Consider the following 112,919-nt stretch of genomic DNA (forward strand, 5'->3'; position numbering starts at 1 on the left):
AAGTCTCGAGAACGGAACGCTCAATGGAAATGGGCCAATAGCGAAATGAGTGCAGGCCGCCCTCGTCCCGATTCTCCTTCACGACCCATGATGCTCTCCCAACTAACCATAGTCGATGAGCCTCATCTAAGTAGCCGCAGTCACCAGTTCGAAGCCAAATCATATCCTTGCCTCCATTGGCTTCTGAAGGGAGCTCATGAATGATGCGATTGTTGTCCGAAGTGGTAGTGATATGGACATGAGGGCCAGAGACAACTATTTCTCCGATATGACCGAGCTCCAGAAACTGTCGTCCATCAACCTCCTCACCATCGAGGCAAGCAATGGCGGTATGAGAGAACCCACCATCAAGGTCAACATGGCCCACACAGATGGCATTAGCATTCCCCCCTTCGAAGCCTGAGTCTGAACCAGAGATAGAAGACGTTTCAAAACTTGATATGTTGTAGGAATCCTTGATTTTTTGTGAGAAGGATAAGGCCTTAGTATTAGTGGGGCTAGATTCTAAAAGGATTCGTTCTTCAACGCGGATCTTGGAAATTGGCTCAGCTTCGCTAGAGCCATAAAAGATGAAGGCAGACCCTTTGATACCTCTGCGCATGATATCCAACTCCGAGGAGAAGACAGGTGCGCCTCCAAGACAGAGGACCCGAACAGGTAGTGGAGTTAAGAACTTGCCATGCTGGTCTACGCCACCAGTCTGCTCCAAATGCTCTAGTATGCGGATGAAGAAAGCTGGCGAGCCAAAAGCAACTTGAATATTGTGACGGATCATAGCTTGGAGCAAAGGGCCAGGATTGATCCCCGCAGGATTGAAGTTGTCAGGAATTAATGTTGTATAACCAAGCATGATCTGACCGAAAATAAATACAGGTAGGTTTGTCACTGCCTTGACAGGTTTGTGTGCAGACGCAAGCGCAGTCTGCGTCGATATTGAGCTTGTTGCTACAGAGCCACTCGATTGCTTGGCTGGGATAGCAGTGAGGGACCCTGCTGCTGTGGCCTTGATTTCCTTTTGACAGAAGACTGCAATGGTCTGAGCGCGGAGATAGTCATGAGACCGTCGGATGGGTTTAGGGTTGCCTGTCGACCCTGTAGTGAAAGAGAGCAACGCGGTAGTCTCTCCAGGGACAGATATGATAGGAATAGACTTTGGTGCAGCGGCTAAATCTCTCTTGCTAATTTTGTTTTAAACAAAAAATAATTGTTGCATGTCAATATCATTTATCCCTCATTTAATATATTATTTAAAAATAAAAAAGTAAAAAAATAAAAAAATAAAATAATAATAATAATAATAATAATAATAATAATAATAATAATAATAATAATAATAATAATAATAATAATAATGATATACGTACTCAACGTTGGTAGGAATTTCTACAATATTTTGTATTTTTTTGAGCGAGGGCACGGCTCTTGAAAGTACCCACTTCTTGAACGCTGTTAGCTTCATATTGGTGACGATGTGTGTAATAGGTAGGACGGATTCGATACAGATATTCATCTTTGCTCTTTCCATGAATGGATCTAACAAGACCAGAGTTGCCCCAAGAGACAAGCAGGCGATTGAACCCACAAAGAAATCGACTCCAAGAGAAGAGAGGATTAAGACTTTGTCGCCTTTACTCAATGGCCTCGACGCACTGTTACTGCCACTGTTTTTGCCCTTGAATGGTCCTCCCTGGGCCAAAATTTGAGTAAAATGACTAATTCGACTGCAGAGGTCGTCAAATGTCACACTGGGCTTCCCAGGCTCCGTGAAAATGAAACAGTCGGGCGAAGGCTCACTTTCTGGCAAAGTCTTTCGGAAATGAACAAACATGGCATTGAAGAGACTGCATAAATTACCGTTAAGCTCCTCTGTAGTCGGTGGGCGGCTTAGGCTCCACCGAAAGATATCTGGAAGTCCTCCTGAAAGGAAGTCGTGGAGCTGTGAGATGGCAATATTCTTAGCGCTGGCTTTATCGGCTTCTGAGCTGGAAAAAGGGGGAGCCTGAACACGGAGATTATTTTTCTGTTTGTTGGTTATCAAATGGAAGAAGGGCCATTAGTAAGGATTAGCAATCTTCTGCTATCAGACTAGTGCTTTAAAGGGGCCTCACAGGGCCCAATATCCTTACTTCGATAATTGCGGGACTCATGGTGGGATGGTATGGAGGCAGACAGACAGGAGTAATTATTAGAGATATAGAAATATAGATAATAAACAGAGAAAGTAAATAAGGGGGAACACAGGGAAGTAAGAAGTAGAACAATAGAAAAGAAAAAAGTACAAAATCAAGAAGAAAGGGAAGAGAAGAGAAAGAAACATGTCCAAGAAAGAGTATTAAAAAAAATCATTTAATGTCATGTTGTTTTCTTCGTGCAGACATAGTTTCATTAAATTAAGTTTAACAGTATACCTTAAATAGGTATACCACATTGTTACTTAAGTTCATCCACTTAACAATATTTATCAACAATAACACAACTGTCAAATTTTAACTTTATTTGTTTGTTTGTTGCGGAATAAATTGCGCCGTGTACAAAGAAAATAAATTAAGCATTTGAATGTGAGCATTTTGGTCCCTGTATAGTTTAACAAGGGTCCGGGCTGAATTTTTATGCGTCAAATTATACGCTAAGTCGTTTTTGGCAATAGAAATGCACACACAGACGTCGGAAAGAGCACAGAGCTCACAACATGGAATCAACAGAGGACTTTGAAAATGTTCTAATGATAAACACGAGGACCATGCATTTGTCACCTTCACACTAGACATAAATGAGCGGACAGTCAGGTCATTGCTTTTACAAGTATTCTCATCTCAAATTGAAGTAGAAATATCAGATAAGGCTTTTACAGTTTCAATTTAAAAGTTTTTTCATTGGCTACTACGCTCCGTGTTTTGAAGACCAATAATAGAAAAGATCCTAAGCTTGTCATTTATGCAGCTGAGAGCGTTTATAGTTGAGTGACATTACAGTGAGAGTAGAAGAGCGCGGAAAAACATTTCGTTATACGTCGTTCAAGTCTTACTCGGAAGTAAACAATAGCAGTGGTGGAGCGGGAGTCTCACTTTTTTCTGCCTCTCTTCACAAAAAGCCAGCACGCTTATCTACCAACGAAGCCTAATGGCTGTTGTAGACTCTACTTCGCAAAAGAACAGTATGACTGGATTCTCTTGAGCGAAGGCTCTCAATTTTTTTTTTGTTTGTGTTTGTTCTGTCGGCGCTGTGCAGGATAAATGATTCGCATCTTGTCACAGGAAGGAAACATGGCCTGTCTAGCCCCGGGCTTCATGGATGATATACCAAAAAACCTTAGTTTTTAAACAAACCACGGCAAAACTACAAGAAATATGTATATGTGTATGGGCAGTAGGAGCTGGTTTACAATGTTACGTATCTTTCCTCCGATAATGGCTGATATATTTTTCTTTATAATTATCCTTACTATTCCAGCCTGCCCTTGGCGGTAAACTGTAACGCTATTACTTAGTGTTACTTAAATCAAGTAAATAATATCATAATTATTATAAATAAAAAGAAAAGACCGATATTGCGTAACAACATGTCAGAAAACATAAGCTCAACCACGGTGCTCTATTTTATTTTTTTGGAGCCGTATTCTTCGCTATTATATATTTAATGAATAATGATAGACGTATTATGTTCTTTATTTTCTGTTACTGATGTGACAAAAGGACTACGTAGAGACAACAATCAAAGTAAATGATAACCTTATGGTGAGGTAGAGGCTTCATACTATAATCATACTTATTCTAGTTGCCTTTCTCTCTTTTTTTAGCGACAAACATATTGATTTATTTCAAAGGATTATGGCATCATTTATTTATAATGGAAGGCATCATTTGATTCAAGGTAAATAATAAACGGAAACATAATTCGTCCTTTTTAAACGAACAAGTCATCCCAATGCCATTGTTGCCATTTTTTGACGGCTGCGCAGAGTCGAGGAAGAGGTAGAAACAAAATGACATGAGCGTAAGAAACTATACTGCATGTTCCTCTCTCGACACCTTTAGTTGAATGACTCTCTACAGGTCAATCTGATTTCGCATGACCCTACAAAGATGTACATAAGCTCACTTCGCTTTTTTGCAGAGTTTATGGTCAACCTTCCGAAATGAAATCCACATGGAGGCAAGAGACTGAGGCATCTTTCAAGGTCCATTGTGATGAACGAGGAGGAATGTTTTCCGTTCCTCCGATATCCATGAATAGGGACGAACAGATTCATTTCTCGCCATTGTGTCCTTGCATAGCATGCATGTGAGTGTTCATTCAAATGCGCGTGTTCATTTATTTTTACGGAATGTCCATACGACTGGAAGCACCAAAATAATTCTTTACCGAAACACCTACAAACCTTGACGCCACTCTACTACATATATACATTGGTGATGTATACCCCAAAAGTTAAGGTAACGTAAAAGTACATATTTGGAAAAACCAAACAGCATCTCATGATGCATATTTCCTTTTTCTAACCTACCGACGCTTTGCATATTGGACGAGGCTGAGAAAGCATTAGAAAAAAAATATAATCACCGGGAAAACGCACGCGTCATTAGTCTTTTTTTTTTTTTTTTTAATAAAGTGAGTTGGGTTAGCTAGGGCTCCGCTTTGGTGGCGCTAGAAGGGCTTCCTGTCAAGCTTTTTTTTTTTTTCTTTTTTTTGTTTTCTTTTTGACAGTACTAATACATGGTCAGGCAGCATATTCACAGCTTAGGTTTGGCCAGTATGGTAGCTTGCTAGTTTCTACAACCTATTCATTATTCAGCCAAGACGCACGCCAATAGGGAGGCAGTTTCACGAGCAAATATTTGAGTGTATATCTAAATCCATCTTTTTTTTTTTTTTTTTTTTTTTTGAGTTCTGATGCGCCTAGGCTGCTAGGATAATATAAAGATGGGCTGACTACTATTATATACTTATCTGGCTTTTAGGTGAAATAAAGGTGCCTGGGCGATGAAGCGCTGCGTGCGCACTACTGTAGCGCTTCCTGCACTCATGAGTGTCTTCAGTCTGATAACTAGCATTCGCTTTCCTCGCAATGTCCCAAATATTCTTTGCATAGCGTAATCGCGAGCTAGGGGTATGGCCTTCTCTGTTTAAAGATGATTGCTACCCTCGTAAAACAGCCTCTCTATATCATCGGCTCGTATATTCTTCATATAAAACAGGCTATTTGTTAATGCTGGTTAGCTAAAGCATGCAGCTCTTGAGGGTTTTCGTCCTTTTTTCTTAATTCCTTCTAGATATGGAAGACTAATGGAACATGTATGGAACATAGTATTATAAATGCTTCTAGATAACCTGGTACGATCACTATTAGGTGGAAGGAAAGAATGAACTTCCTTGATAGAGGAATAGTATCCTATATGCTCTGTTATCTAATACACGCAGATGTTTCATTAATAAAAAAACTAAACAATAGTATCTATAAAAAACATAAGGATGCGAGAAAGGATGAAGGACAAGGTGATGCCACGTCAGTTGTGTAATGAATATTTATCTGTGTTATCTGTCACATCGAAGGATACCTTTGCTCATTAAAAAGCTCAAGATGGTTGCGCTTTTAACTATTTTTCTAGAATCTAGTGCATCCATGATTTCTTTCTGAGGCGTGGGTACGAGCACGTCTAATCCTCATTAGGTACATGCCAGGGCATACTCAAAATGCTTTTTTTCCTTTTCATTAGTGCATATACTGGGTATTTGTTGCGTGTAATAACACGAACAATAGATTTCTTTCTGACTTACAGCCCCAGGCTGAAGCAAATAAAAAAAGTGATAAAAAAGTCAATGTGGGCAAGCTGTGAAGGAGGGCAAATTGCTCGCCTTGCAAACAAAGATGCATGGAAACACTTCACCTGCGCAAGTCCCTTTTTATGCAATAAACATTTACACAAAAAAATGGAATGGTTTTGTTCGATTGATATTGCTCCTCAGCTCCATTTTTATATTGTGTCGTTTGCAAATCAAAGTTTGAACGTCGAAGCTAATAAGGTACAAGATTTATTCTTAATGGTTAAATGACATAGTAGATTTCATTATTATGTGCGTTATTAAGGGCTGAATGTCGTAAAAATGAGCGGTCGAATGAGGATACAGAGTTCCACAAACCGTAAATAAAAGTTGCTGTGTTGTTGTATCGTAGGTCTTTAACTTGCTGAATATGGTGGCATAATGGTTTTGTTATCGTTCTTTTTTTCCCTCTTTTCATATCTACTATAGTCGGGCTTTGGGTCCCTGTTCAGAGTTTCTGTTGTAGAGTAAGGGCTGGTGCTGCCTACTTAACGCTGGTTCTATAGCCTGTCCTTCTTGTCGCCCTTGTTTTACTGGATTAGCCAGTACAGCCGCTACTGGCGTTGACTGGTGCATATAGAGTCGATAGATATGGCGTATGCCTCTCCCGCCTGCAGCTTTCTCAGAAATACAAGCCGTGTTCTCGTTCACGAGAGCGCAGACAACCTTGGTACAGCCCCAATAGTCCTTGGCTCGCCGTGCAACCTCTCGGATCATGACCGCAAAGGCCTTTGTCTTTCTATACTTCTGTAAGACTCCTAGGGTTTTAATCACTAGTGTATCATGATTTTCAACCCAACAGGCCACATAGCCAGTATCTTCGCCCGTCCTCTTATCAACCACAAACGCAGACAGATCTATCAGCGAAGCATTATCAACTTCTTGCCTTGAAACCATATCGTTGAGAACGACCTGACGGTGGTTACTACGTGTAAAGCCCTCATCAAAGAACTCTTTGCCTCGGAACATTCCGATCGAGAGATCATAAAGACGCTTGGCTACATCATCTTGAGGCGTTGAGCTTAGTTCAGGATGCTTTTCTGGATTGAGTGAGGCTTGGAAGTCGAGGGTATTCCAGGGCTGCAGAATAAGGCCTACACTCTCGAGAGAAACCCCGTGTGTGTAAGCTTGATAGCCCTCCAGAAGATCATCAATATGAAAGAATGTTGAATAGTAGTCCATCGCTTTGACAAATCCGGCCTAATAAAAAAAAGAAACCAAATCAATCATTCATGTTTATTAACAAGGAAGAGAACATCCTTTCCTTCGAAATATTTTTTTGCTACCAATACAAAAATAAGCACCTTGGAAAAGCAAGTATCGTAGAAATGAGGGTGCCTAGGCTCGAAAGACATGGATGGTTGAGGCTCTGTATCAATTCGAAGACGGTACTGTAACCAGGTGGTCATGTTGACTGGTCCAAGGATCTGTCGAACGGGCTTGAATTGTTGAAGGCCTCCATGCCTCAGCCACTCTATCGCAGCGTTCAGGACGGCGACCCCAGCTTCCTCTGTTTTAGCCTCAAAGAGCCCCACATACCCCATAGATGGGTCCGACATCACGGTGTTGGCACCAACGCATGCGATAGGTTGATGAGTATCATCATCGTAAAGGATCCAGAACTCTGAATGAGTATTCTGGAGCCCTGATGCCAAGAGTTGGTGTATCAGGGCTGGTTGTGTACTGTCATGGTGAAGCGATGTGAACTGGGAGATGAAATACTGTTTGTTATAGAACGCTGTCATGGGCAATGGAGTGATGATACGCCCTTGTTTCTTTTTGTGGGTGGTGGAGGTCCCAAGGTTCGACAGCATAGTGGATAATGCGTTGTTAAATGCTGTATGGATAAAAAGAGCAGAGAAGCGTTTCAAGAAAAGGAAAACTGGTTGAAAATTTAAAATGAATGATGCTAAAGGCCGTTAACTTGTAATATGACGAGTGTCAAAATTATGCTCTGCCGTTTTGAGCTTTTTTTTTTTTGCGTGAGATTCTTCAAAATATAATATTGGCAACAGTAATTCGTTGATAAAGTACAAATGTGCGTATGGCCATAAGCTCATAAATAAAGTAGAAACCATAATATAACGAGATTGAATTATTTTGTTGGACAGGCAAATTTAGAAAGAAAAAGGGAAATAGAGAAAAAGCGGGAAAAAAAAATACATAACGGATATGCAAGAGATGGCGATATATCTGCGCTGCCTAAAAGTTTTTTCATACTCACGCCATCTTAATTGAGTCAGCTTGGTGTATGATTCGGTAATTGCCCTATCTCTTACTTTACCTCACTTTTGTTCATACAAACCTGAACAAATACCCCAGCTGTTTACGAATGTAACCCTTTTTTAATTTCAATTCAATTATTTGCTTTTTGAGCATTATAACTAATAGTAACTGCTTAGAATTTTCTTAATAAGATTTGTATTCATTCACACTTTATTTCAACACAATAAAATTAAAGATCGTGCACCAACAGTTTCTTAAAATACAAAAACAAAAACAAACAAATAGTCTCTTCATTTAACTTAAATGAGCACTTTGCTCGTGAAAGTTTCTGAACTGAATTGTCGGCCATCTAATGACCAACGACAAGTAAAAAGAGAGGCCTATGGCATAATACGTCATGACCTTAATTCACTCGCGGGTTAACGTCCCGACATTCCTTTTTTTTATTCATGGCTTCACGATCTTTCCCAGCGGCGATAAGAGCTTTATTGATAACTGATACGAAAATGCATGTGATGGACGGAAAACAGAGCAGATAGAAATATAACGACAACAAAGGGGATGCATAGGACGAAAATTGTTTTATTCTACTGTATTTGGGGGACTCCTTTTTTTGAATAAAGATCTTCTGTTAAAAAGGGCAGAATTTCCCTCTTTTTTTGCAATCAGTATCTTTTTTATTTCATTCTCTCTGACCTTAGTCGTCAAGTCAAATAACCAAGACATATCCTGAGGCAAGGGAAATACATCAAACACGCAAACTATAAAAATGGCACCAAAAACCACGGAAACAGCAAATGATGCTGTCACCATTGCATCAGCCACTTCCATGTCATCTCCAGCAACAGGACTTCCTCCCCATATCCGCCTCCTCTCTTCCCTTATTCAACTTTATCACCATTTTCTGGGGCGTAAGCCTGCCCAGTCCAGTAAGGACGCTACAGTCGAAGCTACAGTTGATTTTTCCAAGATCCGATATTCTCAAGTTTGGGAAGATACCCGCCTTCTACGCCAAGGGCTCCGTCTTAAGCCTCAGAGCCGTGTGCTGAGCATCGCTTCCGCTGGCGATAATGCCTTTGCGCTTCTCCTAGACGACCCTCGTGAGGTCGTCGCTATTGGTGGGCCAAAGAAAAAATGCGGCCCGTATTTGTATTGGTTACGGTATACTAAGTTATTGACCATCGCTTCTTGTCATTATTGTTCATGTCCCAAAATGGCACTAAATAGATTTTAGTCCTGCTCAGCTTGCATTATGTGCGCTAAAGGTCGCAGCCTATAAGACGCTCGAGTATGAAGAATTCACACAGCTCCTCGGGTTTGAGTTTTCGGACGCCGATGGGCATATTCTGCACCCTGATATTGGCCCCGATAGCCGTGTGGCTCTTTATCAAAACAAAGTTCGAGCGGCATTGACAAATGAAGAATACAGAGTCTATTGGGACGAGAACTTGGATCTTATCCGTCAAAAGATTATTCATGTGGGTCGACTTGAGAAGTTCTTCAACATGTACCGCCATTATATTTTGCCGTTGGCACATTATCAATCTGCCACTCAGAAGCTACTTTCTAGTAAAGACCAAACGAAGCAAATCAAGTTCTATGATTCGGTCTGGGACACTTGGATCTGGAGAGCAGGAGTCCGATTGTTCTTTGGTCAGATGTCGTTGGGTCATCTCGGTCGCGATCCCAAATTTTTTGAACATGTCCAGCTGGATGTCGGAGCATTTTTATTGAGCAAGATCAGTAACGGAGTACGCAATATTCCAATCTGGGACAACTTTTACGCGGAATATGTGTTTACAGGTCAGCAGAGCGGCCGGAATAGCCTGCCGGATTATTTGGTCAAAGAGAACTATAAAATCATTCGATCCAGGATTGACCGGGTGGCGCTGGTCCGTGCAGACGTACTCAAGTATTTAGGGTCTGAGGAGAGTGGGTTCTTCGACGGATACAATCTCTCGGATATCTTTGAATGGATGGATGAAGATTTATTCAAGTCATTCTTAAAAGCAATACACAGGAAGGGTAATAAAGATGCCAGGATCTGTTACTGGAACTTGTTCGTACCCCGTGAGAGGCCAGAGGAGTTAAAGGATCTGATTCGTTCTGAGGTCGAGCTATCAGAAGCAGCGACTGGAAAAGACCGTACCTACTTTTACCGCCGTTTCGTCATTGAGACCATCCTCAAGGATTAAGGAATGCAACAAAAAGATGAATATCTTTATTAAAAAATAAAATAAATATATACAAAAAAATAGACATGAAATCAAATATGTAAAAGTGATCATTAAATAATCTTCTAATATGAATGCGGTTTTCACTTGCGTTTCCATGTCATGTTTGTACAAGTTCTTATTTTATTTTATTTTTCATTTTTTTTTATACTTTTTGTTATAATGCAAAGAAGGTGTTAAAGTCCTCATGAGCCGCTTGTTTATTCTCCCTTGGACATGGTTAAATATTCTATTTCTTATTTTTTTTTTTTTTTTTGTAGATTTATTTTATATAATTATGGTACTATGATATTTGTTAAACCTATTTGACTATTGATTTGCTATTGATCCTGTTTATCCTTCAAAGCTTAGATTCACGAAGGATTCGACTCTGGTGTCGACGAGGAGGCCCAAAACGCTTGATCTGCTCTTCCAGTGATTGGACAATCCGCGGAAGCCAATTCACCTGCTTGAAAGAATTAGAGATACCATACATAGATATTCTGAGCGATGCAAAATCCAAAAGAGCAATCTTGGCAACTTCAAGGTATTCTTTCGATGAGGGAATACGGATTGGTGATGAAACTATTGGAGCTGAAGGTGCATTCACGTCCCTTTCCCGTTGACACAAGCGTTGCTGAATCTCATATGAGGCCTCAAGGGCTAGTCGATGATACTCAATGTAATGCGACCAATCGTTCGAGCCTGGCGGGAGCACAAAGGAGAGGAATTCGACCACGTCTCGTTGTGGGACATGACAGCAGGCTAACTCCCAATCGTAGGCACATAGGGCTTGTGCACCGGTGCTTGGCTCGCGACGAAGGCAGATGTTGCGAGTATTGAAGTCGCCATGCACCTAAAAAAAAAAATAATGCGTTAGTGAATAGGAAGGAAAAAAAAAAAAAAAAAAAAAAAAGCTCATCTAAGGTCCATTAGAGCAAATACAAAATACCATAATACCTACCAAAGTCCTCGGACTTTTCTCAAGGATTCCCCAGTATTCATTCGAACGCCCAAGATAATCGAGCATATTTTGGGACAAGAATTCACTAAAAAGATCAGGGGCATTCCTATGGTTAGCCTTGACCATGGCCTCATAAGCGGGCCTCAACACCTTCATCATTGCACGCGATGGGTTCTCCAAGAAGCTCATATTCATAAGGCGGTTCTCCTGACCCAAAAACTGAGCGTGAAATGAGGCGAGATCGCGAAGAACTAGATGAATATGTTCAGGCGACCAGACCGCCAATGCTTGTTCGGTGCTGTTCATATGCGTGATGTTTCCATGAGAGGGATCCAGGTACTCTAAGCAAAGCGCATATAACTGCTGAGAATCGTTCCGAAGGACATTATAGACTTTAGTCGATATCCTGGCCATAGGACCACCAACTTTCCATGTCAGTTCTGCAAGCTCGATTTCTCGGATGTGGCTGTTCCTGAACCCGGTCAGATCCTTTACCAGGTCATATTCCTCCGCAACCTCACCTCCCTGTAATTGAGCCATGATATTGGTTAATTCAATTAGGGCCGTGTCGATGGGCTTAGACTTGATAACAGTCCAGAGTTCGCCAGCAGCCCGAGCTTCCCTCGCTGCAGGGGAAAATAGCGGCTTCAATCCCGGCTGTAGTCCTGACCCCAGGCGACTGCCAGTGGAGGTGGGAAGGGGGCTCTGTGGTGATGGTAAATGGTTGATGGAAGGGTAAAAGTTACTATGGCAATCTGGCAAAAGTGTATTGGATGAATGTGTGCTACTATCGCTTGTAATACTGCTGTATTCAATCTTGTAGAGGAAATGTCCCGTCATATCACCCCTTGGACATGAATGTTTTGCTTCTGCTGCTGTTGACTGTGCTGAGAAAGAAGAGGGAGCGTCACTACTCCTGTCCACATCAAAATCATCAATCTCGTCGTCTTGATCTTGATCTCCAGAACTAATGTTGCTCAGAATACTAGCGGATGAATCTAGCTCTTGCTCAGACCAAGCTTTAGGTCGAGCTTTATTGGGGCCATAAGCGCGATCAAGGATCACTTGGAAAAAGTCTCTATTGAGTAGAGACCTATTCATCCCAGTTTTGAACATTGCAGTTGTCATTGTGAATAAAAAAAGGCAATGAAGTTGAAAATAAAAACTAGTAAAATAGTATAAAGGGAGGGAGCTGCTTCTGGTATAAGCGCAATGGAAGGATGAATGAATGAAGAGCGACAATTTGATGGAATAAAAAACAACAAGATGAGGAAAGAAGTCAAGCATCTAATTCATATTTTTATATTAAACAAGGCTTTGATTACTCCATGTGCTTCTATGATCTGTAGTGATACAAACGTAGCAATGAAGAAACAATCATCAAAATTTCTGCTACCAGGCGGTACTTCTGCCGTTTGTTTAAGGTAATGCTTTCAAAGAGTTCAGGAGGGTAACTGAACCAAATAAAGAGAGAACTCGATTTTGCCAATGTGAAACAACTATTGATAGAGAATAAGTAAAATAGGAAAATGATGTTTAACTAAACTTATTTTAACCTTAGATATGTGGAACGAGTTTAGCCAAATCGATTAAAAAGTTTGAGATTAGGTTTGATTGGATCGCCTTATTCTAAAACAAGTCAACAGCCTGTGATTGCATTTGTAGAACGGTAGTGCTGACAGTCCACCTGATTGACACGTTGAGCATTGCATTTTCGGAACATCCTTTCGGTCTTACCTGATAAGCGGACCCAATCAAACGCATTCTGACCAGCAGGCGAAATGAGACATTGGCCACAGATTTGTTCTCATCAATGGATATACTCCATACACGTTAAGGCGTACGAGAAAGTCCAGAATGGTCGTGCCGAGCCTCGGATAGAACTAAGATCAAGAATAAGGCAAGGACATGTCCGCGTGGGGTTGTTTTTATCATTCTCTTTCTACTGCGCTGCGTCCATCCATGGTATAATGCCGAGTTCCTTCTGTATCGACTCAAAGATGTATTAATCGCGAGATTTTAAACAGAAAGGAGATGAGGACGACAGTAATTAACACTTGTACTAATCATTGGTTAATATGTGGATCCCAGTAAAATCCCCGCGTCAACATTACGCCCAGATCAAACAGCTAAAACTTCAACACAAAATATATACTGATTGCAAGACCAGTCTAATCGATTGCGATGCAAAGATCCTGTTTATCATGCTTAGTTTGTTTAGACTGGACTGGATTGTCTCTACATCCCCAAAGCTTGAGACAGTGGAAAGAGGCCAATACAGCTGACTCTTTTCTTTTTTTCGTTTGATCTGAGTTAAAATAAGCATCAGGCGGGAAAAGCCTCCATAGACATAATGAAACCTTCTTTGTATTTGATAGGGTTTCATCTCTAACCGACCAAGAGAAAATAGTTTCTACTTTGTTGGGTAAATATGAGAGGGGAGAATTAGAGTATAAACATAAAGAAAGTAGGAAAGCATACAAACTGTTTCGAATACTTGCTCTTATGACCAGGCGTAACCAATTGAGGGAGGGGATCTCTTCAACTTTCGCTGACATGAAGGATCGTTAGCCAAATCATGCGCCAGTTCTACATAGACTTCGGTCTCGACCGGTCGCTCCATTTAATGTGCAGGTATGCTCGTGGACTATGTACTTTTGAGTATATTAGGACTGTGCAGGAAACAGTAAAACGCCAGGCATAAAAATAAATAAAATTCAGTCCTACTTTAAGTTGATGCAGACAGTTAAGAATCTTTACTTATAAAGTTGAAGTTAAGTTCATGTGTATACCTATCTCCGATAATAAGTAAAGACAACTTTAATCTAGAGCACTGACCTGAATGACCCCATGAAACCTTTTTTCTTATTTTTAATGACAGCATGTGAAACTTTGCTGGACTCTTAAGGAACGAGAGCATGGTCTTTGCTCTCCGTTAATGTTCTAGCTCATATTTTTGTGATTTAAATCCCGTTGTCCGTTGAGTGAATTTTCCATGAGGGTTTTTACAATTTTTTTTTTTTTTTTTTTGGATTTGGCTTTGATCTGCATATTTGTATGCAGTACTGAAATGAAGTAATTAACAGTAATTGTAATACTAGTAGCACTATTAAGATATTATGACAGAAACCTTTTCGCGGTATAGAAGGCATTCATTGTCTAATATTAAACTTTTTATGTCATTTTACATAAATGACATTTGAAAATTAAATCAATTGTAGCTTCAATACATGGCTAGGATGACATGGGATGACATGACATCAATGATAGGCATTGTCAATTCATCTCCAGTTGGTTTTTCATGCTAAAACATATACCCATATCCGCGTGCGCGTGGTATGTGACTTGTAACGTAACATCGGCGATCATTTACTTTTTCATGAGCATCAAGATAAGCCTGTTCAGCATGAAATTAATCATATTTAACTTTTCATCTCACCCAAAGAAATGAACAATGAAACATTTATTTTTTATTTGTAATATTGTCTAAAGATTAGAGACTAGAGCACTTGCGGAATTCATGGACTTTGTCGATGTGAATACCATCCACATTATAGTCATGTGCAGGGAAGACCGTGTCGATTTTGTCCTTAAGCGTCAAGATTTTATCAATAGACCTCAATGCATCGCTCCAACAAGTTGTCGACACGGCCAAGGGCCCTGATACACAAGGGATTTTAGACAACATAGGGTAGGCGGCAATGTTCATGACGGCATCACCAACCATGATGGAACGACTGGGGATATGAATATACGAAGCTGAGCCTGGTTTATTATTATGATCCCCGTTTCCCATCGTATAAAAGAAGAGAGACAGAAAAGGAAGAAAATAAGATGATTTTTTGCATAGGTTATTATAAAGCTTTCGTAATGGAGTCTGCGATTCTTTCTGTATTTTCTTTTTTTTTATTTACCTGGAGTATGCCCACGGGTCTCAACAAGCTTGAGGACATGATCAAACTCAAACTGATCTCCATCGCCAAGAGCGATGGTTCTGTCTTCGGAAACCTTGACGAGCGATTCATGTGAAAAATGTTTAAACAATGTGAATGACCAAGTATCACCTGCACAGGTGCGTAGACTAACCCCATCACAAATGTACGGTTTTTCATCTTTGTGGATGACGACTTTGGCCTCTGGATACTTTTCCAGCAAAGCCGGTATAGCCCCTGTATGGTCGATATGAGCATGTGTAATACAAATATAACGGAGTTTGTCCTTTTCGTGTGTGAGGACACGCTCAATCGCTGTAAGAAGTGTTTGAGCTTGCATGGGTGCGCCTGAGTCGATTAAAAGCCAGTCATGGGATGAGTCGGTAGAACCTGGTTCAACAGGGTCACCTCGGATCAAAAAAGTGGCGACAGGAACTTGAACACCTATCGCAATTGGCCAGACAATGGTGCAACGAAAGAGTCCAGGACGGACTTCGACAAAGCGTTCAAAGTCAGGAAGGTTGTACATGTGTAATGTTAATGAGCGAATGTAAGAAAATGAATTAAGACGTGAAGAATGAAATGAAATGAGGGAAGAAGAGAAAAAAAAAAAAAAAAAAAAAAAAAAAGCAACAGATGAATTTACTGTGAGCAAGGCGTCAACACGTCTGTGGCCACTGTGTCATTGCGTCTATTCTACCCACAACTAACCAAACCTCTAATGTGCTGCGGTAATGTGCATGCTCTTTTATCTCGTATCTCGTTAGGATTTCTTGAAGTACAGTACGTACACAGCGAAACCTTTGATTTTCAAATTTGTACCTCTAAACCTCTTTGAACCGAATTTCCAGAAATTGACCGCGCCATTCAACTTGTGCTGCAAAAGAATGAAGCGGACAATTTATAGTTCAAAACTACTATTGCCTCTCCTTTGATTTACGATTCGTTCCAGACTATAACCAATATGCCATGCATCAAGATGACTTTTCTTGCGACAACGATCATCAAAATGTTTTTACAAGCTTCATCTCGATAATTGCAAATGAAAGTCTTTTCAAGAAGGGCATGATGCTTTAGTAACTGATAGGTGCGACAAATATTCAATAAACACATTAGAAAAATATTGTGCTTCTTCCTATCCATCCTTTAGTCAAAAATTCGGGCGGAGTGTTTGTCCCTGTATGGATTAGTCAAATGAACAACCATTTTCAAATGGCTTTGTTCATTGAGTGGTGCAGATCTTATTCTGAAACGACTTAGTTCACGTGAAGTGCCATCGATTGGCCAATTGCGTACCACACCGTATATGTCAATGATGCACGATGTAAGTCTCAAAATGTGCAAAAAAGTGGATTTTATATACGTTCTGCGATACTCATTGGCTAGATTCACATTTAATTCAAAATATTTATTCTAAAACCACAATTCAATTGGCTGATTTTTTTGCTTGTCTTTTTCCTCTCATCCTTTGCCAGCCAATTTAAAATAAAAATTTTTGAATTAAATGTGAATCTAGCCAATGAGCATCACAGAACGTACATAAAATCCACTTTTTTGCACATTTTGCAAAACAGTGAGACTGGAGTGTAGTTCACATTACACAGAAATCTCAATTCATTAAATTCATTAAATTCATTAAATTATTCTTTTTCCTTCCTCAGCCTTTTTCATCCTTTTTTATAAAAAAAAAAAACGCTTCTAGAAATTACTACAAACATAGACATATACGTTTACACTTTACATTCCATACATTTGCACACAAAAATCACAATGATTCGCATCAGTCCCTCATCCTTTTCTATTCCTCGCACTGTCCCTGTCCTGCCCCTCCAGGACAAGGTGTTCCTGCCAGGTGTTGTGTCTCGAATGCAAATCTCGCAAAGAGACTCCATCTCACTTTTTGAGAAGATCCTCCGTACATTCGACAGTAGAGAATTAAGCAAATGCATAATCGGTACATTCCCTGTCCGGGCCGTCTCCGCATCCGCTGTCCCGTCAGACAAGGGTGACACAAAGAGTGACAGACATAGAAGGTCAAAGTCATCCTCACAGGGAATTAGCTCGACGCAGCCTTCTTCTGCAGCAGTCAAAGGAGCTAGTGGGCAGCTAGTACGATCTGGTGGCATCGTAAATCCCATAGACATCCACCCGATGGGGTGTGCGGCTCGGCTTGTCAGACTGGAAAGATCAAGCGGGGGATTCGTTGTTGTTCTTGAAGGTAAACACACAATTTCTCTAATATTCTTAAACGTGGTCGCCGATTTTACTTGGCCCTTAATGAAAAGAAGAAAGATGACTGACCTTTTTTTTCCGTTAATATGTTGTGCAACCGTCTACCTACCATATTCTATAATACTTCACTACAGGCTTGGTTCGACTCCGACTGAATAAGCTTACATCGTATACTCCATTCTATGAAGCAGATGTGACACCTCTCCCAGATCAGGCTGTTGATAAGACAGATCAAGAGATGCAGGACTTGATCGTAACCCTAAGATCGATCTCACGCGAATTTGTGGCGTTACTACAATCGCTCAAATTACCAACACCTATTTTGACACAGTTACAAAAGTTCTTGGATAACGTTAATATCGTTCCTGGTCAGGTTGTCGATCTATTGATGAGTACTATCGAGAGCACCATGGAAGAAAAGATAGCCATTTTGAATGCTGTTGATTTGAAAGAACGTATCACCAAGGCTGTGGAGTTGATGACTAGGCAAATCCATGTATGTACTAGCGTAAAACCTTAATTTTATGCCTCCATTTCATTATTAATCCTTTATCCATCTCCTAACTAAAAGATTGATTGTTGGTGAAAATGGCATTTTAGGTCTTGAAAATCTCACAAAAAGTCCATGACAATGTGGAAGGTAAACTTAACAAAAAACAGCGTGAATTCTACCTCCGCGAGCAGCTGGCTGCGATTAAGGAGGAACTGGGCGAAAAAGATTCAGGTGATGATGACGAATTGGCTATCATCGAGAACAGGCTGGCTGAAGCAAACCTGCCGCCGGAGGTACAAAAGGCAGCAGATCGAGAGTTGAAAAAACTGAAGAAGATGCAGCCAGCGTCATCCGAGTATTCGGTCATCAGGAATTATTTGGACTGGTTGGGGGACTTGCCATGGTCCAAGTCAACTGAGGATATATTAGACGTGGAACGAGCGAGAAAGCAGTTGAACGATGACCATTATGGCCTAGAAAAGGTCAAGCGTAGGATCCTGGAGTACTTAGCTGTGTCCAAATTGCAGCAGATGAAGGGCGATGTTAGAGGTCCTATTCTTTGTCTTGTTGGTCCACCTGGAGTATGTATTATAATGCGTATCTGGCCTATCTTTTTTTTTTTTTTTTTTTTTTTTTTTTTTTTCCTTCCTAAAAGGCACCATGAAGTCTACATGAATGCTCTCCTGATATTGCCACATTTTGATTTCTCCTTGGGATTCGATAGGTTGGAAAGACCTCACTTGGTCGGTCAATCGCTGCTGCCTTGGATAGGAAATTCCACAGAATTTCGCTTGGCGGAGTCTGGGATGAATCTGAGATCCGTGGCCACCGCCGTACATACGTTGGAGCACTTCCCGGACGCATTATTCAGGGATTAAAGAAGTGCGAGGTCAACAACCCTGTTTTCCTTCTTGGTAAAAAAAAAAAAAAAAAAAAAAAAAGTCTACGGACTCGTATGGATTATGGCTTCTATTTTGCATTAAACTGTGAGTGCGCTTTCTCAAAAGACTAACCATCGCTATCTTTACTTATAGATGAGATTGATAAGATCGGATCAAGAGGTCATCATGGCGACCCTTCTGCTGCTTTTCTGGAGGTCCTTGATCCAGAACAAAATAGTACCTTTGTAAGTAATCGACGATTCAACCCTGATCTTTACGACATTTTAATAGGTAAAATTAATAGTGCTAACTTTTTTTTTTTTTTTTTTTTTTTGGGTTGATTATAAGACCGATCACTACCTGAATGTTCCATTCGATCTCTCCAAAGTCCTCTTTATTGCTACAGCCAATTCTTTGGACACGATCCCTGCTCCCCTCTTGGATCGAATGGAATTGATTACAATCCCCGGCTACACCTATGCAGAAAAATTAGCCATCGCTACCAACCACCTGCTGCCTAAGCAAGTCCGCCTGCACGGTCTTACTGAAGCGAATATTCAAATTACTCCAGAAGCTCTTCTCAAGGTTGCTACTGGTTATACACGTGAAAGTGGTGTCCGTCAATTAGAGCGTGAGATTGGTTCACTCGTTCGGGCCAAGGCTGTCGAGTATGCAGAAGTATATGAAAAATCGTCAGCCTCCGCTACCTCTTCCGATATTCCCGAGAACCCAAGTGGGTACCAACCACTGATTGGTATTCAGGATGTAGAAGTGATTTTAGGGCAAGAAAAGTATATTAACGAGGTAACAGCGAGAGCAGCAGTGCCTGGAGTTGTTACAGGTATGGCCTATAATGGTGTAGGCGGCGGGATCTTATTTATTGAGGTCACACAGATGCCAGGCAAGGGCAATCTGCAGCTTACAGGCAGCCTGGGCGATGTGATCAAGGAAAGCGCTCAAATTGCGTTGAGTTGGGTTAAGAGTCAAGGATATAAAATTGGACTTACAACTAGTCCAGGCCAAAATGTGATGGAAAAGACTGATGTGCATCTTCATATGCCAAGTGGTGCCACACCAAAGGTAAAAAAAAAAAAAAAAGACGTACAGATGTTTATAAACTGTTTGCGCACAATTGCTTGACAAACATTCTCTAATGATCAAAAATGATTGATTTATAGGATGGTCCTTCCGCGGGTATCGCCATGGTCTGTGCGTTGGTTTCAATGTTCTCGAATCAGACTGTACCAAGTACAACAGCCATGACTGGCGAGTTTACACTTCGGGGACTCGTCATGCCAGTGGGCGGTATCAAGGAGAAGGTCATCGCTGCTCATCGTGCTGGCGTCCGTAAGATAATCATGCCTCTTCGCAATCAGAAAGACGTGGTTTCAGATGTTCCAGCCAATGTCCGCGAAGATATTGAATTTTGTTATGCCTCAACCATCTGGGATGTTCTACGTGAGGCATTTGAGGGAAGGGCGACTGTCCATACTCCAACTGTTGCAAGCGCTGGCATCGATAGTCGATTGTAGACCTGCACACTTGTGCGTGTTGTAATTAGTCTGAAGATAATATATAATTAAAAAAGACGAAGAAAAGCACGTGATGTGACGGCTACCTTGGTATAATTGCTCGCTTCTGTCTGTTTCTTCTCACTCCACCCTCCTTCTTTTTTCTCCCTCTCCGTCGCTACATCCGCTTCTTTGTAACACTTACATCGGTACATTGTCAAGATTCAACATGATTCGTGATGACACTGCGATGCAGAATCAAAGCCTGATTGCTGCTACTGCAGCAGTAGCAGCGGCGGCGGGCGCAATGACCGGCAGTGCCGATCCCACTCCACAACCTCAGCGCAAGTCTGCAGAGACGCTCAAGCGAGAGCTAAACAGTGAGAAGGTCCGTACAGAGAACCGCGAGCGCAAGAAGAGATGGAGAGAGCAGAATGAAGAGAGGAGTAAGTTACCATTTTTTTCCCTAGAAGTCAAGATTCGGCAACCCTCTTTTTTCTTTTTTATTCTGCAAGTGACTTGTAATCACTTCTCAATCAAGCATTGATGTACACATTCGTTTTGATGCAGTATCATTTATTCTCTTTTTGAGGCGACCGTTTTCCTTTTTCACTCCTCTACCCCTGGAGCCCGGTCCCAGTCTATACGGCTGTCTTCAACAAAGACAGTTCTTCCGGCACCTTTTTATCAATCCCTCCCTACTTTTTTTTCTTTATTTCTCTGAGTCTAATTGTTTTTTTTGATATTTTTTTTCTGTTGGTTTCATTGTCCGACGCTTGTGACGTTCAATTTTAAAAATTAATAGTCACAATATCAGGGCAAAGCCCAGTTTTGATTGTATGGAGTGATCTTTAACACACAGCCTGTCAATTATCACCTTTATACATTAACATTAGACAAAGATAATGATTTGCGATGCAGAGTCAACAAGCGAGCGAACAGCAAGTTTGGTAAACATGAGAGTGAAGCCAAGACTCGGTGGATCGAGGAGGAATTTAGCAAGCGTCAAATGAAGCGTAAGGAGAAGGAAAGACGGAGGAACCCTGATGCTGTATCTCCTCAAGAATCGTTGAGCGCTTCTCCTAAATCAACCATCTTGACTGAACTGGCAATGCATCAACATCATCAGCCTCAACTCACAGCTGTTCAACAGCAGCTTCAACAACATGTGGATCAACATTTCCATGCTGCACAGCTAGCACATCCTCACTTTGACCCGACGACTGTGAAGACAGCGCTGGCGCTGAGCGATCTAGTCAAGAAGAACGGCAGTCATATTGATTTAGCACAACTGACGGGTGTGTTGACAGATCCTAATCTGCAGCAGCAGTTAAACGAGATTGAGAAACAGAATCCATCCTCACGAATGCCTCCTGCATCAACAGCAATGATGGTAATGAACGCCCCCGTCAAGCCAGAGCATGAAATCAAGTCCGGAGGCCACATACTTGAAGCTGACTATCCTATGGATGCCGTCCTCACTCTAATGCAGTTGAATGGAAGCTGGAAGGCATGAGACCGGAGCTTGAACAACAAATAACGGATATGACATACGGGATACCTAAACACCATCTTCACCAATAGGCAAATCAATACATCTTTTTTATTCATTCTTGTCTTTTTATTCTCAACACTATTCGTTTTTTATTCTTCTTTTCACTCGGTCGTCTCAGATACATGTCTATAGCATTTTTTTTACGACGTATTATAATTGATTCGGAAAAAAAGAAAAAAAGTGTCCTCTACTTTTTCATACATCAGGATCATGATTTGCATTTCAATCTCTTTTTCTTCGCCTCTTCTCTTTTAACAGTCTCTCTTACTCTTCTCCCTCGCAGACCTAATTGCCCTCTCCTCTCTCTTTCTCCCCCAGCTCGCCGCCCGTATGTTTTAGTATTATAGCATAGTCTTTATTATTATTATTTTCGAATAGAACGCATCTTCCTTGATAAGAATATAAAAGAATAAAATATTATATTTGATAATTGTATGTTTACATCTGCTGGTTTTTTTTTTTTTTTTTTTTTTTTTTTTTTTTTTTTTTTTCCTCATTGGTATTGAATAGTATCCATAATTCGGTTGCGAGAATCTTTGACGACGGAATGAAGAATTCGTTTAAAATAGTGATTTTGATCTTGATTAGTATTCAAGATTTGTTCTTGTAACATGATCTTTAGAGGATCATAAATGGGTAAATTGGGTAAAGTCCTGAGGAAGGCCATGGCGCCTAACCAACGAACATGTCGTTCTCCAATCTTGAAGACTGCACCAGCGGCGACTCCGACAGTTGAGCGACGGCTGTTGTGCAAAAGACCGAAACAGACACGAAAGATGTCTAGGACGATGGAATAGAGAGCAGCAGGCTGAATAAATTGAATTCGTCTCTGTCGCTGTTGCTGCTGTTGTAAAAATTGTATAGATCCAGAAGAGATAACCGGGTCAAGACAGAGCTCGAGTAAATACGCATGGAACTTCATGCAACAAAAATTGAAATTTTGATAAATGTTGAGCATGACTTGAGATATCGAGTTGAAAGAGGTGTCAGAGAACGCCATTTGACACGTATACTGCATTGCCCTAATTTGTTAGAAAATAATAAGCGATGGTCAATACGAAGTGTAGAACTGTGCTGTAAAGGTTAAATTAAAATAAAAGAGATAGAATAGAATAAAAATGAAGCATCTTAAAACCAAAGCCATGTCAAATGTTACTTTTTCATCTTGAGAACGATAGATCGTCCAGGGTGCAAGTCTCGTACAACTGTTAACAAGTTGCGCACATCTAAAATAAAATAAAGCATGTTCGTAAACATTTGTTCTGGCCTGGCTTTAAAAAAAATAAATAAATAAATAAATAATAAAAAAAAAAAAAAAAAAAAAAAAGAAAAGAAAAAACTCATACTTTCTCCATGGTATCGACTGTAATCGACTCTGATTTCAAGCGTCTTGGAGTTGATTAATAGCCCACAGTAAGGGAAATCTACAAGTAATTTCACAAAGAGGAAAAAAAAAAAAAAGTCATTGAAACTTGGAGTTTTTCCTGTCTTATTGCATATTTTCGGTTTATCGTCCAATAAAATATTACCATTCCCTTGGCATCTTTGTATAGATGCTCCATTAACAGTAATGTCGAAATTTGTCAAAGTCTTTTTCTCATTGATAAAACAGCCATAGTCGGGATGCCCTTGCCACATCTTCTTCAAAAATGCGGCTGCTTTGCTTTGGCTCTGACTAATGAACAAGAAATCATCCACAAGTCTTAATAATGCCTAGTATTATATTTATTTATTTATTTATTTGAGAAATAAGACATATTAAGTGAGGTTATAACATTCTGAAGGGTATAAAAAAGCCGAGGTAGGATAGAGAGAAGATTGAATGACTTACACTATCTTCCGTCTGTGAAAAGTCCGAGAGAACGTCTTTTTCCATCTCATCATAGAAAAATCTAATAAGATATGAATATCAGCAAATGTAAAAAAAAAAAAAAAGTATAAGTATGGCTTAATAGCTACCAGCCAAAGGCCACACGTGGCAGTGGTTGGGTGCACGGACCTGCACAGTGCTGGCGAAAGGATTGAGCCTTGCGGTACTCCTGTGGTCTGTCTATAATAATCACTACCAAATTTGACAATGTTCTCGCTGATATGCTCTTGGACCAAGTCTAATATTGCAGCCTTACTCTCAAAGGAATGAACCACCTTATTCATAGATGTCAATGCTAATTTATCAAAGGAAAAATCGCACTCCAACAAACAGAATATAAATAGGAGATACCTTGTCAATAAGAACAGCATGTTTAGATATCTCAGCTTGACTACGCGCAAATCCCAAAAATGAAGGCATTTCATTTGGAGCAATTGCCTTCGGTAAAAATCTTTTCGTGATCATTCCATTGGAAGGCATCACCTTAGAATGGCGATGAATCATGTAGATATCCTATTCCAGCAAATGATAATGAGAGAAATTAGGCTGAAATGAGCATATTTCATCTATCGAATACTCCATGCGCAAACATGACCTAGGAATAAAAAAAGATAACTGATTTAATACCTCTTTCAGTATTCCGTCAATGATTTTGAGTAAATTGTCCTGATTAATCGAATCAAATGCTTTCTTTATATCGACTTTAACCATGTAAAGCTTAGGTCTATCGTAAATAAAATGCCATTAGTATGAAAGATGTACAGTGCATGCCGAACGTTTTCCTCTTTCATCTGGAAAATATAAGCTAAATATAACACCAAGCACATTTCGATTTACAAGTTACGTCGTGATGGGCCAACAAGCTTGTTCTTGACCTGCTTAAGTCTTTGATACAGATCACTCATACCAATGGCTGAATTTATCTGCTGGGGCGCTTGGCGGCCTCTCTCATATGCCAAAACTAGGAACGCGTTCATGAGCCGTTGGTTCGTAGACTTTGTTCCAAATGCGGAACTTCCATTAACCTTGTAAAAAAAAAAAAAAAAAAAAAAAAAAATGCGTTTAATTTATATATATATGATGCAAAGTCGGCAAATAGCTTTCTTTTCATATGGATATAATAATGGAGCATACCAGTTTTGGCGACTTCCGTCGAAGGTTGATGATTGGCCTTAAATCATGCTCTTTTGGGAGCAATCTAACGTTTGCATACACGCGATTGCAAGTCGAAGCTTCCTCCTAGAAGAAAGTGGAGAAAAAATATTAACCTCATAACTGACAAGCTTGTAAATTCATTGGCCTTTGAACTTACATCTGTCAACTTGGCAAACATTGCATCCTTCATAGAGTTCAGGGATGGTTTTGTGATCATGTGCCATAATTTATGACGATAGTAAAAGACCTTGTTCCGCTGGAAGGAGCTGTCCGTAACATAAAAGCTCGCCTGATAGATTCAGAAGTGGCAGGGAAAAGAAAGTAGGAAGCTAGAGTCATTATTTGTTTTAACGATCTATAACACTAAATATGACATGCTCATTATAAGTGCCATCGCCTAACGTTGAGGAACTTTTGTTTATTTACCTGCAGGAGTGGGATCAAAAAGCCATTAAATAACCAGTACATGAACTCCTGTAATATCTCATGTTGCTTGTCAGAAGCTGAAGGCGGAATATGCTTAACCCTTTCTCCTGGCTTTCTCAATCTAGTATCTTCCAACCAGCCACAATGGCTCATTTTGAATCCTTGGAGAACATATTGAAGCGAAAAAGTCTCAAACCGTCTAAGACGTATAAAGCGCGTCATAGCTTAAAGAACGAAATAAGAAATATCGTGGTAAGCAATATGTACAGCTCTATATAAAGGCAAGCAGTTTATATATGTATATACTTTACCTCGTAAGACCACTATTCGATTCTCTTCAGAACCAAACATAGAAAGAGGAATGACCTTCTTGACGATCGAATGAACAAAAGATGTCACCTAGTAACCCACCAAAAGGATATTATGAGCTTAGCTTGGTTATTCATTATTGAGCCTTGTGAATTTAACAGGCCTTGGGTACTATTGTGGATAGATTTGTTACCTGGTCAAATGATGAATGACACTGAAGCAGAGCCGCTGTTGAAGTATCCAATGATACCGAAGGATCATCAATTACCTTTATAAAATGTCCTTAAATGTTAGCATTTAATTAAAGCATAGTAGCATCTTGTTAAAAAAAAAAAAAAAAAAAAAAAAAAAACGCATTCTTATTTACCTTAACAGGACAGTAATATTGTAGTAAGAGCTTATACTTGCATTTTCTATGTAACTGAAGCATGGATATGACCAGCTGTCGCATTTGTCTTAATCGCCAAGGATGAGGTACCTTTAACGACTTGTCTTTCGTAGCGGTAACGGGCCTCTTGCTGTCATGATTGCGATTGTTGCGATAATTGCAATTAGTGTTTTGGACAAAAACATTTTCAAGCCCGTACTGGCGAGGAAACATACGAATGATTTGCATATCAACAGTGTCCTCAGACGTAAGCGATGGTTCAGATGAACAATATGCCTCGGAATGATCACTCTCAATTTCACCTTTTTAAAATAAAATAAAGTAAAAAAAAAAAAAAAAAAAAAAAAAAAAGTTAAAGACCACTAAGATAGGAACCATCTCTACATGCTGAAACAACCTTCTTTTTCTTGCAGCACGTACGTCCTGAAAAAAGAAAGTGCTGGAGCATTGTGCTTTCAGTATGATACCGCTTGACATAAAACACTCTAGAACGCTTGAACAAGATAGTAGAAGGCGTAATAATCTTGCTAATAATCGTGGTAGAGGCCGCCAGAGTCGCTGCATTCTTTGCCTTGACCTTTGTCTCTTCTTTGTCAAGCTTCATTCGCTTCAGTGGCCTCTGCTTTTCTTCTTCACATGGCCCAACATCTTTTTCATTTTTTAAAGCGAGGATCTCCGTTGATGGTAAAGCTGCTGATAGTGTTGATTTTACTAATTCCGGTAATAGTGCCTTGGAGTCCGGATGGGATCGTTTTTTCTTGGATGAGAGCGAAGGAAGTAAGTTGCGCTGAAGAGGCCGTCTGGACAAGGCCTGTTCACTGATCGCAGGGCCTGTAATTTGGCAGTAGCAGTTGTTTGGAAGTGCAACAAACATGGATGTATTGACCAAAAGATACAGCATTGCAGCGTCTCCGATCCTGTTTAAGAAACATATGCCAGATCGTCAAGATGTCCCGAATGGCCCCGAGAAGAATAAAGGATACACAAAAACCGCTCCTTATTGAGATGAGAGATCAATCAGGTATAAGATCGCGATGGAGCATGACGACAGTATTATGAAGGAAAGTAAATATTACCTTGATAGAAGGACCTCCCATTGTGGCGATCTTACAAACGCTTCAAGAGTGTTTGGAAAGTAATTTTTTGCTTGTTGGAATTGCGTCTGCCTCGACTAAATTTGACATTCAGAAAAGTATCAGTTTTGCCATTAAAAATCCATCTAAAATCACTCCAGCGTATTTCTTTTTTATATCTTTACATTTGTGTATCCAATAGCAAGGATATTAGTCATGCCATTGAACCAACTTCTTGTCTTGGGACACGTTTGCTCTATTGCCAGATCAACAATCTTTAAATGCAGTTGCTTCTTTTTAGAAACTAAAAATGTCATCAAACCCAACTTTCCGCATGAAATGAACAACATTTTGCATATATACCTCGTTATGATTTCCTATGGTCCCTAATGGGCTGTTCCTGGGGAAAGGCGGCAGGAGGGAATCATTTGCTACTGCGCCTGGGACAAGGATTTGGGCATGACTATGACTACTATGATTATTGGCTACCAGGGTATTATGTAGCAAGTCTTTGTATTCTGTTGGATCGTTGTCTTGAATTAATGTTGGGCAGTCGTCAAGGCTCTGAGCCAAGTAATCTTTCAGTCGAGCGATGGATGGGAACAATGAGAGAAGGACTGCATTCACAATCAGATCATCATCCTCGGCCATGGCCATGATTGTTTTTGTTGTGCATGAACATTTTCAAATCAAAGGTTTATTTGAAGCACAGACTATTTGCATCAAAAGGTGGGAAAATATTGCGCGTCGTAACCAAAAAAAAACACCCACCTTATAACTATAAGATCTTTTTTTTTCATACATATTCAAACAAAAAGCTTCTCTTCTAAACATTCTTCTCTTTCTTTCTTTCTTATTTGTCAACAGACACTATCATGGCCCATCAGTAAAGAAACAAGAGAATGTAGTAAAATGTATAACCGCAATGGTGACAACGACAATGATAGTGACGACAGCGACAACAGTGGTGATGGTGGTGATAACAACGACATGTTAATATTGATAGTGGCAAAAAGTTAGTGGCAATATGCATGAAAGATAAAAAAGAACTCATTCCGTGTCGTTGTTGAACAAAAAAGTATTAACTCCATTCAACGATCACAAAAAAAAGAAGAAACTCCAGCCATCGATACATCAAATCGGTCGCAAGCTGGTCAAGACCTAGTCACCGATCGTCTCTTACTACTCTTGTCCATCAGCACAACTTTTTTCAAGGATTGAGGCCTTCTGGAATTGTAGGAATTCCCGCAGAGAGTTACGATTCAGAAGCGCCTATCGAATGGTCAGAGCAGTAGACCAAGGAACTAAGTAATTCAGAGGCGATGGTTACGCCAAATGTATGCCCTATCTGAATTTCCTTCGGGCGCCCATACTCCTTCTGAGACCAAGGTGTCAGGGGAGAGATTAGCTCATTGGACATGGAGAGTCCAGAGAGATTTGTAGGTGTTCCTTTATTTATTCTTTATGTTGAGAGAGGCATATGTAAATTGCAACAGGGTGCATCGCTCTTTGATATTGAACGCGTTTTCATTTTATTATGCCATGCCTTGCGCACAACCTCGCGCCGTATTGTTCCGTGGGTTCACAGGCATAATGCAGCTAGACAATAGCAGCGATCCGCCAGCATAATCATTAAAATCACTATCATGATGTAAAGTCTTTTTGTTCTGACCAAACAAAAAGGCATCGGCTTTATTAGCATCGATTTTTGTTATCCTTGTGACCTACTCGGCATATTAATTTTTTAGGGGATGCTGATATACCGCAATCGTCGTCTTTCGTTATGTGTATATAGCCTTTGGATGTAATTATAAAAGCTAACGTTATTTGATGACATATTTCTCAAAGCTTTGAATGCTCTTTTTTTTTTTTTTAATTCCTTCAAGTGTCAAAATGTCATATAGACATTTAGTCAACTTACAAATAAATAATGAGGCCAATGATAGGGAAGAGGAAGATGAGTAAGGACCAAAGGATCTTTGCGGACAAGGAACGGTCTGAGTTGATCAGTTGGATGACTGCAATCAGGTCTGCGATAAAAATTAGGACACCAATGAGAGAACTCGGATGTAGTCCGTCAGGAAGGTCTATCGTTGGTGCCATTTTCGTTTTAAATTTTCAAAAAACAATGCTTCGCTAATGAGCAATGCAATTCAGAAGACAACAATGTGTGAATAAAAAAAAAAAGGTGAAGCAATGGTATTAACAAAAAAAAAAGGCTGGCAAGACAAAAGAGCAACATTGAGCACTTGAGGCATGTCCTGGGTCTGCTGACCAAATATAACGGATCGTACACGTCAGGACACGCAGGACAAATGCAGATTTTGTTTGTATTAATGCACCCAAACCGTTGATTCATCTTTAGATAGTGTTTGACATTCTAACCCTAGCCTGGCTCAAACAGGTGGATGTCCTGGAGGGATGGTGCGTTATTAATGCTAAGATATCCTTTTGAATAACTGTTACGCCTCTAGAAAGAAAAGGAGCGCGACTTGACGCGTGTCTTTCGCGACAGACTTGAAAGTATAAAAGGCAAGTTGGTTCCTTTCTGTGGACAGTCACTTCATTACCTTTTGATTCTCTCATCTCCTTTTTGATCTCTTACTTTTTTTCTTTACTTTCTTTTTTTCCTCTTCACCCACAATTAACATTATAGCAACATGGGCATGAGTGCAGGTCGGTTCTTCCTGTCATGACAAAGAACATTTAAATGTTCATCCCTACTGTTTTGTCAGCTCTTTTTTTTTTTTTTTTTTTTTTTTTTTTTTGTCGATCTGACATGCTTTTTATTTCTCTCTTAATTCGTCTTGTTGCATGTCTGCTTTTACAGGATCTCGCATCGCATGCGTAGTATGTGAATGTATTGTATACTGTGTTTCCTTGTTTTTAGAATTAGGTAATGAAGTCAGTAGGGCTGACATGTCCTTATTCTTAAACCTCTGTAGACTGTCGGTCTACCCGCTACCGGCAAAACGCTTATCTCTCAAAAAGGTACGCAACAGATGAATGACCTGAGGAATGACAAACCAATGGGGTGTAAATACAGCGAGAAGGAAAAGAAACAGATGGATATTCTCACGGTGCCGTTAATATATGCGGATGGCATGGACCGAAAAGCGACAAAAAGGCAACATTACCAAACTGTTTCTCTTTTGCCTTTCCTTTGATGTGTGTGTCTGTGAATGTTGTGTCCGTGCTAAAAGTAGAGACTAGTGGCACATGCATATGAGGTACACTGTGTCTCAGCGCCTCAAGTGCTGGTCATTGGTTCTTCGGAGACAAGCGGGAGGAAGGGAAAAAGCAGGTCGTGGAGGTTTTTTTTACTAAAGAAGCTTCTTTTCTGGTCCTTTGGCCATCCAAATCCTTTTTTTTTTATTGCCACATCAGACACATGCTTTATAAATATGGTTGGTTGTTAATTGAATCAGCAATCCTATTCAACCCATTATAGTTTGCCGATATCTGCAATGGCTCGGAATTACTACCAAAGTCTTTAACGTTGGCAACTACCGTCGAAAACTGCACGGAGCACACCAGCTACATGGATTCTTTGACCCTGCGAATCCACAGGGCGAACGATCACGTCGTGAGGCTGCTGTGGAGGCCTTGAAAGATATGATCTATTGGTTCGAAAAGGAGCATGGGGTTGTGGCTCTCTATGATGCCACGAATTCGACTCGATCTAGACGGGAAATGCTTTTGACAGAATGTGCAAAACATAATATTCAAGTCATGTTTATCGAGTCCATCTGTGAAGATGAAGCATTAGTCCTTCACAATATCATGTCTGTCAAGTTGTCATCACCCGACTATAAAGACATGGACCCTGAACAAGCTGTTGAAGACTTTAAGGCCAGAATTGTGCACTACAAGGAGGCATATGAGACCATCACAGAAGAAAACTTAACTTACATCAAGCTAATCAATGTGGGTAGCCAGGTCATCATCAACATGATCCAAGGATATTTGCAGTCAAGGATAGTGTATTATCTGATGAACCTTCACATTGCACCGCGAAGTATCTTTTTCAGTCGAGTAAGTGTTCAAGTTTATTATCATGAGAGAAAAAGTCATCGTTAATTTAGGATTTTGCTCTTATATTTCCTTTTGTTGTCTCTATTTTCCTATCCTAGCATGGAGAGTCCCTGTACAACGTAATGGGAAAGCTTGGTGGTGATTCGGATTTGAGTGCGCGTGGTAAACAGTATGCAAAAGCATTGCCAGTCCTGATTGCCACACATTTAGGCAATTCAGATCAGTTAACTGTAAGATTAAGGCCCAATGCATGTCCTGACATTTTACTCTCACAGATAAAGCCAATATATGTGAGATTTAACTCAAAAAAATTTCAACTTGTTAGGTGTGGACATCGACTATGAAGAGAACAATCGCTACTGCAGAGCACCTTAAATACCCCAAACTCGCATGGAAAGCTCTAGATGAACTGGATGCCGGCGTTTGTGACGGAATGACATATGAAGAAATCGAGGTAACCTTTATGCTCAGTGATTGGAAGCTTTTACACTGCAGGGTGTTTATTCACAAATTAGGTGTCATTTTAACACCTCAAAATTCACCCCATTTCCTCTGATTGTCTACAACAGGAACAATACCCAGAAGATTTCGCCAACAGAGATGAAGACAAGTTCAACTACAGATACAGAGGAGGAGAGTCGTATCGTGATGTCGTTTTGCGCTTGGAGCCAGTGATTATGGAGTTAGAGCGTCAACGTAATATCCTAATTATTGGACACCAAGCCATCTTGCGCTGCATTTACGCCTACTTTATGAATTACTCGCATGAGAAATTACCATACATCAAGATCCCTCTTCACACTGTTATTCAACTGACGCCCCGAGCATATGCATGTGAAGAGAAGCGATTCAAGGTCGATATTGAGGCTGTAGATACACACCGCCCTAAACCGAAGGCTGGGGCGCCCAAATCAACTCCTGACCCTGCTACTGTCGTGACACCCACCGAGACAGCATCTGCAAAATCGATCCATCAGCCCATTGCTGACGAAGAGAAGGATATTGGAGCGACCATTACGACAACCACAATGTCTACGACAACCTTCAGAGATGGTGAACTACAAAGAAACAAGGAGACTCAAAAGTCTTCCAATAATGAGGCTACCAAGACTGACTCAACGTTAGAGAAAGCGAAAGAAATTCAGGCTGCACTCGCAGAGGCTACAATCAGTGATTCACAAGCCAACCCAGCTGTTGCGCTACCTTTGGATGACATCAACACTCCAGACGCACAGGAGCCAACAGCAACCAATCAGGGAGGCATCCTTGATGCCGCTGCTTCTTATACTACATCGCCTCCTTTGAGTCCAGCTCGAGACACGGTTCCTTCACCTATACAAGCTGTATCTACTCCTTCAAACAAGGCCTCGGGAGACGAGGCCAACGATAACCTTTCTATAAAGACCACAGATCTACTGACGCTGCCTCCGGTCATGCGCCTAAAGAACGATCTTCAGGCTGCATGGCAAGAAGGACCTGAATATGAAAGGACAGCCGGAGCCAGTCCTCGTGATCCAGTCGTCAGTCCAGGTGGACGCTTGTTGCCCAGGAATAAGGATATCTATCACTTTCCTTGAATAAATAGTTTAATCCCAAGGGAATGTCACCCCATCGAGAGCAAAAATGCAGGAACCGCCATAGAATTGATGTTTATAGTCCAAAGTAATAAGGAAAAAAAAAAAAAAAAACTTCTCTCTGTAAACTATGCGAGTGCTTGCAATATCCATTGTGTATGTTTTGATTCTCCTCTTGAGTAAGGACATTGCATAACACGGAATGTTAAGAGAAATCCCGAGTGGTCATGCCATTTTGAGAATGAAAACACAAACCCGGCAGAATTCCAAGGAATAATCTCCCAACAGTAACACATGACATGATGTTGAACGTTAGATGGAATGGAATGAAAGGACCCTCTCTTTATATTGCATATTGCCTGACACATCGGTTTAATGTCAGCCAATAGGACGGATATTACGAGCAAAAATTGCCCTGAAAACCGTTTTTTTTTTCTTGCTACACATCTATACTTTCAACTTTCATTCATTGACTTCATTCATTTCCTTCACTTCCCTGCGCTTGGTCATTAATTTCTTTACCCAATGTTTTCCACAGTCGGTTGTCGCTTTTTGTCGAAGACCAGAGGAAGAGTGGCAGTCATAGTGGCTAGACAACTGAAGGCTGTTGCACTTGAACCAACTCACCTGATTCAAAGATCATTTGTGTCCTGGAACAATATCAATAATGCAACCGCACATGCTTGCCAACAGCAACAGGAAGAAAAACGGGCATCATCTCAACCACGACTTCAATCGCAGCCAGAGCCATACTTACTAAAACAAGAGCTATATATACAAAAGCAAAATGAAACAAGACAAGAACAATTGAGAGAAGGAAGAGGAAGAGGAAGAGGAGAAACAGGAGGAGGAGCGACGTTGCCGTTGCCAACAGCATTGAAAATGGAATTAACGCCGTTGTATAGTTTCCATGGAATATCAGAACGAGACATGCTTCTTTCTGAGATGCGACATCATCGGGTATCATGGAGAACAATTAGTCTTCACTTTGGAATATCACTCATGGAGGCTTTCTACATCTATATTGGGACAGTTTCCAAGGCGCTTAGACATGGATGGACGCCTCGAATGACATTACTGGATGTGGAGCAATACATTGCACCTACAACTATGCAACGATCTTGAAAAGAAATCAGTATGCAAGTAAAGAAAGATGCTTAGATCTGTGAAAAAGACAAGTGTTGACAACAGGAAAAATAAATAAAAAATGGAACGATGTACGAGCATGCGTGAGAGCATTCTTTGCATACTGTTTCCTTTTTTTTTAACGTGATATTGCAGCGTGTTGATGAACACTTTTTTTTTGCTGACATGGTGTTCACCATGTGCACTGCAGACTTGGCCAATGTGCGTGTGTGTGTGAGCGAATGAGGATAGCAACCTTCTTTGCAACATCAATCAGTTGTTGATACACAAGACCATGACATTGACTTTCAATCCATACCTACAACAAAAACTCCTAGCTTTTACACAAAGAAAAAACTTTTTTTACTATTCTTGTTCGTGCTTTTTTTTTTTTCTTTTAAAATCACTCCTTCACTCCTCCACTCTATTCTACAACAAACTTATTACTCAAGCCATTAAGTAATCAATAACAGTTACAATTATTATACGGCGTCATATTTTTCTCTTTTCTTGGTACTTGTTTATCCACTCTATTTACTCTCACATACACTCTCTCATACTCTCTCTTTCTCCCTTCACCCCTACAGCAACTCAAGGTCCTAAATCAATCCAAAACTCTTTTTGAATCACTTTCCTCCATTTCTCCATTAGTTTATTTTACAACTTCATTATTCATTCTACACCACTCTTCTTTTCTTTTTTTTCCTTTTTTCTTTTTTTTTTTTTTTCTTAAAAAAAAAAAAAAAAAAAAAAAATCAGTCACCAGTAGTGAGACAGAGACCAGAGACAGAGTGAGAAAGGATCATGCCAATCCTTCCTTTGGTCGTTGGGGCTGTAATGCTCGTTGTACTCGTGGCAGGACTACTCAATTACTTTGGCAACAGGGTTGAGCATGCCTGGTACGTGAGTTTCGTTGCATTCATCTCCTGGTTCTTTCCTTTCTCAATCGTCTTCCTCGTACCTTTGGACCTTTCTTCGGTAATAATAATAATATTATTATTATTATTAAATGTTTATTCAAATGTACTTTTTGCACATATAATTTTAACACTTTTTTTTTTTTTAAAAAAAAAAAAAAAAAAAAAAAAACGATAGACATTATGGCGAGATTGTAAGGAAGAAGACATGTGTAGAGAACCATTCTTTTATGTCTCGAGTGAATTTCTTATAGCGGCCTGGAGAACGATTTACTGGTGCAGTTTTGTGCTGACATGGTAATATTTTGTTTAATGTCGAGTCAAAGGAATTGCAAGGCCTCGGAATTATTTTTTTTCTTTTTTCTTTTTTTCTTTCTTTCTTTCTCTTTCGACGCCCAACAAAAAAAAAAAAAAAAAAAAAAAAAAAAGGACCATGCGGACAAGTGAATATGCAAGCATACGAGCGGGCAAACGGCTGAACAGGTCGAGATGAAAGGCGCATTGACATCAACAACAGCGATAACAACAATAGCAGTAACAACAGAAGCAACAAATGCAAGATGCAGATACGAATACAGCAAGCAAGGGTCAATTATATATATCAACAACAAAGTGAACAAGAAGCAAAACCGATGCGCAACAATCTACTTTTTTTTTTTTTTTTTTTTTTTTTTTTCTTTTGCTTAATACATTTTCAAAGTCCGTCTGGAGTATATTGTTTACATTGATGCACACATGGTCCTAACGCACAAAAGAACTGATTTAATTAAAATAGGGTGATGATCCCATTGTTGCAGGAATATTCACAGTCAGGAGAGTTCACGGTCATGAAGCGATTCCGACATGCAATTCGATATAATATCATTTACCAACTGATTATCGGATCGATTGCATTGTTGGGTCTGATCTATGTCTGGTATTCACAAGGATCTAGCAATCTGAGAGCCTATATCATGGCCTTGTCCAACAGTTGGGGTCTGATCCTAGTGATTATCTTTATGGGTTATGGAATGGTGGATGTACCGAGACGACTATGGCATAAGGGCGATAATGAGCGTGAATTGAAGCGAATTGCATTCAAGGCCAGTGCTATCAAAGATAAGAAGCAGGATACAGAGGACGACGTCTATAAAGTCGCCAAGGTATTTATAAAAAAAAAAAAAAAAAAAACAATAGTTATGATTTGCAATGCCTACATAATTGCAACAGAAGAGATCATAGCCCCGTAGGTCTGAGTGAATTCAAATTTAACTCTTTTATTTTCTTGGCATTGCAATACATTCTTATATCAGGAATTGTCTGTAGTCTGTCACAAGGTTCAGTTGTCAGATCCACTTCGTCCATATGTGAATCAGATGGTAGAGGATTTTCCAGTCGTACGAGGCGTCCAGTTTGAGTCGAGCAGGACAGTTTCGCCTATTCTATCATCTCAGAACCAGAGAGGAGGAGGGACGACTGATCTATTGAATGCTGCTGATGGTGGTGCAGGGTCGGGAGGCAACTATCTATTGGGTATCTCTTCTAGAATGGGAGGAACCCATGGACGAAAAAATCCTTCGGAGGGATTAATTCCCCAAGTGATCACGGAAAAGTATCTTGCAGACTTGCACGCTAGGATCAAGAGGGCATTAAGGATGAAAGACCGATGGACAGCGTAGGAGAAGACTCTTTAATCTATTTGTCCCCAAAACATGTGTTAAAATTGATAACTGACTTGCGCATTTTGTCATCTATGATATTTGGGCTCTATCTCGCTTGAACGGATAGGATTTGGCATGATCTGCTCAAAGCTGGATTCTTGGCACAAGATATTCAAGAAAATGCAGATAATCCAGAAAAGTATGCCATTTTAAAATTCTCAGGAAAAAAAAAAAAAAAAAAAAAAAAAAAAAACATATATATCTTCCTCTGTTCAATCTGTCTTTCTCTCTCTCTTTCTTTTTCTTGCCTTCGATATATGTGTTGCTATTGCTAATGTTTACTACTTTTTCTGACCAGAAAATTTCGTTCGACCTTGCGACCATTGATATCTAAATCAAAGGAGCGGTTGTTATCATTTGAATGGCATTGGTACCTGAGAATTCGTCCGATCCTGTTACGGTCTCTATCGGTGCTTTGTGCGATCTTGTCACTGTTGATCGTATGGTCCGAGATGACGTACCAAAGTATCAACCCTATCCTGAGCGTCATTGGGCTTTTGGTGCAATTGTCACGCGATCACATGTCCTACGGAGCTATTGAGGTAAAAGAGACCAAAAAAAAAAAAAAAAAAAAAAAAGGAGTCCTCTTAGTTTTTTATTTTATTTTTTTGTTTCAAGCCAAAAGTCTGTTCATTCTTAATTCACATGATATGATCCGATTTGACAATAGGCTATCAGTTTCTTTATAATGTTGTACATGTGTATATGTGCCTATACAACTCTCATGAAGATGAAGTTGCTTAGCAACTATGTTCTCGTGCCTAACCATCACACGGATGAACCAACTTTGCTCTTTATCGGATCTTACCTCTGTCGTCTGACGTATGTCCTCTTCATCAATATCTCTTGGGAACAAGAGCTAGCAGTAGAAGGAAGCAGGAAAAAATAGCTTTACTGAAATCTGAACTATTGCTTTTTCTTATTAGGTTCCCATTGGTCTATAACTATCTCACCATTTCAGCTGTTGGCAAGGAGGACAGCACAGAATTTCAAGCTGTAATAAGCTTTCTCTTTCTCCGCCTTGATCTAGTTTGATTTTGAAGAAGGAAGAGGAGGCTGACATTGAACTTGTTTAAAACTCTTTATATATATGTATTATATATATTATTATTAGTACATGGGAAAGATCGACATGATTCCGTTGTTGGGCGAGTTCAACTATTACATGCCATATGCGATCTTGGTGCCGACATTGATCACACTATTCAACGTTTTTGCAAAGATGTTTGCGCTCTGCACTATCTCGGATCATTTCTTCAACAATGATGATGATGATGGCGGCATTGGTGGGGATCTTGAAGAAGGATTACAAGTCCTTAAAGATGGTAATATTGATTTGACTTATATGTGCTTATAGGGATGGGAAATCCACTTAAGACAGGCAAAACACGCAAAACGAAAGGCAAGTTTATAGGACCAATGGTACTAATAAATAGGAACAACTCTTTTTTTTTTTTTTTTTTTTTTTTTTTTTTTCTTTACGTGTGGTACAGCTCGCAGAGATGAAGAGAGACTATTGCTGCCAGATCGAGTTGGATTGAACAGAGACTTTACGGCAAGGCGGGGAGCAGCTTTTGAGGTATGCCAATTTAATGATTTTCTTTTGACTAAGTCATATCCTCATTTTCGTTATTATTAGAATTCGATTTATAACTTTTTTTATTTTTTAAAAAAAAAAAAAAAAAAAAAAAAATTAAATACATGTATATCGACCAGTCCTACAACAATAACAAGAAGCGTAGAAGGGGCGAAACACCAGTGCATAGCATACTAGGTAATGAAGGCTCCAGTACGAACGTATGGAGAGATCTCAGACCTCATCCTAGCAGCGGAGCAAATCAACGGGCCTTCCAGGACCCATACTATGATGATTCGACAGATGAAGATGAATCACACTTGAATAATCTATCGGGAGGTTACGGTCGTCGAGAATCACTCGATCCCTATGCCGTCATTTCACGAAGGAACTCATTTGATGGAACTTGGCCTTATCACCATGGTAATCGAGGTCCACTTGGGGGAACCGCATCAAACCGGAGTTCACATAGGAATTTGAGCCATTTCAGTAGTGGTAACCATGCACAGCAACAGCGAGTACCATTATCTTCAAGTAATCCCGGGCCGTTCAAGACTTTTTGGCAGAAGCTGATTAAACCCAAGCAGGCCATAGCATTAGGTGGGCCCACGGGGGTAAGAACCACTGACCCTATGGACAGCGACAGTGCTAGATCAAGTATTGAGAGCACAGGCCATAACGATTACCATCAACAACGCCATCAACAGCAACAGCATCCGTATCCGCATCATCCCCACCATTCATCACAGCGAGGTAGTCATCGTCCGGAAAGTAGGAACACATTAGGAACCTCAGCTACATCGTCTCGGACAGGGCCTGCATTGATGTTATCATCCCAACAGCAGCCATCACATTATGGTCATTATGGCAGGTCGTTACAAGACGATGATCGAGATCGGGAACGATTGCTTTCTAGCAACGATACCAGAATGCTATCCAGTGGAGGTGGTGGCAGCGGTCGGAATAGTGCGTACTCATCAAGAACTGTGAGTCCACAGGGTAGGGTTGCAGCGGGACCGCTCTATCAGTATCAACAACAACAACAACAAGCAATAGGCGGCAATAGCGGTGGTAGAAAGAGTCGGCCAAATAGTCGAGTGTTTGGATCTAATATTCCAATTTCCGGGGGAGGAACAGAAAGAGGAAATGGGAACACTCGATCTGTTCCTAGTAGCCACCGTCAAGCAAGTCCATTGATCCACATTAATGATGAGGATGGTTGATTAGAGCAAAAAAAAAAAAAAAAAAAAAAAAAAAAAAAAAAACTGAAATCATGATAAAAACAAAGACATTTAACATCAATTTATTTCTCCAAATGACGATGTTGTTGAAGTGAGCCACGCTGGCATAATAGTTTTATACACTTTTCATTTCCTCCTTTTTCATTTTCATTTTTGTTTTTTTTTTTTTTTTTTTTTTTTTTAATAATCAGGGAGTAGACGAGCACCGCCGGGACGTCTCTTTGTCAAAGGAAGCTTGGCAGAAGGATCAAAGACCTCATTCAAGACGGCAGCAATACGGATGCCAGCTTGAGCCAAAAGTCGCTGAACTAAATAATTGGATTGAGGGCCTGTCATTTGTTGGAAATAATCTGTGGAATAATCGCGTGTGGATGAGTAATTAACCCAGACATAGGTACAATCCAATGCATTCGTATCCATAGCCCATTGAATAGGGCACAGGGTCTTGATATCCTTAGTGGTGGAGGCCCATGGATTTTTGGAAGCATCTGCATTCTTGATAGGGTCACAGGCAGTCCAGGTGGATGCATCAGACCAGTAAGTTTTGGCGAGTTTGATAATATCGTCTAGATAAGCCTGTGGGTCATCATTGAAACGATCCTTGATGTCTTTCTGTTATAGACAAAGGCGAAAAAAAAAAAAAAAAAAAAAAAAAACAACAAGAACAAGAACAACAAAATATGAAGAGAGAGAAAGGGGAAGAATAATCAGACCAAAGGAAGAGGAATAAAGCAAATATAACAAAATGTATTAATTACACTTACGGTAATCATCAGGGTATCCCACATGCTATGCAAGTTACTCTTGGTCTTCCCCCACCGGATAGGTGCCTGATTACCACCTCGATCTCTTGAGGAGTCATGAAGGGGCTGATGGATATCACCCATGAAATGCAAGAAGAATTTCAGGGCTTCTTCTAACGTCTTTGATTCTTTTGGGGTCGTTGGAGGAGTGATGGCCCACTTTCTCATAGTAGCGGTCATGTTGAAGAGTCCGTTGACGTTATCAGAACCAGCGACCACATAATCAGCAGAACAATGGTCTGGAGGTTGATCACCCACGGGATTAAAAAAATGTAAGGGTGTGGCCCATTTATATTGAGCTAGACCTCGAACTTGATCAGGCCAAGAAGCAGCACCAGAGAGAAGGCCATCATACGATTGAAGGATCTTCTGGATCTGAGTCGTGGTCTTGGGAGTGAGGAATTGTTGTGCAATCTGACCAGTCAGAGTGTGACCTTTTTTATAATTATTGTTATTATGTGTATATTACCATTCATAAAGATATTTTGTTCAGTAAAGCTAGGAAAATAAAAGAAAGATCTACAAGGTGTGTATAAAATTGAAAGAAGAACTTACCAAGGGCACCGTAGGCATAGACGGCGTTGGTGCTGACTGCGATAAAAGACGCAACAGCGACGACGGAAGAAATCAAACGCATGTGGAGAAAAATAGAAGAATGGTGTTTGTTGAGTTGAAATATCGAAATAAAATAAAAAAAAATAAAATAAAAAAAAAGAAGAAGAAGAAAGGGAGCTTTTCTCTCTTTTTTTATACATGATCCTCTTTTTCTCTCTCTCTCTCCCACACCTCCCATACCACATTTAAACATTTACATGGCTTTAATCCGGTGCATGACTTTATTTTTTAAATTAAAAAAAATAAATTTAGTTGCTAACGCGTTTGTGCTTACACAACGTTTAATTTTGGTATGATTAAATAATGCTTTCTAGAGGAGAAAAGGGAACAGTGCCAATGTCGAATAGAAATCTGTGCCTGATCATTCTCGATGTCCTGTTCGCTGGATTTTTTTTTTTTTTTTTTTTTTTTGTGAGCCCCCGTTTACCTATCTTTTTTGTTGCATGTTGGTTGTGTAAGTAAAAAAAAAAAAAAAAAAAAAAAAAAGTGGAGCCGCCTCCTGTCATTTCTTCCGTTATTCATCCATATCCTAGCGCATAAACCACGTTGGTTCATTAGGCTATTAGACTAGTTTGTCCAGAGTCTGGAGCAACTACGATTTTACCCGGTGCATAGAATCATAGATGCATAGGAACTTTTTAACATGTGTGAGTGTAACAATCAATAGAGCTAAAGGGGAGAGGAAGAAGAAGGATGAATAAATAAGTTCTACGGCCCATATGGTCGACAAAAACGAGGCATTTAAACATGAGGCAGTAATGAAGGTGAGACCTTTTCTTCGAGTTCAGGCCTATAAAGATATGTTGATGACTGAGAACGATATATACAATATAAAAAGAGACACCATATTGCACACTTTTCTATAATTTTTTTTTTTTAGGACAGATTTATCGTTCGTTCGTTTGTTCATTCTCAGTGCATCAGTCGCTGGATAGCTAGCCAATGGTTTCTCATAATTGACCCCACTTGGATGCACAAAGAAAAAAGGTGCCCATATCAGATGGTATGACTGGATAAGGAAACCGTAGAGAGAGAAAGGTTAGCACAAAGAGAAACTTTTTTTTTTTTTTTTTTTTTTTTATTTTTTTTTTTTTTACCTATAGCATGGTGTATGCCTTGAAAGAAGTTATCATTATTCATCCAAGGATAAGCTCAACACGTGCCCGTTAACCCATAGCTTACATACCTATGCAACCTGCAAGGTAAAAAAAAAAAAAAAAAAAAAAACCTTTTCATGTAGTGATCATCCCTTCCACTTCTTCTAGCTCGGTCAAGGATATGTTTTCCAATCCAATGAATCAAAAAAAGAAAACAACGAAAATGAGGACCATATTGGGATATCAAGCAACAATGATATATATTTATATATATATGCTACGCGTCTTCTTATTTTAGTACTAACATAAAGAACAAAGAGATAAACATTTGTGCCAATGTTTTGGATGTGGTTTTGTTTTTTTATTTTGTGATGCAATGAACACAGAGCGATCATGACAGCGATGGAATGAAAAATAGTGTAGTTATATATAATAACTATTCAAGTTAGGGCATACCGTAATGACTGATAGCTGGTTGTTGGTTTCTATTACATGTATTAGTGTACATTGAGCATAATGTAACTGTAGGGCACATAAAATCCAATTGACAATGAAAAAGAAAAAGCAGGTGCACAATCCGATCGTTGGTTGCCCATTGGTACAAAACGCCTTACTTTACTCACCACCCTGCATTTACACACATACACCCTTATGCACATGTATGCATATATATATATAATATATATTATATATACTATCATACTATTATATAATACAGATACATCTTTACTTTTATTTTTTCCCATGAGACAAAAGATGCATGCAATTTTTTTTTTTTTTTTTTTTTTTTTTTTTTTTTTCACACGCCGTCCGTCAGCCGTTGAAGACTAAAATCGTTCCACAAATAATAAGAAAAAAGAATGGTTTTGGTATCTATAATTTACGCCATGATAAACAAGGAAAAAAAAAAAAAAAAACAAAAACAAAAGCAAACATAAAAAGAGACCAAAGAGAATAGGAAAAGTGAAGTGACTGAGCTTGGCCTTTTTAAAAAAAAAAAAAAAAAAAAAAAGAGAGAGCCGTTAGTAAGTTGTGTTGCAAAGCATACATGATTTCTAATAATTTAATTCAGGGATCTTTTTTTTCCCAAGAAGACAGCCAATCACAAACAAGCAAATTGCATCAAATGCAATTTGCCCTTTAACCAGAACTCGCTCCTTGTATCTCATCTCTATTGACTCCGTCTTTTTTACTAACATCTGTTATGCTTGTATATATATATAATAAAGGTGCATGTATTATTTGTTTTATGCCTTTAGTTATTTTTTTTTTTTAATCCATGTCATTAGGATTGTTCACTTATCCATACCCTTTTACTATTCTTTCCTCCAAAAAGTAGATTGAAAACGGTTACATTTTAGTCCCAAGAAGAGTACATGTACTTGTGCAATGTATTCTTTCTTTTTTTTTGAGTCTGTGTTCTGAGGTTTTCATCATGCATCTAGGGTGACAATCTATTGTGCATTATGCAGGGGTGCAGAGGTGGAAGAAGGAGAGATATTCAGGTTCAGGTTCAGGTTCAGGTTCAGGTCCAGGTTCAGGTACAAAAGAACATAAGAATAAAGTATATTTCAGGTGATATGGCGTTTTCCAGGGAAGTCCAAGTTTTGAAAAAATAAAACTGATTGGTCAGTCTAAATGTCATGCATTTATGTACTACAGCTTTGATAAATTCATACTTGGCACTGTACTACAAAGACGTGCGCGTGCTCCATATCCTTGTATCGGATCCAATCCCGAAAATACTAGAACTGTTGCTCTCCACCTCTATTACATGCAGTATTATTTATTTTGTTGCATCAAATGAATGGAAGCATAGGTAGCACTAACAGAAAGAAACATGTCGCGTGCAAAGCATCGAAGGTGCATTACCGTGGGATAATAACAGTAAAAAAAGGTCGCGTTGCGGTACTGCAAGATAGAGATGTAGAAATTAAAGAAACAACTCAATTGTTTCATTAGTAGCCTCCACACACAGACCGTTGATGTATCGAAGCCTTCTGTCGTTCGGCGAAACTACCACATCATTGATGCTGTGATGTTGCAGAATAACATTCTACCATACACCTACAATTGTAGACCACCCCGTCCTCTGATTACCATCACTACCCCTGCATTCTCCATCGGCCTACTAGCGTGCTTTCCATTTTAGTGGCGATACAATACACTACCCTGGTATACTGATGTATGGAGCCACAATAGATAACGGGAGGAGAAAAAATACCGATGAAATCACTTCCCGCATGATATTCTGTCTCTCATTGTCAAAGAAATGCTTCGGTTGTTGATCAATGCCTTCTCTCACTCACATGTGGCTACCTTTTCCTGGTTGGTGTATTACGCTGCCACTGATATACCAGTGCATAAAGCAAAAGCAAGGTATTTTGCGTCTCTCAATGAGCAGGAGCCAAAGAGATACCCCTATTGATTGATCAATGGCCTCCTTTATTTCACGCACAAGCTAGCAGCAACCTATTTCTGTATAAAAGCCTAGAACTGCCTTCCTATTATAGGATTCTTCTCGACTCTACGTTTCGCATCATTGCCATCACCGCTCTGAACTCCTCTCCAAGTATCTTTTCAACAAATCATGGGTATGCGCAAAAAAACTCAGCACCAGCATTGGCACGCAAGCAAGTATAGGTGTCACCAATGCTCACGTTACTCATAGCAGGAAGCGTACAAGGAAAGGTATCAGTATACTGGTGCCAGCAGCACCTTGAGGTTCCCAGGGCAGGGGCCACCATCCAGCCAAGTAGATCCATAAATATATTTTTCGTATGCCTGGTAATATAGTACACAGCAAAGGATCCTTTCCTATGCATTCAAGGGTGACGGTCTATTGTGCATTATGCAGAGGAGAGGAGGGAAGGGGGGTATTCAGGTGCAGGTTCAGGCACAAAAGAAGGTGAGAGCAAAGTATCAGGTGCTAACGGCATTTTCTAACTAATTGGTCAGTCTATATGCCTTGCACTATAAATGTTATATACACAATATGTACTACAGCCTTGATAAATTCATACTTGGCGCTGTACTACAAAGACATGTGCGTATATGAATGGTTCCATATCCTTGCATCGGATCCAATCCCGAAAATATAAGAACTGTTGCTCTTTATATACCTCTATTGCATGCAGTATTATTTATGTTGCATTAAATGAATGGAAACATTGGTGGCATCGACAGAAAGAAATAAAGATATCACGTGCAAAGCATCGAAGGCGTGGGATAGTAACCAAAAAAAAAAAAAAAAAAAAAAAAAAAAAGCTTCTTAGCACGGGAGTGATGTGAGCCAAAATGAATACCTAGGATAGGAAAAATACGAAGCGTTGAGTTAGTCAGTCTAAATGTCAGCCTCAAGAAGCATGAATAAATACTGTACATGTATATAAATGTTTTATTCGTAAACTCATTATTTTTATTTTCTTGCATGCTCCCTTAAAAACTCAAAACACCTGTCAAGCGGACAGACAATTTATTTCTTGTGGTACATACTTTTCTTAATTACGATAGACGTTAAACACGTTAAACAAGGTAAACACGTTAAAAAAAAAAAAAAAAAAAAAAAAAGATAATGGAAATGACCTGCATAGGAATCTTGAATAGTAAAAAGAATATGTTACATGTCGAAAAAAATTCGTATCTGTTCAGATGTTTAATATGACTGACTACTTTCTCCTTTTGAGAATTAAAAGTATGATGACATTCTTGCCTTTAGGAAGAGAAGGGGATAGGTTCTCCACCGGTAAATAGGTAGTACAAGTCATTTACATCTACGCGTCTGGATAAATAAAAAGATAAAATGAAATAGACTAAAATGATGGGTTCAATTACACATATTCTTAATCAACCTGTACTCTTTTTTTTTTTTTTTTTTTTTTTATTTGGGAGAGTTGGGAAAATATGGGGGAAGAGGAAAGGGAAAAGGGGAAGGGAAAGGAAAGAGATGAATCCCCCCCATCATCACGCGTTGCCTACAATACAGGACACATGAGGAATCGAATGATCTTTTTATTATTACTACTACTTCTACCACAGTGCTTTCAATAAGAAGAATCTTGGGATGTATTGTCGTGGCAACACAGTAACTGTCGCACGAGACTAGACATTAAAAGGGGATCACCATTCTCCAGTATAAAATAGAGACAGAATAGTTTTTTTTTTTTTTTTTTTTTTTTTTTTTATTTATCCCAGTCAGAGGAGGAGGATAAAAGGGAAAAAGGATGCAAGGTGCAAGGGAGAAAAAGGGTTCAATGGAGTAGAAAAGGAAAAAAAAAAAAAAAGTACTATTCTTGAATAATGGATTCATGGATGGATATGTTTTTTAAAGTTGCTGTTTGCAGCACCAGAGAGCATTAAGTTGGGTGTAAACTGGTCGCCTGACCAAAAACTGGAAATGACCTCCTTTGTATCTATTTATTGCTCCACATGTACTCTTCTTCTTCTTCTTCTGCGCCCTCGCCTCCTTTTATCCAGTATTCTTCAAGGTGGCTATAGAAAGGTGGATAAAACTTTTCAAGAAAAAAGAATCTCTTCGCCATCTAATTTATTATGGTTCCTGCCTACATTCTGCAGGCGTGATTTTTTTTTTTTTTTTTTTTTTTTTTTTACTTCATGCTTTGTTTACACGTACGTAAATATATATATACATTATGTAGATTGTTTTTTATGGGGTTGCATTTTTTTTTTTTTTTTTTTTTTGCTGTTGAGTGTTTACATTCCCCTCTTCACAAGTCTAATGGGTCCCATCCATCATCAGGCCTGTTAGTCGGGAACATGTCCGTTACATGGAGTTTGTTTGTTTGAATGTGTTTTTTTGATGTTTTGGATTCAAAGGGGGAGACAGAGACAGACGTACATTACATGTACAGAAATATGCATCCTCCGTTGCTTTGTGGAAAACAATAAAAAAAAAAAAAAGACTACGCCCTTTTGTTATTTATCCGCAGTATAGCACAGGTGGACAAACTACAGACATGTTTGTACAATAGAGCGTGAAAGAGCTATTCAAAAGAATAAGAAAAAAGAAAAAGAGTGGGTTAGAGAAACGCGACAGTGAACGATATATTCAGCATATAACAAATACATCTCGACAAACATGACATGCAGGCATACAGATATGCAGATATAAGCACAATTACATACACCTTTTTACCATCTTTTTTTTTTTATTTTTATTTTTTTTTTTCCCGAAGCATGCCGATGGAAACAGAACATCAACTGACTATTGAGAAAGAGAGTTGGCAAAGACAAAGTTTTTAAATAATTGCTGGGTTTGGCCACATGGCTTCTTTTATTTTTAAAGATCTTTTGTATATGACCACGATCTTGACGAGGGTACTCATCTGGTACGCTATAGAAAATTGAATTGTAACGGAGGCATACAGTACAGAGATTGAAGCTAAGCAGATATATATATTTGCAGCATGCAGCATGCAGTCTGTAGCTGCCATTCAGTTGTCAGCATCTTTCTTTTCTTTTCTTTTCTTTCCACATTAGAGCATCCGTAAGAGAAGCATAACTGATTGGATGCATCGCATCAGATCTTTTTCTGTTCGCTGCAGGAAGCATGGATTGGACAAAGGCCCGGATAGATATATAGATATATAGATCTATAGATATAGATATAGATATAGATATAAAAGTAGGTATTAGCATAAGCATGGGTATCGGCATCAGCATAGGTATAGGCATAGGCATAGGCACAGGCGTAGATGTAGAGATTGATATTATCACAAATAAAATAAACAAAAAAGAGAGCGATCAGCCGAGTATTTCCATTATTCCATGATTGCCATGATTGCCATGATTGCAAATCTATACTGCAATTCCATCCCTCGCACATCTCTGATGATGTTTGCATATATACTTCCATGACTAACAGAATGCTATAGTAAATATATATACATCTATATAATATAATGAATGAATGCGGAGTATATAATGTTCATGGGAACATGGTTCATGATTCATGCCATGTACTGTATAGATATATAAATAAATGTGGTTATATGAAGAGCTTTTTTTTTTTTTTTTTTTTGAATAAGACTGAAAAAGAACAAATCCACCTCCACTAGACGATGTTAGACAAATCAATTAATTCAAATGAATAAATAAATCCACAATTTGAGCCGACAATTTCGCGTGTCCTTGAACATGAACATGGAACATGAATGCATGTACCATTGTGCTTTGATTTTCAATTCAACAGAGTATTGTATAATGTACGCTGTATATACGGCATGTGTAATAAAAAAAAAAAAATGTTATAAAATGAGAGGACGTTGGCCCTCCTTTTGTATCCTTTTTTTCTTCTTCCTTTCTTTCTTTCTTTCTTTCTCTTTTGCATCCTCTCTTTTCTTCATTATCCTTTCTTGTATATTCCTTTTCTTTTTTCTTTTTTCTCTCCCAGTCCTCATCACTTTCTCTCATTCACTTCTTCACTTGTCACACCTTTCTCCTCCCCTGTCCTTCTTTTACTTTGCCCTTTATTCTTTGGTCTCTCCCAATATTCCAACCATGTTGTCCCTCATAGGACCCTCCTCTTCTCCTTGCTTACACTCAGACTCTTTCGCAGTCCCACCCTCTTCTGCTTCGACCTCCAATTGCATTGGAAACAAATCTATTATTACTACCTCCACTTCTACTATCATTACTACTTCTTCCCCTTCTCAACAATCTCCTCCTTTGAAATCCTCCCCTTCTACTGCTCCTTTGAATAACTCTTCCAACTATAAAGAGATCGTTGCACAGTTCACGGCGCGTGCACCTCAACCCTATGGAGTTATCCCTCCTCGTCGAAAAAGAGACCAGAGCAAATTGATTCGATCCTCCTCTGCTTCCTCCATCTCTACCTCCAATCTCAATAAAAACCCCAACAGCATCAATAAAAAGAATCCGTCCTCTTCGTCCTCTACTCCATCTTCACCCACCGAAACATCCCACAATGCTGTTGAATTGCAGCAAACATCCTTTAATCCTAAAAATAAAAAGAACAATGATAGCAGTGATTGCAGAAATGGGAGTACTCAGATAGTTCGACCTTTGTTTCACTCTCTCCAATCTCTTATCCTTCCGGAATCTACTTCATCCTCCACTCGATTGGGCTTTTGGGCGAACCTTAAGGCCCACTATCTTGCGGCGGCCACCACCACGCTTTCCTGGTCTGTTATCTCCAGCCAAGGTCCACAGAGTTCTGCCTCTACTAGAGGAAGGGGTGCAGTAGACGAATACGAGTTCTCTCCTCCGATCGCACTCCGCCTCTCAAATAGTACACCGGTTGCTGCCGTCGATGCAATTGCTCCCCATTCTGCATCCCTCTCCATGACGGACGCATATCTGTCTCTACCCAATCTCGCCACCCCTGCTTCACATGCTTCTTATCACCAACATGGCTCCGTCACCTTTCCTGTATCGGTCGCGGCTATGGATAGGTTCAAACCCGACCACTCGGATACGATCCCACTAAAGACCTTTACCTATCATGAAACACCAGTGATTGAACGTCCACAGCCTCTTCCCCTCCCTCTTCCGCTCTCATCTAATAAGCGTGGTAACAACGCTGCTGCTGCTAGTAAAAAGGCGACAAGCAATCATCCTTCCTCTCCATCCACAAAGAGAGCCAAAAACTCCTCTAATGGTGATGCTGATGAATTACTTCCTCTTCCAAGACATCTTGCTACACGCGAGACGCGTTCCAACACTAACTATCTGCGGATGATGGCAGCTGAGTTGAGAATGATTCGGTCTCGTAAACTTGTCTCTCCTCTCAAGCCTCGAGGCTACTTGCCTAGAAGGAAGGATCCATTCCGAAGAGGTAGTGATATGCTTTTTTTTTTTCTTTTTCTTTTTTGTACCTTGATCAGCTATTGTTCTTTATCTCTCCTTCTATGCCCCCTTCTTCGTCATAATCCTTAATGTGAGAAAAAAAAAAAAAAAAAAAAAAAGTTGCCCTTTTTCACCCCTTTCTTTCACTTTTCTGCATCTCCATTGACATGAATACCTGTCACGAGAAATGTAATGAAAGCAAAAGTAATTGAGTGTAACACGAGAGAGAAAAAGAATGAAAAGAAGGGACACGCCATATTTGTTTGTGTGTACTTTTTTTTTTTTTTTTTTTTTCAACATGAGATTGATAAAAAGGCGCTGACATTGTTGACCATGGCAATGACAAGTGGATTGGATACAAGGTCTTGTCGTAGCATAGCAACCCGACTGTTTGGTCCAATGTCCAATATCCAATATCCCATGTCTAATGTCATGTCATGTCATGCTATGCCACGCCTTGTCATGATCTGTTTATTGGTTTGTACGACCTTAAATTCGTACAAATTGAAAGGACATCGACATTGACTTTGTCAACGCCCTAATTTGTCTATCTTTTACCATTCCCCCATTGCCATGAGATGATCTTTGAACTTTGTGGTTGGGATCAGGGTCGAATTTTTTTTTTAGAGCTGTAAATATTATGACCAAAATGAAATACAAAAAGAAAAAGATGTGGTGTTTTGGCACATCTTACCACACAACAAAGAAGTATTTGCTAATTTTCGCTTTTTTATCTCTCTTTTCTTCCCGCTCTGGGGGATATATTTTTCACATGAACAGTGAAATCCCCATTGTGCAATAGCCTCGAGTTACTCAGAGAAGAGGATGATCATCCTTTAAACGACATTATGGTCGGTTCCTGGTCCTCTGTCTCCTCAACGGATTCGTATCTGTCGTCGAGCTCATCCGAGTATCAGACAGCTAATGAAGGCTGCTAAAAAAAAAAAAAAAAAAAAAAAAAAAAAAAGCCAACAGAGCAATGTCTCTTAGAAATTTCATTTCTATCGATCGACTCTATTTTATTTTATTTTTTTGGGGGGGGGAGGAAATGGACACTCTCGAATGGGTTGTCTATTTTTTCCTCGATTTCTTGTTGGTTACTCTCGTCCATTTCCTACAATCCATCAGAATATCTTTCTTTTCTGCCTGCAGGTATGTAATACGAGATGGTATTTTAACATTTATAATATGCCAGTTTTTTATTTATTTTCAGGGACCTCTTTTTATTTTATTTTTTTTGTTCCGTCGTCCTATTTCTTCAAACTTACTTTTTTTTTCTTTTCGCATGCATTGTATTTTACAAGCATGTATTTTATACATGTCATGTCATATTGTATATTATAAATACAATACAATACGATACGATACTATTCATGCTTGTATCCAATGCAGTCTTTTTTTTTGCCCAAAAGTGTGGCATTAAAGAAGAGAAAGGAGGAACTAGAACGTTTGATGAACACATTCATCGGAATCGGACTACAAACAGAGCGCTATTTTATTTACATTCCGCAGAAATGATAATGTATAATATATTATAACTCTATAATATGAATATTAACATCAAACTATTACTTTTTTTTTTTTTTTTTTTTCTTTTGCTCTTTTAGACCGTCCAACATTACCCTTTTTCACGTTACAGAAATCTTCCTAGATTCGCAAACGAAAAAAAAAGGACTCGAATGGCGATCGGGGAAAATAATAATAATAACAATCAACCCTGATTGCATCCAATTCGATTCAATCTAAGCCCAAAAAAAAAAAAAAAAAAACAGCATTTCCTCCTCAACTTTACCATATAGTCTGACTCCCCTTAGGTCTCGACTCGATCAAACTCCCCCTCCCCTTCCTTTCTAGTGCATGAGCGCAACCATTCATTCACAAGGTGTCATCCCTAGGCCAGTCCAGTGGTTTCTTACTCAAGGGACTCTTGAAATTTTTTTTTCTCTTTTTCACGCATTGGCCATCCCTTCTGTCATTCATGATATGAATGTGATGCCATGTGTGGCGCGCGCGTCTTTTCATGGGTCAGTTTTTTCTCTCTCTTGATTGATCCAACCTGTCGTGCAAGTGTTTTGAGCCTCTACCGTTGGGCGCAAATCACACACATTCCCCCTCTCCTTTTTTTTTTTTTTTTTTTTTTTTTTTTTTAAAAAAAAAAATGGCGAGAGTAACAATGTGTGCAAAACATTGCTATATTTGGATTGCGCCTCTTTCGCTATCGGGCCCAAAAAAAAAAAAAAAAAAAAAAAAAAAAACGCGACGACGACAATGACAATGACAACATCAGCATCAACATCAGTATCAACATCAACAACAGAAGCCAAAACAAAGCTCAGATATTGAGACAATAGGAGCCTTCTATATGATCGACTTGACTCCATTTTTTTTTTCTCCTTCGACTGACCAACATCATGCTCCCTCTCGCAACGCGCCACATTCTCACTTTTGTATTTCACAAGTGAAGAAGCGCATGTAGAAGGAGTAACTGTTGTTAGCGAAAGGAGGAGATTGATGGTTGTTGACGATACATGTAGACCATAGGCCATTAAAGAAAGTAAGGCTACCGGCGCAAGAGTTATATTTATATCTTATGCAGCCCAAAATGGCGCCAACAGCAACCAAACGTTTTTGCTCGTGGGAAAAAAAAAAAAAAAAAAAAAAAAAGACAGTTTTGTGTTACTCCTCACAAACCAGAGGTGCTTCGCTTCATTCTTTCTCATTCATTTCTATCAGCATTTATACCCCTTCCCCTCCTCTCGCTTTCCAATCAGTATCTTTATACCTTTTTTTTTGTATTTCTAAATTTCTTTTACAAACCATCCAACCATCAGCATTTTTTTATTTTGCATTTACACAACCACACTCACTCTACTTTGCCTTAGCACGTTTTGCTTCTTTTCTATACTCTCTTAGCTCCTTTTAGCACATAATATTATCAATAAAATATAATCAAATAAAAAAAATAAAAATAATAAAAAAAAAGAAAACTTTTGTGGCGATACCTTAAATGAAATTGTTGAATCCCAATTTTTAGACACGTGTCTAACACGACACTCCCTAACAAGAGATTTTTTTTATTTTTATTTTTTTTCCATGAGAAACAAAAGTTGGTTCCAAGGATATCTCTTTTTTAGAGATTCGATTACATTTATTGTGCAAGTCTTGATAATATGTTTCTATTCTATAACATGGTAATTACAAAGTATCCACTCGAAAGAGGATAAAAGGCCTAGTTTTTATGACAAGTCCTGTTAGTGGACTTTTTTTTTTTTTTTTTTTTTTTTTTTTCCTCCAGTTGTTTCTTGCTTGTTGCGGCAGTCGGTCATAGTTCTCCTTAGACCTTGGGCCCTGCAGCAATGACATCCTCTGAAGCCTCATCCTGATATTTTGTAAAGTTCTCATTGAACAACTGTGCAAGTTTCTTGACTGTCTGCTCATACTCGCCCTCAGATTCCGACCAAGCCTTTGCGGGATTCAAAACCTCAGCTGGGATTCCTTCAATTGCCTTGGGGATCTCTAGTCCAAAGATCGGGTAGGTCTCATACTCGGCTTTCTTCAATTCACCCGAGTGGATCGCATCAATGATCGCTCGCGAATATTTGAGTGAGATGCGTTTGCCGGTCTTGCCATAGGCACCTCCAGTCCAACCTGTGTTGATCAACCATGCATCTGCCTTATGTTCTTGCATCTTGGCCGCCAACATCGTTGCATATTTGGTTGGGTGAAGGACCAAGAATGGCTGACCAAAACAGGCCGAGAATGTTGCCTCCGGCTCAGTCACACCATCCTCCGTACCTGCCATCTTGGCTGTGAAACCAGAGATGAAATGATACATTGCCTGAGAAGGAGTCAACTTGGAGACTGGAGGCAACACACCAAAGGCATCACAGGTAAGCATGATGATGTTCTTGGGGTGGCCCGCAATACAGGGGATCAAGGCGTTGGGGATATACTCAATTGGATAAGCACACCGAGTGTTCTCTGTCAAGGATCCGTCGCTGTAATCGACCTGACGGGTATCCTCATCCAAGACCACATTCTCCAAGACTGATCCAAATCGAATCGCTCCAAAGATCTCGGGCTCCTTCTCTGCAGAAAGATCGATACATTTAGCATAGCATCCTCCCTCAATGTTGAAGACCCCTGTATCAGACCAACAATGCTCATCATCTCCAATCAAATGACGGCGAGGATCGGCTGAGAGTGTGGTCTTGCCTGTGCCGGACAGTCCAAAGAAGAGCGTGACATCACCATCATTGCCTTGGTTTGCAGATGAATGCAATGACAAAACCCCTTGCTTGGGCATCAGGTAATGCATGATTGTGAAAACACCCTTCTTCATCTCGCCTGCGTACTCAGTGCCCAGGATTACCATCTCGCGACGACGGAAATTGATCGAGACCGAGGTAGTTGAGGTCATACCTGTGGTGTATCGGTTGGCTGGGAAGGCTCCGGCATTGAGGATTGTGAAATCGGGCTCGCCATAGTTCTCCAGCTCCTCGTCTGTGGGACGAATCAACATGTTACGCATGAAGAGACAGTGGTATGCACGGGCACAGACAACACGGATTTTGATCCTAATTCAGTTACAGATTTTAGAGTCAAAGAGGGAGCAGAGTTTGTTTAGAAATTTTTACTTCGCCCTTGTCTCCATATTTGCGTTCATGTCCAAAAGGGACCGCTCCTTCGTTTTTTTCTTTTACTTCTGCATTCCCTATCCCTACCATCACGACAATAAAGAGAAGGAAAGGAGGAAAAAAAAAAAAAAAAATTACCTGTATTTGGGGTCCCATCCTGCATATCCGTCAAAGACATAGAGTCTTTCACGCGTATTCAAGTAATCGACCGCACGTTCATGATTAATTAAGAACGCATGCTCACTCAGCTTAGTGTTCACGGGTCCCCACCAGATGTCTGCTGAAGTCGATGGCTCATCCACAATACGCTTGTCCTTGGGCGAACGACCTGTTTTCTTGCCCGAGCTGGTCACCAGAGCTCCTTCAGAGGAAATAATCGATCCATCCTCATATCTCAAAGCATCTTCATACAACTTGGCCACAGACGCATTTCGGTTCATAAGCACATGGTTGTAATCAATACCAGTGTCATGGTAAAGAGCCTCTGGGTCAGGATGATAGGCCTTGTGATGGATACCGGGATGAGATTGTTGAGGATAATGACTGTGAATGCTGTGAGAGGACCCATTGTTGTGGACTCCCAAGACATGATGGTGATGGTGGTGATGGTGGTTGCCACTTTGGTTCGTGTGGGTTGAAGAAGCAGGAGAATTAGCTCCGGAGCTTAGCTTGCCTTGACTAACCATTATTTCTTGAACTTGCGTGGATTAATCTGTTGTAGTTGCTGTACAAACAAAAAAAAAAAAAAAAAAAAAAAAAAAAAAGGAAAAGTGGAGAGTAAAAGAGAAAGTGTTTGGAGAATGAAGTGAGAAAAAGAGATGGAAGAACAAAGAGAAGGCTTTTTAAATAAGTCAATAGTGGCGACGACCAAAGAAAAAAGATGACTCTTTTTTTTTTTTTTTTTTTTTTTCCCTCTTGGATGTAGTGACAAGTAGAACGGGAGAGAAGATGACGGGAAACATCTACAGCATTATAATGTATCCATGGCGACTTTCTCTTTTTTGTTTAAACCATGTCTTTTGTGCCTGTGATCAAATAGAAAAAAAATAACGCTAACAATAAACAAAAAAAGGATCCAATGGTGTATTCTTCATGTAGTGCACATGGACAACTCTGTTCGCTCATGTCACTTTTCCCTACTCCACAGCATTATTTTCTTTTTTTTACAAGAAAAAAAAACCACTAATAAAAACTCTATGCATGGTTAACTTTCCTCCCCAAAGTAATCACCATCACTTCAAAACATTAATCACCATCAATAGACAGCTACCCCATTCATCCATTAACAGATTAAAACACTTTTGTATTTTCATGTATTCAAAGGAAAGTAAGCTTTGCAATGAATTTTGTTCCCCCATCCAACAAATTACATGTAACAAAACAACACAACATTTCCCCAGACCTAAATGATCGAGAGACCCAGTCCAACAAAACACAAATGACATAAACACCTTAAAATAATTAACTTGATTCCTATCTATCTTTCTCGACTTCTTCCTTATTACACCTCTTCCTTTAACAAAAGAAGAAGAAAAGAAAAACGATGAAAGTTATAATAAACTTGACACATGATTGCTAATTACTAAATATATTTATATTTTTATAGAAAAAAAAAGGCCTCACGCAAAAAAAAAAAAAAAAAAAAAAAAAAAAAGTTATTGCGGGAATTAACGGATCAAAAGAAAGTAAAAGGTCTGCAAGGGGGCAAAAGAAAGCTAAAGGAATCAGAAGAGGCGGAAAGAGTGAGGGGGTCTTGGTGAGAATTATAGGGGAGAAGAGAAAGGTAGGCTGGTAATTTTTTTTTTTTTTTTTTTTTTTTTACACTGGAATGTAGCAAACCCACAGACACAACGCGCATACACTCTTTCCCCTGAAATAAGCAATTTACAATTATAATATATATATACCACTCTTTGTTCTTTGTTTAAGTAATAATATCATCATCTTGTACACGGATGCAAAAAACAGCTGTTTGACTTTGAATGCCTGTCCTGCATTTGACTCTGGAGTCAATGTTCTTTTCTAGCATTGATGATAATCGGAAAAACTAAAATAAGTGGTCCAGGCTTCGCGTCCTCGTGGTGAGAGTAAGGATGGAGGAGAAAGGCAACAAACCTCGAACATGAGAGACGATAAAGTTGACAGGACAAAGCGATAAAGACGACTGGACATGTAGCAAACAGCATCATCGATGGACCTGCTAGAACCCATTAGTGTAGAAAGTTGCTTTTCGTCTTCAAAGTCATTTGTTTCTCTCCTCTCACAATTCGTATAACCTTGCATCCTGTATTGATTCACTCTAGTGCAACAGGGTTGATTCAACACTATTTATAAAAGTCAGTCTTTCAAGGCGGCACAACCAATCAATCTCGTCAATTTTTTTTCCGGCCTCTCTGTCTCAGTAACATCCCAAAAACGCTTTTTTTTTTTTTTTTTTTTCTTCTTTTTTACATAGAGATTCACGGATAAGATGGCGATATTAATCTCAAAAGCAACGTGTACCAAGTCCATGTGCTGAAGAGCTAGTCGGGACCTGCTATCTCATTGCACGGCAGGACTTCCGTCCAAGAGTAATTGAGTGAAGTACAGGATAAACTTTTTCTGTTCAGTGCCGCTTTAATCTTCCACGTGTATTGTTGTGGAAAAATACATGGCTGTCGTCTGTACTATATAAATCTCCCTGTCATAACGTCTTTGGGTCGTATTGGCCTGTTTAGTTTAGCAAAAGAAGATGGAGAGGTAGGGATTTTTTTTACTGTTTTGTATGACTTTTGTTAACCTCTTTCGTGGTCTTTGAGCTTAGCATGCTGGATAGAGAAATCAGATTCAGACCGTAGTATATTAAACACATGTTTCTCCATGATAGTAAATATTTTAAACAAGCAAGCTGTTTATTTTATGAGTGCAGTGTCTGCAGAATGAAGAAAAGACGGGAAAACCAAAGTAAAGATAGTCTAAAATACAAGCCTAACATGTCATCAGTCTGTTGAAAGCTTTTGCTCTTTGGACCAAGTCCAAAACTTTGTTATACTTCGGGACATCCAGACAAATGAAATAAGTGATTTATAACCCAGGTCATTTCGACAGGACAATTTCAACATATCTGATGAAGAGATCCCAAATCTTGTTCATTCTAACCGCCATCCATTCAGGAGTCAATTAACTTCAGGAGAGGCACGCTCGCTCCAGGCGTACATTAAGCTTCTTTTATGGTCGCCAAAAGCGAATTTATAATACTTGCCAGGAATTTTTATCTTGATTTATCCTACCAGGATGTGAATGCTTTTCAAAGCATTGATACATTGATAAGATATAGAGATCAATTATAAGTTATTGCAATTTCATACAAAATCCAATGTATTAGAGTATTGGAAAGTGGGGGGGGGAGGTAGGATACCAAAGACGGGCGATTACTCAATATACATGGCTGCAAAAGGACTCCTAATTTCTATCAAAGCTAAAGAGAGAGAAAGTGTGTATCGCAAGCTGTCCATGAGACAGCCAATTTTGCCGTTGCTGTTGCACGTGGAGAACCAGAGGAAATATCTTTCAGACGCGTGTTTGAATGCACAGGGTGGGAATAATGTCCACGGACACTAAAAGAAAAATGACATAGAAAGATCGCTCTTTCTCTTCTCATTACTTTGCTTTCATCCTTCCCTTTCCTTCTCGTCTCTTCGTTTTCTTTACTCTCTTTCATCATGTTCCCAGGACAGCTCTACAAAACCGAGTCAGGGCGGCTGTTTCATGCAGGCGCAATGGCCATTATTTTCGTTGGGTATGGAGATTACCATCATTGGAAACTAATGCATTAATGCATCCGATGAGTGGGGTATCATCACATACAACTGCAATGGCCAAGGCTTCACGTTCAATGTCACCATTTAACAATGACGGACTTTCCTCTTTTTTTTTTTTTTTTTTTTTTTTCCCTCCCATCTTCTCGGAACTCAGACTGCCAGCGCGTGGCAAGACTCATATGTCCCGTTCGCTCAGTCGGTACTTGCGCTGGCTTGGAGTACAGACTAAAGTCTTCAGTCTTGGTAATTACCATCGTCAGATCATCAGTGTTGAAACGAAGAATGACTCTAACAGCTCAGGTACAGTTTCTCTTATTTGTTGTGGCTAATGTTGGCTTTGGTGACACATAAAGCACGCGTAGACAAAATTGATCACAATACGCGTCATTATCTTTCATCGATTCCCGTTCCACGACAGACAATACAGCTACCGCCGATCTGAAAACGAAGATCGCCGATGCATGTCTAGACGACATGATCTCTTGGCTTGCCAGCGGTGGTCAAGTTGGTATTCTAGATGGTCACAATACGACAGAGGAAAGACGGCAGGAATTAGTTAGCCGATTCAAGGCTGTCGACGTCCATTGCTTGTTTATCGAGTCTATCTGTGATAATCCCCAGATCATCGATGCCAATATCCGTAGCGTCAAAGTGTCATCCCCTGATGTAAGTAAATCTCTTAATATATAATATGCATGTCGTCTTCATTGCGTATGACCTACAAAAAAAAAAGCTCGGATTTGCTAACTTTTTTTTTCCTTCTCAACTGTCGTAGTATGCGGGCTGGACAGAGGCAGATGCAGTCAACGACTTTAAGCGGAAGATTGAAGAACGAGCTCCATTCTACACAACAATTTCGGATTTGAATTTAAGCTTCGTCAAAATGATCAACGTTGGTGAAAAGATGATTATTAACAACGTCCATGGGTTCCTGCAAAGCAAGATTGTTTATTACTTGACACACCTTCATATCAGTCCAAGAAAAATATATTTTGCTAGGGTAAATACTCATGTCTACATAATTACTTGTGAGATCGTAGCATACATAATTTTTTTCCTTTTTTTTTTTTTTTTGACTGACTTCTATGATCACCCTACTAAATGTTCTCATTATTTAGAATGGTGTCTCACTGAATGAGCAGTCGTACAAAGCCGATGCTCCGCTTTCGCCCGCAGGACATCGATACGCAGAAAACCTCAAGAACTTCCTCTTGAAACTTCGTGAGACACAGGCTGCAGCTCTTCCAGTTGATTCGATAGAAGCAATAAAACCACTGACCGTATGGACCTCATCTCGCAAAAGGAGTTTCCAGACTGCTGCTCATTTTCTGGATCACGAGGAGATTGTTGTCCGACAACGCAGTATCCTTTCGGAACGGAATCCCGGTATTTGCGATCAAATGACGCCTGAAGAGATTGAACAAAAGTACCCACAGGAGTGTCTACGAGCTAAGAATGATCCTTACCGACACCGATTCCCACGTGCCGAGGTAAAAAAAAAAAAAAAAAAAAAAAAAGAAAGACATTTCGTTTGTAGCTTTGTAATTCAGACCAGCACAGGATTAATCAAAGCGATGTAAAAAGGCACTGATACTAATGATGAATTTCTTGGCGATGAAATGTAATGTAGTCATATTATGATCTGGCGAATAGATTAGAGAAGGTGCTTCTGGAACTAGAGCGGGAAAAGAATGATGTTTTGATTATTGCACATGAATCAGTCATCAGGTGTCTTTACGGCTATCTCTTTGGTTTATCGGAACAAGATATTCCATCTCTTGAGATTCCAGAGGATACATTGTTGGAGTTAGTTCCGACCGCTTACACAGTTGAGGAAACACGCTATGTAATTCCAGATTCATTAACAGGCGTCGATTGGCAGCTTCAGGTGGATACATTCTTGAGACTTGCTGGAAAAGTACCAGCCTCTCCAGATTTCATTGATCACTATCTTCCGGAGGATAAATCGAGTATAAATCGGCAGGATGGCGGCAACACAAACATGTCAAGCCCATCTAGGCCAAATGAGAATTCAGTTAATGACGAATTTAATCAGGGATCAGAGTCAACTTTCCGGCTATGAAAGCCTCTTCTTTTCATAGCCAAAAAAAAAAAAAAAAAAAAAAAAAAAAAAAAAAAAAAAAGCTTATATCAACCTCTCTGCTCCTTGACATTAAACCTCTCAAGATAAACGCTTTTTAATTTAATGTGGATCTAGTTGAGGATTGTAGAGTAAATTAAGAATCAAATTCGTTGACTCGTTGACGAGCGAATATGCAGATGACGGTGCAGCTGAAGCGTATCCTCGGCACAAACTCCTTGTACACATGGCCTTATTTTGAATATAAAACATGTATATAAACATAGGCTCGTTCCCATCCCTCTTCACTTTATAAAGGTGACAGGAAATTTCATTTCCTTTTTGAGTCACCTAAAGTGAAGGGGCTGGGAAAAGAATAAAGGAAAAATGCATCCCCCCGTCAGAATAAAAAATTGACCCCCGGCTGAGAATTCCCAAAACCCCCGTCACCTCGGAATTCTTACCCCCGTCCCCCCGTCAGAATTCCGAAGCACCCCCCGTAAAGATTCTCGAAAGGCAAATCTTAACCCCCCGTCAACCGTTTTAATTATCGGAATCTTTACCCCCCTGTCAACATTTTGAGGCTGTTTTTTGGGTCTTATTTTCTGCTTTTGGTTGCATCTGTCTTTCTATTAAACTCAACGCTATTAAAGCCCTCTTACTTTTTATCTTATCATCAAAAACTTGACAGTAGAAAAATCAGCTAGACAGACACATGTTCCTTGATGAATGGCTCCCTCCCTAGTATTTTATTTATCTCAAGGCTCAGAACCTTCAGCAACTTTACATGCACCACACAAGCCCGATATAGTCATCGAAAAAAAAAAAAGAAAAAAAAAAAGAAAGATTTTACACTATATAACACCACATGTCGCACAATCCAAACTATCTTCGCAATCAATGACATTTATTGTCTTAAATACAGATTGGGACAATGGGGCCTTTTACACTTACAGTGTGAGGGTACAGTTGGGCTCTTTTTTTTTTTTTTTTTTTTTTTTGACGTGTTTTGCTGTCAACAAGCCACAAAACTCAGGTCCAACTTTATGCTCTTGATTAGGAATGAAAAACGGTTCTCAATTTCAAAAAACAGCTCTAGAAGGCACAACATTAATTATTTTTTTTTTTTTATATCTATCGCGTTCCACCTCCAATCCCCTTCACATTCTGATCCCTGAGCTCAAGGTGGATATTCTGTTCACACTTGCTGCGTACCATAGTTTTCTAGCAAAAAAAAAAATAAAAAAAAAGTCTTTGTTTATTTTTGTTCTGCTGACTTTGAACAGCGTAACATATTGTGATATTGTTTCATAAACCTGAATGGGCTTGACTTCTTAACCTCACTTAATCGCTTCCCTTCCGCTTCTCTTTCTCGTTTCTCGGCCTACCTCTCTCAAACACTTGTCTCTTCACTTCCTACACTCCACCCCTCTACAAACAACTTACGATGAATCCTAGTAACACTCCTTCGCTGGTCGATCATAGGAGTTACCATGACTTGTTCGTTTTCTATACTTACTACCAATATCAGTGCTAAATATCAAATTGTCTATAAATCTCACAGTTGCCTTCCATATACTTCTTCATCCTTAATCTCTAGTACACCAGAGCAGCTGAGGAATCTGTTCAAAATGTCGCAAGTGCCGACTCAAGATGACATTAAAGGATCGGCCGAGCTATTCGGCTGCAATAATGAAATAGCCATCGAAAATAAGCCTTTTGATCGAAACAAAGCCATTGAACAATGCAAGAAGATATTCAAGGTTACCCCAAAACTTTGCAGCTGGATGTTGTCGAATGTATTGGCAGTAGTCAAGACTGCATTCTTATTGCTGGATGTGGTTGGGGTAAAACCCTTGTTTACACTCTCCCACTTGTAATTTGGAGAGATCGGATCATTATCGTCATCTCTCCTCTGAGGGTATTGATACAGGAGCAGCAGCAGAGCCTTCAAAAGCTGGAGATTAGTAGCGTAGCATTACTCAGTGGAGGAGCTATCACACGAGGAACAATCGACGACGTGGCCGATGGGAAATATAGGGCTGTTTTCATGACGCCAGAGATTATCTTCGACAGCCCTATTCTGACGAAACTCTGGTCAATTCCAAAATGGCAAAAGCGGCTACAGGCAGTTGTCTTGGATGAGGCTCACTGTGTTTGCGATTGGGGCAACAATTTCAGGACTTCCTATGGCCGTATTGCGGAGCTACGCTCAAAGGACCCCCGTGGTGTAGCTTTCATCGCTGTTTCAGCTACCCTTCCATCAATGGTTCTAGAGAAGCTCAGAAGCTTGGTTCAATTCAAACCAGATGTCAAGATCATCAACGTCGGTAACGATCGCCCCAACATCAGATTGGAAGTCCGGCATCTTAGCTCCAAGGATAAGTCCAAGCACCTTGCTTTTCTCCTCCTTGATCTTAAAAAAACTATCATCTACTTTCAGACCAAGGACGAGATTAGATATTGGTATAAACATTTGAAACAGTTAGCAGAGGACAAGTTCAAGATCGCTGAATATCACGCCGACTTTTCCGAAGGTTACAAGCAAGAAACTATGGAACACTTCAAGCGTGGCGATATCCTCATTTTGCTGGCTACAGAAGCTGCCGGGATGGGGTGTGCCATTAGTGATATCCTTCGTGTTGTGCAGTACAAGTGCCCATCCACAATCTCGACTCTTGTACAGCGCCTTGGTCGTGCAGCTCGCAACCCGCAACTTCAGGGTCAGGGTATATTATTGGTACCACCACCGTCCGTTGATACCAAGTTTCCAGACGAGAACCTCGCCAATTACATTATGACTAAAGGATGTCGGCGGAAAGTCCTCAATGACATCTTTGACAATAAGCCCCAACCTAATGAGAACTGTTGCGACATCTGCCATCCAGTTCCTGAGCCGCTGCAACTTTCTTGCAATGAAATTCGTGTTGATACAGTACCAAAGGTTCGGCGTACGGCAGAACAGAAGGAAGCTGCCAAAGAGGCTATTAAGAAGTGGAGATTGATGGTTTACAAAAGGGATTACGAGCCAGCTTGGCCATGGTTAAGGCTTTCTTGCGTGCTGACGGATGCATTGGTCGATAAACTAGGCGAAAAGTTTGGCAATGTTACGTCGCCCGAATCGGTAACATCAATTACCGGTTGGACCTTTATAAACGACGACATTTTAACGGAACTTGCCAACCTCCTTATCAATTTAAATAAGGATATCGATAGTGTATGCCAGCCTAAAATGCAACCGCAGCTCCAAAAGAAGGAGTCCCATATTGACCGGAATGGCCGTGTTCAAAAACCACGGCCTACCGCAAAGCCAAAGATCGCGCTCCATAACATGACCTCTTTCGACTTCTCTAAACGTGGAAACCCCAATAGCAGCTAACATGGTGTCATCACTTGTCCCAACTGATTGTTGAAACATTTTAGTTTGTAGTAATAAAGCGTACCAAATATCAGAAATCCATCCGGGGAAAAAGCCAAGCGTACTTTTAGTTTCCACAGTTAAAAAAAAAAAAAAAAAAGACACATTTTGTTACGCTTCATACAGTCCTCCTCTTAGGGCTGTTCCAACAGAGTCTTCTCAAGCTTTGTTAAAAATCAGAAGCTTTGAGCAGAACCCAATTTCTATTCAATAATGGATTGGATCCTTTTTGTTGAGACAGCAATTAATTTGTGCTTCGACTATTTTTGCCGTTCACTCCTCATCTCACCATGTCACACCTTGGCCAACATAATTGTTGTGTGTGGTGAATATCTCGAATTTGACTTGTAGTTCTTGTGGAAGAGCTGTTATTCACGTTAAACAAAAACAAAAAAAAAAAAAAAAAGACGAGAAAAGAGAAAAGAGAAAAAAAAAGAGTTATTCACCCATTCAATAAAGCTCTCTTTCTTTTTGTGAAACTCCCTTTCGCACCATTTAACGAAACTCGCTTTCACACCATTAAGTGAAGCGCCACTGCAGGCTGCCACTTTGTGAAACCCTGCCTTCTTTTCCTCTCCCTCTTTTTATTGTGCCAAAAAGAAAAAAAAAAAAAAAAAAACCTACATAATCGGCCTGTGCAACTGATATTTTACTTTTGAAAAAAGAACTCTGCATTTGCTCATGAAAGTTTGCAAGGATCAAAATAAATGACAAGAATAAAAGTAAGGCGATGTTTAACAGCGAATGAAAAGGATATTTCACTACCAACAGAGCACATGTTAGAGGCTTCTTCAGACAACAAAGCAAACCCTAAGAGCTGGTAGCACTTCAACTTCCGCACTGCGTTCTACTTGGCCTCGATTGCCCTTGTGTACCAAAGTGCTCAAGCCCTATCTGTCGCAAGCGAATCGCTTTTCAGCAAAGTAGGACATCTTCCAAGCGACAAAAGAGCAAGCTTAAACTTTTACGTCTTCACCAATCAAGGAGTTGAAGAAAAGGCCAACTTCTTTTAATATTATTATTAATAAGCACTCCCTATAAGAATATCATCCAGATATTGTTCCACAGCACCATTAGGGCGGGAGAGGGATGCTGTCGCATGTTGCGCAAATACTGACAATACGTTGTTCAGTTCCTTATTTCCAATGATGGGAATCGCAGCGAATGGTGTCTCATCAGGGAAAAGATTTAAGACTCTCGTGAATGACAGCCTAAGATCAGTGGGCATGGTATTGGAGCACCCGAGCTTACAATCCGTGACTTCATGACGGCAAAGAACGGCTTGGTCCCCGTTTACTATCACATTTATCGCGATTGATTGGAGGAGCTTACTAAACTGAAAAGCACTGCCTCGATCGGTCTGATCATAATCAACCAATGTGAAAACCGAATAAGGTATTGAGACACTACTTTGCATCAACGGGCCCCAGGCGCGGCATTGATAGTAAGTGGAGGGATGATTAAAATACGTTCTCAGTTGTCTAAGCTGATGGGTTGCTTTGCCGATGTGCGCACGCCTCGTAGTTTTGTCGTGCGCCATTGCAATAGCCATATTTAGAGACTCCTTGTCTACGAAGATCCTAGTTTCCTTGGTCCACTCGTCCTTGATCTTAAATGTGCTGGTAGTTGCTCCAACAGAGTGTCGACTTTCACCCTTGAAATGAGCATCTAAACGAGTAGAGCAGGTCACCAATCCATCAAATACGGTTGTACCAATAATCAGCTTTGAACAACTATCCCCTGCCTTCGCCCAGAGTCGATGGCATGACACCAGGGTAATAAGCCTTTGAAGCATTAGGCAATGATCTTGGGGTCGGTGTACTATTGAAGACCTCTCGGTGAATGTCTGTGGTCCGGCCCCTTCCATAGACCTCAATCGAATGCACTAGGACCGCTTGGCCACTCTTCATGTTGAACACCAAGCAACAAGCCAATAACCGAGCACAAGCAAATCGATATTGGGGATTACACTGCCAATCCTCGTTCAAAAGGCTGCACATCTCATCTGACAGCTCTTCGAAATTACGGCCAAGCAAAACCTACCTGAAGGGCGACAACGAGATCATGCTGTCCAGCTTGAAGCATGTTGACAACTTTGATGTGGGTGGACAAGAACAATCTTTTTCTAGGAATGCGCTGGTGCTGCGATTAGGCACAAAGACACTTGAGTTGATCCCGGATCTGACAATGGGTTCGACCACATTGCGGTGCGCGAGGGCATTGAAAACCTGTTCTTCCTCATTAAAGAATGAAAATGGAGTCACTTTGAGGGACTCCACGCCTAACAACGCCGTTCTTTTCTTGGACTCGCCTTTATGCTGCTTCTGGCAGGCCTGAAATATGGCTTCGTCGTACGATGGCAGCTCCATTTTGGATCGAGGACCAGAAGCCGGCGGCACACAGGACATCGCTGGCAAATATGGTGTCAGTCCTAGGTCATGAATAGGGTCCTCCTCTTCGTTCGTATTTTCATTACTATCCACATCCTCACAGCCATACCGATCCTTGTCCCCATCATTCACTCCTTGTTCGCTCTTGTCAGCATCTTTGTATAGAAGACATACTGTGTGAATATGCCTCCGCATGCCCGATACTTTTAGATATGAAACATTGCATGTCCCGCAACTGAAAGTTTGGCCATTTCGTCTCACTTCAACCATCTCGTTGTTGAGTTTGGTTCTAAACGAAGCTTGGTGGCATTGAAAGCGATGGTATTTGAGGGTGCCCTTAGTCCAAAAGCCCTCTGAACAATCCTGGCACTCCCAAGAGGGTTTGGTTTGGCTCGTCTTTTGTTTTTTGTTTACGGATTTCGATGATGTTGCTTGATGACTCGTTTGATTTGATTCCTCCATTTTTATGAGTGAAGCCTTGTGATGAATGGGTAAAGAAAGTAAGAAAGAAAGCTGAGTGGATACAACAGGAAAAGAGTTGGCCTGTAAAACATGTCCACTTTTTGGCGAGGACTCTTCCATCTCGTTCACACGCACGCCCCCATTTTAAACATCATGCAGGCTCAAATCTTTGTGATGTGGTTTGGTTTCACTGAATGGCCTGAAAAGAGGGGGTTGCCCTGAGAAATGGTTCGAGTCTCTCTCTCAAGGAACAGACATGAACCTTCATGAGTTGTTGATGATGAGGATGAAAAATCTTGTCAGTCAAAGAATACCAACAAACCAAACCAACGAAGGCAACAATGCCAAGATGATCAACATTTAATTCGTTAATTTTGCTTAACATTCCAAACGATTTTAGTGAGTCGACCGCATGCTTTTGCGCCTCAACACTGCAGCTTCGTGAAGTGCGGGCACATCAAGGGGAGAAATGCTTTTTTTTTTTTTTTTTTTTTTTCGACCAAAGGAGAAATACAGTTTTTTTTTTTTTTTTTTTTTTTGGTTTTTCACCGGGCAGTGGTGTGAAAGGAATTTCATTCATCGTTGTTGCATATTTCACAGTTCACGGGAAACAATAAAATTAAAATTAATAAATTAATATGTGTGTTCAAGAAAAAAGATAATGGAGTTTTTGTATACGAGATCTGTTTCATGCACAAAATAATACACAAATGACTTTGTATCATAAAACCTCGCCCCATGTGTAAATAGTAACGAGCAGGGAGCACGGTGCAAGCATTGAAGGGGCGTGGTGATTATTCACGTTTGCACCATGGCTACTCCATGTATGGTTCCTGTAGACAAGGACGTGATGTGTGTTCCCACATCTTATTCTCTTATTCTCACTTGCTTCTGTCCCTGATTACTACTTGTCTGTTTAAATTTTTCAATCACCATATTTAAAGCGTAAAAGGGAGGGAGGAGTTTTTGAATGGCGTGAAAGGGAGTTTCATTAAATGGCGTGAGAGGGAGCTTCATTAAATGGCGTGAGAGGGAGTTTCATTAAATGGCGTGAAAGGGAGCTTTGTTGCTTTTATGGAACACGTGTTGCATAAAAATTAATATCTGTGTGCACAAAATAATATGTACAAACAGTTGAATGTGATAAAAGCACGCCATGTGTAAATAGTAACAAGCAGGTGGGGGTGCAGTGCGAGCGTAGTGAGGGCGTAGTAATTATACACGCTTGCACCATGGTTACTTAATGCTTAGTGCCCGAAGACAAACTTGTAGTTACACATTGATACGGTTTTGAATAAATACCGCATGGATGTTTTGTGTGTTCCCACATCTTATCATCGTTAAATGGTGCGAAAGGGAGTTTCACAAAAAGAAAGAGAGCTTTATTGAATGGGTGAATAACTCTTTTTTTTTCTCTTTTCTCTTTTCTCGTCTTTTTTTTTTTTTTTTTTGTTTTTGTTTAACGTGAATAACAGCTCTTCCACAAGAACTACAAGTCAAATTCGAGATATTCACCACACACAACAATTATGTTGGCCAAGGTGTGACATGGTGAGATGAGGAGTGAACGGCAAAAATAGTCGAAGCACAAATTAATTGCTGTCTCAACAAAAAGGATCCAATCCATTATTGAATAGAAATTGGGTTCTGCTCAAAGCTTCTGATTTTTAACAAAGCTTGAGAAGACTCTGTTGGAACAGCCCTAAGAGGAGGACTGTATGAAGCGTAACAAAATGTGTCTTTTTTTTTTTTTTTTTTTAACTGTGGAAACTAAAAGTACGCTTGGCTTTTTCCCCGGATGGATTTCTGATATTTGGTACGCTTTATTACTACAAACTAAAATGTTTCAACAATCAGTTGGGACAAGTGATGACACCATGTTAGCTGCTATTGGGGTTTCCACGTTTAGAGAAGTCGAAAGAGGTCATGTTATGGAGCGCGATCTTTGGCTTTGCGGTAGGCCGTGGTTTTTGAACACGGCCATTCCGGTCAATATGGGACTCCTTCTTTTGGAGCTGCGGTTGCATTTTAGGCTGGCATACACTATCGATATCCTTATTTAAATTGATAAGGAGGTTGGCAAGTTCCGTTAAAATGTCGTCGTTTATAAAGGTCCAACCGGTAATTGATGTTACCGATTCGGGCGACGTAACATTGCCAAACTTTTCGCCTAGTTTATCGACCAATGCATCCGTCAGCACGCAAGAAAGCCTTAACCATGGCCAAGCTGGCTCGTAATCCCTTTTGTAAACCATCAATCTCCACTTCTTAATAGCCTCTTTGGCAGCTTCCTTCTGTTCTGCCGTACGCCGAACCTTTGGTACTGTATCAACACGAATTTCATTGCAAGAAAGTTGCAGCGGCTCAGGAACTGGATGGCAGATGTCGCAACAGTTCTCATTAGGTTGGGGCTTATTGTCAAAGATGTCATTGAGGACTTTCCGCCGACATCCTTTAGTCATAATGTAATTGGCGAGGTTCTCGTCTGGAAACTTGGTATCAACGGACGGTGGTGGTACCAATAATATACCCTGACCCTGAAGTTGCGGGTTGCGAGCTGCACGACCAAGGCGCTGTACAAGAGTCGAGATTGTGGATGGGCACTTGTACTGCACAACACGAAGGATATCACTAATGGCACACCCCATCCCGGCAGCTTCTGTAGCCAGCAAAATGAGGATATCGCCACGCTTGAAGTGTTCCATAGTTTCTTGCTTGTAACCTTCGGAAAAGTCGGCGTGATATTCAGCGATCTTGAACTTGTCCTCTGCTAACTGTTTCAAATGTTTATACCAATATCTAATCTCGTCCTTGGTCTGAAAGTAGATGATAGTTTTTTTAAGATCAAGGAGGAGAAAAGCAAGGTGCTTGGACTTATCCTTGGAGCTAAGATGCCGGACTTCCAATCTGATGTTGGGGCGATCGTTACCGACGTTGATGATCTTGACATCTGGTTTGAATTGAACCAAGCTTCTGAGCTTCTCTAGAACCATTGATGGAAGGGTAGCTGAAACAGCGATGAAAGCTACACCACGGGGGTCCTTTGAGCGTAGCTCCGCAATACGGCCATAGGAAGTCCTGAAATTGTTGCCCCAATCGCAAACACAGTGAGCCTCATCCAAGACAACTGCCTGTAGCCGCTTTTGCCATTTTGGAATTGACCAGAGTTTCGTCAGAATAGGGCTGTCGAAGATAATCTCTGGCGTCATGAAAACAGCCCTATATTTCCCATCGGCCACGTCGTCGATTGTTCCTCGTGTGATAGCTCCTCCACTGAGTAATGCTACGCTACTAATCTCCAGCTTTTGAAGGCTCTGCTGCTGCTCCTGTATCAATACCCTCAGAGGAGAGATGACGATAATGATCCGATCTCTCCAAATTACAAGTGGGAGAGTGTAAACAAGGGTTTTACCCCAACCACATCCAGCAATAAGAATGCAGTCTTGACTACTGCCAATACATTCGACAACATCCAGCTGCAAAGTTTTGGGGTAACCTTGAATATCTTCTTGCATTGTTCAATGGCTTTGTTTCGATCAAAAGGCTTATTTTCGATGGCTATTTCATTATTGCAGCCGAATAGCTCGGCCGATCCTTTAATGTCATCTTGAGTCGGCACTTGCGACATTTTGAACAGATTCCTCAGCTGCTCTGGTGTACTAGAGATTAAGGATGAAGAAGTATATGGAAGGCAACTGTGAGATTTATAGACAATTTGATATTTAGCACTGATATTGGTAGTAAGTATAGAAAACGAACAAGTCATGGTAACTCCTATGATCGACCAGCGAAGGAGTGTTACTAGGATTCATCGTAAGTTGTTTGTAGAGGGGTGGAGTGTAGGAAGTGAAGAGACAAGTGTTTGAGAGAGGTAGGCCGAGAAACGAGAAAGAGAAGCGGAAGGGAAGCGATTAAGTGAGGTTAAGAAGTCAAGCCCATTCAGGTTTATGAAACAATATCACAATATGTTACGCTGTTCAAAGTCAGCAGAACAAAAATAAACAAAGACTTTTTTTTTATTTTTTTTTTTGCTAGAAAACTATGGTACGCAGCAAGTGTGAACAGAATATCCACCTTGAGCTCAGGGATCAGAATGTGAAGGGGATTGGAGGTGGAACGCGATAGATATAAAAAAAAAAAAATAATTAATGTTGTGCCTTCTAGAGCTGTTTTTTGAAATTGAGAACCGTTTTTCATTCCTAATCAAGAGCATAAAGTTGGACCTGAGTTTTGTGGCTTGTTGACAGCAAAACACGTCAAAAAAAAAAAAAAAAAAAAAAAAAGAGCCCAACTGTACCCTCACACTGTAAGTGTAAAAGGCCCCATTGTCCCAATCTGTATTTAAGACAATAAATGTCATTGATTGCGAAGATAGTTTGGATTGTGCGACATGTGGTGTTATATAGTGTAAAATCTTTCTTTTTTTTTTTCTTTTTTTTTTTTCGATGACTATATCGGGCTTGTGTGGTGCATGTAAAGTTGCTGAAGGTTCTGAGCCTTGAGATAAATAAAATACTAGGGAGGGAGCCATTCATCAAGGAACATGTGTCTGTCTAGCTGATTTTTCTACTGTCAAGTTTTTGATGATAAGATAAAAAGTAAGAGGGCTTTAATAGCGTTGAGTTTAATAGAAAGACAGATGCAACCAAAAGCAGAAAATAAGACCCAAAAAACAGCCTCAAAATGTTGACAGGGGGGTAAAGATTCCGATAATTAAAACGGTTGACGGGGGGTTAAGATTTGCCTTTCGAGAATCTTTACGGGGGGTGCTTCGGAATTCTGACGGGGGGACGGGGGTAAGAATTCCGAGGTGACGGGGGTTTTGGGAATTCTCAGCCGGGGGTCAATTTTTTATTCTGACGGGGGGATGCATTTTTCCTTTATTCTTTTCCCAGCCCCTTCACTTTAGGTGACTCAAAAATGGCTCGACAGGATGTCCTGATTAGTAAAAACAAAATATAGTTAATTTTATACAACTATTGATGACCAGCCACAACACTTTTTTTTTTTTTTTTTTTTTTTCCGCGTTCGTGTAACCATCATTGTGCCACACGCGCGACAAAATATGACTTTGGATTACAAGCAATTGCACTGACAGTGTTCATCACCATCATTATTGCCTTCAGCCGCAACACTTCAGCGGCTCCACTGCAGGTCCAAAATGCTCGCTATTTCGTTCTGCTATCAATATAACCATACTCATACCTGGGGCTGTCCTCGGAAAACCCCTTTTGTTAGCAGTAACAGCAGTAGTAACAGCAGCAGCAACCACAATAGTTGTACGGAACATGGTCTTGTTTCAGCAAGCCCTACTTCATGATTGTACTCTGTACATAGTTTATTTTTCTACTTCGCAGATATTCCCTTTCAAGAGCGAAGCTACCGATATGAGCAATGAATAAGACGACAGGGCGAGATCGTATGATCCCTAATTACTCAGAAGCAAGTTTTCTAGTCTCATACATACAGCATCATCAAGCAACAAGCATAAAGAAAGGTTAAGAGAAACTCATGTTTATTTTTTATTTTTGTTATTTCATGAGGAAGGGAAAGCGGATTTAGATTACAAGTTGTACCATGTTGAAATGGATGGCTTAAGTTTAAAGATATAGGGGTACCCATGCATGCCTTCCATAAAAAAAAAAAAAAAAAAAAAAAAAGATAAAAAAGCCCATCATACTTGAGATTCGTTAGTGTTGACTCTAAGCAACGCTGTTATTCTCCAGTTCGTCAATATCTTCTTCGTTAACAACTGCAGTGATATTATCACCACAAATCACCATAAACAGTTTCTTCGCCTAGAGAAACGATATTATCATGATCTAACTGTTCGCTACCATCAGTATCCTCGTCCTTAATTTCATAATTCTCATCCTCCGCTACATCTTCACTCAACTTCTCGTCTTCCCTATTGGTGTTGCCCTTACCGCCTTCACCAGGATATATAATGGTGTCGTCCGCATCGAGCTCTGACACAGTCGATCTCTCCTCTACACCGACTGACACAGATGGATCGGAGCTGTCGTCATCTGCAATACTACTATCAATGCTGTGTTCTTCTCTCATCTTTCGAAATTTTTCATCCTCCTTCTCCTGAGCTGTGGTTCGCAAATCCTCCACTACACTTTCTAAATTGCGTTTGCGACGCTGTCGTGCTCGCATAAGCCATGAACGGGAAACAGTTTCCTGATAACTTCTGGATTTCGTTTGTGCATACTTGATATACTTGGACTCAACTAGGCGGATATTTCGGAACAAAAAGAGTCTTGTGTAGCGGATGGCTGCCATCTTACCCTCTTTGTATTTGTCAGATTGACGCTGACGAATCTGACGGATGCTGGGCATTTGCATGAATCGGACAGAATTAAATTCTGGATCATTGACCTATTTGTTAAATAACAATAAAAATAATAACGATTAGGATGATTAAGATATAAACCTTATGGGGATCAAAAAGAAAAAAAAAAAAAAAAAATACGAATGGCTCCAACCAGAATCGTTGTGGAAATTGTGTCAAAAAATACATAAATAAATAACTAAAGCGCTAGTAGAACCTTGTTTACCTTGCGACGGCCTGCTTTACGCTTTCTTGCATCTGCTTTTTTGCCAGAACGTCCTGAAGGTAATTGTGATACTGACGCAAATGCCAATGAAGATCCACTTCCAGTTGCTGGTAAGTCCTTGCTCTTGCTGATACGCTCTCCAATGTAACCACGACAATTAGGTGCGCCACAACGGCATTTTTGTTTTTGAGCACCGCTGAATGATGAAAAATTGTAGTCATAACTGATCTCTGTTCCTGCAGGAATGTCTTGAGAGGCGAAAATGCCAATACTCATCTCACCATTTAAAAACCATTTTTCAATCTGACTGTTAGGCGAGCAGCTAATAATTTATTGAAGTATAGAGTGATAGCACATTAGCCTCCATTATTCACGCAGTCCATTATTATCATAGAATCAATGATAGGCGTACCTGTGGTTGACGAATCGAGCATTGGTGCCTTTTTGGCACGCATCGACAACCTCGCCTTTCTCATACTCAAGAAAGTAAAAATTTTTGTTGTTTTTGTAAATAGTTTTCATCCGTCTATGACATTCATTTTGCGAAATAACTTCACCGCGATACTCAATGACCAAGCTTCCTTTCTTGATGGGCGCCATTGTCTGAATACCGAAACCTCGCTCCTGGGTCTACAAAAGCGCAGGAATATTGCGTTACAAATAAAGCCTAATTATTGAGATATATTGATACTAGATTACTCTTCATGGTCTGAAATCAAGAACTTTGAATGCTACATACCCAAATAACACGAAGATGATCTTCATCATGCTTCTTCTGGAATCGCTGGTTTGAGCATTGGTCTCCACATGGGCAATGCGCTGAGATGCACTCGTAAAACATGACGCGGTTATAGCAGTCTTCACCACATCCAACTTTTCCTGCTCCTGGAGGCGGTGGTGTACAATGACACACCATAGGACTCGTTTCTGTCCGGCGCTTCCGTTCAACAAATATATCTATAAGCAGTAGGAGATCATAAAAGCATTAATAAGCGCTAAAGCTTCCTCTATCGGCTTGAGTTTCTAAATATAAAATAAAATAAAGAAAATACACCACATACTGCTTCGAATTTTGATGAATGGCTCTGGTTGCATAGCCTTCCGCAAGAGACCTGCTTTCCATGCTTGCATGATGTCAAAGGGGAGACAGAAGTCGCTTTGGTTAGACATTAGCACCGCACCGTAGTTGATAGGTAGTTGGAAGAAGGATCCTGAACGAGCCGGACCGACGCCCCTGGCTCCTCGCCTGGTCAAGGCCTTCGAGGTCTGTGATTGCTTAGATGCTTTCTTCAGAGTTACAGACAGTTTGGTGTTGTTGACGGGATTGACTTTTAGATCAGCAGAATAGAGTCCAGATTTAAGATAGACTTTTTTGACCAATCGTGCTTCATCTGCTTTTGCCCCTGCAACCGAATCATCCTAAAATAGAGAAAAAGAATGTGAGTCATGTGACATATACAGTGTCATACAGTTTCCATGTAATACAATACATACGTCTGATGAGTCTTCGACGACATGCTCGCCCTTTACACTCTTGGCCTTATTTGAGTCACGACCACGTTTTGAAGGTATAGTCGAAATTGTAGTGGATGTTTTTAATTTCTCAGATTTGCTCTTGCCTTTGTCTACTTTTGCTGGTTTGGCTGGGATGGGTTGTAAATCCTTCTTCGATGCATTAGTGGGTCGACCTACAGTTCGTTTGGCTACAGATCCCTTTACTACTGTTGGCGCAGCTGCGGCTGTGGCTGTAGCTGTTGCTCTCGTCGCTCGACCTCTCCTTGCTGAACCAACCAGGTTCAAGTCATTCGTCTTTCTTGACGGCGAACCTGCGCTCGTCACCTCATTTGCACTGAGATCATCCTCTGATACATTGCCTTTATTGGAGACACCATTCACTTTTTTGTATCCAGTTTGGCTGCCTCTGGTCCTTCGTTTACTTTCATATAGACTTGGATCATATTTTTGAATAGGAGCCAACGCAGCATGCCTCTTGGCTCGTCGCTCAATTATGTTTTGACTTGATACGTCACTAGGACTCGATGTACGTCGCCGCTTGACCCCTGCAGATGCTGATCGGGTTGGTTCTACTGACGCGGATGCTGTAGGCTCTGTAGGCGCTGTAAACATTGAGGGCGATGTGGGCGTTGTGGATGCTGTTGATGCTGCGGGTACTGTGGGAGTTGTGGATGCTGTGGTCACTGTGGGCGTTGTGGGCACTGGAGTAGGTGTGGAGTTCCTTGCCGTGATGGAAGCTGCCTCCCTAGTGAGCGCGTCCAATTGAGTGTAACGCTGCGTTGGACGTGGCTTCTCTGGCGCGACAGCCAGGCCTGCAGCTACTGCAGCCGCCAGTGCGGCAGCAGCTTCCGCTTTTGCCTGCTGTCGGGCTTCTCGCACAATGATAGTAGGTCGATCTACGGTGCCACTGCGATCACATGGTATTTTCGCCTTGGCACAGCGAGCACAGACTGTATTAAAGTCACATCGACGATGCTGAGTTCTGCAGTAGGCACACGAAGTTGGTCCCAAAAAATAACCAGGAGGTCTTCCAGGACGGCGTCTAGGTTGCTGTGGTGCAATGGCTGTTGGTGGGGCATAAGTGCTTCGTGCCTTTTGTTGAATTAGTGTTTTAGTAAGACGAGGTTGAATAAGAGCAGCAATTGGAATATCGAACGACGATCCGTTTGAAGAAGGACCAACCTCAACTTCCCCAGCAGGTCGCAATTTGACAGAAATATTGGGGGGTGTACTAGGGTCGGATGCAACAGGCGGATCTGAAATAACAGATGCAATAAAACCTGTTGAAGTGCCTGATGTCGCTGAAAGCCCTCTTCCAGATTTTGCTGGTCGTTTTAAATCGCCTGTTAAGTGGTATTCAGCATCGCCAAGGATTGATAGCTCTGCATCATCGTCAACCTTGAGAAGACCTGATCGGAGCAATGAAACTATAGATCGCTTTGAAGCTGGAGGTAAAGCGCTATCTGCATCAAAATCCGAAGCAACCTTGTTGATGAAATCATAATCATGAAGTCGGCATTCTTCTTGCTCCTGAGGATCGATCATCTTTTGCATACTATGCACCGTCAATTTTGCAAGCTTCAGTTCTCCATTCTGTTTCTTTGATCCTTTGATGGGTTTTGATTCTATGCCATTGATATTGATTTTAGCCCTGTCCGTGGGAGAAGATGATGGGCCCATAGAGGGGTTGAAGCGTATTTCTGATTGAAAATAACAACGATATCATTGTAGGGCAGGAGAGATGTTTAGTACAATGTATTAAAGTTGGATGATAGTCATGTTAGGTGTATGCATGCAGAATATGAATAGTTATGATCGCGATTGAATACAATTGTGTGTAGATGTGACAAACAAAGAGAACACTAACTAACCTCGACTAACCCGCGTTTCTGCCAAAGAGGGTGATGTAATTTCGGTGGCATTCGTCTGTCTTTGACTAGTAGTTATGGCTCTTACTGATTGAGCAGAGTGGCTGTCACTACTATCACTACTGCTATCATTACAGCTGCTATCACGAGAGGAGTGGTCTGAGAGATCTGTTTCCTCTGTGTTTTCCGAATATCTTGAAGAGGAGCCATTCACTTTATGCTCGACGCTGACTGCTCCGTTTACAGAAGCAATATTTGTGACATCTTCATTTGAAACCTCCAACGCCACCAAAACTGGTGGCATTTCCGTTGAGGCAATAGTTGCTGTGTTAGTCGTTAAGGGTTCATTAGTGCTGTTGCTTTCGAGGATCTTCTTTGCAAAAGTCAGAGCTTCTTCCCTGTCCACTTGCTTCAACAACCGGTTGGCTGCCAGCATCTCTTCTTCCTGACGCTGCAACTCACTTTCATCGGTCGCTGTGTTGACGATGGTCGTTGTAGTGGCGACAATACTAGTGGTAGAGGCGATGGTTTGTAAGATTAATTCATCCTGATCCTTATTTGTGGTGGCATTAAGTTTCCTTTAAAAAAAAAAAAAGCATGAATGGGGATGAAACCGATGTAGAGTCAGATTAAGTCGTAATAGTGGAATGAAAACATCTCTTCTTCGTTAATAGGCTTCCGCGACAGTGCGGAATAAATTGTTCATGGCATTTTTTGTCACAAGTTCATTCCAAATACTTTTGCCCTTCCTGCAATGTAAAACATGTGCTTCAAAAAAAAGGACGAGTCACACGAGATGTCTTGTTCATTTATTACCTTTTCTTTGTCTTGACAGCCATGAGCAAGAAAAAGACTAACCAGTGTGCCCTAGGATGGATCGGGAGAATTTAGGATGCGTGTATGTTTCGAAGGTGAATTTTGTCAGAAGGTAAAATAAAAAGAAGAATTGACAGCCAGTGAATGAATTAAACTCTTTGGATTGTAAAAAAAAAAAAAAAAAAAAATGAAAGAGGAAGGTTAAGAAAAGCTGTGCCTACAAGGACACAGGGGCAAGCGGAATAAAGAAAAAAAAGCTTTGCCAATCGTTAAAAAAAGTGTAGGAAATAACAACCGAGGGAAAACCCAATTGTCCGTATCAATGGATTTTTTTCCTTCCAAGGCAGAGGAGCACTTAAAAATAAAATAAATAAAATAAAAAAGACACAACCTAATAGCACCACTAAACTAACACAAACAATCGAATTAAGATGGAGAAACTAAATGAAAACAATGAATCGAATGGAGAAAAAAGAAAAAAGGAGTGATAGAATAAGAGCCAAAGATAACGAGATGATGCCATCGATAAATCCTCAGACAGAAGATATCTGAAAAATGAACAAGCTCTGATAGATTGCTGCGACTGTCCTGATGGGATAACGGTAGCTGATCTCAGGCAGGTCCAGAGCTGGAATTTCGAGAAAGTCCAGAAATATGGTCCAGAGATGGCTTTGAAAGATGAATCCAGATATAATCCTGGTTCCAAGTAATTCTTGCCAAAGTACACTAAAGTATCGCCTTGAAAAAAAAGAGTCTAAGATCGTCTGGGAATAAGGGAAAAGTATTGGATGAAGTCCAAGCGGAGTAAATAGGAAGGAAAAAAATAAGAAAGAGGAAGAAAAGTAAAGAGAGAATAGGTGTAGGGAGCAAATTAAAAATGAGAAATATGTGTGGTGGCGATTGGGATCATAAGGAGATGCAGTAGTGATTTTTTATTTGTTGGCAAAACTCATTGTCTAGGAAGCTCACAATGACGCTGGACTGCTCGAACAATCACTATTCCTTTTCCCCGCTATACCTTTCTACTTTTTAGTGGAGACCATATCACCATCTTTTATTTATTTGATTCGATCTCGTCATACGCGACTTGTCATTTAAAGAAAGAAAAGGGTTGATGGAGCTGAGAAAGTGAGAAAGTGAAAAATGTAACCATGCTTACTTGTAATCATGGTATAGATTTACAAGGAACAGGCGAACCTTGATAATCTCATCCATCATTCTTTTCCCGAAAACTTAGCCCTTAACTTGTGTAAAAGCCATCTAAAGCTAAAAAAAAAAAAAAAAAAAAAAAGGTATCGTTGTGCCGAACATAAATATCTGAGTGAGAATAGGAGAGGAAGGAGAGGAGAGAAAGAGGGCTCATAGCACACACTTGTAAGTACACTTGTAACATCCGTAATAACAATCAGCATGAGGACGGGACAGCAGAACAAGCATTATTTGAATTCATTATGCATGGTCGCATTTTCAGCCTCCCAAAGAGATTACGCCGAGCCCATGCTTACCCTCTCACCCTCTCATATTTTAGTCCGCAAGAACAAGAAAAGGCCTGAACCTTGGATCACTATTGATTGACCTATTGACACAGAATTTGGAGGATATCTGAACAAGAAACATTCGAGATATACAAAGGATGTTGTGCTACTTTAATACTCGCAGTGTAGGCTGTACTATATGCTATACCGACCGAGAAATAAGATAAGGTCAAAATAAAATAAAACAATTGGTATTTTTACAGGGTGCTTCGGAAAGTCTTAAAAAAGGTAGCCATAAAATCATTACTTCCTCCACTATAATCTGTTTCGCCAACATGGCTTCGAACTACTCCGCTATCGGGACCACCTGCCTTGCTGTTGTCTTCATTAGTGCCCAGACACCATGAACTATCTCGAACTTGTCCGATCCGCCATCGCTCCTCAGGTCGACATCTAAACATATTTCTTAACAAATTCAGTGCCTCTGCACTGCACCCCGTCGGTTCTTCATATCGTCCGTTCAGAATATGTAGACGCAACCTCGGTTCATATTCATCTTGGAACGGTAATCGCCCTGTAAGCATCGCATACAAGACCACACCAAGTGACCACACATCCGACTGAGGACATCGCAGTGGCTTGTGACACCGTAATTGTTCTGGCGAGCTGTAGGCAAGCGACCCTCCTGCAATAGCGCCCTCCTCCACATCTTCTTGGTCACTATTCATTATTGGATCTCCTCCTTGCCCTTCACCTTGATCTCCCCCACAAGACGGCGATGGCTGCGTTAGCTTCAAAGTCGATTCACGTCTTGGTAGTGTAAACAATGTATCGCCAAAGAGTTCCGCAGCTTCTTCATCTTGATACTCTGCTAATCCGAAATCGCATATCTTCCAGGCTCCACTCTCATGCTGCAAAATATTATCTAGCTTGATATCCCTATGAATAATTTTCTTCTCTTCATGCAAGTATCTGACAGCATCTGCGATTTGGTTGAAGATACTCCGCGCATGCTCTTCGTCCAAACCTGAGGGCTTGCTAGAACCTGAAGGATAAATCGCTGCTATTGATGTGAATCCCTGCTGCTGCCGTTGTTGCTGATGCTTTGTCAAGTAATGCAGGAGGTGCCCACCTGTACACAACTCACAAAAGATAAATATTCCTGTTGGTAGCCTCTCGACCGCAATGAATGACAGTACATTTGGGTGAGAGATCTGACTCCAGATGGTAATCTCCTTGTTCAATGTTCTCTGGATCCGACCATGATCAGCTGTTCCTGATTGTATCTTCACGATTTTGACTGCAACTCGTCGTAGATCACTCTTACCATCAGAGGCCTGAACAGTTGTCATGTCTGTCATATACGCCTCGCGCACAACTGAAAACCCTCCATAGCCAATCACTTTACCCAAGATATAATCTCCTATGATGGACCCCTCTTCATCTGGCGCTGGCTCCGGTACTGTTGCATCCGCTAGACTGGAAAGAAAAGCGACCGCAGGGCTATAGGGAAGAGAGCTATATGATGACGATGTGATCATGGGTGTTGATGCTGGTGTGGATGGATAGTTGGAAGATGATGGATGAGACGAGAAAGACCGAGCCCTGGAGAAATGCGATGGGTGTGAAGATATAGATGTGGGATAATTAAAGCGATTGATAGGAATACCGGGAGTACTAAACGGACGGCTACTACCGCTACCACTGTCATTGCTAAGTTCTCTGTTACAATCAAGTCTTTCATGTTCTTTCAAATTATCTTCGGGGCCAAGCTGTAGTTGTAAATCTACATTATGGCCACCATCAGAAACCACGGTGGTGTGTGAGGACGGTGATGCCTTGTTAAAAGCCATACAACTCTGCCTTTGAGCGGATGTTGATGGTGTTGTAAAAGCCGCACTTTCAAATCGTGATGGTAGTGATGGCAATGGCTCTTTGATTGGTATAGCAGTCGGTATGGAGAATGTTGGACTAGAAGTTGTGGATGTGAATGGTGACGATAGCAAGGGTGATGGTTGGACAGACGAAACTATTGGTGGAGGAGATGACGGGGAATGCGGTAGTGATGGTACCACGGATGTAGTCAACCAAGGCTCTGTGTGGGTATGGAGCGTGCTATTGGTGGCCTTGTCCTTGCTTAGGTCAAGGGAAAGTTCTCTTTTGACAACATTCGAGCCTTGTGTCCATGTAAGCCATTCCCGAGCTTCTTTTTCTTTTGATAGCGACTTCCTATTTTGTTCAATAGATGGTGGTGTATATGGGTCGGTGTTATCAGTATAATGATCATGGATAGTAGGAAGTGTGCTCTGAAGCCATCGCCACTGCAAACCGGAGGGTGATGTGTCGATCGGGGATACCATCGGTCGACGCTGCTGATATCTTGTCTTGTCTTCTCCGTCGCCTGAAACGTCTGTGCCTAAATTCGCTCTCCCGGTCTTGCTCTGTGATACATCAGTGTCCAAATAAGAATTTTGTTAGACTTAAAGACGTAGTAGGAAGATGAAGTCCAGGTGAATGAATGCTCAAGCAAACTGACCTGCTCTATCACCTTCATTGCACCATCCTCGTTTCCTGTGGATGTAATTGAACTGTACTGAGCACAGTTTGGATATGTTGGGTTGAACACTAGCCTTTCAGGCTCACTTCGCTGTCTATGTTGATAACATGGCACTTGTTCAGACATCCAATCATGAGATATATCTGTAATAGTAGCTCCTAAAGAATCATTGATTGGTGAAGGCAATAATGATGATAGAGAGGGGAATTGAATACCAAGTGTAGAGGCCGTAGAGGTTGTAAAGGAATAAACAGGGTTCATGGGGTTAATGCCAAATGTCGTGAGCAAGGTCATTATCATTGGTTCCTATGAAGATGTTGCCAATACCAAAATTGTTTGTGCTGTCATCGCCAGAGCCATCTACGGTTTTGCATGCTTGTGTAGCCATCAATAGAGGATTTGGGTCTGATTAGTGGATTGAACGGGGCAATATTTGGTTGCGGATGAGGTTCAGAATACAATAGGAAATTGGTCGAAAGAAGAGAACAAGATCGAGAAAAAGAATTTACGAGAATATTAAGACAAGCTAACGAAAGGCGCAAATGTTCGGCCTGCACAAATCACTGCCAAAGACAAAACAGGTCTGCTGATCCATTTTATAGACCATTGACCGCCCTCTCATCGGTTAATGTTTGTCACAAACGTTGCCACCAAGAGATGCTGTCCGATGTTTATTAGCTAAAAGTCAAAGGGTATGAATGAGGCTCTGATTGCATAACTACAGCATTTCAAATGACGTTCATCTTTACTTAAAGATAAGGACACATAGAAACATGACCTATTGGTTAATATCATCATTAACGTCATGTTGGATGTAATTACATGTGGCTGTCTTGGTTGATGCCCTGATACATGTCATCGATTCATTCAGTCAAGTTGTCTTAGATTGAAAATTGTATTGGCAAATCATATTTTACATATAATGGACTATTGTACATAAAAAAACATCAAAACCGGAAAAGACTAACATTTGCGTAAAAAAAAAAAATAAAAGAAATATTAAGAGGAGGCAGAAACACCTTCACTAGCTGCGCGCACAATCTCTCGCTCAAATCCACCTCGAACAGTGATACACGTGGGACCAGACATCATGTCTGCATCACCATCTGTTGCTGTCATGGTCGAATCACCATCGGTTGTATCAGAAGCTGCTGCGGCTGACAAGAGCATATCCTCAGAAGCTCTCATACGCCTATGACCGCGAGGCGACCGATTGTGGCGTTCCTCGGAATTGACTGTGTACTTGACAGCGTCAATCAAGTTCTTGGGCAGCATCGTTTCCAGTTCATCCATCGTGACAGTGTTGAAACCAAGATCACCAAGGATTTCAGTGTCAGAGATAATGCTCAGTTCATCTTGCTGAGGAATTTGGATCTCAACCATGGTTATTTCCTGGCCAGTTGACTCACAACGACGTTTGCTCTTGGAGCTATAGATGGATATTGATAAAAAGAAAAAAGAATGTTTTAGTTTAAGGTCATCTAAAGGAAATTTATAAAAAAAAAAGAAAGCATGCCAAATTACATACCCTCTCTTGGGCTTCTGTTCTTCGCGAACACGGCGTACAACCGAAATATTCGATTCAGAATCAGAGCTCTGGCCAGCATATCCAGGCATACGCACCACAACCATAGGCAGAGGAAGTCTCTCCTGCTCCCTGTCACGCCTGCGTTGTGCTCTTCTCTCCTTGCGCTCACGTCTTTCGCGTCGCTCCTGTTTGCGTCTCTGTCTGGCTTCTTCATCCTCTTCTTCTATATCTAAACCGTTTGCATCAACACCATTGGCAGTAGCATCTCCAGAGGTATGACGAGGAGACCGATGACGTCGGTGACGCTCTGATCGACGTTGCACCTCTTCATTGAGATCACTTGAGCCCTGTGGTCCTACATCGGTCATGGCTTGGTCTTCATCCGTGGCTCGAGCACGCCTCTCCTTCCGTAGTCGTCTACGCTCTGCACGCTCCTCTTCTTTAGCTTCCCTCCGCTTGTTCCGTTTCACAAGATTCAGAACTTGCACATGCTGTGATGGTTATACAAAACAAAAGATTAAGGTGAAGAATTAGTATTCAAAATTTATTAAAATTCAAAATTCAAAAATAAAAAATAAAAAATAAAAAATAAAATAAAATAAGGACTTACTCGTGTGAGTTGATCTTGAAGTTTAGCCTGTTCAAGCTCAATCTCCAATTTCATGGCATCAACTTTTTTCTGTGATAAGAAATGAGATACAAAAAGCACAAAAGGTTAATCAGGGTTCATTTAATAATGCCTCATGATGCGACAGGGCCATTTTTTGCTCTGGAGATCAGTACCTGAAGCTTTTCAATCTCCATTTCATCATCTTCTGGTTCTTCACTCTCATCATCTCCTCCATCCTCAGGTGGACCACCATTTGTAGTCAAAGTCGCAGCAGCTTGACAACTTGTCACTTCCTGAACAATTGGAGACTCTTCAATACCGACCCAGCGGATGTCTTTGTTGTCAAAAATAATAATACCCAAAGCCTTCAGAACATTGAGAACATCATACACGCGTCGACGGATATTCTATACAAGAAAATATGTTCCGTAAAAGTGTCTGGATGTTAGATTCGGGTGTTGAAGCCATATATCAATTAGGGAGAAAAATGGGGTTTAACAGAGGACATTCTGAGCTGTGCATAAAATAGAATAAAAATAAAAAAATAAAAAAAAAAAAACGGGAATGTATGTTGACATGCATGCCATTGGAAACAGGAGGGGGGGAGGTTTGTTTTACCTCTTGTTCTTTCTCAGTTTGTGCTGTGTCTACATTTCCTCCTTGTTCAGCAACATAAAGTTCTTGTACAAGCTAAAGAAGAAATCTACGGTTAGCATACACATGTTTTTTTTTATCCATTTTCAAAAGCGAGACGGTAGACAAAAGAAACAAGAGAGATAATTGACTTACCTCACTGTAAAGTGTGGAGCCCAGGGCTTCAACTCGTTCATACACACGTTGTGCAAATGCACGGAGTCCTTTCTCAGACTGTGACCCACTCTTAACTTGCACCTCATCTTCAATTCTATAGTTTAGTAATACATGTAAAGAAAGTATGGTATGGCATGTGGGATGAACAAAAAAGATCTGCGCAGGAGGTGTCACATCGCATCTTGTACTTTTATGCTTGCATTTTTAGGTGCATGATCTCCCCCCTCCCAAGAACATGAAAAAAGGAGTGAAAAAACTAAACTTACTGATCAATGACTTCCCCCATGTTAGTCGGGAAAGAGGCGCGGCGAGGACCTCGTTTCTGCGGCTTCGTTTTGGCTTTTTTTGCCTTGGTAGCCGAAAGTGATCGCTCATCTCCATTGACGCTTCCAGAATCGCTCTGTTTACGACTACTAGGATTTGATGTCAAGTGACTTCCTTGAGCGTCTTCTTCTCCATCATCTTCTGTTTCGTTATCGACACTGCTCTTTTTTATGCCTCGGGAAGGCGATGTCTTCCTAAAGACCGGTGGTCGAGTATCCATACCGGATACTTTTTGCTTCTTGGCCCGGTTGTCCATCATAGCGTAATCATCTTCACCATGCTCTTCATTCACTTCTCTTCCTTCTCTAATGTATCTATGTTCACGCTCATGAACATCGTCCCGCTCAGAGCAATGCTCCATCTCGTCTTCACGAAGGTCATACTTGCCGCGTAAGCTGCTAGCAATCGTATGTCCGAAATGACTTGGTTCCCGGTAGTCAAAAGGGGATTCTGTAAAGACATGTGGAGCTGAGATAGGAGTGCGGAGGTAGGAGCCATGAATCTGCACAGATCGGGGTGTTGCAGGCGATATCCTACTGTCTGCACTACGGTACCCGGATGTGTAGCCCGAGCCACTGTGGTAAGAGAAGGGTGGACATCCACGCGACATGTCGTCGGTCCACTTTGTCTGAATGGGCGGGGGTTTTTGATGGGGCATAGTCTCTTGCCGCTCGGTTGATTCGCGATGTGAGCTGTCTGGACGTTGATGATGATGCTGTGATAATGGCCTCTGATGAGTATATGAATGGTCTTGTGGATTTGTGTAGTAATTTTGCGTCGGCACCGATTCTTGTGAGTGTGCCTGTTTGGAAGCATGATATGAATGTTGATACTCATCAGAGTAATGACGATGATGCTGTAAAAGAAACGGTCGCTGTTGATCTCGATGCGACCTATGAGAAGGTGTCATGGGGTACGAGTACTCTGGCAGATTACTGCTGATGTTACTAAAGCCGTTGCTATTGTGGTTGTTAGTTCTTGGTATTGTGTCGTCGTAACTGTGTGAGTGAGTGTATCCGCTGCTTTTTGAAGTAGGTGAAGGGCCAGGAGGAGCCTGATGAGAGTGGGGGTTTTGCCGAGGAACGGATGGAGGATAATAAGAAGAGGGACTTGGTGGCTCATGATGGGGGTGAACGTATCTTTCCTTGTCGTAGGCAGGAGATCTGGCAAAAGTACGAGGGAGTGAATCTGCAGGTAGTGACGATGAGTAAAGATAGTGGCGTTGTGGTGCAGGAGGAAGGTGTGAGTATGTAGACTGTGGCTCTCCATAATGTGATTGAGAATGTTGTGAGTGGAAATAGCTAGATGGCGATTCGCTAGCGTCTACGGGCGAGTGTGCAGCAGAAGCCGAGGCAACAGAAGCAGGGGGTGAGTGTAAGTGATTGAAGTTGTGGTTACCATGGCTATGAGTATTCGCGTGGGCATGGTTATGAGTACTCGCGTGGGTATGATGGGTGTGAGAGTGTGAAGGAACAAGAGAAGGATGTGAGCGTGAATGTGAGTGTGGATGACCAATGGCGCCAGCCTGGGCATGGAGCGCATGTGGATGTTCGGATATAGGACTTGAAGCCGAAGCTCCATTGGTGCGGTGCGTAGGTGTGGCGGCAGAACCGACGGGCGCGGCAGCACGAGGCGTGGAGGTAGCAGTAGCCGAGACGGTCATGAGCAACCAAATAGTGAGACCGATGGTTTAAAGTTGGATATGTGGATGTCTTTATGGATTGAAATGGTAGTGGAAATGTGAATAGGGTGTATAAGAATCTGCCAAGGATAAGAGAGCTTCAGGGTCGTGCTTATCTCCACTTCTGTAGACAAGCAAAGCGAGCCCTGCTTGTATCCGAATAGAACACGCTGTTGGGAGAGGTATGTCTAGGATCTGAGAGAAAAAACAAGCTGTGCAATGAACGTAGAAAGAAAAAGAAAAAGAAAAAGAGGAGGAAGGGGGAGGAAGATATTGGGTTAGATAGGGGTGTATGCCATGCAGGTTAGGACGAGGATATGGAAACGAGGATAGGTGAGAGAGAGTGAGAGCGTTGCGGAGGGGTTTAAGTGAGGATGAATATGGACAAAAAAAGGAGACAAGACGAATGTGGTTTTATTTTATTTCAAATGAGGACGAACGAATGCACAAGAATGAATGTATATGAATGGGGATGTGAATGGATTAATGCAATGGCAAATTGTAAAGAAAAGAAAGATGAAGTGAGAGTGAAAAGGGGATAAGAATTTTTTTTTTTTTTTTTTTTTTTTTTCAGATGTGCATGGTATGCATGCCATTGCCATCCATGGGAGAATAAAGAGATGAGAAGCAAAAAGGTCACGGTTTTTTTTTTTTTTTTTTCATAGTGGGAATAAGAAAGGGATGGTACAAACTGTTAATGTGAACCATCACAAACAAACAAAAAAAAAGTTTCTCTCCAAAGCATGGTCGCATGGACATGGCCTACGAATGGTCAAACGCTGAAGCATGTTCCATGTTACATGCTATTATTATTCATTTTGCAAAAAAAAAAACTACAATGCCAATGCTGCAGCATGTACTACAACATGCCATTAATGAAGGGGGAGTCTATCTGAGTCTAGAGGCCTAGCGCAAAAAAAAAAAAAATTAAAAAAAATGACCGAACAAAAAAAAAGGGCCGACCAAACGAAAAAGAAAGAACCAGTTACACAACGCACACGTTCCCATAGACATCACCATCAAAGAACAAAGAAAATGAAAAAGGGCGAAAGTGAAGGAAAAAAATGGACAAAGAAAACTACAGTGAAGTATGAACGCATGGTTGTGCTTAGCCAATGCGGTAGAAAATGGGGCCTGTGTGTAGCGTGCATTTGTTTTTGCGTTGTTGCTGGCCTGATAGAACATGCTGTGTGTATGCGTGTAAGTTCAAAAAAAGAAAAGGGATCCCGTTGGTTGCGCATTGTGCATGGTTCATGGTGCATGGGGAAGGGAATGGGGAGAGGGAGATTCCACGGTTGTCGCCCTTTACCCTCTGTTGTTGACATGCGGATTTATTTATTTTTGTCAATTATATATCCCATGCCTCTCCTTTTTTTTTTTTTTTTTTGCCCCGCAGACTGCTGCATACGAAGCGGGACGGAATTCATTGTTTGCATATCTCGCATACTCGCATTGTGTACACTGTACAGCAGAAACCTTAGTAGTAGAAACCTTAGACTGTACCGCACAAATAGACGATATCGTGGATAATTGATGCGATGCATTGGATATGTTTATATTTCATGGCTTGCATCGTGAGGATAGCAGGGTCGGTAGGATGAGTAAAATTGTCAATCTTTCTTTCAAAGTCAACCATCTCCTCCTTCCCAATGTGTTTGCTCAAAGAGGTTTAACGCTCTCTTTACTGTCTTTCGAGATGTTATCATCTTCGGAACGAACCCATAAAAGAAAAAAAAAAGAGATGAGGGGGCGAGAGTGAGGACACGCGCGCAGTGGACAGTAAGAGTGCCTTGGAGGAAGCGGAGCAATTAAAGAAGATGTATTTAGCCCAAAGGATTCGGTTCATTGGATAGAAACCATGCCTTGGGAAGCTGGAAAGGAAAATGTATAGGAAGAATGTGCGAATAGAACAGCGAGTAGAAGTTGCGTTGAAGGATCTTTTTTTTTGTTGTTGAATCACTAGTCTGCCAAAATAGTCCACAGGATATTTGTCGTTACCTGTCCGCGTTTCCTTTTCTTATTTGGTCGGAATAAACAAGGAGAGAAGAAGAAAAAAAAGAAAGACACCAAGCAACAACTGTTGGGGATGCAGAGCAAGAAAAGTAAAGTTGGACAGAACGAGTGAAAAGAGACAAGAGTAGAAGGAAGGAAAAAGGAGAAGAGGCGAATGGAATTTTATAATTTTTTTCAAGCATCGGACCATGAGCATGCGAATGTACCTTTCATACAGAATAGGGAAGTAAACAAAAAACTAGCCTCGCAGTCCTTGCTTGAACTTCCAAACCCAAACCCAAAAAAAAAAAACCACGGCAGTATAACCTTGAGTGTTATATCCAAAAGGGGGGACTGTAAAGCACATACCATGGGATTGTGGACATGGGTTGGGATCCAAGGGAAATGCATGGCAGTATATTGATGGAAGATTATTCAGAGAGGCGAAGCGCTTGCTCTACACCTTAATCATGATCCCTTTAAAGCGCGAAATACAAAAAGAGCAAAAAGGGGAAAAAAAAAAAAGTCAAGTAATGTCTACAGTGACCATCACTCCACTTTTTTTTCAAAGTCATGTATTCATAAATTGTAAATACCGTACAATATGTAGATGCCCAAGTAAGTTATAGCATCAAGACATGTGGCCATGGACAGGTCCGCGGAGAAGGTGAGACAATATTCATAATATAAACAGGACCTGGAGCCTTTTAAACGATTCATGCGTAACCATACTATTCCTTTTAAGCCCCAGCATGAACATTGAATATAATAAAACAATATTCTGTCATTCCAATACAGTGCAGACAGTTGGGTTGTTTTTGCCTGCTTTCTTAAAAGGGCTCATCTTTAATAGGATTTACAAATATTTGTTTAGATCCAGCTTATTCTATTTTATTCCTGCAAATTGCTTGCGGTGGCGAGCCAAAACAAATCGTTTGCTGACCTGTTGAGTCCATTGATTTCCCGTCGGTGCACGGATATCCAGCTCTCATTTGTTTCATCCCCAGAATACAAGGATGATGCTCACCGTTGATCTTTTTATTCTCTCTTTCACTTTTCATTCATTTCACTTTCTCTTTTTCGCTTAATTCTGCTATTCTTCTTTCTTTCTAGCGATACGAGGGTAACTTAGCAGCTTGAATGTGCATGTGATGTGATACGGAGTAATAATAATGGATCGGGGTATAATAGGACATGCGCCATTTTTGCTATGCGTGGCATCTGTCATACTCGACCTTGATGAATTTAACACTCCAATCAGAGTACATACAATTCGCTTGAAAAGGTAGGGTTTGTACCAACTATCAATCACTCCCCGCCTTTACATTTTAGCTTCTATACAGGAAACAAACTAAAGGAAAAAAAAGGGGGAGAGTGTGAGGAAAAGGAGAAGGAGAGAAGGGAAAGGAGAAGGTTAAAAGTATAAATTCAAATGAAGTTGCCGATAAAGAATGCTGTGCATGCGCATCAAAGATATATACTTGAAGGTTAAGAAGAACAGTAAGTAGACGGGCACATTGGCATGTTCATGAAGATTTAAAACTTTCCATCTTACACATACTTCTTTCACTCTCTTGGTTTTGTTTACATGATGAGGTAAGCACAGCTTCTTCATCGAATCGTTTGTTTGATTGAGCGATGCGCATTGGTCAGTCTGAAGGTTTATCTCATCCTATATGATATGCACATCGTGAAGTAGTGAGCAAGATGTTTACCAGGAGTCTTTTCTATCCTTTTCTTTTTCCATTTCTGTATTCTATGACATCGATCTCCCCTTTCTTGTCTCACATGCCACATGCCATACGCCACATGTTTCCTCAAATCTTAATTGCAACCGCTTTCTTCTTTCCATAAATCTCATTGATATCCACTGCGGACTAGCTGAGGAAGAAGAGAGACGATAACCTCGATTTGTCTGTCCATATTTGGAGAAATCCTTGGTTATTGGCAGTAAGCAATGTCAATTTTGCGCGACCACCTTATCAATCTCCTAAACAAGGCTGGTAGCTTTCCCCCCCTCCCCTTTTTTTTATTCCAGTTCATACACTGCAACTTGATGTTATAACAAACTGCTTTCATCAACTGTCGTGGTCTTGATATCTGGGCTCGAAAGGGCTTCTAGCGATTAATTTAGAAGCGCGAGGAGTGGCTTACCTGATGGATAAAGACTAATACAAATACCATGGCCCATGCGTGCGAACTATTTGGGCTTGATGCTTGATGAGCTTACTGAGCTTGATGACATGGTTCCGTCTGCTTGATATACTCAATTTCATCCCTCTTCTCTCCTCGCATTTGTTACTGAAATGATGTCGTCGATTTCACAGTGCGCCACATCCTTGACGCGTAATAATATCAATAAAAGAGCCAAGAGCAAAGCCCAAAGAGAGCAGCACCATTTCCGATTTTTCCATGCCATGCGATGATATACATTTCGGAACCAAAGCCATGCATTCTTAACAATTCTACAGCCCACAATTTCTCTCGACAATCCTTTCCCTGCATCGCCCAACTCTTCATTTGCCCCCATCCTCCCTTGCCCTTGCCCAATCCTTTGCCCAATCCTTAGCCCTTGCTTCTGCTTCTGCTCCTGCTCTTGCCACTCAAGGCGCCTATCCCATCCATCATTGCCATTCTTTCTTTTTCTTTTTTTCTTATCTTTCCTCGTAACGCCTTCTTATTCCTTAACATACACCTATTGACCTTGGTCTTGACAGAAAAAATAACAATAATGATTGCAAACAAACAAGCAGGTACTTTCAAGAACAAGCAATTGCAGCATGGCATGGTAGCATGGTAGCATGGCTCAGAATGAAGAATGACATTAGTGCTTTATGATCACTTGAATCAGCTTGACCAACACTTTATTTCATTTTTATTTTGTTTGAAAGAGCGGGTTGGACAGGAAGATACTCCTGTCACATCATTACGATTTCTACTCCTTGGTGATGTAGGAGTAGGAAAAAGTTCATTTATTGACACGTTCATTTCAACACTTGCCAACATTCACTCTAATGAGACACTTGAAGAGTTCATTCCTAAGCCAGCAACAGCGACCTCTTATCTGTCTTCATCAGTCTCATTGAGTCCACCCGCTATCTGTCTCCCAGTGATTCAGGTCAGAACAGCGCACACTCTTCAGCACAAAACAGAGGCAGCTCGACCAGGAGAGGGTCTTACTCATGACCCACTCGGCTTATTACCGCCCAAGATTGAGATTCCTTCAAGAGAAGTGCGTTTCGTAACATTACCAGGCTATTCTTCCACAACGAACCCTTCCTCGATCTTGTCCATGACAGATGACTATCTCAATCACCATCTACAGACAGCAACGTCTATTTTTGCGCCTTCTATATCTTCATCGCAATTGGCCTGGTTTCTGATTGCAGGTTCCGGAGCTCATTCACTTCCAACATGCGCATTTTATTTCGTACTCTATGAACTAAAGCCTATCGATATCCTGTATATGAAACTGTTTCATGAACGCGTTAATCTGGTCCCTATCATCACAAAGTCAGACACACTCTCAGAAAAGGAGCTGTGGATTCTGAAGAAGAGAATGGTCCGACAGCTCAAGTTGAACGGCATCATTTTTCATACATTTGGCAAGGACCTTGCAACAGTGGAGAAGATGATTGAGCAACGTCAGTGGGGTGCTGCACCATTCGTTGTTAGTACGCGTCGTGACGCAGATGGTAACTTACTCAAGAGTGAGTTGGAAGCATTGGTGAAATCTTGTCTTTATGAACGTTTTCGATACTCACAAGAGGAAGCAGCCCACAAAGTTATTACCTGGAGGTAAGTAGATTACATAAAGTAGAAAGGGTGGGGGGGGGGGGGAGATGGAAACAAAATCAAACAATAGACCTGTCGAAAGATGGCAGAACGGCGCGCTCATCAATTGTTTATTATTTTTTGAATTGTTTGAATGCAATTTAGGAAGGCTTTTGGACCCTCGAGATTTTCTTTCATCACCACTCCGGAAAAGTTTTGGGGTACACAAGGGTTATTAAACGCATCAAACGCATCAAACGCATCAAGCGCATCAAACGCATCAAATATGGAAACACCATCAGCTGCAAAACCAAAACCATCAGCGCCATTTCCAGAACCAGCTCGGAATAGTCATTGTATTGTTGAATCTGATGTTGGATATACCCCATCGCCTCAAACTCCAACTCCGACTCCAGCTCCGTCTTTGCCTTCACCTCCGCTAGTACAGAATCATGTTCTAGATGCAAACAATTTTGCAACTGGATTCCATGCCAGTGTGTCAACGGCATGTACGAGTCCAACTTCACCAACCTTCGCACCAGGAAATGGGATGCTCGCATATCTTTCCCCGTCGAGTTCTGCCGCTAGTCCTACGATGACATACGTGCCCTCAACCACATATACCTCACCAGTCTTGAAGTCTATGGAAGAAAATGCGGCTGCTCAGGCCCGTTTGAGCCTAATCCAACAATCGACCGGAATGGTTGTGGACAGTTCAACTCGTCCGAATGTCATCATGGATGACAAGAGTAAGAATACTGTTCACGCACCCACATCAGAGACCTCATATATGGGATCGTACATGCTACCGCCCTCAGCAGCCGATGGGTAAGTGTTCTGAGCCTTGCAAATTCAACTTATATGATAGACTCTCGATATCTGCAAACATTGTCATGACGTATTAATTTTCTCTTTCTTTTTTTTTATTTTTTATTACGTTTTAGATCTGAAGTCAAGGTCGAAATCCCATTCACTGCAGCATCCTATCAGCCAACAACGAGTGATAAAGGGGCTGATTCTACAGTTCATCGAACATTTCAACAGACCCAGATACAACACACATCGTTCATTCAACCCATCAGTTATCCAGGCGCTTTCCTTATTGCGCCTTCAGCATTATCTCCAACTTCTCCTAATGAGATCACGCCGGGTATCTGGGAAGCTGTGGAGATGGGGGATGTAGCGACTATTCAGCGTCATTTGAACAATGGAGCTTCTCCTGACCAGCGAAATAGTTCGCAATCAACACTGCTTCACAGGGCAGCATGGCAACTCACCAAGCCTTATACAGTCATGCACCTCTTGATCTCTCATGGAGCAAATGTCAATCTCACGAATGCTAACGGCAACTCCGTGATGCAGAACGTGTTGATGAAACATGATGATCCAGCATTAATCAAGTTACTTCTGGACAATGGGGCCGAATCTACGACACTAAATAACGAAAATATGAATACACTGGTGGTGGCGGCGCTGTTCAACCGAATCGAGTCTGCGAAATATTTGCTTGAAAATGACTTGGCCTCTTCCGAGCCCGAGACTATCCATAATGCAATGCAGCGTGCACAGAGTGCGGATAAAAAGGCTATGCAGGCATTACTCAAAAGCTGGCAGGGTAAAAAAGGCGAGAAGAAGCGTGCTGAACTGAAGGAACGACTCCGAATAGCTAATGGAACTGGAACGGGAACAGGAGCTGGGGGAAGCTCAAAGCCACATCATACACAATCCCCGAATCACAGTCAATCTCAATTGAACTTGCACCAAAGAACGTTTAGTCAACATCACAATGGTGATCAGGTATATATCTCAGATGGGCCTAGTGTTGAGAGCTTTGATACGAGCAAAGGAGGGGATGGAAAGTACGTTCTTTCTTGGTTGTATCATTTGATAGCAATGATTAATGTGGGAAAAAGAACAAAAGAAAACTTGTCCTTCGGTGAATTTAAATCAATTTTATTGACGTACCTCTTTTTTTAATGCGATGAATTAGCGAAGGGTCAAGTAAAGCCAGTTCTTTACACCAAGAAGGTATAGCTTGTATTTCAAATGATAAATACAACTGTCTTTTGTCTTTGAATTGAGAATGCAGTGCTAAAAAAAAAAAAAAAAAAAAATCTGTTTTTTAAGGCACTGAAATAGGGTCATCTGCAGGTGCTTCGTCTAGTACGTCTAGTATACCCGGAAGCACTCAAAGTAAGAACACGGCTCGATTTAATCTCAAGACAATGCGAGCTGCTGCTCCGTCCATGTCTAATCTTTTCACTCGGAAGTAATCCGCCATCTGCGCCCCTACAAATTGAAACAATACTGTGATTCATTCTTCCATATGCGTTTCCATTTTAATAAAATATATTCCGATTGCATGCATATTATTAGTGCACAGACCCTTCATTTGAAAAGGGGCAAATACACTTGCTTAGGTTGTCTTTGGGGGGACGCTTCTGGCTTAAACTTCATTCACTCTCATTCATTTGGGCAACCCCATTTCACAACTTCAAATAGTATCACAAAAAAAAAAAAGTTAACAAATAATAAAAAAAAAAAATGACAAGTCGACTCCCAATAAAAGGTCAGCAGGATGGTCCTTCAAGGAAGAGTCTCCTTCAACTGATCAGTGAGTTAAATGAGAGAAGTAATGACGAGAACAATAACATGAACAATGCCACAGACAACAGCAATGGCAATTCTAATCGCTACAGCGACGATATGAGTCCTGAGGCCAGTGAGCGAACGCCACTTTTACAGGCACACAACGGAAGCACATCATCAACACTTGCACCAACACCAGCACCGGCATCAGCACCGGCAGGTTCCCCCTATAGTCAAAGCAATAGCTACAACAACAATAGTGATGTGGAACAAGGCCTTAGTGGCACAGCTGTATCTCCTCAGATACCTACTGCAACACCAGCAGCTATAATAACAACACGTCCCCGTCAATGGAAAAAAATTTACTCCGACTCCATCGTGACCATTGGTCTCCTCTTACTATTGTGCTTCCTTACTGTTGCTATTGCATCATGGATCTCTCAAAGAGTCCTTGACAATGCCTTGATCCTCAACATTCAAAAGACAAGTATACATGATATGGATGACTCTGGATTCCAGATTGATATAAAGAGTGAAATCCTTTTGGATTCCTCAAATGACGGTTTCTTTGGTCTAACAGGCCTGGTCCAACAGGCATTCCATCCTACCGTGACCTTGCAGCCCACCACCTTGACATTAAGCACACCTTCCATGCAAAACGATATTTTCATGGCAGAATTCGATGTAGAGGAACAGCGAATGCCATTGGGTCAAAGCTTGCAACTTGATATATCTGCATATGTCCGTGTGACCAATTCATCACTCATGGCTGATTTCTTTAGCCGTACACTCCAACAATCAACAGCGGATTTGGTGATCCGTGGGCCGATTTATACTAAACTCGGTTTATTGTGGTACACGAAGCTGCGGCTCGACCGTGTCGTACCAATGGATGGACTTCAGGGTATTCAGAATGCAGCGCTGACTTCCATGGAGTTGCCTGAAAACAATCCACTAGGCGGGATATCTATGTCGGGCATTGCACGGATCCATAACCCATCCAAAGTGCTTTCGATGCAGATGGGAGCTGTTACGTTTGGGATTTATCTACCTTCAAAGACTCATCCTGAAGTAGATTTCTACCAAATCGCTGAAGTAAGCACATCTCAATTAGAGCTGAAGAGTCATCAGTCGAATGATATTGAGCTCTCGGGCCGACTCTTCCATCTTGACGACTGGCATAAGACAACGATGGGACAAGAAATAGCTCATTTTGGATCTATATCTGAAAAGCAACTGCTCCTAGGGCAGCTGTTATCGCGGTTCATTCAGGGCGATAACTCAACCATCCAAGTACGTGCCCTTTCCAAGGCCCCCAACGTCCCACCATGGCTCTCGGAGGTCTTTAAGAGTATTGTCTTGCAAATGATCTTTCCCGGATCACCCAACAAGGATTTCATCCAATCACTCGACATGAACGAGCTTGATTTTGGATTCTCAGACAATAAACGTCAGGCTCTTTTGAGTGGACAGTTGTCAAGTGTTCTGCAGTTGCCACCCAATGTCACTTTCCCCATCAAACTACTTCGAATGAAGCCAACTGCGTGGATCAAGGCACCGGGAGGCGATAAGCACATGGCGTCATTAGGCATCTCTGCTTTCCTACCGACAATCAGCCGACAGAATGGTGATACATTAGAAGTGTATTTGGATATGAAGCAAACGCCACTGGAGGTGGAGTCTGGCCAGATGGAAGCCTTCTATCAGTTTTTGAATTCATCCTTTACACAGGATTGGATTCATTTGGGTATTGTGGGAGAAGCAGTGGCAGAGGTCGAAACTGGGCTTGGCACATTTGAGCTTGGTCCTATCCCATTTGATGTTATTACGACTCAACGAGGTAATGATTCATTGCCGTTTTAAACTGTATTTTGACGATTTTTTATTTTTTATTTTTTTTTTTTTACTTTTTTATTTTATTTATCTAAATATACTTGTTGATCATGGATGGTTAGGACTTGGTGGTCTTGTGGGTGTGGCTCCATTGCTTGAAAAGTTGGATGTTATCGGTAGTTCAGAGAATTCTTTGACTGTCGAAGCCACATTAGTGCTCTGGAATCCTTCTAATATCAGTGCGACGCTTGGAGATTTGTCCTTTTTATTATCTCACGGGGGTTACATCATTGGAATGGCTACAGTCACGGATGGGCAAGTTCTACCGGGCAACAATACAATCAGGTGTATTGGTATCATGGACCCATCCATTGACTGTAAGCGCAAACATAGTCCCAACTGTAATATGGAGCCTGCGAGGAATGCGTCGCGTGAGTTCATTTCAAAGTATATCTCTGGTATGGCTTTTTTTTTTTTTTTTTTTTTTACGTGTTAATTCACTATCCCTGACCTCAAAAAAAAAAAAAAAAAAAAATCGATCCTACAACTAATAACTATACAACTAATAGGAGATAATACGACGACTCTTGACGTTCTGGGACATGCTAATTCAACTCACATTCCACTATTACAGCCTATGCTCTCTACGTTCACTATTACCTCGTATTTACCCGCGATTGAACAAGATTTCCTTCTCTCAGCGACAATGTACCTTCTCTCACACTCCCTTGTTCTCGAACTTCTCAACCCGCTTGATGCTATGATCACAGTCCTTTATCTGAATGGCACGGCCTTCTATAAGGATGAACCACTGGGTCATATCTTGGTCAATTTTGAACATGATATCGGCAGCCCGAAGCCAATCCTCATCCCTGCTAACGATCATCAGAACGAAACCTCGGGTTATGCCAGGACCCCTCGCTTACCCGTGACCCTTGAATTGTTTTCAGCTGGGTATGAAGCTCTGAGGAAGGCCTTGGGCGGTACATTGGAGGTCGATGTACTTTGCCATATAAAGGCCAAAGTTGGAAACATGCCAATGTGGGTCGATTTTTACAAAGACGGTCTTAGTGCCAACGTACGGAAGGGCTTTTAAAAAAAAATAAAAAATAAAATAAAATAAAAAAGGCTCCTGTAGTATGCTTATTGTTGTATAATATATTGCTATCTGATGATCTGTTTTTTTTTTTTTTTTTTTTTTTTGCTTTTTGTTTTAAACTATCCGAACAGACAGGACCTGGGTGACTTCTCTAACCACTCGACTCAGGATGATCAACACTGCTACGACCACCAACACCAAATCCATCATTAACAATGCACTCGCTTGCAACATAAACCTCGGTGCAAATACCTTCCACACCATCAGATGACGTCTAAACATTCCTCCGGTGAAAAACATGTTCGCCACCAGGACTAACGATTGGTGCATCATCATCATCAAACAAAGTCTTGTGAGCTCTGGGAACAACACAATCTTGCCTAACCTGTCAGCTTTTGGTGGCAACTTCCACAACACTACCAAGGGCAGTGCCACTGCACATATCAAGAACGGACCCAATGTATTCACAACCACTAAGATCGGTGAAAAGACGTAATTGAGCGTAGGCACTCCAATAAAGGCTGATGACCATTGAATGGATGATAATGTCGCTTGATGGCCCGTCGCAAAGAATAAGAGGTTGCCCATCAAGGATAAAACCACCGTTGGCAACAATAAATTCAGCGTTGGAGGCTGTGGATGCTGGGCCAATACCTCTGCCGTTACAGAATCTGAAGAAGACTCTTGACTATTTGCTGTCGCTCCCCCTCCTGTTGCTGCTTGTGCTTGTGCTTCTGTCTCGGCTTGAATCCTCTCCACAATCCCAAGTTGCCAGACCGCAAAATCCGCATCCCTCCAAATATCTACCATTTCGACCAAACATGCAATCTGTGCTAACCCAACTGTCAACACGATTACTCCTAAGGGCTTCTGAGTCAAAATTACGAAAAGGAACACCATCGTCAATGCCACAAAGTAACTAGCCCCAAAGGCGTTGGCATATCCATAAATATATACCCGACGTTGTGTTGCAGGCGCCGATGTCGCAGAAGACGATGCAGAAGACTTTTTGTTGTTACGTTTCGTAGCTGCTGCCGCTGTTGTTGTTGCTGAGGGGACATTAGAATCCACAGGAACATCCACAGTCTGGATATCCATACACAGAGGACTTGCCCACCAAGCCGCTGGGCCGACTAAAAGCGCAAATCCAAATGCAATCCGGACCAGAGTTGTTTTTGCCCACATGTACTTGCCCCCTTCCTGATTCATTTCAGCCATCAACGGATCAAACGCATTTCCTTCTCTTGCGCCCCTTGAGCCTCCAGTTCCGTCAGAGTCGACCAAAGCCTTTGTCCCTTCATGATCTAATACTGCATACAACGTCCCCAAAATGATTCCCAATCGGAGTCCATAATCAATCCATAGCAACGCAATTCCATTCATGGATTTCGTCATACTCAAGAGCCGGCGGATCAAATATGGCGTCACTGCTCCACTGGCTACCAAGGCTACTAGCGACCACTGTGATGGCACAGATTGTTGAGCAGATGCATAATACGTAGGTAAACACAGATCCCCTTGCTCTTCACGACAGACTGTTGATGCGGATAAGACCCGGGTCATGACCATAAATGACAAGGACAGGATCACGGCTTTTATCCTAGCTGCCTTGTTAGGAACTCGCAGTGAGAACAAAAGTCCAATAACCCCAAAAGTCTGCAAGAACCCAATTACGAATGTACTCTCGTGAACAATATACGAATTCGACGCAAAGATCAAACAGTTCACGAAAATGAACAGGCAAGCCAAGAATCCTGATAATGGTGGCCACCACCATCGCCGCCTTGATTTAGCAAAGCTAGTGAAGCTCCATGAGCCTTGCTTAGCCAACTCCTTTCCTTGCATGATCATACTCAGAAGAAATCCCAAGATGGAGAATGTTGCCATAGAAAAGATCATGATGTCGAGTAATCCCAAGGACGATTCTTGAACAGTCTGAATCTGAAGCAACAGAGGTTTCAGATGTCGTGATAGTGTAATACCCAAAAGTGTTCCGCCTGCCAGAAACTTCTCCAAGTTGGGAGCCATGCCCACAGATTTGAAGAGCGTGATATGAAGTAACAGACATAGACAACTCGCTAATAAGATCCCTCCACCAGCAGCCATCAGTGGCACATCAAAATGAGCCCAAATCCGCTTACAGGATGTCAATGAAGTTCGAAGGTATTCTGAATACAGTGTTAATGCTTCAACTAGTTGCTTTGTTGTTTGTCGGTGATGATCTTGTCCAGAAAACATTTCCTTCATGAATGTTTCTGCATGCTCAAACAGAGCTCCAAACTCGGTCTCCATGGCCAGTGCAATATCGGATGTCGGATGAAGCGCCCTATAAGACTGGAAATACGTCGCTACCTGAGCTGCATTCAGACGCATGGCCCGCAACAGATCCCGAATAGCTTGATCAGGGTTCTTTGCTGAGAGGAACAACTCTGGAATGACAGCTCCCAAGTTATTGAACGGAATGGGCAACCCCAAGAGTAAAGAAAGAGTTGGAACCAAATCAATCTGGGTCACTGTCCTGTAAACACGACCTCCAACCGGTTTTTTAGAGTACTGTAAGATGTCCTTGCCCAATGAGAACTTATCCAACAGGCCGCGGTTATTGACTAGCTTGCGTTTGGAATAAATCACTAATCCTGCCTCAACCTCATCATCACTGTCTCCACCATGATCCCCATGTCCATTCATACCGTGATCACCCATAATCACCACCAATGTATCGTCCGAGATACTTTGGATGACCTTCTCGATTTGTTCATTCATCTGAGTCAATTTGATTTCCATATGAGGGTCATCTGGTCCATATGTATGTCCACAGTGATCTACGCCCAAGAAATGAGCAATCAACAGATCCCACTTTGTAGTGTCTTCCAATGCGGGGCCCAATGCCTTCATAACACCATTATCGAGTGTATCCAGATCATGTGTATCAAATGATGGGAAGGCGTGTGAATTATTGACAGTCAAGACTTGTGGAAACAATCCTGTCCAGGTATCATCGCCCATGAACAAGATTCGATCCCGACCTCTTGAAGCCTCAAATTGAGAGAGCCAATTGTCCTCTTTAAGGGCCGAGGAGGCAAAGTTGGATCCAGCATCGATAATGGTCGGTAGTGTACCTGTGGTCAGGGCTTTGAGACGTTGAAGAGTTGTTGTTGGTGGGTCTGCTACGAATTGAAAGACTAGGGTGTTGTCGGGCTGCTTTTGGAGCAAGTTGTGGATCGCCGGCAATTTGTTGATATAATAGGGCTCGCGTTGATCATTCTCATGTAGTTCATGATGGGGCACTACAAAGCTATCCCAATAAAAAGAAAATAATTACTAAAGAGTTTTAGCTTACATTCTCTTTTCAAATAATAATAATAGTAATAAAGGCAGAAAGGGCGAGGAGGAGGAAGAAAGAGGCGGGGCGAATCCTTTCTGGAAACAAAACTTACTCGAACCGCAACGCGTCAATGACGATGATTACAGCTTTTTTGTATTGCTGTGGGTACCAGCACTCATTTCCATTTCCATTTGAATGAGTACGAAAGTATGCATCGTCATAGAAGGATTCATCCACTACAGTGTTGTTGCATTCACTTTTGGAATCCAAGACTGATCTGGAAAGGAGAAATCCTCGAGTGAAGAGATAGATGGCACCCACATGAATCAGCAGGACCCACAGTAATAACTTTGCAAGACGCGTACTTGGTAATCGTTCCTTATTATGTAGGTTTCCATTTCTTGTAAACCTTTGTCCTGGTCTTGGTGGTGGTGTTGCTGTTGATTCTGTTGTATTGGTAGTAGAACGCGATCTTATCGTGGTATTAACACTCTGGCCCTGCGGTTGCTGCTGTGAGGCCATGGCGTTTTTTATTTATGGGCTGACTGCCTCACACTTTGGAGACAATCGCTTATAGAGGAACGAAAATAAAAAAAATAAAAAATGATGGTGGTTGTGGGTGAAAGAATGGCAAGTATGCGAGTGAATGTAGAGGGGGATATAAGTTCTAAAAAGAATGAAAAAGAAACAGAGAAAGAGAGTTGACCTTGGAAAACGAGCGCTCACTTTATTTTTAAAAATACACTTCCTTATAACATCTTCCCACACTCTGCATCAATCTTCTCATCTTTCTTTTGCTCCTTCCCTTCTTTTTTCCTTCTTTTCTATTTCTCTCATTTACCATCTCAATACATTATCTGGGATTCTGCAAATTATTTTTCTTTAATTAGCAGTATGGATGGCTTTTTTTTTATTATTATTTTATTTTAAATTCCAATGATCTGGCTCTTATCTTTACGGCCAATCGCAAGATACGCTGCCGCTGCCGCTGCCACTGTAGATGTAGAGGTCGATGCGGTCGTCGTTGCCGCCGTCAAGATTGGTGAGGTCAATGGCAAGGCCAGTGGAGATGATACCGCACTCGTACTATGAGACGATGTCAGGATCGGTGACGAAAGACTACTTGTACTTGATCCAGCCATGGGTATTGGCATTGGCATGGATATGGGCTTGTGCTTCAGACATGGGGACATTTCGGGCGATTTGACTAGGGTGCTTCCACCATTAGATAATGGGCTCATGCGATAATAGCCTATAGCTCCATCACCGTCTATTTTCTCCATATTTAAGGAATTCACTGATCCAAATCCCGATCCAGACCCACATCCAGAGACAGTCCCTCGTCTCGATTCACCTGCTACAGTTGCAGCATTGGTTGCATTAGTCGTTGTAGCAGCCGTCAAGGTTGACGGCATCATAAAGGGGCCTGCACTTCCTGATCGACTAAGATCACTGATCTCAAATGTTGATGCGTCCATACTCTGACTTTTGTTCACTATGCCCATGCTTTGACCTATGTCTATCCCAGTATGATATGGTGCGTTGCTGACATTGTTCGATGGTAATGGTTGTCCATTAAAATCCAATATCTGCTCAGGTAGATGCTGATTATACTGATGTTGATGACGGGTATGTTGGAACGGAGAAGAGGAGTTGTTATTATTGCTCTCATTGCTGTCACTGTATGGAGCATCATGAGGATGCATTGAAAGATGATTATTTGATTCAAATCTCAGTCCAAGTCCTAACCCTAGTCCCCGTGGGATCGAAGCCAGTGCTGGAGAGGATGCTGGCGGTTGAGATATTAATGGCAGCAATTCTCCATCCATTGACATAGACATGGTCATAGACATCTCTGGCTCCAGCTCCAACTCCTTTTCCTTCTTGCGCTTACTTGCACAGAACATCACTTCGCCTTTACGCATTTTCACATACCGTTCCTCCAGTTTCCTGGGAGTTGGAGTTGATGTACTCGAAGGAGTAGTGGAAGTAGTGAAAGCAGCTGTAGAGGTTGTAGAGGTGGCTGCTCCAGTATCTCCAGCAATCGTCCTAGACCCCATTCCTAGCCCTTCTAACACCACACGCAAATTCTCTTTGCCATCCGGAACACGGTTTGCAAATACGACGCGGATGCTGCGATACAGGTATACATACCCTGGTGCTGGACAACAGAACTGTAAATGGATCGCATATCGTAGAGTCCCGCTGCTGCTATTATTGCCATTATTGCTATTCTGATTACCACTACCGCTGTTTGGGTTAACGACAGCAGAGGCAGTAGCAGAAGCAACACCCAATCCAGGGCTCCCCATTAAATAGTACTTTTGGCGTAAAAACGTCTTGGTTCCTGCAGGCATATCAGTAAAATCGTAAGGGACCAAAAACACCTTTACCACCGTCTTATTTGGATTCTTGATCATCACTTGTACCTGTCCTCGTAATGGGATCCGCATTCCGCCCGGCATCCTTGCAAACCGTTTTGATCCCCTGAATCCACTGTCCAAGTCTAAATTCCCAACGTATGGCAAAATTGGCTCGTCCTGTGCTGTCAGGATAGCAGTAGTATGCGCATGTGTCAATGTCTGGTGGTTATGATGATGATGATGATGATGATGATGATGAGAGGATGGGAACGAGCCCGGCTTTGATCCGGAGTTGTTCATAGCGGATGAAAAGTAAGAGTTCAAGGCTGGGGAGCTCGAATACGATGACCCTGAGAGAGGATGATGATGTGATGATGGGCTGATGGGCGGATAATGATGACTATAAGAATGAGCTCCTTTGGAATGAAACGAATGTGAATGATGCAGTTGATGGCTATGTGAATGTGAGTGATTATGATGGCTATTATGTCCGCCATTAAAAGAACTTTCATAATCATAAAAGACTGCCGGAAATTCAAGTTGAACATGTTTAGGACATCGTAACTTGGGTGGACAGTCCTTGTAATCTTGGTTCGCAAGGACTCCGATCTGTGCTGTAAAGATCAGGGGCTTCGATGGCAAGGTCGACATTCTTCCTGACAAGATCGATTCCTCATACGACCCTACTAATGATCCAAACAAATCGCTATGGTTAAACGAGGATGACAGCGTCGGGTTTAAAGAACTCCTGCGAAGGAATTGTGAGCGTGTCGGGGATTGGCCGAGAGGTGGTTTAGATGCATGATTTTGTTCCTGAAGTGAGCTACGCCTGCGAAACTGCAGTATGGCCGAATTGGGTGGTGGTGATGCATCTCCATCCTGGGAATCATCATTATCATCTGCTGCTGCCAGTGGACTCTGTGGTTTGGCTGTTGCACCAGGCGAGTCATCATTACACGTCATGACGATCGAAAGCCTAGACGACCTCCTTCGAGTAACCACGCGTGCTAGAGGGGATGTCGGGGATGGACTATGAGAGTACTGATATGAAAAAGGCGTTGGATGTATATATGGTGGGCTATGCTGGGAATGAAAACGATTTGAAAACGGAGCAAATCCCGAATGGATCGGTGTTTTTGATAAACCAGAGTCAAATGAGGGTGGCGACAATGGTGTTGTAGTAGAAGGGTCTTCTCCAGCACTCACGCTCGTTTTCCTTGGTAGTGGGATCAAGAGTGGAGGTGATGGAGGTGGCGGGAATTGGAATGTCTGTATCTGTTGCTCTTGCCTCTTCGTCATGCTCTCAGCACCATCACTTTGCTTGGGTATAGGAGACTCTTCCAAAACGCTTTCATGTAGTGTTTTTCCTTGTTCAGAGTCCTTTACCGGGTTTTTTGGCAGAGCGGTAGTGGTAGATAAAGATGAAGCGAGCGAAGAGAACAGCTTATCACTATTTCTCTTCAATGATTCAAGCGGTGCTCGGAATAAATCTTCTGATACTGAGCTTGGATTTGATTTCGGTGACGACGGCGATGATGGTAAATCCTGTCGTTGCTGTTGTGAAATTGACGATAGAGAGGGCAGCGCAATAGTGTCATTGATCTTTAGACCGTCGCTCGAGCTCTGCTGTTGTTCTTGATGTTGCTCTGAGGAAGACGTTCTCGCCAATGTTCTTTGCAGCTCGCTAAATGGAGTAATAGCCGAATTTCTGTCCGAATGCCTAAAGACTGATATATCTTCTTTGATAGGCTGACACTCAGATGCCCATGACGATGGTTCTATAGACTCCTTTTGCTGCTGCTGTTGTTGTTGTTGTTGGCGTTTGGCAGTAGCCTTGAATTCCAATGAGGATCCCGAAAGGGAGCTTTTACTTCGAGAATGTCGATGCTTTTTCTTATGGATTTTGATCGAGTCCTGGAAATGCTCGGGTGAAATTCGTCCTCCTACAGACTCATCATACATCCCCGTCACTCGTACACACCCCCACTGCATATGGGATGCCTCAAAGTTGATGACTTTGAGAGAAGCCGTTTGAACAAACTCAAGGGGTAGATCTGATTTAAGAGAAGATGTAAATCCAGAATAAAGATTTTCTGAGGGATCTGTAATAGGTGCATCATCATCAGTAATTTGTGAATGATATCCTCTACCATGACGTGACAGAGTAATGTCTTCATGAGCTGAGGTGGCCGAATAAGCGAGATCTGCTTTCGTCAGTTTTGCCTTTGGCTCGCCAAAGGCTGTCAGACAATTCTGTAGCGGAAGCGATCGGATCTGGGTATAAAGAGATTGTAAAAGAAGGATGAGATCTGTTGTGTCCTTGGGTGGTACTGAAGCTGATGTTGACGGAGAAGAAGAGCCCGATGCAGATGGTGATGAACGTGTAGATTGAGTCTGTAGGTGCTTGTTGGCCTTGGGTGAATGATAACTGGTATACGAACTTTTTGAGCCTCTAAATATGAGTCAAGTGAGAAGAAAAGATGCAAAAGCATGGTATGGTAAGGTAATGGCATGGTATAAAAGGAAAGTACAAATAAAAGAGTGATACACCAGGAAAATCAAGAATGGCCATGTGGGCAAAGCAACAAAAAATAAGTGGAAGGTTAGCAAGCTGCTCAGAAAGAAAGAAAAAAAAAAAAAAAAAAAAGAAACTTTACTGAATCACGCGAGATGAAACTTATTTTGGGTCATATTAGGGGTCTCTTTTCTTGAAAGTGATAATGATGATAATATTACCTTGCAGAATCAGCCGTACAAGCCATTAAACCGGATGTTGATCCAGTTGCAGGTGTATATGAGATCACCCATCGCTCCAGCAATGCATGTTGAGCAGCGTGGAAGATGTTAATATGCACTGGTGTATTATTACGCCAAAGGTCCATGTCCTGAAGTACCAGCTCCAGGTTCTGTTGTTGAAGTAAGACCGTATGGTAATGACTGTTCTGAACCATGTCTGATGCCGACCCTGCCGAATTTGATAGCGATGGAGATGGCTGCTCAAACGAGATGGGAGGAGAAGTTGTTCTTGCCTTGACAATAATCTGACCAATCTTGGATATGAACTCCATTACCGCTGGATCAGGACCTGGCTGTGTACTGTGAGTAGGAGTACGACCACGACCATGAGCGTGACCATGGCTATGAGTGAAACCTTGAAGATGTTGAAGCGAATATGACGAGTGCATCGACTGATGGCCATGTGGGTGCTGTTGCTGTTGCTCATATTGTTGCTGATGTTGTTGAGGATTCAAATGCGAATATAGATCTCGAAAGAGAGGTGTACTTGTCTCTTTGACACTGCTATTGCTATTATTATTATATACAGACTCTACAACATCAGCCTTTGAAACAGAGATGCCGGAAATCCCAGGAAAGGCAGCCGAGGATTGCTGAGCATTGCTGTAGATAGCATTTGGCGTTGGCATGGTGTCTAAGAAAAGAAAAGGACACAAACATGGACACAGAGTATGAGAATATAATTATTAGAGCAAGAAACAAGAAAAGAAAAAAAAAGGAAAAGGAGGTTTGAAAAAAAAAAAAAAAAAGAAGGGGCAGGTGGGGGAATGGATACTTCTTCTGGTGCTTCTGGTGCTTCTGCATCTGCTTTTTCTTCTGATTCTTGATATTTGCAGCAAACAACTATCCCTTTACTTTTTACTGTTGGTGCAATGTGCTCTTGTGGGCTAATCTCTTCTCCGATTAAGGATTTCACACCACACATCTGCCATACCCATGCGACCCCTCAGACATTTTAACGCAGGGCTTATATTGAAGAAAAAGTAAACAACAACAACAACAACAAAAAAAAAAAAAAAATCATCCAATGGGTGCCTTCTCTTCTGAGGTGCTTACCCTTTGAAACCAAGAAATAGGCTCTGCACAGGGAGCAATGAGAGAATGGCACAGTCCGAAGGCGATGAAACTGTGGAGAGAAAGAGGTAAGGATGAAGGTGTGATCGATAATCAACAGTACTAACTGTCGTTGCTGCCACGTCTGCTTCCAGTGCTACTGCCAGTGCCAACAGCGGTTAATTTCAGATCGTGATGATGTTCGTTGATGTTGGCTGCGACTATAATTATCAAAGCTGCTGTTGCGAATGCTTTGCTGTTGCTACAAAACAAGAAGAAGAAGAAGAAGAAGAAGGAGAAAGTGTGCTTCAGAATAAGAGAAAGAGAGATCCCACAATTGGGGAGTTATTATTAAGTGTAGATTTGGTTAAGAAGGATAGATGGGACTGTGGATGTGCCAATGATCCACGGACTGAGGGTTAGTGTGGCTAGTGTCAGTAATGGTGGTGATGATAAGATAGTGACAGTAGAAAAGCAATGTAAATGGTTATGCGTTAGTGTTTTTACTGTTTCAATAGTACAAAGGATGTTCTGCTAAGGGTGTAAGCAGAAAAAGAAAAAAGAAAAGAGAAGCAGAAGCAGTGGATGCTTTACTATGGATAAGAGAATGCTAGGGAGGAGTACGAGGAGGTCGAAGAGGAAAAAGGAAAGTATTGAACATAGACATTGACTTTGGGGAATTCACAGTGTGAAAGTGAATGAAACAAACAAAGAAATCTGAACCCAAAAAAAAAAATAAAATAAAATAAAATAAGAAAAAAAAAAAAAAAAAAAAAAAAAAGTCAGAAAGATGTAAAAAAAGGAAAAGGGAAGAACCAAAGTTTGCGAATGACGATTTGATTCTGCAAAGAGCAAGAAATAAAAAAGCGGTAAGAAATGAAGATGACAAAAAACTGAATGAGTTTTAAAGAGAATGCAAGAAAAGGGGTGTGTTTGTGTTGCTTGTATTGCTCGTTTCGTTCATGCCAGGAAAGTTTGGGCATGTTAATTTGTATTGTGCAATAAATTATACATGGACACATGTACAAACACAAAAATGACAAGTCCCGATGAGACTCAGACCATTATGCATATTGATGTTGGAGGGGCCAAGATCTTGTTGCCCTTTGTTGTGCCCATTCTTCGCCATTATCATTATCGCTGCCATATTCACTATCACATTCACCCCCTCCATTCACTTATTCATGATTGCACTATTCCCTTGCCTTGTTGTTGACATGACGATGATCTGCCTTCAACTGCGAATCCAATGAGTCAGAATGGCTTTTTTTTATTTTTTTATTTTATTTTTTAACGTAATACTGATGATGCCATGATACCTCCTTTGGGTTCAGTTGGAACATACCCTCTTCTTGTTCTTGCATTGGCTTCCTTCCCCTTTAGGATATCAGTTGTGCGGTCTTATAAATAGCTTGAGCTATTTGCATGTGGATCCAGCTCACAGCCCAGCGTTCTCTCTTCTGACGTCCAGCTTGGTAACATATTTTATACCGCTCTTTAAACCTTTTCTTTCTTTTTGTTCATTGTGTTTACTCCGTTTGTCTCTTTAGATGGAAGAAATATCACCCCAGTGGTCCCGTATAGATCCATATCAAGCAAATCATCACAAGGACTTCTGCTGCTGGTTTTCTTTCCTATTTTATAGATTGATCTATGCGCAACATCTGCTACAAGTTTAAGCAGGAGAGGCAATAACTATCACCTATAATCACCACAATATCACAAGCATCTACCATATCAGTGAAAACATTCATTAATAATACAATACTCTACCTAAACAAGTATTGTCCATTGCTAGCTCTTCCTTCCTAGTTACTCCTCATTTTCCTTTCCTCCACCGGGAACAACAGTCCCTACTTAGAGTACCTCCTTTTCTGCCACCAAACTCTTCTCAATCTCATCTTCATCACTTCTAATATTTGTATTGCTTGTCAGGATTACCCTTTCGCGATCTCTATCTGTTCACCCTCACATTTCATCTGTTGATACCAAATCTATCACGACTGTTCAACCTTTCTCGACTACACTACTCCACCACTGCTCCTGTGGGAGCAAAGGTCAGCATCCAGTCCGGTTACTTCAGCCAAGGGCCATCAGAGCAGCAGCATCAACAACAAACAGCAAACGAGGACAGTAACTACGACCAATGCGTTGATCATTGGTTGAAGCCTCTCAAACATGCCGTACATGACCTCATCCACAGAACAACCAGTCTATTTGGCTTGAGCCCACCAAGCAACGAGCTATGCCTCTTAAGGACTCTATTTTCAAAGTTGTTAACGATATCTTTTCTTTTTTTTTTATCAAGGAATACATTAAAGCTTTGATGTTGTTGTATTGTTGACTTGAGAGAATGCGCCACCAAAAATAAGGTTTGAGACTTCCAATAGGAAGCGACGGAAGGGAGGACTGTGCGTCTCAAATAAAATAAAAAAACGCAAAGCCCAATCATTCACTTTGGAGAGAAAAATCCAATGTCTCCTTTTCCATGTTTTTTTTTTTTTTTTTTTTTTCCCTATTTTATTTTATGCTTCATTCTGCTATTAGTGCGACGTGTCCATATGACTATCTTGACGTTCCCAGAGTGGCTGGATAAAGGAAATACAGAAAAGAAGAGGAAAGAAAAAAAAAATTAGTTCCTATAGTCTGGATCAAGAAGTCAAGAAGTTAATCAGTAGCGCATATAGCTAATCGAATAATACCTGAACATAAGCCAGGACATTCGGGGTCTCTTCCACTTTCAGTTTGTATCTTCCTCCACTGAGCCTGGCGGCATCCGAGACAAGCTTGGCATATATTTCCCTTATTGACATCTACAAACAAACAAATAGAAAAAGACGAAAATGGATTTTAGTAATATGTTTTCATTTTCACTATTCTTCTTTCAAAAGAGGAAAAAAAAAAAAAAAAAAAAAAAAAAAAAAGATTCAAAAAGCTGATTTACATCTTTCTCTTGACCAATACTAGCCGTTGGGCGGTTAACAAAGAGTGTCTCTATCCAGCGACCCAGATTCATGAATGCTTCCCCAATAGGACCTGCCCTGCCTGATGAGGCCACAAGGCTAAAAGCCTCACTCAAGAAGCCGATCGCCTGCTCGTGAACTGAACTATCAAGCGCTGCAGCTGGTAAAAGGAATTCGTTCATGATCACTGTTTGCCATTTGCGGACCATCAAGAATCGAGTCAACAATGTTTGGCGGAGTAGCATCCCTAAAAAGGAGTAGAAGAATGACTGATAGGTCACATGAAGGCTGTCCAGAGTAACTGATTGGTAGTCATATGGCGAGTTTCGACGAAGGCTGTTGACAATGACCGGTAATGTTCTCGCAAGAGCATGAATGTCCTGATTCGCTAATTTACTAAGAATGTAATGACACAAAATCTAAAGAGTTGACAAATGTAAATTTTTTTTAAAAAAAAAAAAAAAAAATTAGGACGCTTTTTTTCCCCAACCCTCGATTCCCAAGGCCAGTCGGATCGTATCCCTTGCTTAAAGAGGAGAGGAGCATGAACCATTATTTACCTTCCGGGCTACTTCACTGTCATCCAGTGCCACAAGGTTATCTTCTGTGAATTCGACCTCTTCGTACTCCAGATTCTCGTCTACATCCTGTTTCAACATGCCTAGTGTATCATCGAGAATACAATTGGAAAGCGTAGTCATAAACTTTTCAGACACATTCGAGTCGACTTTTGGGATCCTAAACTTTTGATTTTGAATGATTCTCCTTGCATGCGCGCCAAGATTAAGCATTGTAGCTGTCCATGTAAGAGTAGAATCTGACTGTGGGGCCCTTCCGTTTTGAGTTGCTTCATTCAGTAACGCCAGTAGTCGTGATGTGATCATATTGGAAGTGAATGGATCGTTCAAGATCATAGCAATATCTCTATTGATAAATAGAAAAAAAAAAAAAAATAAAAACTATTAGGAACCATGAAGAAAAAAAAAAAAAAAAAAAAAAAGGAAAGAAGCATTGGGTTTTAATTGATGATTTACCAAAGCAAAACGTCAAGCTACAAGCGTCACCTACCCATGTACTGGATCATCACGGTCAACTTTGTCAAAGAATTTACGAATGTTGTCCACACGTCTCTCATCCATGGACAATGTCCTGTTGCATGCATCCAGATTCCAAACAAGCTCATGACATGGATCGACTTTTGTAATCTAGAGAAAGTTTAAAGCGTGATGAATTGAAAGCGGACTTTTTTTCCCCCCTAGGATTATCGGTTTTTGCTAGAGCAGTAACGATCGATGTAGATTGATTGTAGATCAAATGTCGACTTACAGATCCAAGGTTTGCCTCGTGCATTGCCATCAACAGATCAAAACGCAGGGTACAATAAACCGCCTCGTTTGTTTGAATGAAAAGTGATCGTAAATATGTTCCGATGTGATTGTACAGCTTTAGGTTCCCGCCCACAATATCCATCAATTGCTTTATACTTGGGTGGCTTCGTCTACAGAATCGCATTTATAAAAATAGGAAGGAATTAGACTTTTCTTTTTCTTTTTTTTTTTTTTTTTTTTTTTTTTTTTTTTTTAATATCTTTCCTTTCATCAGACTCTGGGGTTACCTTTGGTTAATAACTTTGGTTGGATGTTCAATGCTCATTTCTTTTGCTAAGTTAATGATCTCTGGGTCTGTTCTGTACGCTTTGACAATCGGAATGACATCGTCTCTGAATTTGTTGGGATTTGACAACCATATCCTGCGCTGCACTTCTGTTGGTGCAATCTATGCCCATAATTGAAGAAAGTAGGGGGAAAAGGAAAAGGAAAAAGAAAAAGCAGATGTATAGTCGATAGGATGAGCCAGTCTGTTGAACTAGTCCCTTACATTGCCACTATCCCATGGTTATATTGAGCATTTCGTTTTGACAAGTATAATGAGGGTGGCGTGACGGCATACTTTGAATAGCTCTTCATTTTCACCAATTTTGTCAATAATCTCCTTGGTCATCCTGTCTGGGAATCGTCCAAGTAGAGTCAATGGTAACTCCTGAAGCCCTTGAACGTCTATATATTGAAGCATTGATTCCAGTACAGAGTCAAACCTATTTGTGATGTTGAGAAGAAAGAGGTTAGAATAGAATAAAATAAAATAAATAAAATAAAAACAAGAAAAAGAAAAGAAAGTTAAGCGTGTTATGTTGAATTTCAATGTACCTAGCATTGTCCATTGGGGCCGTCTCAAGCCTTTGTAACAACTTAGCCTTTAAAGCTCTCATGCAACTCGAATGAACTTCGTATCGGGTTTTGCCATGGTGATCAAGCAATGGGTAGATTGCACCGATATCTGGGAGTAATAGGTTTCAAAAAAAAAAAAAAAAAAAAAAAAAAAAAAAAGACGCGCAGCAGCAAGGTCATACGATATCTCATAGCATTTGCCCATGCGAGGCATTTATAAAGTGGATTAAATATATAGCATACGAAAATAAAATAAAATCAAACTTGGATATCCATATCCTGAGATCAAAATAATAATAATAATAATAATAAAACATTTAAAGAGTATTATTGTTGTTGTAGTTGTTATGATTCAGGCCATTTCTTTCTTGAATTTGCCGGATAGCCATGCCAGGGTTTTGTTTGACAAGCATGTCACGGATCTTTTCGCCTGCGCGAGGTCCTAGTAGTCTTTGTTCCATTTGTGATTACTTTCTGTCCACAATGTTATATTACTATTATTGTTGTTGATATTCTTCCCGGACTTGGTTGGAAGTTGAATGAGTCCTTGTTCCTGACCAAAGTAGAATGAAGATTGGGGTAAAAAAAAAAAAAAAAAAAAAAAAAGACCCGATTACATGATGTTTCGGTGGCCCTAAAATCACGTGATTATATCCAAGAACACAACATAGCAAAGAATGCCTACAATGAATGTGTGAATGTGTGAATGTGTGAATGTGTGCTTGCTCTTTGCTATTCAATTGGACAGAACCTTTTGGACGTTCTCGTTCAAGAAATGAAAAGGCTGTACTACAACTTTTTTTTTTTATTTT

The 112,919-nt window shown here is 41.0% G+C and overlaps 29 protein-coding genes across 29 annotated transcripts; 12 read left to right on the forward strand and 17 right to left on the reverse strand.

Annotated features, from left to right (window-relative positions):
- Window positions 1–13: 13 nt before the first annotated feature.
- On the reverse strand, window positions 14–2,147 carry BCR41DRAFT_393172 (hypothetical protein; the record flags this gene model as incomplete). Its single annotated transcript, XM_022028529.1, has 3 exons — window positions 14–1,178; window positions 1,365–2,020; window positions 2,127–2,147. Coding segments are annotated over 3 exons (1,842 nt in total), but the record flags the coding sequence as incomplete, so codon positions are not given.
- Window positions 2,148–6,385: 4,238 nt separating this feature from the next.
- On the reverse strand, window positions 6,386–7,723 carry BCR41DRAFT_201216 (hypothetical protein). The gene is made up of 3 exons (XM_022019885.1): window positions 7,125–7,723; window positions 6,707–7,020; window positions 6,386–6,567 (listed from the first exon to the last, which is right to left on the reverse strand). Exons 1-3 carry the CDS (start codon window positions 7,632–7,634, stop codon window positions 6,534–6,536), a joined length of 858 nt encoding a protein of 285 aa, XP_021884316.1. The 5' UTR covers window positions 7,635–7,723; the 3' UTR covers window positions 6,386–6,533.
- Window positions 7,724–8,726: 1,003 nt separating this feature from the next.
- On the forward strand, window positions 8,727–10,277 carry BCR41DRAFT_347526 (hypothetical protein). The gene is made up of 2 exons (XM_022023113.1): window positions 8,727–9,164; window positions 9,274–10,277. The coding sequence occupies exons 1-2, from the start codon at window positions 8,816–8,818 to the stop codon at window positions 10,239–10,241; spliced, it is 1,317 nt and encodes a 438-aa protein (XP_021884317.1). The 5' UTR covers window positions 8,727–8,815; the 3' UTR covers window positions 10,242–10,277.
- A 286-nt stretch (window positions 10,278–10,563) lies between these two features.
- Window positions 10,564–12,475, reverse strand: BCR41DRAFT_384173 (hypothetical protein). The gene is made up of 2 exons (XM_022027536.1): window positions 11,224–12,475; window positions 10,564–11,115 (listed from the first exon to the last, which is right to left on the reverse strand). The coding sequence occupies exons 1-2, from the start codon at window positions 12,349–12,351 to the stop codon at window positions 10,621–10,623; spliced, it is 1,623 nt and encodes a 540-aa protein (XP_021884318.1). The 5' UTR covers window positions 12,352–12,475; the 3' UTR covers window positions 10,564–10,620.
- A 2,234-nt stretch (window positions 12,476–14,709) lies between these two features.
- On the reverse strand, window positions 14,710–15,731 carry BCR41DRAFT_384174 (beta-lactamase-like protein). The gene is made up of 2 exons (XM_022027537.1): window positions 15,138–15,731; window positions 14,710–14,988 (listed from the first exon to the last, which is right to left on the reverse strand). The coding sequence occupies exons 1-2, from the start codon at window positions 15,682–15,684 to the stop codon at window positions 14,717–14,719; spliced, it is 819 nt and encodes a 272-aa protein (XP_021884319.1). The 5' UTR covers window positions 15,685–15,731; the 3' UTR covers window positions 14,710–14,716.
- A 1,894-nt stretch (window positions 15,732–17,625) lies between these two features.
- Window positions 17,626–20,293, forward strand: BCR41DRAFT_300800 (Lon protease C-terminal proteolytic domain-domain-containing protein; the record flags this gene model as incomplete). The annotated part of the gene is made up of 6 exons (XM_022020595.1): window positions 17,626–17,883; window positions 17,988–18,461; window positions 18,605–18,794; window positions 18,915–19,006; window positions 19,110–19,841; window positions 19,940–20,293. The coding sequence occupies 6 exons, from the start codon at window positions 17,626–17,628 to the stop codon at window positions 20,291–20,293; spliced, it is 2,100 nt and encodes a 699-aa protein (XP_021884320.1).
- Window positions 20,294–20,423: 130 nt separating this feature from the next.
- Window positions 20,424–22,237, forward strand: BCR41DRAFT_347530 (hypothetical protein). The gene is made up of 2 exons (XM_022023114.1): window positions 20,424–20,718; window positions 21,169–22,237. Exons 1-2 carry the CDS (start codon window positions 20,502–20,504, stop codon window positions 21,786–21,788), a joined length of 837 nt encoding a protein of 278 aa, XP_021884321.1. The 5' UTR covers window positions 20,424–20,501; the 3' UTR covers window positions 21,789–22,237.
- Window positions 22,238–26,843: 4,606 nt separating this feature from the next.
- BCR41DRAFT_201364 (hypothetical protein) lies at window positions 26,844–27,818 on the reverse strand. The gene is made up of 3 exons (XM_022019886.1): window positions 27,412–27,818; window positions 27,234–27,323; window positions 26,844–27,146 (listed from the first exon to the last, which is right to left on the reverse strand). Exons 1-3 carry the CDS (start codon window positions 27,703–27,705, stop codon window positions 27,048–27,050), a joined length of 483 nt encoding a protein of 160 aa, XP_021884322.1. The 5' UTR covers window positions 27,706–27,818; the 3' UTR covers window positions 26,844–27,047.
- Window positions 27,819–28,692: 874 nt separating this feature from the next.
- On the reverse strand, window positions 28,693–29,235 carry BCR41DRAFT_347538 (hypothetical protein). Its single transcript, XM_022023115.1, has 2 exons — window positions 28,970–29,235; window positions 28,693–28,844 (listed from the first exon to the last, which is right to left on the reverse strand). The coding sequence occupies exons 1-2, from the start codon at window positions 29,149–29,151 to the stop codon at window positions 28,793–28,795; spliced, it is 234 nt and encodes a 77-aa protein (XP_021884323.1). The 5' UTR covers window positions 29,152–29,235; the 3' UTR covers window positions 28,693–28,792.
- A 108-nt stretch (window positions 29,236–29,343) lies between these two features.
- Window positions 29,344–32,754, forward strand: BCR41DRAFT_347541 (6-phosphofructo-2-kinase-domain-containing protein). Its single transcript, XM_022023116.1, has 8 exons — window positions 29,344–29,580; window positions 29,705–29,724; window positions 29,879–29,898; window positions 29,994–30,039; window positions 30,500–31,083; window positions 31,182–31,313; window positions 31,409–31,537; window positions 31,653–32,754. The coding sequence occupies exons 2-8, from the start codon at window positions 29,709–29,711 to the stop codon at window positions 32,658–32,660; spliced, it is 1,935 nt and encodes a 644-aa protein (XP_021884324.1). The 5' UTR covers window positions 29,344–29,580; window positions 29,705–29,708; the 3' UTR covers window positions 32,661–32,754.
- A 351-nt stretch (window positions 32,755–33,105) lies between these two features.
- Window positions 33,106–33,904, forward strand: BCR41DRAFT_347543 (hypothetical protein). The gene has a single exon (XM_022023117.1). It carries the CDS (start codon window positions 33,183–33,185, stop codon window positions 33,780–33,782), a length of 600 nt encoding a protein of 199 aa, XP_021884325.1. The 5' UTR covers window positions 33,106–33,182; the 3' UTR covers window positions 33,783–33,904.
- A 636-nt stretch (window positions 33,905–34,540) lies between these two features.
- BCR41DRAFT_347544 (LMBR1-like membrane protein-domain-containing protein) lies at window positions 34,541–39,206 on the forward strand. The gene is made up of 11 exons (XM_022023118.1): window positions 34,541–34,760; window positions 34,878–34,996; window positions 35,475–35,841; window positions 35,992–36,353; window positions 36,467–36,538; window positions 36,698–36,941; window positions 37,070–37,221; window positions 37,326–37,395; window positions 37,514–37,724; window positions 37,893–37,978; window positions 38,116–39,206. The coding sequence occupies exons 1-11, from the start codon at window positions 34,587–34,589 to the stop codon at window positions 39,196–39,198; spliced, it is 2,940 nt and encodes a 979-aa protein (XP_021884326.1). The 5' UTR covers window positions 34,541–34,586; the 3' UTR covers window positions 39,199–39,206.
- A 190-nt stretch (window positions 39,207–39,396) lies between these two features.
- Window positions 39,397–40,684, reverse strand: BCR41DRAFT_419566 (S1/P1 nuclease; the record flags this gene model as incomplete). Its single annotated transcript, XM_022029780.1, has 3 exons — window positions 40,575–40,684; window positions 39,981–40,453; window positions 39,397–39,828 (listed from the first exon to the last, which is right to left on the reverse strand). Exons 1-3 carry the CDS (start codon window positions 40,654–40,656, stop codon window positions 39,397–39,399), a joined length of 987 nt encoding a protein of 328 aa, XP_021884327.1. The 5' UTR covers window positions 40,657–40,684.
- A 7,381-nt stretch (window positions 40,685–48,065) lies between these two features.
- Window positions 48,066–50,516, forward strand: BCR41DRAFT_347546 (hypothetical protein). Its single transcript, XM_022023119.1, has 2 exons — window positions 48,066–49,547; window positions 50,339–50,516. Exons 1-2 carry the CDS (start codon window positions 48,251–48,253, stop codon window positions 50,494–50,496), a joined length of 1,455 nt encoding a protein of 484 aa, XP_021884328.1. The 5' UTR covers window positions 48,066–48,250; the 3' UTR covers window positions 50,497–50,516.
- BCR41DRAFT_201601 (hypothetical protein) lies at window positions 50,450–51,131 on the forward strand. Its single transcript, XM_022019887.1, has one exon. It carries the CDS (start codon window positions 50,538–50,540, stop codon window positions 50,979–50,981), a length of 444 nt encoding a protein of 147 aa, XP_021884329.1. The 5' UTR covers window positions 50,450–50,537; the 3' UTR covers window positions 50,982–51,131.
- Window positions 51,132–52,844: 1,713 nt separating this feature from the next.
- On the reverse strand, window positions 52,845–54,940 carry BCR41DRAFT_347549 (phosphoenolpyruvate carboxykinase [ATP]). Its single transcript, XM_022023120.1, has 2 exons — window positions 54,334–54,940; window positions 52,845–54,135 (listed from the first exon to the last, which is right to left on the reverse strand). The coding sequence occupies exons 1-2, from the start codon at window positions 54,879–54,881 to the stop codon at window positions 52,893–52,895; spliced, it is 1,791 nt and encodes a 596-aa protein (XP_021884330.1). The 5' UTR covers window positions 54,882–54,940; the 3' UTR covers window positions 52,845–52,892.
- A 2,845-nt stretch (window positions 54,941–57,785) lies between these two features.
- Window positions 57,786–60,078, forward strand: BCR41DRAFT_419569 (6-phosphofructo-2-kinase-domain-containing protein; the record flags this gene model as incomplete). Its single annotated transcript, XM_022029781.1, has 6 exons — window positions 57,786–57,973; window positions 58,150–58,295; window positions 58,414–58,661; window positions 58,771–58,995; window positions 59,114–59,485; window positions 59,626–60,078. Exons 1-6 carry the CDS (start codon window positions 57,897–57,899, stop codon window positions 60,076–60,078), a joined length of 1,521 nt encoding a protein of 506 aa, XP_021884331.1. The 5' UTR covers window positions 57,786–57,896.
- Window positions 60,079–64,124: 4,046 nt separating this feature from the next.
- Window positions 64,125–65,850, reverse strand: BCR41DRAFT_414416 (hypothetical protein). The gene has a single exon (XM_022029496.1). The coding sequence runs from the start codon at window positions 65,358–65,360 to the stop codon at window positions 64,515–64,517; it is 846 nt and encodes a 281-aa protein (XP_021884332.1). The 5' UTR covers window positions 65,361–65,850; the 3' UTR covers window positions 64,125–64,514.
- A 6,130-nt stretch (window positions 65,851–71,980) lies between these two features.
- Window positions 71,981–72,731, reverse strand: BCR41DRAFT_201742 (hypothetical protein). The gene has a single exon (XM_022019888.1). It carries the CDS (start codon window positions 72,694–72,696, stop codon window positions 72,112–72,114), a length of 585 nt encoding a protein of 194 aa, XP_021884333.1. The 5' UTR covers window positions 72,697–72,731; the 3' UTR covers window positions 71,981–72,111.
- A 150-nt stretch (window positions 72,732–72,881) lies between these two features.
- On the reverse strand, window positions 72,882–74,105 carry BCR41DRAFT_300963 (hypothetical protein; the record flags this gene model as incomplete). Its single annotated transcript, XM_022020602.1, has 4 exons — window positions 72,882–73,230; window positions 73,321–73,538; window positions 73,648–73,865; window positions 73,970–74,105. Coding segments are annotated over 4 exons (921 nt in total), but the record flags the coding sequence as incomplete, so codon positions are not given.
- Window positions 74,106–78,745: 4,640 nt separating this feature from the next.
- BCR41DRAFT_347564 (kinase-like domain-containing protein) lies at window positions 78,746–81,688 on the reverse strand. The gene is made up of 3 exons (XM_022023121.1): window positions 81,467–81,688; window positions 81,119–81,297; window positions 78,746–81,023 (listed from the first exon to the last, which is right to left on the reverse strand). Exons 1-3 carry the CDS (start codon window positions 81,525–81,527, stop codon window positions 78,840–78,842), a joined length of 2,424 nt encoding a protein of 807 aa, XP_021884335.1. The 5' UTR covers window positions 81,528–81,688; the 3' UTR covers window positions 78,746–78,839.
- A 93-nt stretch (window positions 81,689–81,781) lies between these two features.
- Window positions 81,782–83,386, reverse strand: BCR41DRAFT_201815 (hypothetical protein). Its single transcript, XM_022019890.1, has 3 exons — window positions 83,278–83,386; window positions 81,962–83,158; window positions 81,782–81,817 (listed from the first exon to the last, which is right to left on the reverse strand). Exons 1-2 carry the CDS (start codon window positions 83,329–83,331, stop codon window positions 82,139–82,141), a joined length of 1,074 nt encoding a protein of 357 aa, XP_021884336.1. The 5' UTR covers window positions 83,332–83,386; the 3' UTR covers window positions 81,782–81,817; window positions 81,962–82,138.
- A 206-nt stretch (window positions 83,387–83,592) lies between these two features.
- Window positions 83,593–86,177, reverse strand: BCR41DRAFT_201841 (hypothetical protein). Its single transcript, XM_022019891.1, has 4 exons — window positions 84,354–86,177; window positions 84,067–84,181; window positions 83,896–83,957; window positions 83,593–83,684 (listed from the first exon to the last, which is right to left on the reverse strand). Exons 1-3 carry the CDS (start codon window positions 86,072–86,074, stop codon window positions 83,925–83,927), a joined length of 1,869 nt encoding a protein of 622 aa, XP_021884337.1. The 5' UTR covers window positions 86,075–86,177; the 3' UTR covers window positions 83,593–83,684; window positions 83,896–83,924.
- Window positions 86,178–86,761: 584 nt separating this feature from the next.
- On the forward strand, window positions 86,762–87,708 carry BCR41DRAFT_201782 (hypothetical protein). Its single transcript, XM_022019889.1, has one exon. The coding sequence runs from the start codon at window positions 87,029–87,031 to the stop codon at window positions 87,620–87,622; it is 594 nt and encodes a 197-aa protein (XP_021884338.1). The 5' UTR covers window positions 86,762–87,028; the 3' UTR covers window positions 87,623–87,708.
- Window positions 87,709–91,534: 3,826 nt separating this feature from the next.
- On the forward strand, window positions 91,535–91,875 carry BCR41DRAFT_347570 (hypothetical protein). Its single transcript, XM_022023122.1, has 2 exons — window positions 91,535–91,697; window positions 91,789–91,875. Exons 1-2 carry the CDS (start codon window positions 91,551–91,553, stop codon window positions 91,813–91,815), a joined length of 174 nt encoding a protein of 57 aa, XP_021884339.1. The 5' UTR covers window positions 91,535–91,550; the 3' UTR covers window positions 91,816–91,875.
- Window positions 91,876–94,366: 2,491 nt separating this feature from the next.
- On the forward strand, window positions 94,367–97,376 carry BCR41DRAFT_419577 (hypothetical protein; the record flags this gene model as incomplete). The annotated part of the gene is made up of 3 exons (XM_022029782.1): window positions 94,367–96,287; window positions 96,403–96,738; window positions 96,850–97,376. The coding sequence occupies exons 1-3, from the start codon at window positions 94,403–94,405 to the stop codon at window positions 97,374–97,376; spliced, it is 2,748 nt and encodes a 915-aa protein (XP_021884340.1). The 5' UTR covers window positions 94,367–94,402.
- A 107-nt stretch (window positions 97,377–97,483) lies between these two features.
- Window positions 97,484–101,393, reverse strand: BCR41DRAFT_419578 (hypothetical protein). Its single transcript, XM_022029783.1, has 2 exons — window positions 100,817–101,393; window positions 97,484–100,674 (listed from the first exon to the last, which is right to left on the reverse strand). The coding sequence occupies exons 1-2, from the start codon at window positions 101,224–101,226 to the stop codon at window positions 97,494–97,496; spliced, it is 3,591 nt and encodes a 1,196-aa protein (XP_021884341.1). The 5' UTR covers window positions 101,227–101,393; the 3' UTR covers window positions 97,484–97,493.
- A 237-nt stretch (window positions 101,394–101,630) lies between these two features.
- On the reverse strand, window positions 101,631–106,492 carry BCR41DRAFT_393195 (hypothetical protein; the record flags this gene model as incomplete). The annotated part of the gene is made up of 2 exons (XM_022028530.1): window positions 101,631–105,519; window positions 105,804–106,492. The coding sequence occupies 2 exons, from the start codon at window positions 106,490–106,492 to the stop codon at window positions 101,631–101,633; spliced, it is 4,578 nt and encodes a 1,525-aa protein (XP_021884342.1).
- A 2,938-nt stretch (window positions 106,493–109,430) lies between these two features.
- BCR41DRAFT_347574 (cofactor of BRCA1-domain-containing protein) lies at window positions 109,431–112,676 on the reverse strand. Its single transcript, XM_022023123.1, has 10 exons — window positions 112,458–112,676; window positions 112,087–112,223; window positions 111,830–111,974; window positions 111,495–111,655; window positions 111,206–111,377; window positions 110,948–111,084; window positions 110,440–110,803; window positions 109,861–110,298; window positions 109,619–109,729; window positions 109,431–109,504 (listed from the first exon to the last, which is right to left on the reverse strand). Exons 1-10 carry the CDS (start codon window positions 112,566–112,568, stop codon window positions 109,460–109,462), a joined length of 1,821 nt encoding a protein of 606 aa, XP_021884343.1. The 5' UTR covers window positions 112,569–112,676; the 3' UTR covers window positions 109,431–109,459.
- Between the last annotated feature and the right edge of the window lie 243 nt (window positions 112,677–112,919).

Source organism: Lobosporangium transversale (genome assembly GCF_002105155.1).
Source record: "Lobosporangium transversale strain NRRL 3116 chromosome Unknown BCR41scaffold_6, whole genome shotgun sequence".
Classification (NCBI taxonomy): Eukaryota; Fungi; Mortierellomycota; class Mortierellomycetes; order Mortierellales; family Mortierellaceae; genus Lobosporangium; species Lobosporangium transversale.

Bases quoted from the DNA above. Each gene is read 5' to 3' on its own strand.
- BCR41DRAFT_347543 (XM_022023117.1), top strand. From the start codon at position 33,183: ATGTTTTCCACAGTCGGTTGTCGCTTTTTGTCGAAGACCAGAGGAAGA.
- BCR41DRAFT_347564 (XM_022023121.1), bottom strand. From the start codon at position 81,527: ATGGCTACACAAGCATGCAAAACCGTAGATGGCTCTGGCGATGACAGC. The intron at 81,298-81,466 runs GTATTGGCAACA...ATGATTCTTTAG, and splicing joins TGACAGCACAAACAATTTTG to GAGCTACTATTACAGATATA. The intron at 81,024-81,118 runs GTCAGTTTGCTT...GATGTATCACAG, and splicing joins CAATGAAGGTGATAGAGCAG to AGCAAGACCGGGAGAGCGAA.
- BCR41DRAFT_201782 (XM_022019889.1), top strand. From the start codon at position 87,029: ATGACCGAACAAAAAAAAAGGGCCGACCAAACGAAAAAGAAAGAACCA.
- BCR41DRAFT_347570 (XM_022023122.1), top strand. From the start codon at position 91,551: ATGAAACTGTTTCATGAACGCGTTAATCTGGTCCCTATCATCACAAAG. The intron at 91,698-91,788 runs CTTGCAACAGTG...ATGGTAACTTAC, and splicing joins TTCATACATTTGGCAAGGAC to TCAAGAGTGAGTTGGAAGCA.
- BCR41DRAFT_347549 (XM_022023120.1), bottom strand. From the start codon at position 54,881: ATGGTTAGTCAAGGCAAGCTAAGCTCCGGAGCTAATTCTCCTGCTTCT. The intron at 54,136-54,333 runs GTAATTTTTTTT...TAACTGAATTAG, and splicing joins GGATGGGACCCCAAATACAG to GATCAAAATCCGTGTTGTCT.
- BCR41DRAFT_201216 (XM_022019885.1), bottom strand. From the start codon at position 7,634: ATGCTGTCGAACCTTGGGACCTCCACCACCCACAAAAAGAAACAAGGG. The intron at 7,021-7,124 runs GTGCTTATTTTT...TTTTTTTATTAG, and splicing joins ACGATACTTGCTTTTCCAAG to GCCGGATTTGTCAAAGCGAT. The intron at 6,568-6,706 runs GCAAGAAGTTGA...GGAGTCTTACAG, and splicing joins CTCAACGATATGGTTTCAAG to AAGTATAGAAAGACAAAGGC.
- BCR41DRAFT_347526 (XM_022023113.1), top strand. From the start codon at position 8,816: ATGGCACCAAAAACCACGGAAACAGCAAATGATGCTGTCACCATTGCA. The intron at 9,165-9,273 runs GTGGGCCAAAGA...GGCACTAAATAG, and splicing joins TCGTGAGGTCGTCGCTATTG to ATTTTAGTCCTGCTCAGCTT.
- BCR41DRAFT_347544 (XM_022023118.1), top strand. From the start codon at position 34,587: ATGCCAATCCTTCCTTTGGTCGTTGGGGCTGTAATGCTCGTTGTACTC. The intron at 36,539-36,697 runs GTATGCCATTTT...TTTTCTGACCAG, and splicing joins AATGCAGATAATCCAGAAAA to AAAATTTCGTTCGACCTTGC. The intron at 37,979-38,115 runs GTATGCCAATTT...TATATCGACCAG, and splicing joins GGCGGGGAGCAGCTTTTGAG to TCCTACAACAATAACAAGAA.
- BCR41DRAFT_384174 (XM_022027537.1), bottom strand. From the start codon at position 15,684: ATGTACAACCTTCCTGACTTTGAACGCTTTGTCGAAGTCCGTCCTGGA. The intron at 14,989-15,137 runs GTAAATAAAAAA...ATAATAAACCAG, and splicing joins GACCCGTGGGCATACTCCAG to GCTCAGCTTCGTATATTCAT.
- BCR41DRAFT_419578 (XM_022029783.1), bottom strand. From the start codon at position 101,226: ATGGCCTCACAGCAGCAACCGCAGGGCCAGAGTGTTAATACCACGATA. The intron at 100,675-100,816 runs GTAAGTTTTGTT...TTATTGGGATAG, and splicing joins ATTGACGCGTTGCGGTTCGA to CTTTGTAGTGCCCCATCATG.
- BCR41DRAFT_347574 (XM_022023123.1), bottom strand. From the start codon at position 112,568: ATGGAACAAAGACTACTAGGACCTCGCGCAGGCGAAAAGATCCGTGAC. The intron at 111,975-112,086 runs GTACATTGAAAT...CATCACAAATAG, and splicing joins GCCCCAATGGACAATGCTAG to GTTTGACTCTGTACTGGAAT. The intron at 109,730-109,860 runs GTAAATCAGCTT...GTTTGTTTGTAG, and splicing joins GTATTGGTCAAGAGAAAGAT to ATGTCAATAAGGGAAATATA.
- BCR41DRAFT_201364 (XM_022019886.1), bottom strand. From the start codon at position 27,705: ATGGCCATGGCCGAGGATGATGATCTGATTGTGAATGCAGTCCTTCTC. The intron at 27,324-27,411 runs GTATATATGCAA...CTGCATTTAAAG, and splicing joins CCATAGGAAATCATAACGAG to ATTGTTGATCTGGCAATAGA. The intron at 27,147-27,233 runs GTAAAGATATAA...TGTCAAATTTAG, and splicing joins TTGCTATTGGATACACAAAT to TCGAGGCAGACGCAATTCCA.
- BCR41DRAFT_347546 (XM_022023119.1), top strand. From the start codon at position 48,251: ATGTTGTCCCTCATAGGACCCTCCTCTTCTCCTTGCTTACACTCAGAC. The intron at 49,548-50,338 runs GTAGTGATATGC...TCACATGAACAG, and splicing joins GAAGGATCCATTCCGAAGAG to TGAAATCCCCATTGTGCAAT.
- BCR41DRAFT_414416 (XM_022029496.1), bottom strand. From the start codon at position 65,360: ATGGAAGGGGCCGGACCACAGACATTCACCGAGAGGTCTTCAATAGTA.
- BCR41DRAFT_347530 (XM_022023114.1), top strand. From the start codon at position 20,502: ATGATTCGTGATGACACTGCGATGCAGAATCAAAGCCTGATTGCTGCT. The intron at 20,719-21,168 runs GTAAGTTACCAT...CATTAACATTAG, and splicing joins AGAGCAGAATGAAGAGAGGA to ACAAAGATAATGATTTGCGA.
- BCR41DRAFT_347538 (XM_022023115.1), bottom strand. From the start codon at position 29,151: ATGGCACCAACGATAGACCTTCCTGACGGACTACATCCGAGTTCTCTC. The intron at 28,845-28,969 runs GTAAGTTGACTA...TTACATCCAAAG, and splicing joins ATTGGCCTCATTATTTATTT to GCTATATACACATAACGAAA.
- BCR41DRAFT_201742 (XM_022019888.1), bottom strand. From the start codon at position 72,696: ATGCAAATGCCCAGCATCCGTCAGATTCGTCAGCGTCAATCTGACAAA.
- BCR41DRAFT_347541 (XM_022023116.1), top strand. The intron at 31,084-31,181 runs GTAAGTGTTCAA...TTCCTATCCTAG, and splicing joins GAAGTATCTTTTTCAGTCGA to CATGGAGAGTCCCTGTACAA. The intron at 31,538-31,652 runs GTAACCTTTATG...TGTCTACAACAG, and splicing joins TGACATATGAAGAAATCGAG to GAACAATACCCAGAAGATTT.
- BCR41DRAFT_201815 (XM_022019890.1), bottom strand. From the start codon at position 83,331: ATGAAATTGGAGATTGAGCTTGAACAGGCTAAACTTCAAGATCAACTC. The intron at 83,159-83,277 runs GTAAGTCCTTAT...TAACCATCACAG, and splicing joins TTCAAGATCAACTCACACGA to CATGTGCAAGTTCTGAATCT.
- BCR41DRAFT_201841 (XM_022019891.1), bottom strand. From the start codon at position 86,074: ATGACCGTCTCGGCTACTGCTACCTCCACGCCTCGTGCTGCCGCGCCC. The intron at 84,182-84,353 runs GTAAGTTTAGTT...ACTAAACTATAG, and splicing joins ATGGGGGAAGTCATTGATCA to AATTGAAGATGAGGTGCAAG. The intron at 83,958-84,066 runs GTAAGTCAATTA...AGCTTGTACAAG, and splicing joins GCTCCACACTTTACAGTGAG to AACTTTATGTTGCTGAACAA.
- BCR41DRAFT_384173 (XM_022027536.1), bottom strand. From the start codon at position 12,351: ATGACAACTGCAATGTTCAAAACTGGGATGAATAGGTCTCTACTCAAT. The intron at 11,116-11,223 runs GTAGGTATTATG...TTTTTTTTTTAG, and splicing joins AGAAAAGTCCGAGGACTTTG to GTGCATGGCGACTTCAATAC.
- BCR41DRAFT_201601 (XM_022019887.1), top strand. From the start codon at position 50,538: ATGTCTCTTAGAAATTTCATTTCTATCGATCGACTCTATTTTATTTTA.